Here is a 131,843-nt window from a genome sequence, read left to right as displayed (position 1 = left end):
GATCTATTTTTTGTCAGATAAATAACACCTAAAGTAAAATCTATTGTACAAAAGATCTACATATGATCATTAAGTTTTGTCTGAAACAACCACTTAGTTTAGAATATAAATCAAATAAAAAAAGCAGATGAGATTAAATGTTTTTAGAAATCAAAGGGCAATTTTTTTTTTTTTACCTGGAGAGTTTGTTAATCTCTTCACCAAACCCCAAGAAAATGAATCCCTTCGTGCCATCAAAGATGAGGTTCAGGGGTCCAAACGTGAGCAGCTTTTTCCATTTTTTGTAACAGTAATTGCTGCATTTTCTATCAGATTTAAGGATGCTGTTAAAATGGCACCCTGTTGATGGGTAGATAAAATCAAATGAACTGCTTTGGTCCAGCAGCGGCAGTACGCTTTGCAACATAAGACATAAAACAGGAACAGGTCATTTAAAATAGGTAAAACACCGATATTTTTAATTTGATTAAATGAAATGGCTTTACACCCGGGGGATCAGCAGATGCAAAGGAAATACAAACAGTTGAGATGTTGTCAAAGATGGATTTGGTTCAGAGAACTTGCCCCAAACCTATTACACAGCAGATTGACACTCAAAAACAATTACAAACCACAAGTAGACTTTTCCCACCAATAAATTAATTTATCTACAGCTGCATCATTTAAGGTTATATTGGTTTTTCTTCATCCATCTTCCCGTTCCCCCCTAGTGAAAGAATTCATGTAAGAAAATAATCTGTTTTCTTTATTGTACAAATGATAAATAATGATGTGAAGTTCTATTTCTACAGGTAGATAGATTATATAATATTGTGCCATAATAAAGGTGTTTTGCAGCAGTGTTGTGTTGTATGTGTGTGTCCATAGATAATTGATCCAGCACCAGAAACCATATACCTGCATTTGTCAAGTGTGAACAATACTGTGCCGGCAAAGGAAAGGTAGTGTTACCAGCTCCTGAAATGAGAGCGTCTCAGTTTTCACACACATACACATCCACCAAATGTGTGTTGTACCCTTTCCAACAAACCAGTGAATAACAGTGACACCCAAAATACTATGTCAAACTGTTTGGTATCAAGTTCAGTGATTCCCTGGGGTTGAAGTTAGGTTTTACTAAGATGATGTTGGCAGTGACCTGTCCACAAGTATTTGCACAGCAAAAAGTATGTTAGGGAGCAAAATGTCAGATTTACTTTGACGATACCACTGAAGTCTGGAGGTTAAACTGAAATTCTCTGGAGAGGCAGTATGTGAGAACGCAAATGGCAGAACCAGTTGCTCCGGACATGGAAAACAAAAAGAACAAAAATAATATAAATATCTTGAGAAAGAGGAGATTAGGAGAATTATATGTGATGTCCTGTCTCCTCCTATATCCTATAACACCCCTCGCCTGAATGTTCCAGACATTTTCCTGAAGTTGTGAATGTGTCTGACTCGGAAAATCTCCTGCGTTTTTCATATTTAGAAGACAAACTCTGGAAAAATGACCTGAAGCAGTTTTCCAGACGTTTTTCCAGAGTACATTTCTGAAAAAGGCTTGAATCACCAAAAATATTTTTACATTTTACTTTTTGGTCTTTTGTTCGCAAAAAAGTTACTATTTCAAATTGCCAGTTAAATTAAATGAAATCACAGGTATCTGTTTTTCTTGGTGTTATCCGATTTTAAAGTGGGTGGGGCTAAATCAAAGTAATGTGTCATACTTGGACCATTTGGGATTCAGCAACATTTGAACTAGAATCTAATTTGAGTTTGTGTCAAGCTCGTTCTGATCTTGGGCAAGAGTGTTCAAAATGACCATGTCTATGCAAACTGCAATTTACCTGAGAAAGACTCCAATAAATCCAAATGTAAAAGAGAAATACAGGGTCTCCAGATAGAGGAAACAGAACATATTATAATATTGTATAGATTATTCATTCAAGCAGAAACTTAGATCCTGTTGAAAGGACCTCCCAACACCAACAAACACACAAGGATTGTGAGCTGCAGACCAGGTTGCAGACAAAATACCTTTCAACTTAAACCTGCAATGTCTCCAAAGCAATTAATGCATAGCGGGCAACACAATAAGTCACATGGCTGCTGCCCAGACACTTTGGAAGCATATGGCACTTTCCTGAACAAGATTTCCTGAAATGAAGATAACCTGCAAAATATGTCCCGAGATCTTCTGTAAACATTGTAAATTGAGACAAATGTCAGGGCCAAGCCACTTTTGCGTGCCCTGGCACCAACTCTAGATTAATATGGAGGTTGTCCATCTCTGAAGTCCTTTTTGCACGTGTGGTGGCCAGCAGAGACTTCTTGTGATGCACACTTTGAGACGGCTGCTCATGTGTTTGGAGAACTGGCTTGTCGTGATCCTTGGATGAGTCTCCATTGGCAGCCCGCTTAGTGACACCACACATTTGAGGGTAGCGTTGGAAGCATTCAAAAGCATCCTTGCACTTCTCACAATTGTGGACCGTAGGAGGTTGAGCAGCCGGGTCGGACGAGGGAAATTGGTTGTTCGGTCTGTGAATTGTGCGAAGTCTAAACCTGATCTCGGGCTTAGAGAAGCCCTTTACAAGGCTCTGGGAGCAGAGGCAGCTTCTCAGACAGGCGTGGCACAGAGTACCCACGTCTCTGCTTATCATCCTGCGGAAGTTTGGCCTCAGCGTCAGGTAGATGATGGGGTTGTAGATGGTGGAGGACTTGGCAAACATTGCTGGCATGGCAAATGCAAGAGGAGGGATATTATTGATTTGTCCAAAAGCAGCCCACATGGACACCACGGCATATGGACTCCATGCCGCAAAGAAGCCGATGCAGACAGCAACACTTAGCTTGTGGGACAGAAAGCACAGAGGAGAAGAGTTAAGTTATGAAAATAGATATTTTGGACAACACTATATTTGTGCACTCTGCTGAGGGGCCATTCTTGTTCATGTGTTTTTCATAGCACAGAGGTATAAGCTGTACCAAGTTTTAGCAACACAACCAAAACGTGTTACTTGGACAAATTCTTTCTTGATTGTGGTCCTTACATTAAAGTTAATTACAATAAGACAAATTAAGAATATCACCAGATTTCCAAATGGCGCAGATGATGATGACCATTTTTCAGCATAGGCATCAGTAGCTTCTCATCCATCACAGAACAACCGGAGCCAATTTCTAATGAGATCTCTAATGAGAAGCTGCGGCACTGGAGCATCTATTGAGGTCACTGCCAATTTCCTCAACGTATGCAGGAATGAGGAATTCTCCAGAGGACTCTGGTCCCTGGAAAGCTGATTTGATATATACCCCTGACCCCAAACTCCACCACCAGACTATCTGTACATCCTCCCAGTGTCAACATGTCTCTAACCACTACTGTCTTTTATTGTCTTTTAAAACAGTTTGGATGCGTGAAAATGACAAGATTGAAAACCAGTAATCAGGTATGAAACACAGATGACACTGTCTGTGAGTATATCCTACATCTATGTAGTTGATGGGGTACAAGCAGATTGATGATTCTCTTCTCGGGCGTGATTATACAGAGACACAGAAATGATGAGCGCAAGAAGCGAGTTAAAGTGAAAAGAGATTGAGAGGGTGAAGGAAAAAGCCGGATCAACGGTGACTTCCTGTGGAGCTTGAAAGGTTTATTGTGTTATCTTTATATCGGTATTTAGAATTTAATGTAAAATCAATTAACGACACATGAGCCAAATGGAATCTCTGGCCTGAAGGAAGTGATAATTTGAGTTTATCGGATTTTCCTCCTACCTTAACAATAATTGCCTGGATGCTGCTCATGTGCGTTGGCCGCGACGCATGCTGCTCCATGGTCTTGCGCGACGACTGCACTGTGACCAGAATGCCTGTGTAGGATGCTACAATAACACAGCATGGGAGGATGTAGCAGAAGACGAACAGCACCACGGAGAAGGAGCGTGCCGTGGTGTTCTGATTGGACCGGCGCCAGTCAATGCAACAAGCGGTGCCATAAGGTTCTGGCCCATATTCCCCCCAGTGGGCCAGCGGGGAGCAAGCGAAAAACAGGGCGTAGAACCAAGCACAGGCAATCAGCAGGTGGCCGTGAACAGAATTGAACCTGTTTCCTGAGAAAAGAAAAAGGTTTATATTTTGCTTTTCATGTGATTTAGAGTGTCAGGCTTTTTTGAAGGGTCACACTCAAAAGTAGGGCAACTGCGCACTGTCAGAAGACAAGATGGGTCTTGACCTTACCAATGCTGGTGTACAGTGAAGGAAGTAGGTACATGAGGAACATAAAAAGAGAGCTTGGAAGATAAGTTTAAATCTTGCATGCTTCTTGGTCTACTGCTGCTTGAGTACTTGACAAGTTCATTCTGCTGCTTGTGTACTTGACAAGTTCTTTCCTTTAAACCAGCTTTACATGGCTAATATGTCTGTGTAGAAACCTCCTGGCTACTGCTCGCACAAATATTCATCCTCCTCAACAGCGCTGGAAGAATCAAGGTAAGGAAACAGCATAACCAGCATTGTCGCAGTTGCCCTATAAGATTACATTGGTCCAGTAGAATGTCTCCACCAGCAGCAGCGACACAACGGCAGTGGACACAACGCTATCTTACGGGGCAACTGCAGCGAAATTTTAACGAAAACTGCATTTTCCCCCCAACAATAATTGTTATTATAGATAGAGGCGGAGTCTCACTCTCAAGTCTTGTGAGACCTGGGTTGTTGCAGGAAGAAAAAGGGGAGAAATCTAATTAATGTTACCAGACTCCTAGTAAAGACACAGAAAAACAAGTTGAGCCCAAAAAGGCCCTTTTAGTGGACATTTCATGGATCGTAACAGTTGCCCCATAAGATTACATTGTCGCCACTGCTCCTGTGTTGCAGCTGCCAGTGTAGATAATCGAATGGACAGGAAGTGAGATACAGTATCACAATGCAATAAATACAAAAATGACTTTTCTAGGTCTACATTTCAAAAGAAAATCTACATTACGTAAATTCCTTTTTTAGCTTCTAATTGAGAATTGCATTTTCTTGAGGTTAAACGGACGTCACCATTGCACTGCAGTAACTAACATCACGTCAAGTAATGCTTATCGAGCGCAGCGCCTGTACTTGTCAGTCATCAAAGAAAGGCTAATGCGCAGTGCTTCACAGAGGGATTAGCATTTGGTTTTCTTCCAGAGATAAATCAACAATCAGCCACTGTGGGGAGTGATGGTTATGTCACTTAGTGTGAAACAGCTTCTCTGAAGACTTACCATAGTGTGGGTAACATACTTTCACAAAGCACACCACGCTCAGCAGGGTGAGAGTGGTCAGACTGCAGATACCAAACAACATTCCACAGAAAGCGTATGCAGAGCATACGGTTCTCCCATACAACCACCTGTGTGGGTGTGAGAAAGAGGGAGAGAAAGAGAGAAAGAGAGAGGGGGAGGTCGATGAGGGACAATGTGAGAAAAAGAGGGAAAAGAGGAGCGTAAGCATGAGCAGTACACTCAGGTAATCATACTGCCAACCAATTAAAGTGAACCATGAAATGTTAACAGATTTAAAAGCGGTGCCTATATAGTCTTCCTGATAGCTCATGTGTTTTGCATGAAAGGTAGTGTCTTTATTTCTTTGACTGCTTTCAGACATGCAATTAACTCCGGTGGAAAAACTCCTGACATTCTCCGGAGGAACTGTAAGTGAGGGGACAAATGTTCACGTGAGAGGCTCTGGACTTTACTCGGAGTTTCTCCTGCCAGCCCCCTGGATAAAAATCTGGATAATGTACGAATCAGCAGAAGATCACAGAGGATTTATCCCGAGTGAGTCATGCCCCCAATAAAAAAAGAAAAAAGGAAACAAATATCTCAGGATTAAAAAGCAGAGCCACACACGATAACAGATGTCAACGAACGTCTTTGGTGAAAAGGGCTGACGCCGATGTCAATGTGCGCCGAACAAAAACACGAGATCCCCTTAGTTATATACTAATACTAATACTAATACATTAGGTCCTGCCTCTATGCTGTACCCCACACACATATGTACGCTCTGGAGATTTCTGTGTTGTGAATGCATCTGAACAGAGAACCTCCTGTGAAAGGCAAACTCCCCAGAAATCCCAACCCAGTTGTGCTGACATTCTCTGGAGTTGGAGCCACGTGTGATACGTGTGGTACCTGTGGTAGAAGCTTGACGATATCGCCATAGGGTAAAGGGACAGAGTCAGGCCCAAGTCACTGACAGCCAGGTTGATGATGAAGTACTCCGCAGGTTTCAGGTGGCGCTTCTTCTTGAAGGACACGTACAGCAGTGTGCTGTTGCCAAACAGTGAACACACTCCTGCAGGGAAATGGAGTGGGAAGTGTCAGGGAAGTGGTTTTGGCTTTTCAGCGTAAATGATCAGAATCATATACTGCATATATAAAGCAACATTTCTGGATATACTAGCCCTAGACAATATGGCCAATTATATCAGGATTAAAAAAAAATCTGAAATTTCAAATCAGTTGACATTGATAATTATGATAAATGTCTCATCATTATTGTTAAGTTTACAGACTGATTTTTTTCCCTGAGTGAAGGTTCTGTTTTTAAATAAATAATGACAAACACTTATATAAATCTGAGGCAGATCAATAAAGTGTTCAACCTCCTCACTGTGGTTACTTTACTCACCGAAAACAAAGTAGACCACAGCCACCGTTATATCCAGTGGCACAGGTATGTTGGACTGGAATGCAGCGTCTTCATTTAACGGCTCCATCTGAAAACAGATCAGAGATTTTCAAGAGGAATCTTTTGGACGTTTTTACTCATAATGTAGAAGGTTTTAATCGTTGTATTTGAAGGGAGATTTGAGTTCACCCGTACATTTACAAGTCAAATCACACCTTATTTAGCTGCTTAATAATGTGAAGGTGATTTTTACCTTCGTTTGTTGGTTGTTTTGTTTGTTTGTGAACAAGATGACACAAAAAATAACAGAACTGATTTCCACGAAACTTGGTGGAAGGCTGTGGTTTGGGTCAGAGCAGAACCCATGACATTTTTGAGATTTTCTAATCTTAAGAACTAACACATCTGGTAGCTGCCCATGTGATCACATCATCAACACTCCCAGGTTTCGTGTTTTCATTCTGCTTCAGCAGCTTTTAGTCAGATGGTGACGGACAGACTGAGATTGATGGATAACATGAGGGTCAATGAACAAGTGGTGAGATACATTACTGCACTATCACTAACCTGAGTTATAGCAGCATTTCAAATTCTACAACTGCACAAGGTGTTTTTAGAGCCAAACTCCAACAGGCACGATTACACAGACAGCTGTACTAACAGTAGTACACTGAAAACTGTAAATGTGTTCTTACATGAACACAAATCCTGGGATTTGAGGAGCTTTCTTCATTCAAGCTTGCTCTGCCGTAAAACATTCCCAGATTAAAAAATCCTTACCTCTGCAAATGTGTTCAACCACAGGAATCCGCGACTGATTGAGCCACGTTTTCTTGATCCAATTAAGGTCCTAGAAAATGTCCAGGTTTGATTTTCCACCTCACCCTGTCTTTTTCTGCCCACTGTCGATCTCTCCTCTCAGACCTCGGACTCCTCGACTGACTGAATGTATGAATTGGAAGGAGGCAGGCTTCACTATAATGAGCTGGGGATTCACATCCCACGAACTGTGAGCTGCTCTGATCAATTAATGACGTCAATTACACACACGCACGCACGCACGCAAGCACACACACACACACACACGTGCGCGCACACACACACACACTAGATGCCTCTACTCTTGGGTGTGATTCATTCTGATAAAATAATTTTTGTTGTTGATGAGCTTGTACCATTTTGTTAGAAATCTATTAATACACCTACCCCCCCCCCCATTCATAAATCATCCACATTTTTAACCTCGTCATTGTTCACAAACGACACAAACTCTGTTGAATAGCTTTTTAATAGATTTCATTTGAATTATGAACGTGTGGCACTGATTCTAGGTAAAACACAATGTTTCTCATGATTGTGTTCATATGAGACTATGAAACTGGTTCTGAAAAAATATATATACATAGAAAATATTTAAATGTTTGAATCAATGAACAGCTATCATGATGGTAGACCTTGATTTATATTGTCCATTATTGGTAATGTGGCCAGCAGCAATGGTCACAGCTTTTGGGTTGCAGTGACACGTTTCTGTTGTTTTGTCTCTGTAATGAAGTGCATTGACTTTATGATGGAACATTAGCCCAGGTTAAAGGGATAGAGGGCGTTCGGATCCATACAGGTCACAACCTATCTCCCAATTTCACCCAAAACACCATAAACACTTAAATCAAAGCTGAAATACCCCTACACAGCGCCCACACAGTAACAAATATGTAAAGGTTCATGTATTGACACTGTACACAAATGAAGTATTCAACCCCCTGACTGCATTTCTGTGGCTTTTGTCCATTACCTTTCTCTACAACCAATAAATGTAATATTGGAAAACCTTGCTCCAGCCCTTTACTTAACTGGAATTGAAATTGAAATTCTAGGAGTTAGAGAAACCTTGATTCACATACAAGTTTGTAATAACTGCCTTGCCAAAGGGTCCCTGGAGCTGAGATGGTTAAAATGGAAATCTTTGCTGTTTCCGCCATGCATGTGGAGCTGCTCATGGGATGCTTGTCAATTTGCTCCTTGTAAACATCCCTTTAAGTAGCATGAAATACCCATTTTGTCTGCGGTGGATGTTTTTGCTTTTACAGGTGCTGTGAATCCCCCACATAAACATTAATTGAATCAATCACCGTGGGTCAAAGGCACATGTGGTGGCACTCGAGAATTAATTCCGAATTTGTCTCAGAAAATGCAGACAGGGAAACAATTCCAGTTTGTCACACCTTGAAAGCAGGGATGGATTTTCTTCAAAAGAATTACACACGGTGAAAATACAGTCCTGCCTGCCACTTGATCTCCTCCTTCCTTACATCCGTGAATCCTCACACACACGTTGAGCGAACACACAGAGAGAAAGAGGGTGGAACAGATCGAGCCAAAGCCTGAGATGAAAGCTGCGTTCAAGGTGTAATGGTGTTTTCAAAGAATTAATTGTGATGGCAACAGAGTGGAGAAAGAAATGAACGTCTGTGATAAGATAAAATACGGGGTGAACATCAAAGTGGTGCCGGGAAAACAGAAGAAGCGTTTAACACAAACTGCATGAAGCTGCATGAAGATCCGACAGGAGACGACTGGGCAGAATATTAATTCTGCTTTTTTTAATTGGTGAAGGTGTTTGTGCAAGTGGGTGGATGCTTGTACGATTTGGATACGATGAGGAATATTACAGTTCATCAGGATATTTTATTATATTAGAGTTTAAATCTAGCTGATCACGGTTATTTAGACGTCTGAGTCTTTTCATACTGTGTGTGCATTTTATCATGGGTTAACTTTATGTACAAGCTTATTTATTTTCCCATTAAATGTGTTAACTATTTATTCTCCCATTAAATGTATTAACTATTTATTCATACACAATATTGAGCGTTTATCCTTTGTCTGTAGAAAGAAACCTCTTCTACAACAAGATTCATTTAGTAGCTGCTCTGGAGCTTTTGAACATAAAACATGAACCTCATCATAAGATAACGAAAACAACCCATCCAAAAATGAGAAGGGTATAAAGGGGTATAAATTTGCGGCAATTAAATGAAAGTCTGCAAAAACGTGTTTTCTTTCTTCTCCTGGTTTAGTGGCTTAAATCTTAGATCCATTTCAACAAAACCAACAAAGTGTCTGAAAAGCAACTAAAGAGCTGTTCTCATTTCAAATTAAATTTCAATTGTAAGCCCGTATTCACAGATCACAACTAACCACACTTGTCTGCCAGATGCTATTATATTACAATGTGAGTTTTTAAATTCACCATTATGGAGTTAATCCCAAAACCAAAATTAAATGGTCTTGCCTTTGTATCCCTTTAGAGTTTTTATCTTGCATTATACCTTTAATAAAATAATTTTTATCAACAAATCCATAAGCAGAAACTGAATCATAACAATACTAGAAAAGCTGTCAGTGACGTCACGCTCGACAGCTCAGGTTCATGGAGCCAGTGAGCATCTGACTGTGAAGCTGTGGGACACTGATGACCATTGGCAGGTAGCTAGAGTTTATAATGTCAGGAAGGAAGAGAGACAGCAACAGTGTACACAGCTGTTTACACACCAATAACTGATAATTGATTTAACGTTGGATCAGTGATCAGGTGATTGACATCTCTGTGCTCGGTGTGGTTTGTGTGCACTGGTGCGAGGGAAGAGAGGCTTGTTCTCTAGTGGGGAAAAACTCAACAGCCGAGAACAAGAATTATCATATGTGTCTTTAATCAATCTTTCCTGTATCAATAATTAGGTATTTCTCACTCTTTATTTAAAACAAAATCATAATTGTTCTCTGTATTGACATTGTCTCCTCTCTCATTCAAATCTTGTTACTACTTGACGATGTTATATGATAAATGCATATACCTTTTTTTCAGTCTTATCGACCAATTAATCTTGCCCAAGGACACTTCAGCAGGCAGATCGGAAGAGTCTGGGATCGAACCAACAACCTTCCGATAAAAGTCAGACACTATGATAGTGTCTGACTTTAAATGTGATGTTGCTCGCATGCTGCTGAGAGGAAGATGAACATTAAAAACTGTTATTAAACCTGGAGGATAGAACCTTGATAAGTACAAGCAATGAAACTTTTAATCTATAAGTAAATTAGAAAATGTAGATGCAGGAGAAATGCACGGACACGTGTGTTTTCTTATCGTGAGATCAATGAAAAGAGTGAACCTGTGATCGGTGGGAGGGTTGAAGCCTTGATGGGCCGATACCACTCACAACAGGACTGATCTGCGATGGGAACAGATTCTATTAGAACTAGAATTCACAGTCTGTAAATACTGCAGATATTCATACACAGATCTCATCTTTCATTCATAACAAGAACAGCATGTGACAAAATGATACTTACAACTTTGTCTGAACAACTGTGTGTGTTGTCTTATATCATCATTCCTACCACAAGCTTCCATATTTAAAAAAAGCTTCAGTTTAGTCGTAACTTAATTAAAGTCCAAAGTGTTTGCCCTGAATCATATTTACGCTTTCCCACTAACCGTGGTGTAAAAAACACCTACAACATTCGAATATATACCAAAGAACATATACTCCATAAACTGGGGATTTCAAGAAAAGACGGGGAATATTCCATGCACAGCAAATAATATAGAGTAGAGAAGGAACCTATAGCAAAGAGATAAATCGCTTGCTGTTAGGCCCTGCAGTTCTATTTCCCATTAATGCTTCACTGATACCATGTGCAGAACCACGATTCAATCACACCAAGATTTTCCGCCCCCTTAGCTGGAGCTGATTCAGCACTCAGCACGTTGTGGGGTCAGTATGTGCACTGTAAAATAGAACGTGTTGTTTCAACTTACAAATAGCAGTGAAAGGGTTAAATCACATGTTATAAAAACAGCAATAGTCTTTTCATGAGTAGTATTGTTTTCATCGTTCTTCCTCAAACTACCAGTGAAGAACGCGCAAGGGGAGTTTTAACATTCAAAAAAATGTATGGTGAAAGTTTCTTAATATGCTAGATTAGTTTAGTTTTAGATTTTAATTTTAGTAGTATTTTTTATTATTATTTTAGTCATTTTTATATTAATATGTATACTTATCAGTATTTATTTATGGTATAGCGAAGCGACCAGCCACCGGCAACAACCCGACAACCACGGACATGCTGCAGGACCTAAGAGCTTTCACCCCAACACTACAAAGCTCAAAGGAGTAATGAGCAAACTTGAAGTGACACAAGGGAGCAGCGTTCCTCCTTTTTTCTCCCTCCCCCATCAGACACTTGCACGGTGTAATACATGCAGGTGGAACCTTCCACCTGCACGTATTACACCTTAAAATGGAAAAATAAGGGCCAGAGCCTGAGCTGCATCAGTTCAGCTCCATTAGTTCCATCTATTCCAGGAACCCGTCCTTTAAGTGATATAAAGCAGGGCCCAGGGAATATCAATAAGTAATCACCAAAGCCTAAAATATGACACCAGCAAAAGTCTGCTTGATGGTGACGGTCGTGTTTGATCGTTTGCTCCTGCATCATCCTACTTCCACTGTAATAATAAGCACAATGAATAAAGGCTAAAGCTTCAAAATAAGAGACAACCCTTCACTGATTTATGGTGATTATTTTTGGACATAAATGGGTCAAGAAGAACTCACAGGAAAATAAGCCTATAGAGGTGTATACAGTTTTCTTGTCGTGCCTCGGTCAGCAAGCAGCACATTTTAAATGGTACAGCAGCCGTTTGTAACATTTCCATGAAGTACATATGTGAATAATGTATACAAAACGAAACAGTGTATATATTATAATGAGCTTTGTGCACGGAGCTCGCATAAGTAGACAGGAGGCAGTGTTAATTAAATGTAAACTGAGTAAGGAAATAGCCTCAAGGAAATGTACTGATTAATTCCGGATAAATTATGAAAAAAAAAATAGAAACCACTTCACTAATTTAAATTAAAACCAGAGAGTAGCAAGTAGCACAGTAAATACAGAAAGACAACAAAAAATCATGGATTCAAACACTACAAAGCACAAATTCTGTGTAAATAAATCAGTTTGCATTTGATTTGATTAGATAACTGTAGAGTGTAAATCTATAAAGAGAGTATTCTATTATGTTGGGGCCACAATTTAGAACATACGATTCAATTTGATATACTATTCAATTGTGATCTAAACAGTGGCCTGAGCCTGTAGAGCTCTAGACATGTGAAAACAAGCATCTTAGAATTAATTTTAAATCTAATGGGGAGCCAGTGTAAGGGTGATAAGATTGGTGAGATGTGAGAAGACCTGGGGGATACATTTAGTTTGTATGTATACAAACATAAAGTTTTATATTAATAATTAAAGCGTTAAGTATTTGAAATGTATGTGACAGAGTTAAATTTGCTTGTCAGAGGTAAAACGGATTGATACAGCAGAGTTTGACCTTTAGATCAGCTGATAGCAGCTCTTCTTGCAATTCCCAGAGTTCCTTTGTTGACTTGAAGCTGTTGTGCTTTTACTTCCAAACTCTGGAAACAGTGACCAGCTGAGCTCCGATATGCTGCATCCATTACAACTTTTAAATCCCTTCTTAAAACCCTAAACTTTAATCTCTGTGTGTGAATTCAAATGAGTTATATTTGAAATGTTTTTAGTTTTATTATTGGTGCTTTTATCCTTGGTTAATTTGTTAAGAAAGTTTTGATACAAATAAAGCTTGTTGTTAGTGTTATAATTATTATTATTAAACGTGTTTGTCATATTCTCTGCAGGCCTGTAGAGCGGACACCTGCTTTGCTGTTTGCACCTAATCTGCAGATGTGTAAAGATTTGTTGGCAGATAGTGAAGTAGATTGAGGCTGTTGTGTAACTGAGACCCTGTACATCTCTGTCGATCATCAACTTGTCAACACGTGCATTTTATTTTATTCCCTGCGATGAGCTTCTCTCTAAATGTCAGTCGGAGCTCAGTACCTGTCACTTCAGGAGATGGCGGGGAGAAAGACTGCACTGGTTGTGTGTCTCCTTTTCGGCACCACCCTTTGTTTGGTGAGAAATTGGTGTATTTTGTTGAGTTATTATCATGTGATAACTTGATTTAAATCAATGTGCAAATCAATAACATGTTTATTTTGATTCTCTTTTGTTCAGCCCACAGAAAAGCTTTCAGGTGAGTGATTTTATTTTTGCAGCGAGTAAAGCACAGACTCGAGTTAAGGTCAAGTTTCTTCGACTGTTTGACCTCTTCTGCGTTCACAGATTACGATGTGGACGGTGGACGGGACCTGGACATTTTTGACATAAATGAAGGTTTGCAAATACACAAATTTTCCTTCTCAGGTCTTCTCTCTTATTCAGTGACAAATGCCAAACCAGTTTTCTTTGTGTGTTGGCTCCACAGAGGCAGGACTGGATCTTGCAGAGGGAGACATTGTCCTCGATGGGGTACGTTAATTTAACCGTTTATAATTTCCCCCCCCGCACAATAGAATTTAGACTCCTTATGTTGTTGCTCTCTTTGCTTTCATCCACCGCTGCAGAGGCAAACTCGGAACTCTATAATAGGGGATGAGTACAGGTGGCCGAAGACGATCCCGTACTACATGGAGGATGACTTAGGTAAGAGTGACCTGGACTCCATGCACATGTACAGTATAGTTTTAGAGGAATACAGATGGATTTATATGATATTATCACATATGTTAAAACTGTGGTTTAAGACTACAATCCGAATAGGTGATTTGTTACATGTAGCTTCTTAAAGTTGTGAACAAACAAAACTTCGAGTATGTTAGCAGCAGATTTTTTTTATAATTTAACGAACCCAGTCTTTTTTTAATCTGGTCCTTGACCCCTAAGGTTCTCGTCAACAGCTCAAATACTGTATATTTGCTTTTTCGTGATACAGTGATATAGAAATATTATTTATTTTATGTAATATTTAATATATTTAAGAACAGATTTCCCCGACATGATGGGTTAAAACGAAATCCCATTCTGGAGGAACAGGTCTAAGAAAAATCGAAATCATAACATACAACATGGAGGGTGGGTGGGTTCTGGTCAAAGGTCATGCTTGCTGCTGAATGGAGAACCCAGGCGCTGTAGCCACGGAGGACTCCAGGGTGGAGGTCGTCTCTTTGCTTTCTGAGAGCCCACTCTTAATTTGGCCGAGTCAAACTTGTCACCATAGAAGTACAGAAAACAATAAGTATTAAATGAAACCCAAAACATCAATAGGAACCGCTTCACCACCTCATTAACATTCAAGAAGTCATTTCGGGACTAGTAAAGTCTTATCGTATCTTATATAACATAATTTTGACGTTTTATGGTCTCTAGGACTGAATGAGGGAGAAAGTAAAAGGGTGAAGGCAAAGACGTGACAACATACTGATAATGTTCTAACCTGCTGAAACAAAACCTTTACACATTATTGCATGAACTCAGAAATCATCTCAGAATCAGAGCACGTCCACACACTGGGTGTTCGATGTTCATTTACAACTGAGCTGGACATGTGAGTCTTGGAGTGAATGGAGATAATCTTCAATCTTAACACGCTTCAATTATTCAACAGGGGCCTTTTATGAATTTACACAAAATCACTTTAAAGGGAATTAAAAAGCATTTTGCAGAACTGATTTATCATCTTCTCTGCAGAGATCAATGCAAAAGGTGTGATTCTGAAGGCGTTTGAGCAGTACAGACTGAAGACCTGCATCGACTTCAAGCCCTGGAGCGGGGAATCAAACTACATTTCAATTTTCAAAGGGGGCGGGTAAGGCAGAGAGATCTCTTGGCTTTTATGTTCAGTTTATGACAACACAAGCTGTACTTCATGTTTAAGTCATTATATATATTCTTTATTCTAACATTGCAACAACTGTCCAAAAGTCCAAAATATATAATGATCTTTAAAATCTGTTGGTTTTTTTTTGCCACCAAAAGATGTTTCTCCTCTGTGGGAAACCGGCACGTTGGAAAGCAGAGGTTGTCCATCGGGAGAAACTGTGACCGCATCGCCACCATTGAACACGAGTTCCTTCATGCGCTGGGTTTCTGGCACGAAATGTCCAGATCGGACCGAGACGATTATGTCAGAATCATGTGGGACCGCATCTCAGAGGGTATTGAACCTCTCACAGCTAAATCATAAATGATCTAAACACTTTCCATCCATGCTGCTGCATTTCTTTGATCCCTTTAAACACGCCTTCTTCATGGCTGCATGTGTGTTATTAGAAATAGTCGGATTGAGGAATGTAAAGCATGGACAGAAACACAAAACGAGTAAAATCACTTCAGTGTTCCAGAGGTTTCTGATGCAGCTCTTGAAGGAAAGCACTTTTTGCAGCAGCTGATTTGTTGATGTGTGATAAAACACGTGAATGTGTTGTTTTCCCGAGATAAGCAAAGTATCTCAGCTAAATTGACCTCGGTTGTCGATAAGTCAAATTTATTATGGGCTGACATATCAAAGTATCGAGTACTTTGATATGTCAGCGAGTTTAAGTCAGGGCTTCAAACACGGGTCAGTCGTTGAAAAGCAACTTTTATTAGACTAATAAACAACCTAATAAATCTCTTGAACTACGAAGCCTGTATTTGGAGAATGGAGTAAGACGCTGGGATGACGAGTTCCGACTCTTTGATCTTCAGGCAAAGAAAACAACTTCAAGACCTACGACGACACCACCTCCAGCTCGCTGGGCGTCCCCTACGACTACGGCTCCATGATGCACTACAGCAAAAATGCCTTCCGGAATGGCACCGAGCCCACCATCATCACCAAGATCCCCGATTTCAGTGACGTCATCGGCCAACGCATGGAGTTCAGCGACAGCGACCTGCTCAAGCTGCACCGCCTCTACAACTGCAGTAAGAGTCCACGACTAACAACCACATTATATCTTTTATTGTCTTTCATGATAAAAGTGTCAACCTGCACCGCCACTGTTGAATTATTGATTCTGATTATGTTAAAGTGACCTGTCGATATCGTGGCTTATCTCCCACATGTTTGCCACATGAAATAATGTGACTCAGCAAAACATTCTCATTAATGTGTTGTTGATCAGTTTATAGCTGTTCAAAGTCCCTCACCTGTGTGTGTGTGTGTGTGTGTGTGTGTGTGTGTGTGTGTGTGTGTGTGTGTGTGTGTGTGTGTGTGTGTGTGTGTGTGTGTGTGTGTGTGCCTCTACAGCTCAGGGTTCCACCTTCCTGGACTCATGTGACTTTGAACGTGAGAACATCTGCGGTATGATCCAGGGAGAAGGGGACCAGGCAGAATGGGTCAGGGTCGCCGAGGCTGCCGGAGGCCCCGACACTGACTACTCCAACATGGGCAAATGCACCGGTGGGAATTACTCTGGAAAGAAATTCTACACAACTTATATACAATATATATATATATAATAAATGAATTGTTGCTTTATGTTTCAGTGGGCTGTCGCACTGTGCATTGAAATAATGTTTGGGTGTTGACATTATTAATCAGGTGACATTTGGATCCTCAGGTTCAGGATACTTCATGCACTTCAGCACAGGCACAGCCAACAATGGGGACACAGCTCTGCTTGAAAGCAGGCTCCTTTACCCCAAGAGAGGTTTCCAGTGTCTGCAGTTCTTCTACTACAACAGCGCCGGGCCCAGCGACAAGCTGAAGATCTATGTCCGAGAGTACGACAAAGCAAATGCCAACGGCACACTGCGCTTCATAAAGACCATAGATGGTGAGTTTTACTGAATCCTCAAATTCTACGTTTTGAATCATGCCGGTGTGAGGATCAACACATTCTCTGTTTCTACCTGATGTGCTGGAGCAGGATCCCCTCAGCAGCTGTGGCAGCTGCACCACGTGAGTCTAGACGTCAAGACAAAGTTCAGAGTTGTCTTTGAAGGGTCCAAAGAGGGCACTGGGCCCTCGACAGGGGGACTGTCCCTGGATGACATCAACCTCTCTGAGACCACCTGCCCAGAGTTTATATGGCGCGTGAAGAACTTCAGCCATGTCATGGACAACACTACAGTAAACACACCAATCTTCAGCCCGCCATTCACCTCCAAGGAGGGTTACAGATTCCAAATGGGGCTGTACCCCAGTGGAAAGGAGGGCTACCCCGGCGAGCTGTCGGCCTACGCTCACCTGGTGGCCAGTGCAGGGGACTCCGGGCAGAAATGGCCCTGCCCCTGGAAGCAGATGACCATGATGCTGATGGACCAGCACCCGCACATCCTGAAGCGCATGTCCAACCAGCGCAGTGTGACCACTGACCCCAACATGAAGGCAACAGGTGCAAAAAAAACATTGACTTATTCTTTACTTTCAAGCAAATTGTGGAAGTAACACTTTGGCTGTAATACTGTATTCATACATCCTTTCAAACAGACTCTCAACAGTTTTTCTGGGATGACCCTCGCAAGGTGGGCTCTGAAGTCACAGACGCAGATGGGTCCAGGTATTTCCGAGGGCCGGGCGCCGGGACTGCGGTGTATCTCACGCACCTCAGAGCCAAGAGCAGGGATTTCATCAAGGGAGGGGATGCCATATTTCTCCTCACAATGGAGGGTAAACACACCATACACCTACATACTTTCACTGTGTCCAATCACATGACAGATATGAGGGAGGAGGTGTCTTTCACACAGAGCTTGTTAATGTCATCATAATCTACATATAAATGATTTATTAGTCATACATTACCATACATACTCATCTCTCCCACCCATGCAAACACAATTTACAGGACTATATATACAGTGATGCATAATTACATCAATGACTCCTGGGCACAATACACTCTGCAATCCAATCACTGCCTGTTCATTTCATGTTCATCAATGCTCCTCCACTTGAATACCATTAACCTCTCTCTCTCTCTCTCTCTCTCTCTCTCTCTCTCTCTCTCTCTCTCTCTCTCCAGATGTGTCTCATCTGACTGTGACCCAGCCTGTGCCTTCCACGGCCGTACCGCCCATCACCTCTGGCCCCTCTGGCCCCACTGGCCCCACTGGCCCCACTGGCCCCACTGGCTCCACTGGCCCCACTGGCCCCACTGGCCCCACTGGCTCCACTGGCTCCACTGGCTCCACTGGCTCCACCGCAACCTCTGAAAACTGCCTCAACGTGCAGTGTCTCAATGAGGGGATCTGTATGGTGGATGCAGGGAAAGCTGTTTGCAGGTGAGGGGATGTAACAGGTCCCAAAGTCTCCTCTCTGACAGAAACGGTGCTAATGTTACTGTAAAACAGGTTTTTCCTCCAAATTTGACTTTACTTAAGGCTGCTGTTAATGTGCAAATCCACACTGTGAAACACCTGAACTCCTCCCAACCAAAGTGGCACATCCCATTTTACATCATCTCACTCCGCCAATGTTAAATATCCCTATTACATGCATGTAAGGTGCACATTATCTAGTTCCAGAAGTAAACTACAATGGCACTAAGTAGAGCCCATACCTCTGCCAAGGTCCGGTTAAATTCAATCTCATAGATATTAGTCCCCTAAATATGATCAGAGCAGAATACAATATGTATACTACAATTACCATTAATTCAATGATGAAAGTTCTCAAACATAAAACAGAGGAAAATATGGTTTCCAGTCTAAGTTCAGCTTCCCATATCCTGGTCAAAGGTTCATATTCACAATCAAAAAGCAAATGAGCTTCCGTCCACCGTTTATCTATACTGCACAGTGGGGGCTGGAGCCAATCCCAGCTGACGTTGCCAGTCTATCACAGGACCAACATACAAAGGCAAAAAAACATTCACGCTTACAATCACATCTACAGGCAACTGAGTCATCCATTAACTTAAGCTGCAAGAGCAAATGAGCAGATTTCCTCAAATTCTTCTAGAATTCAAATTTTGACATGCATGGATTTTCTGATGCTTAAATCTAAGAGGAGTCCTTATAAAAGCTTCTGTTTTCCACCTCCAACACTTGGTAATACCTGAACGTCTGATCTTGCTCTGTCCTCCTCATCGTTTGTTTGTCCTCTGTTCTCCAGGTGTGCGGTGGGCGATGACTGGTGGTACTACGGGGACACTTGTCAGAACAGGGGCTCCGTTATGGATAAAACCAACCTGGCACTGGCCACTTCTCTGTCTGTACTGGCAGTCATGCTGCTGGTCACTGTTGTCAGCGTCATCTGCGTGAAGAAGAAGTATAAGAAATGCAGGGGTGACAGCAGCTTCATCATGGCAAACGTGCACGCCCCAGAGAGACCGTAATCAGAGACACTGAATCTAAAAAGACGACTTGAAATGAAATAAATCAGCTGAATATTAGGGCCTCAAAGGTAAACCATCATATACTGTATCATAACATTATCTGAGAGTGCCCCCTTCTGGTCATTCAATGCCAAAACAGTTAGAGCTATGCAAGAGTATTATTGTGCTAAATAAATTATTTTAAAACAAAAAGCTTCACATGAATGTCTTGACTTCACATTTCAACTGCACAAATGATTAAAAACAAGTCCCAGACGTGATGACTTATATTCACAAATTTAAAATTTATTATACCAAAGACAGGAACATTTGTGTTGTCACTTTTCCATGTAGATATATTTGTTTGTATTACTGAACTTGACACAGTCATGCCGGTGATAACAGTTACTGTAGGAGGGAGGTGATGTGGGACTTATCCTGTGGGTGTTCATGTGTGTGTATGTGTGTATGTGCATGCATGCAAGTGTGCATGCAAAGATCCGTCTATTAGTGTTTATTAGATACAGTAATGTTGTATAGCATGGAATGCTGGGTTTTCAGAACTGCAATTGCACATTAACATTTGTGTGTGTGTACGTGTGTTTCGTATTTGTGAGTCTACTTTGAAAGATAAAGGGGAGTGACACCTCCATAACAGCAAACTCTTGGCGAACCGCACATTATCCTCCCCACCGTTACAACTTTCACCGACATACAGGTACGCAGCTCCTTCAAAAGCATCAGTATACAACATTTCTCTTATTTACAATCATTGGAAAAAAAATAAACAATAAACAAAACAAAAATCACCATTTCTCTCAGAGAAGATTAGTAAAAGTGACTGAGTCACCATAAAGAGTATGCAACTCCTAGGAGTTAGTATTTAAAACTTCTACAAAAAATTTCTATGCCATTTTCCAGGCCAAGAGCCATGATTTACTGAAGAAATACAGTATTTTAAGTGCCCTATCTACAACAGTTAAGTGTGGTATTACTAGTGCACCATTCGACATAGTTCACTGATCATAAAAAGATTATGTGTCTCTGTTTTTAAAAAGTTCTTTCAGCAACTTCTCTGCTTTCACATTGAAAGATATGGTAAGTTCTTACAAAACAAACAAACAAACAAACAAACCATGTAATTGTTATCAATATTAACAAGTGCTGTGGCGAGCTAATGCTATTGCAAAGAGACTAGTGTTGATTACATACTCGGCTGGTTGTCTCATGTAAAAAACAAAGAAAAGGTTCCAGTCTGTGAGAAGGGCACGGCCGTGGACACCAGGAGCCGGGTCCACAGGCTTCTGCTTTTTCAAGAGGGTTGAGTATCGTTAAAGGGCTCATTTGCTTGTTGTATTCTATGAGTAGCTTCGGTAAAAACAGGAGGAGCAGTTACAGTGCATGGTTCTCCAAGGATAAGGCTGTGTAGAGCTGGAAGGCTTTCATGTGCATTTTACAGCCTCTCGAGGAATCTCACTTCGTCTGTGACCACATTTGAGGGAAATCAGAGCAGTTGGGTTGATGTTGGGTCGTGTGCATGCTGCTGCTGCTGGAAGGGAGATGAGGCTTTTAGTCCGAGCTGCTGTTCAGAGGGGAGTGTCGTAGTAGTCCATGGGCTGATCGGTCCCGGGTGGCTTTTGCTGTTTCTGCTGATGCTGCTTCATGATTTCCTTCACCTCCTCCTCCAGCTCAGGGGGGATGATGAACTGGTCGTCTGGGTCAGGCTGGGCCGGAGCTGTGAAGTAGCCGCCAGATTTCTTCGAGGGGGCGTCGGCAGCCACCTCAATAAGATTGTGACTCTTTTCTTGGCGTGCCACTGACCCATTAACCCTCTGCTTAGCTGCTAACTTTCCTGCGTCCCCAGCTCCTGCTCCGACTCCCTGCCACGACTCGTCCCTCTCCAGTCCATTCTCGACATCACCGAGGCTCATGTCGACACCTTCGTCCAGGGGCTCTGGGGTGCACGGCGGTGGCGGAGGAGGGGGAAGAGGCAGCAGGGTGCGCTCCTGGCTGGTGGATGAGGGTAATGATGTTTGGGGCGGTGACGAGGTGGAGAGTTCTGCTTTGAGGCAATGGATGTCTGCCTCTACTTCCACGCGGCTCCCGTTAGAGAAAACGCCAGCAATGGGCTCCTCATCCTCGCTGTCCAGCCCATTGTCTGACAGGGCGCTGGAGAAAGTGGCACTGGATAGCTGCCTCTGGAAGGAACCTGCTAAACAGGCAGGATGGAGGGCACAGCAGCTGCGGGCAGAGGGCAGCTCTGACCCAGGGAACAGGTACTGACAGGGCTGAGAGGCTGAGTGGGCATGCTGGTGCTGTAAGGACAGCACGTGGGCCTGATGGTGCAGGTGGAGGTGTGGATGGTGGGACTGGTCGTGCAGCAGCACCAAAGAGCTCTGCGGGGGTTCGTCAGATGAGGCTGTGGAGCCCACTTCGCTGCTCATCTCGCTGGTGCTGATCTCACTGCTGATTTCACTGCAGGAGGAAGGGGGCACGGGGAGGGAGCCGTCCGAGGGCCGCTCCTTGATGGCAGAGGACGAGGAGGGATAAGTGCCCAGGCCGGGGCTCGGAGGAGGCTGGGGAGGCTCAGAACAGCAGCAGGAGCAGCAGTCTTCACTCACGCTGAGCTGGACCACGACAGCGCTGAGGCTGTCGGTGCAACCGTACCCCTGCGCCAGTGTGCACAGCTTCTTCGCAGCAGCCAGGCCGTCGGGGACGTTTCGAACAGCCTCTACAGCCTCAGTGGGAGACACAGTATCCCACAGGCCCCGGCTGCCCAGAATGAAGAACTCATCCTGGGACGTGAGAGTGACTGTCTGCACATGGGGACAAGGGATGACGGACGGGTAGAGAAAGGAGTAGCCCATGATTCTTGTAGAATCGGTCACGCCATTCACCTTGTTGTCCTATGGGGAAAAAAGTATAAAAATGAGTATAGTGCTGCACATTAATTTCCATTGGCACGCAGTTTGCGTCAAGGATCTTTACCTCAGTGATGATAGCCCTGTGCTGTCGGACCCTGCGGTACTCCTCCTCCAGCCCTATGTTGTGAAGCAGGGACAGCGACAGTGGCTTCCCGTCACGGCACAGAATGGCCTGGCACTTGCCCACGTTCGCAGCTGTGAGGGTGAAGCAGCCGCCAGGGTCGGTGGGGTCGTGGCGAATGTGACACAGGGCCGCCGAGCCGCCCAGTTTCTGACCCGCGGTCCCGAGTTTCCTTGGATAGAAAAAGAAAAAGAGGATTATTGTCTTTGCTATAGAAACATGAACACTGCCACATATATTAGACACATTCAGTGCATTGCGTACCTTTGCATGACGAGGAAGGTGTTGGTCATGTAGTCCTCCTCGCTCTTAGTCTTGTGTATTTCTTCAGCCAGCACGTCGTTCATCGTGCACTGCAAAAGGTACGGCACTTCCACATTCCTGTCCCCATCGAACACACCGTACAGGGCTTCACGACTTCCACAGAAACTGTTTACTGAAAGTGCTGCGACACAAAGTCTGAGGAGAGAACGACAAACAGAAGAGGGACGTCTTTAAGGTTTGTGCTCTCGTAAGACAAATGATAAAGACATACCAACTGCTCTGCTCACACTGAGAACACAGCGCTTTCTATCTTCCATTTATTTGACTGTACAGCAGAACCTGTTTGGGCGTGTGATTATACATGATTCATGATTTCAATAAGCACTGCTTCAATATAGTCTTGAGTCATCTGGCTTTCACAGCGCTCATTCTCAAGAGGTTCGGATTAGTGAGGCTTCGCTGGTCGAGTGTGATGGCGGTTGTTGTTGTTTTGCTTTTTTTTCATTTGAACTCACTTGTTCTTGACGCCCGAGGCCTCTGTGTAACCATGACTCCACACAGCAGGCCCACCAGATGCCTCGTTCGACGAAAAGGTTGGAGGCGGATCAATACGGAAGCAGCGGATATTACTGGAAGACAACAGAACATGAGGGGGATCATAAATGTTGCATTATGGCGAGGCATAAAAATGCATATAGGCTAAATATATAATCTTTTTGGAAAAACTAAATTACAGCTTGTGAAAATAACAGGTTGTAGTCACACAAACAGATCTAAAGACGTCCAGCAGAGAAACAGAGACTTACTTTAGCTGCTCGAGGGTCTTGTGGTCCAGGTTGAGACGAGGGTTTCCAGTCAGGTCGAGCTCCTGAAGCTTGGGGGGCAGGTTCTCCGGGAGGGTGATGTCGCTCAGTTCATTGCAGCTCAGATCCACACACTGACGAGAAGAGGAGAAAGACGTCATTACTACAGATACATATGAGCTCAACGGCTCGTAGAGACGCGCTACTGCTTCAGGCTTACTTTCATCTCCATCAGCTGCATGACCTCCGGAAAGACCTCGATGGCGTTGGAATGGGCGATGAGCGTGTGCATTCGCCGGCAGTTCATAATGGTGGTGGGCACGGTCTTCAGCATGTTCCCGCTCAGGTCCACCTCCTCCAGCTCCTCCAACTTGGCCATTTTACTGATGGATGAGACAAAGCAATGGGTGAGCCGAGGTGTGTAACATAGAGAAGGGCTTTTTCTTAACATCAGTGGATTCCGATGAGTTTCCATCCATGCATTCCTTCTGTCAGTGGCTTCAAACTCTGAAACGATCCTGCTGTGAGCTACGAGCTACGTTTAACTTTTATCTAACTAATTAAAAATAAAATAAGTTAAGCAGTCTTCAGCTGGGGCTTAAAGCTCAATAAAACATGAGGGATTGCAAACCAACATATACAAAAATATTTTAGTACTACTTTATTCACTGAAATGTACAGCACAACATTATACTACTAATAGAGATAAAGAGAACTTATTCATATTCATATTTATATAAATTACATCTTTGTAAAACTGACATTTTTCAATATTTTCTGACAGTTTACAAATCTTTGATAAAATAAACAGTTTAAACATTCATTAAAATAATGAATTATCGATGAGGAAAATGAATAGATATTGATTCAAGCTGGAGTATAAACTGGGACGTCTTTACCTAGCTGGGAAGGTCTGGAGATGGTTGTATGCCATGTGCAGAATGCGTAGATGTAAGTGGCCCGTCAGCATGGGCACACACTTGTCCGTCAGCCGGTTGTTGGTGAGGTAGAGTTCCTGCAGGATGCTGTGACTCTCCTCTGATAGGCTGGAAGGTGGCAGGTGCTCCAGCTTGTTGGCTGATGCATTCACGCATCGTAAGCTGAAGAATGAAAATTGAATGTTTTACCTTCTTGCAGATAGTGGACATTAAAATTGAGATGAAGAGTCTTCGGCCTGACTTCCTACTTTTATGATTCCCATTAAAACACTCCCCTCCCCGATCCTTGTAGTGGTTGGTAGTTTTTTTTATTTACCTGCCATCTTTGCCCTTGAGCATCTTGCCTGCCCTCGATTAAAAATCCCATTCTGTCCTTCATTTTATTTTCCCCTATTTTTAATCTTGTTGTCAGATGTAGAGTGCATGATCTGATTAAAACAAGAATGAATTCCAACCGATGACTAATGCTACCTGTCAGATTTGAGGAACAGGTTGCAGGGCAGCTCCACCAGTTGATTGTGCTGTACGTCCAGAACCTCCAGCAGAGGGCGCTCCACTCTTTCAGGAAGCTTCTGCAACTGGTTATGTCCTGCACTCAGCTTCCTAAGACTGTTGCTGCAGAACAACCTGCAGCATGAGGAGGATACAGATGGTCAGGTCAGAACGAGAACTTCAAAAATAAACGTAAGGATGGATGGACAGATGGATAGACAAACAAACAGCCAGACAGACTGACGGGCAGATAGATAGATAGATAGATAGATAGATAGATAGATAGATAGATAGATAGATAGATAGATAGATAGATGATAGATAGATAGATGGACAGATGGAAAGACGGACATACCGACAGATAGATTGATAGATAGATAGAGACAGAGAGATGAAGGAGAGAGAGAGAGAGAGAGAGAGAGAGAGAGAGAGAGAGAGAGAGAGAGAGAGAGAGATGGATAGATGGATAGATAGATAGATAGATAGATAGGCTTGTGTGAAGTGTAAGTGAAGTCGACTAAAATAGTCATGGAAATGAGAGTAGAGCAGCAGGACGATGGGGGCGAGGACGGATGTGAATTCAGAAAATAGCAGCGCCTCTAGTGGAGCTTGCAGCTGAAATTCATCATCCTGACACTTATTGGGTAAAATATAAATCTGCAGACACTGATGGAACCAGAGGATGTGAGAAAGTGGAAGAAAAATGAAAAGACAGAGAGAAGAGGAGGAGGTGAACTGCATCTGAGTTGACCTTCTAAAAGGCTATATAAAGACGAAGAGATGGACGAGGGCTGTGGAGGTCACAGGCTATCTGTGTGATTTATGAGGCTCTATGGGGGATAGGTGGCGGGGACAACAATCCTGCAGTGTACTTTCATTCACAGGACACATCGAGTGAGAAGGAGAGACTCACCGCGCAGGGAGCTCGGTGATGAGGTTGTGGCTCACGTCCAGAACTTCCAGCTTCTTTGCTTCACACAGCCAGTCTGGCAAGGAGTCCATATGGTTCCTACAGAAGGAGAGGGGGTGATGATGATGATAAATTATGTGCAGTTTTTAAAGGGAGACACTTACCACCGTATATAATTCATTGGGTTACTGCATGTAGTTGAATTCTCAACAGTCCTGCTCTAGAGAACACAAGGCAGCATCTTCCATTCTGGATGGAAAGTGGCCTTTTAACCTCTGTCTGTTTGTATTCAAGCAAGATTACACAAAACCTGCTGGATGGATTTCCACAGAACTTGGTGGAAGGATTTGGGTCAGTGAAGAACCCATTCAATTTTGGTGCGTATACAGATCAGAGTGGAGGAAAATATTTTTTCTTTCTTTAACATTGTGGGATAAGGCGTTTTCCACCGTTTTCCCAGGGAAGAAGTCATGGATCTCTATTTAGGGAACTAATATCTATGAGAGTGTGAAATGTGGTGGAGCTTATTAAAATTGAAAGGGACTGTTAGGCCTTGGTGGAGGTATGTGTTCTGCTGAGAGCCATTCTTGTTTAGTACTATTACAAATTCACTACATCAGATAACTGAACTCTCGGAGGAGCTGCAAATAATAACCACAGCCCCTCGACAGAGCTCTTGAGGATTCAAAGATAATAATAACAATAAAAAACGTTTGTAAAAGATAAATTCAGACCTTGAAATTAAATTATTCTTTCCATGTCTTCTTTTTTTAATGACCAAAAGAAGTTGAGCACAGAAGCATATCTTTCCCTTAACAATCAGAGGACATGTCAAAGGTCAGGGATGATACAGTTGGACAATGACGACCCCCTTTAGTTCATATTTAACCACATTTTCAAACATCCAGAACAGGGAACAATCACTGCTCCTGTCTCCTTGAAGGGCACGGGGGATGTACTGTAAATGAGCTTCATTTTCAAAATAGTTTTTCCAATTAGTGCTGCATCTGATTTTTCTCACCTCGAGATATCCATGTAGCTGAGATTGGAAGGCACGGGACTGACATCCAGTTGTCGTAGCTCTGCGGGGAGAAATCCAAACACATTAACCTACAGCAAGGACAGAGGCAATCTATCGCAAAAAGGAGGTGGAGGGGAAATGGAGGGGAGAGTTTGGAGGGGGTGACAGGTTGTTGAGGGAGAGGGACAATGAGACTGCAGCATGGCCTGAATGTATGAGGAAAGAAAATATTGGAGTGAGATTAGATAGATGTTAAAGGTTCACAGAGGGGAGATTCGTATCATTGATTTCTGTGAAGGAAAAGGTAGAACGGTGGAGATGTGAGAGGGAAGGGAAGGAATCAGTCTTTTTTTAAGCACACGTGAGCGCCCTTGCAGTGAACTTTAAAGGCAGTGTGTGCCAAACCCACCGTTGTTGGCAGTGTAGATGCCTTTGAGCAAGCAACCCTTGGCCTTGAGGCTGGAGATGAGGTTCCTCTCACAGTGAAGCACCTCCAGCCTGGGGAAGACTGAGGCGTCCAGGTCCGTCAGCCGGTTGTCCCTCACGTCCAGCTGGGTCACGTGCCTCAGCAGGTCGGGCTCATCTGGCACCATGCTGGAGATTTTATTCAGCCTGATAGAGGGGGCAGGGAGGAAAGCGAAGGTTCAACTCCGGCTGAACTGCACAGGTTGTAGCCTTTCTTACGAGGCAGGGAACATGCCTCAGGTGATGGCTGATATATTGTGCAGTTGCTTGACTTCTGTTTAACTTTAAGGAAACCGATTTAGACATAAAAGGCATAAATATATTATTCTCTTCCATAAACAATTACCAGAATTTATATTTTCAGATGAAAGCAACAGCATAAAAAAGTCATATAAAAAGAGACTTTGGGTGTTGTTAAATAAACAATAATGCTGAATTGATCTAAAAACAACATTCCATAAACTCTGCATTAATGCTGTTATTGTGTATGGAAGCAGCATGAAAGAACTGTTAAATATCTTGGATTATTGAATCGTTTTACAATGTCATGGTTATTTTGTCTGCTTATCTTTATAATTGGATGTCTTATTTATTTCACATTATACACTTGTGGTTATAACACACTATTCCTAATAACTTAGAAAAAGATAGTCCATTGATCATTATTTTGTTGATTATTTGTTTCATGAATCGAAGGTAAAAACTGAGGGGTAGGAACTTAAAGAAAATAAATAATTGAGTCTGTTGTAATAATTAATACATTTTAACCCATTAGAAGTTTACTTGCCAATAACAATATATTCCAAACTCAAATACATCAACTTTAAAATAACATGAAACACAGAAAAGCAGCAAATTCTCACAACTGAGAAGCGGCAAATATTTGGGAGACGAGTTGCTGTAAACTCGCTGAAAGACTTTTAGCACTGTGGTTTCCAAATAAGACAACAAACACATCAGAGATACCACGTGACCTTCGCTCCAGCAGGTGAGAAATGTTAGAAAACGTATTGACTGACCCCGTTTAAGCAAAGTCAGAAGAAGTCAAGTATTAACTGGAGAATACTGCAAGTCACCACAGCTCTGTGCTTTTCCACACAATGCGAAGACACCTGATGGAGCCACTGCAGGCAAATGATTTCCTGATTCCATGCTGTCTGGCTGACTGATCACGATTTGGCTTCTTCTTAGTGTTTCCATCATTAGTGCGATAAGGGGTCATTGAGTACAGTGTTTGACTGAAGCACATGTATGACTGAGGATTTAACGTGATATTCGTTTGTGACATGTCAGAGATTCATTATACAGCCCCAATCATATATCATAATCATTAAATTCATATTTGTAATAATGTGCGTGCACTGTTGTACCTTAAATCGATGTGTTTGACTCGGAGCAGTCTGAAGTTCTGCAGGACGAGTGTTTCTAGGTTGTTGCCGGCCATGCACAGCTTCTCCATGGAGGTCAGACGCTCCAGCACCTGGGGAACGTGGTTGAACTGGTTGAAGGACAGACCTACGTAGCTCAGCCTCTGCAGGGATCCCAGCTCGTTGGGCAGCTCATCTAAACTGTTTCCATCCAAGAGGAACGTCTGCAAGCTGAGAGAGGAACATCAAATTAGACGTTGGACTTTAGGAGGTGACAAGCAATGACGAGTCTTCATTTTCACAGATATAGAAGCTCAAGAGGCAAATGCCACTGTACTGACAAGTTCTTCTTCCAATATTCAGCACTCATGATCACTACACTTATGAATCCAGCAGGTGGCAGTTGCATCATAAATGCCCTACCGGCCACCTCAGGAATCTACAGGCATACCAGATCGTTCAGGCAGATTAACTTCTCATCTTGTCATGTTTCAAACCACATACTGGTGTATATATTTTCTAACAGTTTCAATTTAAAGTACATGTCCAAACCAAGCTGTCAGTACTGAATAATCTATATTACAGAGGAATACTGTAGCCTGTATTGTTGTGAAGGGGCATAATACATAAATAAATTAAAACATTTAACCCTTAGGCGCCCTGGGCCTTTATCTACCACGTTTAAATGTTTACCATGCCAATGTTTGGTATCTTTTTTCAGCACAACATTATTTTGTTTTTACGCTGTGACATCTTGGACCATCCATGGCGTGATTGGCATCTCCTGTGAGTGCAGGCCCTTATTCCATTAACAGTTTAGCAGACACCTTTTTATGAAGGGAGTATAAGGGATTTTCCACTGGGAAGGTGGCCGATACTGGAGCTCAACCAAAACTTAAAATGACTGTTCTACGAGAGAAAAGCTTGTTCTGCCCTATTGAAAATTATGGACTGGAATGAAGATTTTGGGGATTTTGGGGGGCAGAGTAAAACTTTCACTAAGACATCCAAACATAATTTCTCAGCCACTACAACAACGTCAAACAATCAAGGAAATAAACATCAGTGTTCTATTGTCATTTGAGTCCTCAAGGACGTGCACGAAGCTGGCAAAGAAAAAGTACCAAAATATAAGAGGAAGAGCCCAAAACATCTGCACAACAGATGAGCCCAGAATCAAGATGAAGGAAAAGAGGATATATAAATATTTTCAAAAAAGATTGACAAGGAATTTTGTCTTGTTACAACGAGAAATGAAACCGACCAGGAACAAGGCCGTGACTCACAGCACACACCACAAATGATCAGTGCACGTTTCGATGCTGTTTGATCACATGCTGAAAGTAGCAAAGTGCACCATGACGGTGGTTATGCCATGTGCTTGTTGTTTGGTAACATTCGGCTTTATAAACTTGTGACACTCAAACTAGCAAAAATGCAGTTGGTCTGTTCCCAAAGCTCTGAGATGGCATCAGTGCAAACACTGGTCTCATGACAGCGGTAAACCCCTAACAACCAATAACAGGGAGAGGGAGGGTAAACACCTAAAACAAAATCAATAATTCAATAAGTAACAGAGTAAGAACAGGTATGGTGTAATATATATATATGGAGCTACAATGTGTATGAACTTTAGATTCAGGTATATAAATATGAGCAAAAATTTAGATCTTGAGACATACAGTGGGGTCTCGTCACATCAGATCTGTGTCAACAACCTCCTGTTGTTACTTACTTGGACATAGCTCCCACGGAGCTGGGCACAGAGGCCAGGTAGTTACAGCTGAGGTTGACCTCCGTCAGGGTGGGGATGTCACAGATGGCGGGGGGAAACTGACTGAGATGGTTGTTGGACAGGTTGAGGCTTCGCAGACGGGAAAACCTGAAACATGACAGAAAATAATTAATGACAGCGTAGACTGAGAAGAAGAGAAGAGAAGAGAAGAGAAGAGAAGAGTGATTGGAGATGTAGTTGTATCTTGTCGACATGAATATTGTAGGAGAGGAGATGTTCATAAATATATTAATGAAATAGATTCATGGGCAATGTAGCAAAGTGTAGCTAACACTGAATTTGTTTAAGTGAAAAACACAGTTAGACTCATCACACCCACAAACAAAGCCTTCCTTTGGACTAAACCTTCGTATTTGATTGTTGAGCAAACAAGCATGACATTGACGTCTGTGTTTTTCATTCAAACACCGATGACCAGTGGCATTTGGCGTGGTGTCCCGTGGCAGGGCGGCGACCTTCAGATGGGTTAGCCCCTCAGTGGGGCGGTAGCCAAGGGAATGAAGCGGAGCGGGGGGGGGGAGGACTCTCCTTATTTATCCATCTACATAAATATCTACATAAATACAGACACACACGCAACCTGCTATCACCTATCGTGCACCACAGATAAAGCGGCTATGTCAAGTCAGAGATTGGCAGTAAACCATATTAGTACCGCCGGCTGGAGCAGCTGCTGAAACTGGCACAATGTCAGGTTTTTCACCCCATGTGCACACACAGGTTACAAACACACACAAACGCACACACAGTATATCACGGTGATGGAGAAAAAAAAGCAAACAAGATGTCAGAGGTATTGATTAGGGTGGCCAAGTAATTCCAGCTGAGGGTGACTCCTGCAGGCGGTGGGTGGGGGTGTGTGGGAAAATGTCATTCCGCTATTAAATCAACCTCTGCAATCTGCTGAGTAATGCCCAGACACTCCCCTTGTCTGTGTCATGCTTTGTCATTCTATCCCATCATGCTACGCTCTTTTCTCCTTTCTTTGTGTATTTAAAGGAGGCCTCATCATTTTTAACAAAGATAATCATCCCCAAATAAGCAGTTCCCCGTACAGCAGATCTTTAGTCATTGTTGTCTTTGCTGTTTGGTTTAAAATTCCAAAGTAGCTATATTTTTATTTTCCTGTTACATTATAAAGCAACTCTATGGTTAATTTGTTCTATGGAACCTTTTAGCCCCTTTTAACCTAATGTTTTGCTTCTCCGGCCCTTAACTTCACTGTCATCAACCATCTTACTAGCAGCTTTAACCAACATGTAATCATTAGCCAACAGTCCTGATAAACCCACTGTATTAAAAAGCCTGCCCCGCCACTACCAAACAGCATAGAGACAATATTAGCATCTAGCTAAATAAAACTAAGACCACAAACTAAGACCAAGTTACAGCAACACAACAATGACTTAGTGCTATAGAAACCTAGCAGCATTGGTTCATATTGTCGAAACTTGTTTGCTAACATGTTATATATAACTTCATATGGTAATTATATGTTATTGTGTTTACAGCTACTCTCAAGTGGCCAAACATATATATCAGCATAGGTTTTAACCTGCTAATCAATATTTGTGATTTAATTATTAAACAAGATCATGGTTCACCACAGCTCCTTGCACAGTTAGCAGCTAGATGAACGTAGTGGGAAAACTACCAGCTTAAAGTTAGGTGGGTTTTTTGGGGAGTTGGTGAACAGCAAAAAATAAATAAGAAGGGTGAATATTGGACTTGAGGTGAACATTTACAACTCTAATGGAACACGTAGCTGCTTCCTAACACTTTCAACATCATACGTTTATTGTGATATAACTGTTTGTTCATGTTGTTTTTAGCCACTTCCTCTGATTCAACAGTTAATGCAACTTTAACCCCTTTTATTTCAAATGTATTTCTGCCACTACTCTGACTTCCATCGCTCTTTCCTACCCCCACTCACTTCCTTGATATTTATGTCCTCTGAACTGTCATGGATATGTAAATAAACAGGCAGACGGTTCAGTCATAAGTCAGGAGACATCAGCCATGCATTACCCTCGGTGAGAGGTGACCTCTGTCTCAGATTGAGAGATGCATGCTGGGAAGACAAAACCACGCCAGAGGAAAAGAGCCAGTATCCCAGACAACTGATTATGCATATCTGATTGGCAGTTCACCCACCAGTTATTCTATGGCCAGAGAGGAAAGAAGGAGAGAGGCATGTGACAGGTTCACACATTCCATTGCTCTTGGAAAAATACAAAGCACTATGACTCCATGTTAGATGTCAGGGAAGGCCAGTGTTTGTATTGAAACAAAAACAGACTCTCACACAACTCCCCACACCAAAACACATACACCCACACTCATACAGGCTGCACACAGCGGATTATTGTTTGCGGCTCCAGCTCTTTTGATTTCAGTCAGTCTCTCAGGGGCAAAGAGGAAACGCCACTGACTCTGCTACATGCTTCTATATGTCGAAAGCCCTCTATTTTCAGCTAACTATTCATCTCTTTCTCATTACTGACCTCTTTTTCACTCGTGCTGGGTCAAACGCGGATGAGCCTACTTAGGGTTTGGCAAAGCTGAATGGATGCTACCTTGCTTGTCCAGCAGGGGAGCAGTGCATCACTTGCTCGGATTTTAAAATTTTTTCCCACATCATCTATATTGTCATTACTCAAATGATTAATACATAGCATATTAAAAAACCTGGATCTTCTTCTCATTCATAACTTTCTATCAGGAGGACATAAAGCATGCAAGACCTCAGAGGGAAAGATACTGCGTGCCTCACCCTAAATATTACCGAACCTTAACCTTAAAACGTCTCCACCTTAAAATGTAATGATTTAAAATAGAAGGACTTGCTTTTGTCCCCATAAGGAAGATAACTCTCCATTAAGTGACTGTAAAAAGATGAACAGCCATCTCATGGAGAAAACAAAGAATGCCATACTGTATCAAGACTCTGTATGCACTGACCCCAAATCTGTAGCCCGCAGCCACTGTTTCTGTTTCACACAAGAAAGCAACTCTCTCCCTAACACACACACACACACACACACACACACACACACACACACACACACACACACACACACACACACACACACACACACACACACACACACACACACACACGCACACACACACACACAGACGACCCATTCTGCAAACACATACTAAGGCATCAGATTCACACAATTTATTCAGGAAAAACTTTTGGCGGTAATTTTACCGAGAGAGATGCTGTGACATTCGTTTACCAGTGTGTGCATGGATGCAAATTCATGCACGCACACACACACACACACACACACACACACACACACACACACACACACACACACACACACACACACACACACACACACACACACACACACACACACACACACACACACACACAGTCTTGGATGCGAGCTTTAATCTGTGAGCATGATAAGCATGCAGCAGATGGTGCCCACAGTGAGAGAGAGTGAGGGAGGCCAGGGACATTAAAAGCCTCCCTGTAGATGCATCCACCCTTGTCGGCTCTGAGCTCGTTTGGCCTGGCCTGGTACAGCACAGCCCTGGCTAGCCTCGTCTGTCTCCGTGTGCCAATGGCCACAGGCTGCTCAGATCGATGGCTTGCGAACTGTAGGCGAAAGCTAAAGCACTCCAAAGCAGCCAGCCATGACCTGCTGTGTCCGGTAAAGCCTTGCTGTGTCCCGTCTCTCTCTTCCTTGTACAAACAGCCCTGCCTTCTGTTGTGACCAAATTAAGTTAAGCTTTGCTAAACCTTCTCAAGTCTCATCTTGCCCGAATCAGCCCATTCAAACCACCCAGCCCAGCCTCCTTGACCTGTAATGCATCTCAAAGGCTTTCACCTCCTTCTGCCTATCCAGCTCATTATAGTCCAGCCCCAGGTGTGTTTACTGTAGATTTACGACGGCACTGTACCTCTGCAGCTGCTGCAGCCGCTGGTCCGCGGGCAGGAAGTTGTGTTTGAGGTTGAGGTGGGTGAGGTCGTGGCTGTAGAAGAGGTTGGTAGGAAGTTGCTCCAGGCTGCAGCAAGACAGGTCTACCGAGTTTATTCTCTGGGACACCATCTAGATGGTGGTGGCAAGGAAAGCAGCAAGGGTGGAGAAGGTTACAGAGAGAAAGAGAAAAAGAAAGATGGAGTTAAACAGGATTATCGATCCCACACACGACTCTAGTGGTTTACTCTGTGTGTGTGTCTGTGTGTGTCTGTGTGTGTGCGTGTGTAGCCTTCTGCTAAAGGGTCAAATGTCATTCAACAGCCAATCATTTTAGGATTAGAGAGTCAGGAGAAGTCAAGGAAAAGTCCTGCAGGTTAGTGACCTAACATCCCACATTACATCATCATCTAATCTAGTTAACTGCAGGTGTGTGGAGCTGTTAACCTCTGATCATTTGTTTGTCAAATTTACAGGAACCCGGAAGCTGCAATCTACAATGAGACAACAGCATCTCAGCAACTCTTTGTACTGGAGAAAATTATAGCCCGATCAGTATGGATTTATGGGGGCAGATGCAGACTAATATATATACAACAATATTTGTATTGTTTCTTTGATTCTTAAGAGTTTTGATATTTTACAGTTCAACCATTAACGTCCTTATAAATAAATAAAAAGACAACATAAATACAACCAAATATATAGAACTTGAATTGAGGAAATATTTTTTTACGTAAAACGCAAACATAAATGCACATATTTTCTGCATTGTTAATTGTGTAATATAAACGTTTAGATTTTATTTGATCAGAACATATTGGCAAGCATAAATACCAATACTGTTCTGTCTGTGAAAGGCATAACGGTTAAATCGGGCTCGAGACAAAATCTACCGTCTGTGAACTTGAGCCTTTCAGAGCGGAGTTAGCTAGAGGCTCAGCAGTTGTCACTTGGGCACGAGCTGCCTCTTTCCAGGCTCCTATTCTGAGTGGCCCTCTGGGTGCTGGTGACATGCATGTCCCTGTTAATATTTAGAAAGGAGGGTTTCTGGCTATGGCCTACTTGAGTTCAAATTAGAGAGAGAGAGAGAGAGAGAGAGAGAGAGAGAGAGAGAGAGAGAGAGAGCGGACATGAGTGGTGTTTATGCTCCCAGAGACACTTGGGTTATAGTGTGTACTACAGAGTGGACAGCAGTGAAATGTGCACTTCTCAGTCTACTTATCTCACACAGTGGGATTGCAGAGCCATATTTTCATACTTCAACTTGCAGTCACCCCTAATACACAATGCAACTGACCCATAAGTATCACTGGGGAGCATATGCTCATGCTCTCCATCTTTTCTTCGTCTAACTCTCATCCACATGCACACAGCCAGTACCTTGGCAGCGTGTCTGTGCCATCGCAGGTGCTCCGTGAAGCTGTCAAAGCTGACGTAGTAGGTTTGACTCTGAGGGCCCGCTGAGCTGAAGGCCAAACAGTGATTGTGCTTCTTCACCTCCTCCACCTGCAGCACACACACACACACAGGATTGATGTTAGTCGGAAATACTGACATCTTTGACCCCCCCTCTGAGTATAAATGAGAAACCCATGCATATAGAGTCAGACAATAGGAAGAAGGGAAGGAAGGAAACAGAGAGGAAAAGCTGACACATGGGCGTCTCAATAGATTATCTCTTATTCGAAATGGCTCCTACTGAGGGAAATAAGATGCTTAATGGCTGCAGGATAAACAAATGCAGCCAACCGGAAGCATACTCGTGAAAATATATAAGGCACGCATGATCATATAATGAGCCTGTGCGTGACATGAATGTATGTGAAATTGCTTTTTAGACACGCAGAGTCTCACTCACACACACACACACACACACACACACACACACACACACACACACACACACACACACACACACACACACACACACACACACACACACACACACACACACACACACACACACACACACACACACACACACACACAATGAATGGCTGACTGGTTATGGTTACTGAATAGAATACTGGCACACATATACCCACAAACAAACCACATACAGGCCCATGCAGAGGCACTGTTTGCACGAATGGTTGACTAGAGGTCATGTGTTGTTCGAGAAAGGTTTAAGAAGTAGGTGTGGCGGAGTATGAAGTGTCCTTTGTGTCGAGCAAACAAGTAGAAAAGGGATATTCAGAGGAGCACTCGGAGCTTACGCAGATCCATACAGCAATAAACAGATAAAGGTCATTTTTAGGCAGGTGGTTTATAGAGAGAAATAAAGCCACTTGGATGTAATAGGGATCCATAACACTAAAGATTATTGCATGTCTCGACTCCAGATGAGAAGTGGACAAAAAAACAAAACATTTTGACTTTGTAGAGCCTGGCTTGCATCACTTCTGTGTGACCTTGAGCTGAAGTGAACAAAGCAGGTAGACTTACTGGCAGACAAACTAAAGGACAAACAGTTGCTGAAGGTAAAATGTCACCTAGGACAAGCCTCCCTGCAGTAGACATTTGCAGAGGGTAATGACACTTTGTCAGGTCAGTCCATGGTGATATGACATTATGAGTTTATCATCCAAAGCATAAATTACATGACACTCCCAAAGACAAGGATGAGGAGCAATCCCAGTTGTTTCCCTGCTGTGGTGCGTTTAACGTACTTTTCCTCCAATGAGCGGCAGGATATGCATCTTCCCTGTCTGGCTCTCTTTAACAGAGGAGACGATGAGGCAGGTGCCACACAGGATGACCTGCCGCCTGGTCCAGCGGTTGACCGGTAGCTGAAGCTTCCCTTTCCGAACGTTGTAAGTCCCTGACAGCTGGATCCGCTCTGAGCTCTCGATGCTTTGGGGTTTCCCTGAAACATAAAGACAAGATACATAGTGTGGTTAACAGCACGATAGATGTGACCTTGTTGCAGGCCTGGAAAATGAATAGATACAGTAATTTCCAACACAGAAACACAAAACATTTGACAGTAAAACCAAGCAAGATTAAAGGTCTAATTCCTACAGCAACACCAAGCACAAAGTGCAATTTCCTGTCCAGTGCCCACATCTTTTAAATGGCAAGTGGGCTGAGGTGTGGTCCAGATGCTAACATCAGCATGCTAGCATGCACCCAATGAGAAAACTATTGTTATTTTTGTTGATATAACTTTTGACCTGCAGGTGGCACCAGATGAATCACAATTATTAGGCTTCATCCTCTGGGAACCATGAATATCTGTGCAGAACTTCATGACAATTCCATTGCATTCAGTGTAGCTCTCAGTCACAAACTCAAGAGCAGGTGCACCACTTCTAAATTATGCTCTTAGAATTTCCGAGTTGCCTTTATTTGGTTTTACCCATCTGTTTTTCTCTCCTCCATGCCCTGTTCTCTTGCTTCACCGCCAGCCTGCCAAACCTGACAGTCAGGCTCCTTATCAGGCGTTGTGTCAGCCAGGCTGTCTTATCGCTCTGTCTAAACATCCACCTGCTTTCTGTCTACCTCCACCTCTGCAAAAAAAAACTCACCGGGCTGGCATGCGCCATGTCGTCTCTTTTCTATCTGTCCCGCTGCCGAGCTTTTGGTTTCTCCATTCTATCTATAGTTTATAGTAATTTTTAACATCATGTTTAACATCACAGTTTTTCCATTTAGAGGAAAGATCCATGGCTTTGTTGACAAAGTGTTCCCTTTCAAGTGACATGCGGCCTTAGAAAATGTGTGTAGTACTGTGACCTGCTGTAAACTATCTGTATCCCTCTTGCTCTATCTCTTTTCTGTAGAGGTCCTGCTATATCCATTAAGAAGTCCCCCTTAATAAAAGCTTGGCTTGCTTACACCCACAAGCCGCCATATCGGCTTACCTGTGTGTGATTTCACAAAGCATGCAAGCGTTTTGCAATCAGAGGCGATATGTGTAACATGTGACAATTGAGTTGTCGTCCTGTCCCGCGATGATGGCTCTCCCTTTTACACAGCCATCAATCAAGCATGATCCGCTGACAAAAAGATGGAACCAAAAACTCCCCCGTTTCCGTATTTTTACCTTTCATGCAGACAACCAGCAACAGGTTCTTTTGTCTTTTTCACACTTTCACGCAGGGTGAGTCAGAGAGGAATTCAATAGAGGAAGGAAAAGTAAGTAGGGTAAACAAGTGTGAACGTGCATACAATCTCACGGCTTTAAATAATTCAGGTTTTTCCCATGCTGTCTAAAAGGCAGTAGAGTACTGTACTGCACACTGCTCTTATCCAACACACTCAGCAGACCTTAACAACCTTCTGACCAGAGGTCTGCTTACGTGAGCTGATGTGGCCAAACCTGAGGTCATGCCAATATATACACATTTTATTCTAATGATTTTTACACACTTAAACACAAATGAATTCACCGCGAATTGACCTTTCCTCTGCGCTACAAACTAATCTTGCTCATAGCACAATCAATACTGGTCTGTTTTACAAAAGGATATTTACTTTGACTAAACGCTGAGTATTAACATAACCGCGCTGTTGTTAAATGTTGATTAGGAGTCATGTTTGAGGGTGAGCTGCCTTGGTATGCTTAAACAGCAGCGACTAGCAGAGGGCATGTTGTACAGCACAAACCTCTGGACAGCTGAAGAAAGCACAGGGATGGAGCAGTTTTAAATTATCTTTTGTTATTACATTTTCTGAAGAAAAGATGCAAAAACCGACATACATCAGACATATATGTAAGACCTTCCAAACAGCATGCACTTGAAAATTTGAAAACACTCCAGGTCGTGTGTGAACTACTTCAACACAAGTGGGTGGTTCTGGAGATGAAGATGTGTGTCTTACTTGAGGGGCTGTTTACACACCTGCCAAGCAATAAAGATAAACACTGTGCACAAAGCTATAAACCCATCTTTAATATCCTGTATATGACAGTGTACATTGCATAAACGCAAACCTCTTTCGTAAATGTTTTCTCTGTTCTATAGCACTACCAGCAGTCATTGAAACTTGATAAAAACTTATAAATAGGGCTAAATATATTTGAACGGTTCTGTAATATTCAAAATCATTTGCTCTTACACTGTATTTACATGTGAATGTGAAAGATTCAGCTGAAAACCCTTTTGGGATTTTATTAATGGCAAATCCACCTAAGTATCAGAATAAAAAACAAGTTATATGTGTAATCTTTATAGTGCCTCATTTATATCCACAGAGACATCTTTACTTTATAACCACAGTGAGCTGGTAAATATCTTAGACTAACAAACTTAACTAAAGAGTTTAGTTTAACATTTTTATTTGTATCAAATTAAACAAGGAACATCTTTTCTCAAAAATAGTGTATCATCTGCTTAAAAAGGGTAAAGTTTTTAACTTTGGGGAAAAAAGAATCCCTTCTTGATTGTTGTTGCCTTTTTCTCTGTTGCTCCACACTATTGTAAATGAGTGAGTGTTGCAGGGAGCGAATAAAACTGTAGGTTTTATTCTCTCTTTAAAAAGGTCATCATTGCCTTCCACTCCACAGGAACACTATTGAGAGTGTGGGCATTTGTATTATTGTGTGTATATGTACACAGTGCTACACGTTCTGACTGGGTGGAAAGTGGAAAAGGAAGTGGCTTAAAGAAAGAAAATAAAAAGGCTTGGTCTTATTTACATAGTTGTGACCATTGTTCTGATTCACTGTAATGGTATTTCATGCACCAGCTACATTGCTGAAATGACGTGGTAGGTGAGTAATTGACAATGCAATGCACAAAATGCATCAGGTGTCCTCTTTTGGTTTCACTCACACTTAAGTGGTTGAGATAACAGAGTTAAACTGGGGACTGAGGTTTTCTTTAAGAGGCAACATGAGGAAGGAATTGATAAGGAACCTTCGATAAGGAAATGAGCGGAAGATGTGAGTTTGAAACATTTACAACTATCCACACAATTCACACAATGGTCAATTTAGAGTCTCCAATCAACCTCATCCCCATTCTATGTGTCTAACTGGAGAAAACCCACATAAACACGGGGAGAACATAAATTCCAGATCACCACCACCAATATCTAATCAAGTAACTCCAAAGGCAAGGAGCCACTCATCCACCAAATTCCATCTAAATCCATGAGATATCATGCTAGGAGAAAGACAAACCAACTGGGGCGACTGAACAGACTCGTTACCTCGTTCCAACCTCACTGGCTGGCAGAGGTAGCCGGCAGGAGCATCTTTCATGACTGAACATCGGAAGGGGGTATGTGTTGCATTAGACAAATTATTCACAAGCTTTTAGCCTCAATATGTCACATGGGCATATTCCTACTATTTTTAGGCCTTTTGTTGGAACATGCTCTCTCCCACACAAGCATATGCACAAAACACACACGCACACTGCTCCTCCTCCTACTCACACACACACACTCTCACGCACACGCACGAACGCACCACACAGTGACGGTGATTAACCATCTCCATATGTGCATCCCTGAATTTTGATGGACCAGAAACAGCGAGAGGGGTTTTTTTTTTCAGAGGGAGAACAGCACAGACAGCTTGAGCTTGAGTGGGCTACTTTTGTGAAGAGAGAAGTTGGAAAGGTACTCCTGTATGGATGTTGCAGTTTTACAACTATCTCACATGGAGGTGGGATGACTGGATGGAGGCAAACGTTTCAGTCTTGACCATGGGAACGCACAGTGGAGGAAGCGGGGAGACGGGTGGGACTCCCACGTGAGCATCCTGTTTACAGGGGTGGACCAGAGACGAGCGGGGTACAGTAGGGGAAAGAAGTTACGGAGAGACAGTTTTATTCCAAATGTAGGAGCCACCGGCCGCCTACACTTGAAATATTTTGAGCAGCAATGATGTTAGTCATGGTGGTCATCCCATAACCTATGGGTGATGCATGAGATGTGGATGTAAAAATAATAGACAGGCCCTGCAAGGTGGGTGTGTTCATGCTCAGCAGTCCTAGTCTATTCCTAGACCTACGGCATGTGGGAGCAAGGAGTACTACAGTGTGTGTTTGTGTTGGTTACTGGAGAGAGGGCTTCCTTCCCTTTTCCCCAGGATGAGGAAAAGACAGTTTCCACTCCACGCTTGATTCCAATACCCATGTGTATGCAGCCCTACCGCTCGAGACCATTATCGCCTTATCTTCCTAATCTCCCTTTGAATGATGAAAACTATTCCTGCAACAGCATAAAGACACAGTCAGTGATCCAAATGTAGAGAGATGCTACACCTTATATATTTAATATGTGCTACACCGTGATAAATAAATATCAACATCTTTTCACCTTTACGCACAGGTTGGTTTTATAGTGTAAATACTAAAACACTGAATGAATGGAATTGAAGACCAATTCAATTGTATATATATAGAGAGCTTTCATTCAATTTCCCATGCGTTCATGCATAAGCATTAGGATAAAACTTTGATCTCACGCTTTGGCCTTGACCTTTGACGGATTTGAAAAAATACAATAATAATAATAATAACAATAACACAGGTCTTGACCCCACAATCCAAACTGGGTTAATACCACCCGAGTTATCGCCGTAACGGACAGACAGATAGACAAACACCACTGGTTAAAATACACCGGCCCACTACTGTGTAGCACGGGTGTAAAATAAATGTAAAAAGGGAGACAGCCGAACAACCAAAAATCCAAGTTCATTTCTTGTCGGGCTCTAAAATGTAAACATTAAAGTTAATGAATGGCTTTTTTTATTGACTGTTAAAGCGATAATTTTTATTTCTGCAACATAAATTCCTCAATTACACGGAAAGTGTCTAAATTGCAAAACTGGCACTTTGCATTTTCGGTTCAATTGAGGACGTTAAGCCTGTGAAACACACATTACTGTATTATTCAAGAATGAGTACACAGATGTGTAACAGCTGCTACTTATAGTGAGCATCGATAGATACCAATATGGAAGTATTTTTCCCAGAGACAACCACATGGTTTCTTCCACTGCAGGGATACAAACCTGCTTCCCAGATGCCCTACTGGCCACGTTTTCCATTACTGTTAGCAATCAGCACCCATGGCTGACCTCTCTCCATCCATCTCCCGTTTAACAGATCAATGTCTCTTTCCTCTGGATCTTCTCGGAAATAACAAGGATGCATCCCTGGTTAATCCTCCTGCCCTACTAAATGCAACCTGACATCAGCACACCTCCACTACAGGACTGGGCATGCCGTACCGTAGGGCATCGATGACCCACATAAGTCGCAACGGGGCACAAGCATGCATAGGCGCACACACACACACACACGTGCTTATTCTATAGGCGGGGAAAGATGTGATGCACCGGATGGCAAGACTCGAGGACCTATAAATACATCTATATCGGGTCCTTATATCTCCACTCTCTGCATTTTTTCAGCTTCTCTTGAATTTAATCTAAACTGAGTCTTATTAAAGATCTAACTATGAAGGAAGCATGTATACAAATCTGACGGCGGACAGGACACTAACGAACTGTCAGGTTTGTCATCCAATCATCCGCACAGTGTTGGAGTTGAGAGTTTAGGGAAGTTGGTAGAGAAGCGAAATGGAAAGAGATGTAACACTGCCAGCTGTTACTCTGTGACACAAATAGCGGCACTATTCTTCTGTTACAAAACACACACATGCACACACAATGTCAAAATTCATCAACTCTAAGGTGTATGTGTTTGCAGGCGAGGGGACGGATGTGCTTCCCATATCTGATCAGCTATGCTTCTATGCCTAAATCGCTCTACTCCTCTATTTGTTTCTCAGTCTCTTCGGATGACTTGAGGTGATTACCCAGATCCAAAGTGACAGGCTGGTGTTAAGCCAACTGTCTGCTCGGGCAGCGGTTGACGAGCCTTGCTGGAAGGTGGCAAAGGCCACCGCGGTTGACAGGCTGCTCGCTGCACTCACCTAAGCGCTTCACATTTTTCCTAAAACATTGCACTTTACCCCTCCGCACCTTTTAAAACGACGCACATGTTAAACTGTGAACGGTTTTCAGCAGTGTCGTTTAGCTTCACAGTTCCTGAAATGAGTGATACTTAATTAGTATTTAACATCCTCTCAAAAAGTTGCCACATGTTCTTATATAAGCGGGTCCTTAGAGGTAGCATGGGATGCCTCCCCCTTTGGCACTGAGGAGGTGTTAATGTGTGAAATGTTTCAAGCTGTTCTTTGTGTTAAAGTGATAAGAAGATGAGGTACATGTTTGCATGGGAAATCAGTGAGATGCTTCTTCATTATCTCTATATTTGCACATGGGCCTATGTGTTTCCATGTCCTTACTTTGAATTATGTGCAACATAAATAAGTGCGGCTGCCATGTTGTTTTAACATTTTGAAGATACTGGACCACATTTCGACTGCAACAGAGGCTACGTTCAAATGATCAGGAGTCAAAAGATCAAATGAGGACAAGCTAGAGAACAAAAGATTAATTTTAGCCACAACCACGACCTTTCAGTCAAGAACGGGAACTTTGTTCAAGGCGCTAAAAGGTTCCTGCAGACTGTTGTTTGCCTGCTGATGTATGAACAACCGACAGCTACAACAAGCTGTTCCAGTCCAGTGCACCAGGCAGCAGTAATGACTTTACAACAATGATGATGCTATATAAATCAAGCAATACAATAAAAAACATGGATGAGATGTTTTATGTGATGATTTACTGTTTAACACTTGGGATTATTGAGTCAATGCTAGAAAAGAGACTAGAGCTAGTAATGAATTGTATCAATGTATTAATTTGAAATGCGAAACATAAACTAAGGAAAACTAGGATTTCACGAGCTATTGCGGAGACTGACCCACAAAATAACACGCTGAAGTACTCAACCAATCAAGCATCTTCACCGCTGCAAGTTCCACCCCAAAGGTTCCTGCACTTTTGTGAATTACCTCCTCCTGAGAAGGGTCTTTTTAGGGGATAAAAATGTATTTCCCCAGAACCTAATTTAAACCCTGGATCCTGTGGTGGAAACACAGCTTTTCTTGGAAGTGGTCTACTGGTGTGGCTTTAGGGACGGCAATGTCGGTTTAGTCTGATGGACCACCACCTTGACACAGACTGAAATGTCTGAATAATTATTGAATGGATTTCCATGGCATTCTGTAAAGACATGAAAGTCTTTAGATGATGACGCCATTGACTTATCCTGTGGCAATGCATTTTTAGTTTTGAGTAAAATGTGTCAAGAACACATCAGCACATTTCTATGAAAATGTGTCTCAGATGTTCACATTCTCCTCATGAGGAATTTTAACAATTTTGAAGGTTTTTTCCTCTACCACCATCATCAAGACAAAATGTCAGTTTATTTTTTGTCATTCCGACAAAATAACAGGTACTGAGTCTGTAATAAGGACAGAATATTAAACACTTCAGAGCAGTCAACAGGAAAACTTGACAAACAGCTGTAAACGATGCAGTGTTTGAACAGCGCCACAAGCAGTTGATTAGCTAGAGGAGCATTAATGATTGTTTAATCACTCATGTTACCGCTTGCTTTTATCAACAATTTAATTAATGAAACAATTAAAGATGATCAGATTGTTTTGCATTTTAGAAGGATGGGCATGTTTGTTTTTCAAACTCGGAAAGGGGAGGGTTATAGTGAATCATTTTAACTACCTGGAAAATAAGAAACTCATGAGGTGACAGAGTTTGTGTGTGCACTAGAGGAGTGCTCCCAGTCCCTCTTGTAAAAGCTGAGTGACACTCTGCTTTGTGCTCCCGTCTATTGTCAGTCACTGCAAATCTTTCAGCTTAAACAGCTCGACCGAGGTGATGTTTCTCAGACCCAATCTCCACTGATACCAGCTGCTGATGCAGCGTTAGGCAGCACTGCTCTTTTGGCTCAGGGAACTCTGGGGAAAATATGCTGCCACGTTCCAGGTGACCATGAGGCGTCCATCCCTCCCTGGAGAGAGGGCAAAGTGGATAATTAATAGCTTGATGGATGCCCTCAAATTCTGATAGCTCATCTCTCTTAGACATGTCACCAGGAAGGACACAATCGGAGAGAAACAGTCACACACACAGTCACACACACGCAGACACTGTACAAACCCTCCTCCTTCAGTCCAGTGAAACACACCCTGAATCCAAATGAGGTCACAGCCTGCAATATCTCCCCCATCAAACCATTATTACCCTTTGCCCCTGGGGAGAAGGGAACTAAACACCCTTCTGCTATTAAAGGCATTGTACAGCTCCATCTATCAGGTCAGTGCATTACTCTCCACTGCCTGTTGGGGAAGTGTGTGGATGCACTACAACACAGGGATGACCTGAAGGGGGATTTGCAGTGCGACGTAATGCTGAATTATTATTTTTTTTCTTACTTGAATTTGACCCACTTGCAAACTCAGTTGCTCTCCTGCATTTTTAATTTCTAGCACGACTTCATGCACAAACAAACTGCGTCACATCTTCATATATCGGATTGTGTTAACCTGAGGCTAATCTGTGTTCATGGGCAGAAGCAGAGGATGTGTAAATATGAAATCACAACTCACTCATACCTCTCGCCTGACAGCTGGAATGAGGAACTACAATTAGAAAGGCCCCATAAGAGGTTAATAAATCACGTTGTGCAGCTATGAATTTATAAATAAATGATTTATGTGCACCTAAGTGAAAGAAATAGCAGCGTTTCCATCAGCAGCACCGTCCTTCACGATACTCGCTGCATTGTGGACATGCTTCATCAAGCCATTCAATCAATATCAGCCTAAAAATAGAAGCCGCTGCAGCGGACAGAGACGAGAAGTGTGTTATGGATGCTTTAAATTGCAGGTGTTGGCATCAGTATGTGAAAAAAAAAAAAAAGATTCACCCCCCCTGTGATTCCCTCTGTCAGTGGAGAGGGGTCTGAGGCTGACGTATACGTGGATATATGCTCCCCTCCTCCTCTCCCCCTCTTCCCCGCTCCACTCCTGCCGCTGTTATGTAATGAGTGTGTGTTACGAAACCTTACATTGAAAAACACGAGCCCACTGAACGGCTCGCTCGCGGCACACAGACACACACATAAAGAGCTCGGGGATTGTTTTCACCTCCTCGCTTGTGTGTAAGTGAATGCAAATGTTGCCACCGTGTCTAGTGTGGTGGAAAAAAATTGCCCGTGTGTTTACTCGTGCATACATGTGTGTAAGCATGTGTGCACGGGAGTGGGGACTATGAAGTAATTGAAAGCATGGGTGTAAATTTTAGTATGATTGCGAGGCTGTGAAAGTGTGCTGAGCTCCTAAATGAATTATTTAGTATGTTTGTGAGGGAACGTGTATGTATGTGTATAAATATATATAATAATAAATGCATGAAGGAAAAAAAACGAGGGTCCATAGTTGCATATTGCAGTAAAAGTGTGGATAGTGGGAGACAGAAAGGACAGACAAAGCAGAGACAATAATGTATAGATAGAAAAACAGATGTGTAAAAAGACAGAAAAAGAGTTGCTACAAGGCGTATCCTGTCACCTCGGGCAGAAAGACCCAACCTCAGCTAATCTCACTCAGCTGTAAACCTCAGCATTAAGAGTGGCACAGAACAGACAGAACACTATCCGTCAGACAGACACTACTGTTCAAAAATAGGAATTGCACAGTTGTATAAAATCATGCATGAGTGGATTTTATTACATGATTACAGTTTGGGTTTTTATGCATTGTTTAGGCTGACATTTTTATCAGTTATGACACCGTATGTAAACTGAGAGGAAGCACAACCAAAGTACGTGCAACAAGTCAGTGTTGACTCAAGAATTTAGGCTGTTAATTATAATGAATTGTGATTATGAATGAAAAATATAGCTATTTAAACATCCTTGCCGTCAAACATGCCATGAGAACTAGATAAAATACACCGAATCGTGGATTGAGTCTGGTACAGTAGAGATTAACCTCACAGAGAATAACCATTAAAACAAAGGTAATTAGATAAACACATAGCTCACACAATCCATTCAATTCACTATAAACGGTTACATTTACAGTTAATTACATTCACTGACGCAAGTAGGTTATCACATTGCCATCAGATAAACGCAGGTAGCACATTAGCCATTAGCATCTCCAATAGTTGTTTAGTGTAATGGATAAATTGACACATTGCTAATTGGCCATGTAAACTATGAGTTCCTCTGAAGAAATATAAAACAGGCCCTTTTAGACATATGTTATTATGCAGGTTCTGAGCTACATTTACGTAAATTAATAAAAAAAATATCCCTTTATCAAATCCAAATTATTATTCGATTTAATGAAACCTAATTCAATGAACTAACAGCTGTATAACTAACTGACGGCAGCAACAAAAACAATGAGGGTGGCTCATTTTACTGTGCTTTTTGTTTTAAGTTACAATACTAATAATTACACATTTTTCATAATATCAAACCCAATGTAACTGGATTTGTATAGCAAATGACATCATCACTGCCTGGCAGAATCTGCCTTTCCTCTACTGGATTCACGTGGTGTAGTGCATATAGGGGATTCACATGAAACAAAGCATGCACTGAAATACCCTTAGAAGATAAAAGCCAGTGCATGTGCACATTGCACATGATGTGTGCAAATGCTCATATGTCACGTGATGACATCATCTGGAAGAGCAAAACAGTCATTCAGTCATTTTGAAGAGGAAATACTTTTTTGTTGATACGACTACAGTGATTTATGAAGGACACAAGCTGCACAGGCTGCGTGTCTTCCTCTTACGCTGCCTCCACACTCGTGCTGCCTGTGCACTGAATCCTTTATTTCTGACTGTGTAGCTGCTCAAAGTGTTTTCTGACCTCAGGGATCGATAAACGTGCCATTCGATATGAGCTCTGGGACTTTGCATTGTTATGACATTCTTAGCATTTCCTCCTACAAGCAACCTGATGCTAATCACCCAGAACTGAAATAGTAAAAGCAATGAAAAACCTGAAAGATCAACCCACTGCTTGTGTTTCTGAGTTTGTCAGATTGATAATGACATAATTGATAAAAACATTAGCCAAAAATACAAACTACAAAAACATGATTGTATACGAGCAGAATTCGCACACACACAGATTTACACAGCTATCCATTTTGGGACTTTGCATTTCATTGTGGACAGACTCAAAATGTTTATGCTGGAAAAGGGTCCTGTAGAAAGTGAGTACACACACACACACACAGTCCTGTACAGACAGATTCCTTTGAACAAATGCTAAATTATTTTGTTATCAGCAGAGATGCTACAAGAGGACAGTGAGGTCTATTTACTGAAGACCTTTCATCACATAATTTTAGGCTGATTTAATGCTTTTTTTTCTTCCAGGTTAAAATACTTTGATGTCTCAGTTGGCTCCAGTGTGTGCCTAATACCTTGCAAGCTAAAGGTCACATGTATTCTCCATCAAACCCAGTGTTTATGTAATGCTGCTCCGTGTGGATTGACTCAAAATGCATTCACTGGCGTGGACGAGGGATGAATATTCTATGTTGGGGAATAATGAATAACCAGCAGGTCATGAATGCGTGAGAAACAAACGGGAGCCTGCACTGACACACACACACACACACACACACACACACACACACACACACACACACACACACACACACACACACACACACACACACACACACACACACACACACACACACACACACACACACACACACACACACAAAGCAAGCCTGCACACGCGTGAACTGAGTTACTGTTGTGTGATAGTAAATTGGCAGGAGTGCTATGGTGCCCACTTATGTAATGTCTCTGTCTTGCTTGCTCTCACTCACACACACAGATTATAACCAGAAAGGTTTTTAAACTATGTGTGTGTGAATATTTTAACGTTTCAGAGGGCAAGGAAGGTCTCAGCTGAGCTGAAATGTTTTAGTTTTTCCCTACTCATCTTCATCCATTACCCATTCCCCTATGTATATAACGTCAGGTTTCACTATCTCCAGCTGTCATCCACACACTCTAATCCTCTACCTACTTTCTTCTCCTAAGATTTAAAGTCTGAGTTAATGTTTTATGAGCCGGCCCTTGCAGGGATTCACCATTTCCGGCCCAGCTTACTCACGACCTGACCTCTCTTTCTTCACACCACAGCACTCTTTTTAGATATGTCAGCGCGGTTTCCATCCCGCTTAAGGTAGCACACAGAGGCTACATCCATACTAATATGATCTCTAACCAGATGAGCGTTTTAGCTCTGTATCCGTAATAATTCTACAAACTCACCTGAAAACACATATCGCACTGGGTATGTGAGTTCGAGTTAAAACAGGGAGCAGGTAGTCTATTCTGCAGCAAATACTACTAACGAGAAAGAACAGTGGTGAAAAGAAAGACGAGAGATTTCTTTTCTTGGGCCGACAATGAGGTGGAACATTCACTGACAATTGTTTACAAAGATTTGCTTTCAATGCTGGTAGTTAAGTCCTGACTGATAAGAACCAATTAGGAAGTGTAAGCATTTAGTCAATCCATACTGCAACACAGACCCAGAGTTTTCAAACTAAAAACGGACCCGGCAGTGTTTCCAAACTTCTCTGTTGTGGCCGCTCAAAACTGGCAAGAGTGAAGCAATTTAAAGCTAAAACGTAGACAAGTGGATTTAGTCAGAGGCACCGTAAGTGAAAAGAGACGCTCCAAAGTGTGCCAGATAGTGTACCGATTTAATATTAGTATTCCCCTCAGGCCTCCTCTGCATCCACAGCTTCCTCTTCCTCCAGCCCCCGACTGGCACACCCATTCCCTGGCCCCTCCCACAGCCCTCCACATGCCAGTGGTCCCTGCAGTGTGTCCTCAGCACAGCCTGTGCCATCACGTTCAAGGATACACTGTTGACAGCTACGGGTCACTGCAGTCCAGGCACAGGGTGGCACACACTCATGAATGATGCAGCACTCGCCCTCAGTCTTACAGACCTCTGCTAACACATGAGGACACATAATCAGGCTTGCATGGGGCGCATGGTACGCACAATGGCACAGAGGAAAGCTGTGGCGTGGAGGGAAGACACAATTAAAGCAAATCCCACAAGTCAACAGGCAGTGTATGACAACATTGAGAAAGATTCTGTGCCTAGAGATGCTCATAACCTGAGGCTTACATCCCCATAATGAGCTCCATTATAGCATATGTAACATTATAATAAAGCTTCATCTATAGAACCATATGGAGTCACAGCATATGGGCCAAAGATGAAAAGCATGGACTATAAACATATGTACATATTAGAGCCTGACCAATAAGGATCTTCGGGGGCTGACGCAGATACAGATATTAGAAGCTTGACAATGAAATGGAACTAAGGCTCAATATCTTGTATTTTAACAAAAACTTCATAATCTATAAATAAAACGAAAACACAAATGAAGCCAAACACATTGAACTGGCATCTACTACATATATGTTTCATGGATCATTTCAACTCATAAACAACTAGTTAATCAATTGATTAATAAGAGAACAATTTTAATTCATATAGTTATTTATCAAAGGGGTATTACAGCTAATTAGTATTGCGCTACCACAAAGGTGAGACATAGAACAGTTAAAATCAATGGTTTTATTTCTCGTATTGCTCAACTTCCAGAAATACTGGATCCTATTTTTTCCCACGATGCAACATGATAGTGTTATACTTCAATTGTCTGATAAATGCCCTCAATCTATTCAACTCCATGCCCTGAGTCTGTAAAGATTATTCAGGGGTGGCACACACTAGCAGCTGTGTTTAAAAGTTTAGTGTGCAATAATGCAGGGCTCTATTATAAAAATTTAGCAGTAGCAAATTAAAGCCAAATTTATATTCTTTACTTTTTTGGGGTTTGGATGAAGGAAAGATTTCTCTGAAGTCAGACAAAAACAACAAGCAATCAACAGATTTAGAATTTGCAGATGATCCTGCTGTCATATCTTTACGATTATACCTTAATCACAACAAGGGGTGTCTCAAACACACATATTATCTCATGCTTCAGGACACCGGTTGCTCATCGGCAGCGTCACTGTGTCACCTCAGCCTCCGCATTCTGTCACTCAGGAGTTGTTAATGGCCTGTGTACAGCAGCAGCCTGTCTCTGCAGCACTCCACACGGCTCTGATAAAGCGCAGCGCCTTATGGGGGCTTAGAGATGGCGAGAAAGCGAGTGGAGTGAGCTATTGTAATCTTAAGCACCAGTACAATAACCCCCTCGCCCCCTCCCAGACACAGAGGGTTTTACGTTTACCCACCTCGCTTTCAACCCCCCCTGGGAAGTGCATCAGGGGAGGGTGAAATACGAGAGCCATGGATGAAGGGACAGTTGCGATAAAGGAGTAGGCTGACGACACCTCCCTCTGATACCGAGGCTACAGGGGTGAGAGGACAACGTTAATTGGTAGGCCAGGGAAGTTTTGAGATCGTGCAAAAGGTTAGAGCTGATTGTGGTGGAATGCACGTGGATGGAATGCATGTGTTTATGTATATGTCAGTGATTAATTATCTTGCAGGAACTCCCGCCTGTTTGTCACCCTGGGTTCCCCTGTTCATTTGTACCACTGCATTAATAATGGCTGTCGCTGATAGAAATGAAGCGGGGGACATATTCCATTCATCGTTCCACCGTCTTAGTTTCTCGGCTCTTTCTGTCCTCGCCGTTTTCTCGTGGATCTTTTCACAAGACCATAGTCACAGTCAATATTGCCTTGAGCCACAAGTGCTTCCCAAAGTGTCTCCCTCTGAACACCAGCATCATAAATCCTCTTTTAGTCAACCTGACAGACGCTACACAACAACTGCCCAAAATCAAGCCTTTCAAATGGGAAGGAACAAGCAATTAATGCCATTATCCTGAATACAATGAACTTCAACTTTACAATGCCAGCACACCCATAGTTGGACATAATAATATGTGGTTTGAGCACAGATTGTGAAAATCCCGCAATTTTAATTATAACTTAACACTACATTTTAATGCCACGGGAATCAGTTATGCCACTAAAACTGTACCTGACAGGAAAGTAGTTACTATGCTATGAATAACCTTCTGTATTTTCATGGCCACCTCCTGAGACTTTAATCTGATTTTTTACAAAAAGCAGAAATAAATGCTCAATGGAGATGTAGACAAAAATTCCACTATCCCAGCGTGGATGTCCATTAGGCAAACACATTTTTAAAAGGTCACAAAAGAGCAAAAGTGCCGGAGATAATCAAGTAGACTGTTGCAGCAATGAGTGGAATGTGAATTCTATGACATTTGTAGGATTCTATTATGGGCTAAATAAATGTCCTTCCTAATATATTGACAGTGAAAAGTTCACATTATGCGGCTCTAAAGACTCTTATTTTGCAAACGTGAAAAGCCAGAGGAGATTAGGAATCAATTCACCCTAACCCCCGATCTTGATGGTGGTTCATGATCTTGCTGGCTGCTGACCATAGACTATGATTGCAGCAGGACTGCTCGATACATAGTATTTCTCCTCAGATACTTGACCATTACTGACAATAACCACCATTTCATTGACCTTCAGTTATGCTTCAAAAGGTTTACCCTTATCAATGCTGCTAAAACCTTTATCTTGATGATGTTCTCCTTTACACTTGACATCTATTGCACTTCTGTCCGTCCTGGGAGAGGGATCCCTCACATGTGGCTCTCTCTGAGGTTTCTACGTTCTTTTTACCCTGTTAAAAGGGTTTTTTAGTAGTTTTTCCTTACTCTTGTTGAGGGTTAAGGGCAGAGGATGTCACACCCTGTTAATTAAAGCCCTATGAGACAAATTGTGATTTGTGAATATGGGCTATACAAATAAAATTTGATTGATTGATTGAATTCAGAGGGGATTCACATCTGAAATAACTAACAATTACAGGAGCATCAATATTTGGTATTACACACACAAAAGCAACTCTTAAGTGTCTTACTGCAAAACAAGCTGCTGCACTGCCACCAAAACCTTCTGTCCTCTTATGTCATTAAGAGGATGTGTGTGTGTGTGTGTACATGTCAGTCATATAATTCAAAGTTTGAGAGCATGATAAGTGAACAGAAGCAGAGACTTAATGTGTCAGTCTTATCACAAATCACTTTCTTCCTGGGCTGGAATTAGGTGCTTTCATTACACATTTATTTCAAATAATGTATATAATGTAATTATCTGTATCACTGACACTGTTAACATTGTTAACACACAGCATACACTGTAAAATAGTGGCAGCAGAGATGCAGTTATTTAGGGTATCTAAAATATTGCTGCACTCTCAAATCATTTTGTACAGCTGACAAAATTTTGTATTATCAAATTAACGAGGCACGTTCTCCAATAAAATCCTCAATGCCAGGCTTTACTGAACTCATGAGCATAGCTTGTGATGCATCGAGAAGTATATGCACATTTTTGTGCTTTAAAAGATAAAACAATCTCTTTTGAAAATATGACATGGCAACTTTGGCTTTTTTCAGTAAACAGATGTGATTTCACGGACTGTGTGTGTGTGTGAGCATGTGCTACCAGTCAACTAGCAGACTCCTGAGCAGAGAAAAGCTGATTTAAGTCAAAGGCAGCAACACGGGTATCAGAGCAGGGTACTGTACCCGCTCGAGACTCCTGTCTAAACCTGTTTTCATCCCAAACTAGGCTATGAAAGTTAAGTATTTGTGCCTATCAAAATCACATATACAACAAAGCTGACATACTTTTAGTTTAATCCGTTAGCTCAAATGAAAAGCAACATAATCTCCATAAATAACACAGAGCAACTGTGCTGTGACAATGCTCGCTGTAGGTTAACGTTTGATGACAAATCCGCTGTCACAAACGTCACAATGCATTACCCGTGATGCCAGGAAATATATGATCAGTGTGGGCTGACTGTGACATATAGTTTGTGCCACTGACTGGAATTATTAGCTGCTAATCCGCGATGAAGGGACAGTAAAACGACTTTCAGTTCCAAGTTTTCCCTCAGGGTGGCACGCAAACACGCAGATAATTGTTTGTTATTGTTTGCGCTTAACCTCTAATGCCATTTATTATCAGAGGCTATGAAGGACTCTCGTAGCTTAGCTAAATCTGGAAACAAGCCACTGGGACGTTGCAGGCATCCAAGATTTTTTTCTGGGTGACTTTATATTAGGCCGCCATGTTGTAGTATTCCTTTGACAGTGCAGAAGAAGCAGAGTAATAAGAAGGTTCATACAAAAAGGAAGAGGACAGGCAATAATAAAAGGTGAGCAGCTTTGTTATTTTTAGTCCAGCTATTTTTTTTCCTCATAATACAATAAAAATACGGCTGATGGGCAGAGGGAGCCTTGGAGTAATTGACAGGAAAGTTGTCGGCTACAGAGTCAGTTGTTCTTTAATCCCACTGAAGGACACAGCCCAGAAAGTAATCAGACCCCAGATCTGTGGTTAAAGCTACAATCAGTCTGGTTCATTGCAGAGAGAAAGGAGGGAAAAGACAGAGAGGAAGGCTTTCACACAAGAGGAGCGAAGAGGGTGAGAGGGAGAGGGAGCAAAGCATTAAAGGGCAGCTCTCTCCTGATGATGCGCAGGGATAGGATGAGTGAATGAATGAGATTGTGATGCTGTTGCACATTCCCCTGCCCCCACGTGCTCACTTTTCTCTTTCTTCTCCTCCTCCTCTCCCCCTACCCTCCCTGCCTCCCTCCTTTTTCTTGCCTTTTGTTTTGTTTAAAATTTAACAAGGTCTGGAACAGTGGAGGGCTGAAGCGGGCATCCGGGGTGTTTTGGCTCGGCTTCGTGTCACATGCAGGGGCCATGTGAACACAGTGGCACTGAGGGAGTGGGAGGGGGTAATGGGGGTGCACAGGCAGAGAGAGGCGAGAGAGAGAGAGGCAGAGAGAGAGAGAGAGAGAACTACAGAGGGGAAGTATTCAACCAGAGGGACTGGGAAGCAGCGTGAGCCAGAGAGAAGTTGGGTGGTAGCCGAGCGAATGTTAATAAAACTGTAAAGAGACACTGCAAACGAAACAGGAACTGGAGACAAAATAAGACTGGCCAGCAAAACTGTGTAAGAGCAAACAGAGCACAAATGCAAAGGAGGAAAGGACAGGGGAAGAGAAGTAAGAAGTAACTTCCTGGTGCAGCAGGTGAATGTTCCTCTCTTTTTTCCCCGGGGCGTGGGTGATTATCGTTCTGCACAGCAAACAGCAAGTGACAAGCAAATTGCCATGTTAATGATTGAGACCGGCCGCACGTGGAGGGACATCTCCTCTGTCTCTCTGAAAAACTGGACTTTAAGCTTCACAGATCTCAGACACGCTGCTCCGATCTACTCTGACTCAGCCTTTTATAGAGGACACCTGTGTCACTGAATGAAATCCAATATAACAGTTTTACAATAAATCGAATTGTTATGAAGCTTAGAATAGTCTGTTTTGGGATGTACAGTTTGTTTAGCTTTTGATGAATCTGTTCAATTTTGGTGAACACTGGATATTCATTTTTAATAATATAACGTTCTGAAAGGGCAGTTCCTCTGTTTCGTTGTTGCTTTTGATATTTCAAACCTGCAATAACTTATTTCTTGGGCAATGGAAACAAGCTGTGGCCATAACACTGACATTATTGGTTATTATTTGTTTGCAAAAACATATTTACACATCTAGGAGATATGAAGCAACAGTAATATGATTTTAGATTCATGTGCCTGGACACCTGATGAATGTAACTCCAGAATTCACTCTGCTTTTAGCTCTGTATTTGGTCTCTACCAACTCCTGAGGGAAATATCTGTCTCTTCAGCAGCAAAATGCTCCTCTATTTTCATCTGTTCATCTCTAACTTTGCTTATATATATATCCGCTTACCTACTGTGACTTCAAAAAACAATGCTATTAGAGCAGTGAGAGTAAATCAAAATTACAGTTGCCTTAAGCCTTGAGTCCTGCACCAGGTAACACAGCAATAAAGTTGTGCAACATGTAAAAACTATATATCTATATATGAATAAAAACGGGCACAGGTAAAATTAAAACTAAACATGGGCGAGTGGTGGGTGAGAACTAAAGTGTCTTTTCTATCTGGAGAAATCAGAAATCAAAATGATTGTGCAGTATTTATAACATTTAAACCAGCTTATATGAAGCCCAGTCTGCCGTGAGGATTGTTGTATTGTTGAGAGCTTATGACACCACCTTCGACCAATTCACTTTCCCTCAAATAACTGTCACTACAGACATGGAACGCACTGGTACAGAAAATGGATCACATAAGGGCAAAAATAGCCAGTGGTGAATATGTTCTTCTCAGTAGCTTTGCTGCTTGTAAAAAGTATTAGCTTTCGATAGCCGCAAGCTAGCCTGCTGAGGAAACACATTGACAGCTGCAGGAGCACTGAAGGTGCTGAGACGAGTGACAGATACTTTTCCAAAAACACAATTCAACCACCGAAAACTGGAGAAGGACACAACCTATTTGATTTGATTGACTATGTATGTAGCATGTGTGTTTAATCACGGGTGACGGGTTGGGTTGCGGGAAATATGTTAACAGTTCCAAGCAGGTCCAGATTTGACTTGAAGATAATTGCAGGTAACAGGTCAGGTCCAGCACGAAGCTATGCGGGTGCAGGTTTGCAAAAATGGACCCATGCAGGGCTCTGCCTTGAAGCAGGAGAACCAAAACAATAAACTGAAATACACTAAAATGCACCTTGGAAAAGAGGAGAACTGCATAATTCTCTATGGTTATTTGATCCATAGCTTAAAGAAAAAATACAAGATTACAGCACCTGTAAGTCTAATTTTATGAAAATACAATACATTAAATGGTGGTATACACGTATTCATAGATGCATATATGTGTTGCTACCTTTGCTTGATAAAGGGGCCTGAATATTTCCTCCAACACTGCAAATACCACAACAACACAGACTACAAAATCTAAATTTTGTTGCACAAAGACAGGATTTATTGCAGCTCTTCAGTACTGCATTAGACTGTACATGTTTGGAATTGCCGCATCTACAATGATGACATTCTGTAGATGTACCTCTAGGATTTAAGCATGAGTCGTATACATTAACCACAGTCAACCCACTGTTTGCTTTTCAAGCCTTTCTCTTAAAATAAACACTCGCCAATGAGGAAGTATCATTCTTCTGCTTCAGCACTTTTTTTTTTTCAAGGGGAAGATGAACTTTAAACTGGTTCATTTCATATCAACAACTCTGCCCCCTCTTATTAGAGTAGAGTCCATAAAAACAAGATCAGCTCCACCCAAACACACCTTATCTCGCTGTGTCCAAATGATAAAAAGAAAGATTCGGGGACAGTCTGTTAAACCTCTGAGCTCCTTTCACACAATACTATAAGCAAAACACTCATCTATTTAGCTTCATGTTTCTGTATGGTAGGGAGGAGCCTCTGTGAAAACAAGACCTCTAATAAACAACTCCGCAAAACCTAACTGGCCCTTTTAACTTTCATTTGATCAACATGTGTTTGAGACAATAATGCAAAGAAATTGGAATTTTAAACACAATGTGAAATAGCCTCTCTGGAGACTCGGATGCTTTGTAAAACAAATCAGTGTAAGCACCACTGGAGCGTTGGTATTTAAAAAGCTCCTATCCCAGAATTGACACAGTTCTGTCCTGTACACTAGCGGGCGAGCAGGCTGTGTGTTCCCTAATCGGAATTTTTGGGCCTCTTTAATGCTGAGAGTTGCAGATGTTGTCTGGTATTAGGCTGTGCTGCTGCTGATCAAAGCTGTGGAAAGTGAGCCCCTGCTGGTCTGCCTCTAATCCCCCACCCCAGCCAACCTCATGCATGTGGTCAGGGCAGGGACTGGTGCACGACTCTGGGACAGTCGGCCCCCTCCATGACCCTGCTGAAGGGGGACCCTCTTGCTTGCCTTTGCTCGTGAACTCCATCTACTCTGGACCTGTCGAGGTTTCTGAGTAGGATTCATCAAGGGCAGTTTGACAGACAGCTGAGAGGCCCGGCTGCTCCCATAAGGCAGGAAAAGCCCCTGCCCTTCCCAAACGCCACCCCCCTTCCCAGTCTGTGTCTTATGATGTGCCGGCAGCCAGACAGGAGTGACATATCAGCATGACATTGTTCGGCCTAGATTCAGCTGCTTACCTCAAAGCATTGAGAATTTCCATTCCATACTCCTTTGTTTCCCTCTGTTACATATTTCCACAGGGGAACGTGAACTAAACACAACTGTACATCAAAACAAGCACAAGCACAAGAGGAGGCAGAAAGAAAGGGTGATTTTATGTGTATTAAACTAGTAGGAATAATTTACCCGAGCTTAATTTGACTCTTACCTTTTATTAATATTTCTATTTAATAATTACGAGGATGACCAGTAATTCTTGGAATGTGAAGCAATAAGCTATGGAGGGATAAAGAGATATGGGAAGATAAATGGAAGCTGTCAGATGGTGTGAGGGAGGAGGAGATGCGAGGAAAGATAGCGAGAGCAGAGGGAGGGGGATCGATCATGAGAGAAATTGAGAGAGGGACAAAGATCCGGCGCGAGAGGGAAGGAGAGGAGGGTGGGAAGATGTCAGCCAGCGAGGCAATCTATATTAGACAGAAAACAGTTCCCTTGGCTTTAACTGCTACAAGCTGACACCGCCATCCCGGCCCTGTCTGCACACGCACACACACACACGCACACGCACACACACACACACACACACACACAGCTCAGTGCTGAGCGTATGGTCACATTTCATTTAAGACCACTTGTACATGTGGAGCTGGCCGTGAATAAGCATGAAATAAAGTATATAAATCCATTCCTTGATTGCTGCCTGGCTTTCATTTCAGGCGCACACATAGTGAACCTAAAAATTTAAGTGCACACTGACACATGCGTATTGGATTTGAGCTCTGGAACGTGTGAAAGCTGATTACACAATTACATAATGACTCAGCAATGGGCCATTTAGAGAAACCATTAGCTATCAGGCGTGGACATACAGTAGATGTGAGAAAGGATGAGGCGGCCTTGTGTTTGCCTTCATGGAGAAGCTACAGTTGTGCTAAACAAAGCCATGTTTTGCAGATTTAAGTGAAACAGAGACTTGAATACTGCGATTCATGACTGGTGCCTAGAAAAAGAAAATTCGATTAACAAAAATCATTCACTGAACCACTGGGAGGGATCCACATATTTCGGCCGGGAGAACCACGTGGCCGTTCATAAAAAAAACCAAAACCCCCGAAACCATGACAAAAATCAGACAGACTGTTCTCCTTCTGCCTTTGAAAATGTTTTCATAGAGACACAAAAGTGAGTGTGGGAGCAATCTGGCGTAATGACGATACGACGGGAACGACAAGGCTCTGACAAGACAGAGTGAGCGGTTCTCTCTGCTTAATAGCTGGAGAAAGCTTGGAGCTTCATTAAGCCTTTAAACCTCACAGAGTCGTTTAAGTCATCACGTCACAAGCCACCGCCTCCTCAGAGAAGGCCTGAGGTAAGAGTGGAAAGACACAGCCCTGAACTGAGATCCCTCGAAGCTTATTCTTATAACGTTAACATCTTGTGTCTACATGGTAAATGGATGATTATATCAGGAGAAGCTGCCCGTTCATATTATTTTTCTGCAATTTGAGCAATTTTATAGTTTAGCTATTATTGGATTTCTATGATGACGATAAGGATATTGCTTGTGTTTAATTATGTCATACTGGGATCGTCCATGAAGGACTAAACATCTGTAATAGATGTGTACATGTGACCACAAATTGAGATGAGGAAAGCAGCTCTTGTAGAAAACAAGAGAAAAACTCTCTTTAAAGAGGTAAAAAAGTAAGAACTAGAATGGTGTTCAGCAGAGCGCAAACCTCCGCCAAGGTCCAACAGTCCCTTTAAATCAAGCTGCACCAAATTTTGCACACTCATAGATATCAGCTCCCTAAATGTTCCAGATTTTTTTCCAACGAGATCCATGAAAATGTTGAAAAACATCTTTTCTCGCAATGTTAAAGAAAAACAATCTGTACACAAATGTAATGGGTTCCTCCCTGACCCATACCGCATCCTTCCACCAAGTTTCATTGAAATCTGTTCTGTTGTTTTTGTGTAATCTTGCTTTCAAACCTGAGCATCCGTGCAGAGAAAACTCCTTTCGAAAGGTGCGGTATATAATGTTATTTTGAAAAAAAAAAGAAATAATTTCCATTACTAATCCAGATGATACAATTTTTCATACCAGAAATGTACAGTCATAAAAAGTTGTAAGAGAGTAAATCCTTATTAGACCTTTGTTGTGTGAAAGCAGGTTTCACCACACATCTCTGCTGTTATTAGTTCTGCTTGAACAGTTCTTCCTGCCAAGTTCACCTTGCTGGCAAATACGGAAAATAACATGGGAATTAACTGAAAATTGGGTGAAGCGCGCTGACACCGTTACTGAGCCCGAATTTGTTTCACAGGAGCTCAAGCTATAAACTTGTGTCGAGCTGAAAGGAATTAATGCATTGATAGTTTCTCAGCCAGCATACGCCAGTGGTCATTAATTTCACTCATAAAACAGGCCGAAATCCTAACACCGCTTTGGATTTACAAGAGGCTGCTTTTAAAAAGAAAACATCTCAATGTTAATAGGGTGAGTGGCGAGTTCACAATGAGCTGAAGTGCGTGGATGAAGAGTGTTTGCAAGGCTGAGTAGGGTAATGATTCTAAATAATTTACTGCCCTGCTTTGATTTGCTTAAGATCTCCAGGTCCACCGCCTCTAGGGAAACCCTGTGCCAGTGTGTGTTAGGGTTCAGTATAATTTCCTTTTCTTGTTAGTACGCACACAAACAACAACCTCTGGGTGAGGGACCTTCATTACATGTAGGACTGAAGAGCTTCTGTCCTCAGAGAAGAAGTAACACTGATCTGAACCCAATACTTTCACTTGAATGGACAATTAAAACATGGCTGTGACTTGGGGGGCAGTTAGAAAAACCTGTTAAACCCAACTCTCTTGGAGTACAATACTTTTATTTACAGCTAAGGCATTCTGTGCTTGTCAGCAGTAGAATGTGAAAGTATTGATTATTTGAGTCAGTGTATGTTTTTTTGTTTTTTTTACCATTTTCCCTTGTACTCAAAACTCTAATAAAGCTGGTTAAGCATGACAAGAGGCTCCTGTGTGGGCAGCCCTGAAAGGATCACTCGTCAGGCTGCCAAAGAGGACAGCGGCCCTTTGAACTACGCAGCCTTCTGTACATGCATGTGTGTGTGTGTGTGTGTGTGTGTGTGTGTGTGTGTGTGTGTGTGTGTGTGTGTGTGTGTGTGTGTGTGTCAAGCAGGGCAAAGTGACTTCTCTCATCTGGCCACCGCAAAGTCTGTGCAGTCAAAGCACGACCTGAACCCTTCAAAGTTAAATTGGCCCAAAGGATCCGCCAAGACGCACCGCAGCAACTCCTCGACTTAACGGCCTCCTCCCATCCTCCTCCTGCTTCAGTGATCACGCCGCGTGCTGAACGCCTCATCTGCCTCTTTTATTAAAGACACAGTACCGTTTATTGGCCGCTTGTGTGCTTCATATCTAGGTTACCATCAAATCGGCACATTGCTCTTGCTGAGAAACTGAGCCGTAAAATAGGGTTTGGATACTGGACTTCCTGTATCAAAGGCCACTATGCATGCACAGGCATGCAGACAAAAAGGCCCTCAGTGTGACTGAGGTCTACAGTTGTGGCAGCTGCGGCTGAGAGTCGGCCAGCGAGTCAGCTGAGGCTGGCCCCATCTCCACTATCTGAGCAGGAAAACCATTTAAATTCAGCTCAACATGTGTCGGCATGGTATCCCCCTCGCCCATACACACACCCCCAACCCCCCTCGCTCCACTTCCTCCTCAGCAGACGTGCCTAACATTCTAGGGGAGCCAGCGTACATTCCTCACATGCTTCACTAGTGTAAGGAAATGGCAGAAGAGCAGGCCAGACGTGTCGGCTCCTCTTTCCTTTTACAGTGAGTGCATGCTTTCTCTGTAAGTGCGCGTGTGTGTGTGTGTGTGTGTGTGTGTGTGTGTGTGTGTGTGCTCTTCCGTGTCCTCCTCCATGGAGCAAAATGAGAATTACTTCTTTTCTGCAGGCTGCGTACTACTGAGTGGCGTCATTGGCTGAGGAGAACTCAGGTGACCACAGTTAAGCTGTCTCACATGGGATTTGGAGGCGTCGCCCTCAGAGAGGCTTCAGGAACTGTTGCTGCTGCTGGTTGAGCTCAGCTGACTGCACACTCATTGGTTTTATTTCCCTAAACGCACATCCATTCACACGAGCCCCAGTCTGCATGCTCAAACAACTTGCCACATAATGCCATCTAAATTAAACCACTCCAGTAGCACCTCAAGCAACTCAGTATTTTAAGAGCACAATAGGTCACGAAGCACGTGACCCTGTGAACGTGAGCAGAAGCACATGTGGCCATTTCAGTATCGTTTTGAGTGACCTGTAGTTCAACAGCCTCTCTGGACAGTAAGCTACGGAGTGAGTGTCTCTGTTAGGGTCTCTTTTTCCATACTTCGGAACCACCAGACCCCCCCCCCCAAACACTTGCCTCAGCAGTGACAGCAATAGCATAAGTGGTGGAGGCGGTGGCGTGGTGAAGAAAGGGGCTTCCTGCGCTTTGGAGGAGCACGTTAAACCAGCTTGGCAGGCTGTTAGTTAGTGTGACAGAGGCCGAGCTGGATGCCATTAGGACAGGCAGTGTGCAGCATCTCAATGACCAGAACTCACTGAGTCCACAGAGAGGGTTTATGGTCCTCCCGGCCATACCGCTCCCACCCCTACTCTCCACCCAACCACAAAGGCATTCAGCCTTTTCATTACGATGATAATGGGGCAAAAGCCGGAAAGGGCCCCATGTCTGAGCACCATAAGTTGCGGTGATGGCTTTGTAGCGATGTCATGCGTGTCCATGGGAGCACTGTGTGCTGCTACGCTCCAATAGAACAGACAAGGCCGGAAGAAACAAACAAATAAACAAACAAAACACGGATCTGGAAATTAAAAGGTAGTCCCTGAGGCAAGGTGGATCTGGCAAAGCAGTAGAGTTTGGACCATGACCTCGCTCTGACCCGTTCATAAACCACCAGAAGGTCCAGTGCTGCACTCACCTTCCCTGACAGCAAAGAATGTATAGAGATATGTGGAAAGGGAAATTAATAGTGGGGTTTGCTCTATTAGTAGAATATGTGAATACACCCGTCTTGAAAGCACCTGTTACTAACACTGAGCATGTGCAGTCCAAACTGTGTGCTGTGCAAAGGAGGCCTCAGCAAGTCCCAAAACGAGCCTGATGAACTGGATGGGGAGAGAACGTGATTAGATCTGAAAGCTTCATTCCTCTTACCTGCATAAAAACGTAACAAGGAGCCGATTTCTGTGTTAAGCCCTTCCTCTTGAACTCGCCATGGGTCCTTAAATCCAAGCTTAAAGAGAAAGTCATTCTGGATCTGCAGAGGCCTCTCATCTGGGCTAAGCCTCCTGACAGCTTCACCATGCAGCTGCACATACAGCGTGGGGCTGGAATCACAGGAATTTCCATTGTGGTCTTCTGACAGCCCTGGTTTTGCAGCGCCTTGGCCACAGTCCGGATGTTGGATGTCAGGTGTAGTACCTGTAGAACAGGCTCTTGACAATGAGCCGGCACTGCTGCTGGTTGGCAGGCTGCCCAGGCTGTGTGGACTCAGCCTGCTATCCGGCCCCACATTGTCATTTAAAAGTCCCATGTTGCACTGCTTGTAGCTGGCAGTGATGCCACCGTTGTGATGCTGGGAGATGGGGTCCATGCTTGTGCTCGACGCTGGACAGTCGAGCTCCAGTTCGTCCGAGGAGCTGCCGTACATGTCGTGGCCCTCCGTGGCGCTGTCAAACGTAGGGCTGAGGATGGAAGCCTCAGTTCCCAGGATCATGTCATCACTCAGGGAGTCCCTGTGCTCGCTGAGCCGGGCCCCGGAGCTCAGGTCATCGAATGCACTGCTCTCCACATCTGAGCCGGAGTTTAGTCCATAGCTGTCCACACCATTCCTGTGCTCTGAGTCATCATCATTGGGGGTGTCCATGTTGGAGTTGGAATTCAAATCTGACAGTGAACAGGTGATGATGTCTTGCGACTCTGAATCAGGGGTGAAAAGTTTTCCATCAACGTCCTGTTGCTTTTGCCTCTCATCTGCATTCTCCATGAGCAGCAGCCTCAGCCTGTCTCTCGGATGGCCCCTTAAATCTGTGGATTCCAGGGGGGTCAGGTGGTTGCATTTCATACTGGAGTCTTCCATCCCCTTGCATGGGTTATCACTATAATCATACTTCACATTGCAGTTGCCATTTTGGTCAGTCTTGGGGTTGTCTTTACAGAAAATGCGCATAACGGAGCTCGACTTACTGCAGAGTTTACTCAGACGGAGCGCCACCTCGCCGGCTGTGGTGTCCATAGTGCAAAGGACCGGCCTGGGATATGAGGGCGTCAGTCGGTCGTGGACATGTACGGAGCCCCGGTGGAGATCTGCCCTCACCCACTCGCGATCTGCGGGCTGCAGCTGCATGTTCTGCCGGTGCTTCAGCAGCGTCTTCCTGTCCAGACTCCGGGTGTGCAGCGACGCGGAGGACAGGGCCGAGTTCATCTTGGCACCGCAGGCGGCGGTGACAGCCGGGGCGGCGGTGGCTGCAGCTGCGGCGGAGAGGTTCCTCTTCAAGCGCTTGCGTCTCAACAGGAGGGAGCTGGAGTTGCTGGACGAGCCCCGGCCATTAGACGCCACGGCTCGGTCTGACGCACCGGATCCCGCGGTCGAGGCGGAGTGAGGGAGGCTGTTCCCGTTCCTCGCCTCTGCGCGGGAGGGAGCCGAATGTCCAACGCCATCGTCCAACGGAGTTCCGCGGGCGACAGACAGTCCGCTGGGCTTCTTCATGAACTTCGCCGCGCCTCCATCCGACGCGTCCTCAGCGGCAGCCTGCACGCTTTCCATCTCTGTCCCGCTCTGGGTAAATAACGGTGCGCACTCGGTTACACCTCCTACTACATTTAAAAGCCAGGATACGAGCCCGCCTTGCTAAATGTCCGCCGACGGGGCGGTGTGGCTGACTTATCCCGCTGGTAGTCATTCACTTCTCGCCTTCCCTTTCCCTGCCGGAGTCTCCTCCGCTGCTCCGGGGAGGGGGGGAGAGAAAAAAACCATGTTACCGATGAAATTCTCTGGGAAGAGGCAGGGCAGGGCGTGCGGGGACGGATCGGGGCGGAGACGTGACGGCGCGTCCCGCTTGGAGCAGAGTGCAGCGCCGGAATATGAAATGAACGTCGGCCGACCTCCTACGCAAATGCCGCCTGATATATATTCATGAGGACGACACAAGATGGGGGTCGCCGACAACAACGCGGTGGATTGTGGGAAGCGTAGTGCGCCGCTGCTGCGAGTGGGGAGGCGGGAGAGCGGCGGGACTACATTTCCCGTGAGGCGGCGAGCAGCCGACGGGAGTAAACACGGCTCGTGGTGAAATGTTTTGGAGCTGCGGAGTCTCCTCTGCTGGATGAATGGAGAAAGTGTAAAAAAATATAAACACGTCACATTAAACATGGAGTCTGCAGCCAAAACAAACACGCACTTATTATATCGAGGTGAAAGTAAAATACGTCAAATTCCGTAGTGTGGAGGAATGATGCTTCCCTGCGGGCCCATGTATCTTTAGACGAGCGGTGACGAGGCAAATAACTTTGAGCACCATCTCATCAGGACGCCATTTCACAAGGCCACCGCGCACACTGGTTCTCTTGTGTTCAGCGCCATCTAGTGTCCGGAGGTGACCCCCCCCCATCAGGAAGGCCTCACAGTGTCACCTCCACTTCACCTGCATTATAATAATACTTTCAAAAACAGTGCTTCACAAACACAGAAATAGAAAAATTACATATATACGCAAAGACATGAAGAGTCTAGGTATAAACCATATTATAGAAATGGGTCTTTAAACGAGATGTAAAAGAGGACAGCGAGGCAGATTATCAGATTCCCAGTTGAAGGTTATTCCATCGTTGTGGAGCCTTTCCAGAAAAAGCTGTTCCACGACCTTACCCTGGGAACCAAGAGCTGATCTGCAGATCTGAGATCACGAGCAGGTATGTATGAGATTAGAAAGGTCAGTGATGATAAGAGGGGGCAATGCCACTAAGAGATTTAAAAACCAGCAATAAAACTTTAAAAATCAATTCTGAGCGTGACAGGTATAGCCAGTGCAATGAGGCGAGAACGAGGGTAATGTGTTCATACTTTTGAGTTTTTGTAAGAACTCGTGGCCGTGGTATATTTTGAACAAGTTGGAGACGGTTGATAGATTTCTGGGGCAGTTCTGCAAATAATGTTACAGTAATCTAGATGACTTGAGTTTCAAGTGGTTTCACATCCTTTGCGATACGGAACATACGTATTTATTAATAACTGAACTAACATTTTTGTTTTATAAAAGATGATTATACCTGAGATGGGGAAGTGTGGCTAAGTACTTTTACAACTGGTACAGACATTATCTTGCTCAATGGGTTCAACCATGCAAGGTCTTATCTGGTGATAAATGTACAATTCGCTCACGTCTATAATTCCTAAATGCCTCGCCATTTTTTGATGTGCCACTTATTTAGTAGTACCATGTCTTTCCTGGTTTAATGGTAGAATCGTGTTTCTGAGGGCCAACCTCATACAGAATCTGTTCCATCAAGTATGCATTCGTAACTTCCTCATGGTCCAACCCTGAAAGTGTCCCCCTATTAATTCAAATAAGACATTTCTCTTAAGGTGCTGGCCGACAGCTGAATTTGTAAGAAGTTCCAATACTGTACAAGCAAAACAACACAAGCATAATTTAATGTTACTACACATTTAAACTGGACTCAGAATAAAAATACTTGTTCAAAAGATTTTTCTCTTTACAGGTATCCGTCAAAATGGCTACAAGATGCAGGACCTGAACTGGGATTGTTATTCAAGTATCCCAAAGAAATAATGCATACAATACGAGTGCATTCAGAGATGGAATTTAATTGGCATGATGTATCCTTTACATGGTGTTCTGTATTTCAAAAATGACACGCACAAAAAAAAAAAAAACACTTTCAAATGCATCAGTTTGCTCCATCGACATACAAAAGGAAACAAGATTATTGCTGAATTCATGTTCCTTGATTCCAGCAAAATGGAAAACATCATGCTCGGCCCTGCGGCTCGGGCCGTCTCTTGGGAGCTGGAAACGAGAACTGGAGTGTATTTTGTATAAATTCATTCCTATTGTACTAGACCTATGAGTGAACATTTAAAATAGTGACGTGGTGATGCTGGAATCGAACAGAAGCTTGTAAAACAAACCAAAAAAACGTGTGATTCAAAATCTCGGAGATTTAGTGACCCAAATAAACTTGGATAAAAAAAAAAAAAGGCTAATATGACACGAGACTGAACTGTGCACTGATTCATAAGAGAACTTAACGCACAAAACTTCACATACAAACCATAAAGTGCAAAATGATTTTCTCAGTTCTCACATTGGGTCATTTATCCATCACTGGCTGAGACCGTGAATTTAAAACAAGTTTCCTTTGCAGACAGATGCATCAAAGTAGGAAGCCAACAATCTCTCACCTCTCCTACTGTTCTCATGATAAACAAGCACTTCAATATTGCAACTTTAAAAGTAAAACAGTAAAAAATAATAAAAATATTCTGTGTAGGTAAAGCTCACGAGCATTGGAGTACTGGTACATGATCAGGTAACAAGACTTTGAAAAGTGAAGAGACAAACTGGTCACAGATCAGAAATTCAACAATATTTTACACACTGGGGCCCTGAACTTGAAACGGTGACCGTTGTAAAGCCGAACTCTTAAAAGTGCAAAGAACTTTTAGCATTAGAAATTTAAAAATCCTGACTCATTGAATCCATTAGAATCTGTGTTTTTGATGAGAGAATGCATCGTGTCCTGGGACAGATTTGAGAATTGAATGAGCTGTCGAAGAGGCAGGTGTTTTTTTTTTTAAGTGGATCCATCAAGAAAAAATCTGAAAAACATCCTCCTGAATAAAGCTTTCCAAAAGTATAAAAGAAAAATGAAAACCCTGAAGTGAGACGTATAGTGTATAAGCACAGTAAAAAAAATGGTGGGAGGACACCTGCAGTTTAACCTTTACTCTACAAACAGCAGATATTGCTTGGTCAAAAACTTAGCACAACATGAGTATAAAAGTAAATTGTATAATACAATGCACATTATGAGCAAAGATCATTAAAACACACTGCAGCAAACAAACAAAAAAGTAAGATAATAATGCGGTGAGCCTTTCTCTTGGTATTCTGATATTAAAAAAGTATCTACCAAAGAGCTGGAACATGTAAAACATGTAAATGAATTGCCTCTATTAAAAAAAAATAATATAAAACACAAATGTTCCACACACACACACCGGAACCAGAATATATCTCCCAGCTGCAATTTTTACATTAGTTAAATTCATAAGATTCTGACATGAATGAAACTTGCTCAATCTTCTTCATCTTTCCTTCCTTAGTATAAACAAAATGTACATTAGGAGAGAGTACAGGCGTCGCCCGCACTCCCAGATTCACAGTTAGCAATTAGATGACAACATTGTCGGTACAGTGAGAATAGCACACTATGATTGAAGAAGTCAGGACTACGTGGTAATGACACAGAGGGGGCTCCAGGGGGTGCTATAGTCTAGGAAAAGCAGAAGGGGTGAAAAAAAACATATTGCACATGATTTAAATGTTGGACCCCCTCCCCTCCCTCCTGTGTGTCTTTCTAAGCAGCTCCCAGCAGGTGCAGTGAAGATGGATCTCCTGCTGATGTGGTGAACTCCTGGCACAGAGTCGTCCTTTAGAGGAAGAGGAGTTCAGAGTGACAGCATAATAAATAGGGCAGGATAAAAACACGTCCACTGAGACAAGTCCACTGGTGTCATCGATTAAGCGAAGGTGCAGTCGCGAGTGCCAACTAAAAAAAAAAATACTAAAAATAATAACTCCGGCTGTCCGAATCGCCGCAGAACTGAGCGCTGGCCACAGAGCTCAGCAGGGAGGTTCGGAGAGAGAGTCGAGCAGAGTCCACAGAGGGGCGATGTTGAACAACTGGAGTCATTATGTGCTACTACGGTGGATAGAGGAGTGGGTGTCTGCATCCTGCGGTGTAGTACCGACTCAGTTGTGTGGGTCTTGAAAAGGCATTTCAGAAGACATGGCCTTATTGTAGAAACGGGCACCATTTTACTGTCCAGCACTTAAGGTTCTCAGTGGAGGAGAGCGCCACTCTGGCACTGCTCGAGACAGTGGTGGTCTACTATGGTCGGTGAAACCTAAAAATACAAACATACAACCAAAAATAAAAGAGTGTTTCAATTATTTCATCTCATTTCATCACTTCAGCTAGAAACAGTCGCGCCGCACCAGCCAAAAACCTGCAGCACAGAAACCGCTCTGGTCGTGCTTTTATATGTAAGCATGCGGAGTCACATGCAGTTAAAGGGATTCTGCACATTACCTGGTTAAATGGCGACTTGACTCGTGCACTTCCATCTCGTTGCTCTTGAAATCGTTGAGTTCTTTGCGAATAGCTGCCTGCAGAGCACAAACAAGAAAGGGGGATTGAGAGAGGCAGCAGAGGCTTAGTAGGCAAACGGCAGCCTGGAAGCCCTGACTCGGTCCTTTTAGCACGCTTCATGCATCATTTATCTTCATCTCAAGGCCCATAAATGATTCCGCTGAATTCTCTTCACACAACGCAACAGCCTTTCAAATTCCTTCTCTTGAGACATCGAAGAGCTAGAACAATACCATACAGTCTGTTGCTGGTCGACTGAGGTAAACAGCTGGTAAAGAAAGTCTCAATGCAGTGGATTTAAGAACACGTGCATATTTAGCTTTGAAGAAGTCCTTTGATCGAAAGCTCAGAGTTGAATGCACATTTTCGGCGTGAAAAAGAGTTAAAACACTGCAAATAAAGTCAGCAGTGCTCTTTAAGTGTAACTTCACCCCTTAGTTTTCGCTGAGGTGCCGCTCTCCGCATCGCCGGCTCCTGAGAGTGCTCTTTTTTAAACATCTCATTTAAAAAGGAAGCTGTCTGAGCACAAAAAATTTTTTCCTCCATTCATGCAGTTCTACACGTTCACATTTGGGTCAACACAAAGCCCAGTGAATCATGGCATCTACGTAGCAACACTAGAGCAGTGCAGGGGCCGTGTGCCTTGCCCAAGGGCGGAATGACTGCAGAGAGTCTCAAGAGGAAAATGAGTCAAAGTTCCAAGGAATAAAACAATGCGCTGAAGCTAAATCCCTTCTAAACATGTCATGAGTGACAGCCACTGCTTATATGCTGCTCAGCATGACTCCAGAGGACGTCTCCATGCTTCTGTGACAGGAGAACAAACAATAATCAAATCTGTGTTAACGGATAGAAACAGGGGGAAAGATGATGTCAGCCGAGCAGCATCGCAGGATGAGGGGGGGTCCTGAGGCCCTTCTCGTCCAATTACTGTCTTATGTAAGGGGGAGTTGTTACGTAATAAAAACGCCGAAGCCCCGTGATTTTCCAGAGCGGTATTCAGGTGTGACGTGGCGAGTTCAACAAAGCAAAGAAGGCAGCATATGTGGTCTGCAAAAAAATAACAAATAAAAATCAAGATCTCATTAAAAGTCAGAATCATGGACCACTGGGCATTGAGAGGCAGGACCGCCACGGGGTGTTTACTCACCAAGGGGAATAAAACAGCTGAGGTGGAACTCGCCGTAACATTACTTGCCTGCGTTGCACATTGCGTCATACGAGGCACAGACAGGAGTACGGGGGGCACAATTGTGTTTGAAGACATTTGAGAGCAGGCAATGAGGCGTCTTGAGCATTTTAAAACATTATCTCAGTTTAACTATGAGTGATACTGGCCTTGTCGGCTGCTGTGAGCCGGGTCCAGGGCTTATCTGCCCTCCTGTCGTAGTCCTGGGCATCTGACACCTCCACGTAGTCACAGAACCGGATGAGAATTTTGGCCTGTCGCAGCTCCTCTACAGTGGGCCTCTGGCTCAGCTGGAAAAAGTTGGACAAACAGAAAATTAGGTAACGTATTCCCTCCATTCTCAGATTTGGCATATAAACAAAACCATTTCTTATTGTTAATGCAGCTGCATCAGAGAGGAGTTCTTGTTGCCCTTGACCCTACGCAAACGGAGGCTCGAGTTCGGAAAAAAACCTGGAAGATTCTCAAACAAAAACCAACTCAACTTTAAATCGTAAGCTGTGGATGGCATGAAAAGGTTTTTACTGCTGTTCTATTAAATCTGTTCTTACTTTTGTCTTTTACTTGCTGGTACAGGTCTTCACCACAAAAATAAAAGTCGACTGCAAGGTATTGTAGACGTGTGCAGCAAAACTACTGGTGCGATCCTAAATAACCTTCATCACCTGTACAACATTTCAAAGAAGGTCATAACAGTCCTAGTTTTGTTACGTAGATATGTTCTAAAGATGCAGGACTAATAGATTCAAAATGTACTTTATCCCTGCTGCCATCTGCCTTTAAAATGATTCATTAGGATGTATTTGTATTTGACAATGTAATTGTTATGTGGTTACTTCTGGCTGTACAACTAATTGTGGATAATAAAAATAACTTGAACCGTCAACTTCAAAAAGACAATTAATAAGTGCATCATAAACCCACTCTGGATAAAAAATAAACTACTCTACTCAAAGGACAGACTCGTAAAACAACGTGCTCTATATAATAGAGCCAGACGGATACTTTGTTTAATTGCAGGTCAGAGGTTTGTTTGAGGTATTTTAGAACAAGCTAAATCATTAAATGGTTTATTTTTCTGACGTAAAATGTTCTGCTCAGTTCATATCCTTAAATAAAACGGAGGGATAGTGTTATTTTGAGCATGTCTGCAGGTGAGTACAAAGTGTGATACTTTAATTGAAAGTGACGGGAACAAGCTCAACACCTCCCGGTGGGGTCCGGAGGTTTGGCAACAAACACGCCGAAGGCCCAAGGGCAACAAGGACATCCGCGTCTCCTGGGGGAGGTGGAGACCTGAGAACTTCAATATCAGTCCTGTAGCAGATGTCTCTTCTCACCACCGATGAGTCATTATCACAGCGTTTGTGTATCCCGTCTTTCAATTTGGTGCGCTTTAAAGATCAGGCGTGGGTTTGCACCTTCAAAAGGCATTTTGGACTCACCTTTCGCGTTAGCCTCCGTTTTATCTCCCTCTTCTCCTCCATTTCCTCTTGTTCATTGCGAGCTGCAGAGCATCAAAAGGATCAGTGTCGAAACTCTGCCAGCGCAGACACATGTAAACAGTTGACTGTTTACAAAAATGTTTAGAAATTACAGAAAGGGGGACAAACACGCTATTTGCATAATGTGGCTCATTAGATTCCCTCTAAACGGGATAAGTTTCTCGAAGCAATAAAACTGTTTCCATCACTGGCTATTTAATACTATTAGGAATGGGTATCAGGGGAGAATGATCGCTTTGTTCCTTTCCAGTCGTCCCAGGGCTTCTTGGTCCGTGTTTATAATGAACAGATTGACCCATTTAAATAGAAAAAGCAAATTTTTTTTTACAGAGGAAGCAAGCCGATCACATTAAATTTTGGCATTGCATCTCCCAATTTATCCATGGGTTGCAGTAAATATTCCAAAGCAATTACAGAGACAAAAAACGTCCAGATCAGAGCAGCAAGTTTAAAAAGGGGAAACACGAGTAAACAAGAATCACACTGGGAAACTGTTTCTGTTGCAAAAGCTGCAGCAGTCAAACTGCATTTGTGCTTGTGCTGAACCCACCATGTGTCTACAGTACTACTCGTGGTTTACGAATTCGGTGTCCCTCTAGAAAGATCAAGCCCCGTTTGTTTAACCTTGGCACCGTGTGTTTTGAGTGATGGGAAGGACACGACTTGTCACCCGTGCATTGTTAAGAATGTGTGTTTTGCTCCTGCGCCGTGCCAATCACGCAGGAGCCTTTGGGAGAGCAGGAACCGCTGGTAAATCAGTCTTTTTGATGTCCCAGGCAAGAGAACTGCTTTTCTCTGATGCTGCATGTGTTTGAGCTACGAACCCCCGTCTCTCTGGACATGACTCTTCGGGGAGCCCCTGCTGCCTGTCTCACATGAAAAGGCAGACCAAGGAGGAATAAAGAGAGAGATGCATGTCAGTAGCTTTCACATAACTTGGCCTCTCACATCAACGGGGCTGCACAAAAGGCTGCTACAAACATGGACCCATGCTCCACTACAATGCCTTTAATTAGGCGTTGCATGGTTAGAAAGAGCATTTGTTTTGTATTTAAATGTACAAGTTTATCAGACTTACGTTTGAGGATGTTCCTCTGCTCCAGCTCCTCTGCGGTGGGCCTCTGACTCAAGCGCCTGGTGACAAATATGCAGCCATGGTCAGCACATTATCACAGGGAAGAGGTCAGCAGAGCAACACTGAATCAACATGGGGGGAAAAGAGTTCCTCTTGCAAACTAAGCTGCTTTACAATAAATCATGTATTCATCAACTCTAAAAGAAAACCAGTGCAAATATTTAGTCGGTTCTTCCTCTGTGATACACATAAGCTGCTTTGTGACATGCACTGAAGTCCGGATATTCCCCTGAAATAAAAGTGAGAACTCAAACGTCTGAGTCAGTTGCTCCTGACGTTCTCTGTAGTTTTCCGGAAAACGGCTGTAGTCAGTTTAGTTGTTCAGTTTACTCAAAGTTATCTTGCTCACACTTTGACTGAGAGCTTAATGCTTTTCTTAACTCAACTAATGTATAAGCAATATATTTTCATAGTCTTTTAGATCACTGAAATGTTAGTGTTTCTTGCCTCATAACAGCTAAACATGTGCACTTCCCAAAACTCCACTCAGCCATGACCGATCCTTCTCTTCTAAGTGAGTGACGGCATGACAACACATCGGTGCAGTGCAGGAAGAGGCTCTGTGAAATTCCAGAAGGCTCTTATATGAAGCTGATTAAGGCGAGTGCAATTATGACACCTTCAAATGCAAACTGAAAGATTTCACATATCTGCTAACATGCACCTAAAATAGATACCACCATACAGTCCATACCACACACATTTACACAAAGATGCATGGAATGGACATCACACTTTTTGCAGATTATCTCCAGTTTCCTCCATTTGCAAGTGGTTAAAACGATTGAAATACCCGAAGGCAATCTGTGAAAGGTCGTTCTTTAAACTGGAGACTCTTATTATAGCACTGTGTCAGGACCCTGCGGCAGAAGACCTAAGTGTAGACGCTGGATCAATGACTGTCTCCATCTGGTTAGATCTGACAGCCTGAAACTGCTCTGCCCCGTAAGCACTGTATGCAGAGTAAAGTCTGAGCTCAGCCCAACTTGTCTCATCTCATTTCTTGTGTCATCTCTTCTCCCACTTGAGGGTTATCGCTCAGGAAACGTCCAGCCGCTGACTCTCAGACTGGAGTTCTGGGCCGTACAGCGTGGTCTGAGAATTATTTCAGTATCACGTCAGCAAAAACGCAGTTATTGTAAATAAATATGCGCAGGCTAGTCAAAAACATCCATTTGGATGTCCCTTCCTGAGCATTTGCTGCCCTAGCCAGATTTATTTTCAGCAGTGTCGGCCTTGTTGACTGTCTGCTTTCCTGCTTTCCTGTATATTCACACTAGAAGTGTGAATATTAGGAGATTATATAAAAAGGAGTTATATAAGGTTTTAGGAAATAGCTCATCCATCCATCCATCAATCATCTAGAGCCGTTGAGGGCCGTGGGGGGACTGGAGCCAATCGTAGCTAACATTGTGCCCCGGACAGGTCACCAGTCTATCACAGAGCTGACAAACAACCAACCACGCTCACATTCACACCAAGGGGCAATTTAAAGTCTTAAATTAACCTAACCCCAATCTGCAGGTCTTTGGACTGTGAGCGGAAGCCACAGTAACCGGAGAAAACCCCCCAAAACATCCAAACATTCTCACAGAAAGGCCCTGGTTGGCCTTCAGGTTCGAATGTAGAACCTTCTTGCTGCGAGGCGACCACTGAATCATCATGCCACCCTAAAAAAAAATATATATATATATATATATATATATAAATATAAAATATATAAAAATATATATATATATAAATATAAAATATATATAAATATATAAATATAAATATATAAAATATATATATATATAAAAATATATATATATATATAAGCTAATATGAAGATTATAAGCTAATATGAATATGAAGATTATAAGCTAATATGAAGATTAATTTATTTAAATTTATACTAAAGTATTAGCTAGCTCTGCAAGAATGAATACTGCATTGCCCAAAATGTCAGACCATTTCTTCCAGACAAAACTACATAAAACATGAAATCACATTAAAAAAGCAGTAAAAATCACAGACAAAAAGACGAAGACACCTTCTCAAGGGTAAAAGCTGAAACTCTCAGAGAGGAAGGGTCTCTGGGGTTTTTCCAGTGAATCAGGACAAACAGAGAAAAGTTGAGGTTGGTGCGTCCTAGAAAAAGCATCATCATTATCAATTCTGATTGGCCTGGCACAAGCAACAACATTACAGGGGACAATGCTGTGGGCAAAAAGGCATGAAATTAGATGGGGGTTTTGTTTGTGTAGGATGACACTGTGCAAAAGGACACAGTGACTATTTTGGAACATGACAAGTAAGCAGGCCGGCCTTCTGGGAACAGACTGGTGATGTTCAAAGAACATTTTCAAAGAGCAGTGGAATCAAATGAGGCCTGTATTCTGTGAGGGGAAAACAAACATCATGTTGTTTGATGTGTTCAATTTCTAGGATTCATGTTTGTGATGTCAACACATGTATACAAATTCCTGTGATTTGTACGCACTACACCAGCCGAGTTTGTGTGTGTGTGTGTGTGTAAACTGCTGGTATGAAATGGCTTGCGTGGTGCTGATATGTGGAGGAGTCGGGTGGAGATAGTTTGGCACATGCATCACCGTGGTGATTCAGTGAGCGAGGGAGGAAGTCAGGCAGGAGGAAGAAAGAGGAGAGAGAGTGAGAGCGTGCGCTAGAGAGAAGACAAGAGAAAGGGGAAAAAAAGAGAGAGGAAGGGGGGTAAGGCATCGCAGAAATTAGGTCAGCTCCGTTTCAGAGCCTCGTTCTAACGAGATAAAACGTTTATCCTTATCGGATGTTGAGAAGGAAAAAAGTGACAGGATATAAAAGTGTTTAATACAATTTTTTAAAAAAGGCACACATTTGCATCAGCTCTGACGGCGTCACACTTTAATCAGACAGGATATTGGGCCATTGTGAGCCAGTGCCGTTTCCCGGTGGTGGTGGTCGTTGACTGAAAATATTTGGCCCATAAATTGTGCATGTGCGTAAATGTATTCCAAGATTTAAAGGATGCATGCGTTTAGGTGTCTCACCTCGTGAGTTTGGTGCCAATCTGCTGCCGAGACTCCAGCCTCTCCTCATCCGTCTGCATGGGGATGATGTTCTTCTCCTCCAGCTCTCGTTTGGACGGACGGTTACTCAGCTTGATGGCCAGGGAGTCTTTCCTCAGCACCTTCTGAGCCAGGGAACCTAAACACGCACACCGCCGTCAAATCCCAGCTGTTTACATCAGTCTATACCTCACTTATCAGTTTTTAACATTTGCTTTTTACTTTTAGTCACTCTTCTGTTCTGTTAACAAATTAACTTCTTAGGTGTTTGCCTCTTAATCGATTTGATCATTTGTCAGCTATTCTTGTGTCACATAAGTGGCATTGATGGGTGTCTGCTTCTCCTAATCTGATTTAACGCCTGCCAGGGGTGGTGCAGCTTCAGGCTTCTGTGGACTTGATACCTGCAGTTGGTCTTTACTTTGTGTGGCTCAATTAGTGCAGGTCATAGGTGCAACCAGCATCACAAGGAAACAGCCCATTCTTAAGAGGCAGGTTTAAAATCGACTCTGCAGTTGTTTAGAAAAAAAATTATTATGGCAAAAAACAAGTTAACTGTACCTTTAAGTATTACTCATCTTTTCAATGTCCTGCAAGGTCATGATGTGGCATATTGAATGATTCTCTCGCACACGACCGATCACAACCTTTAAAAGCTCCAACATGCAGCCATGTGAACGTAAGTAAACACAATGTCAATGACACTAACTGCTCTACTCAGCTGAGCGGTTTTGCTAAGAAAACATGTTTCTGTGGGTGATTCTGGAGACACATCTGTGGACCTAATCCTGGCCCTGTGCTGAAGGTCAAACTAACCCTCAGCTCCGGGAGCCTTCAGGTGAACCTTGCAGCTGTTGAAATGATAAATCAAGCAAATGTGTCATTAAATCTGCAGATACAAGCTGTCGCCACCAACAGTCAACGATAATAATCACAATCTGCTGTATATAAACAAGACTATTAAGAAAATGAAGCCAAAATAGCCTGGATACGGACGCTGCCATCTTGTGCATTTGGAGCCAGTCTGTGTGCTAGCGATCGGGGGATGGAGCCACAGTAGCGAGGTCTTGTTGACATTTTACCCAATTTTATGACATCAAATTTTTTTATTTTATAAATACCAAACTTATCATCCACCTCCCATCCATTAATATGGAGGAGGCTAGATTTATGAACGCAGCCACCAGGGGGCAATCGTGACGCATCTCTATATACAGTATGACAATAACTCGAACATAATGGAACAGAGTTAAGACTTTTAATCCTTTAAATAATCCAATAAAGTTGGTTTCAGAAACTACTGAAACCAACGTCCTCTCCGTTTGCGACCTTTAAACTCAAGGTCACCACAACTGCAGCCACTCACTTGTAAATATGGCGTCGTCATCCTCGTCGTCCTCGTCGTCGTCCAGCTCGTCGTCCTCGTCCTTGTACATGCTGGGCAGATCTTCGTAGTCTGACTCGTTGGGCATGTTCTCCTTGTCGTCCTCGTAGTCGATAATCACAGACGGCACTTCTCTTCTGTCCAGGGGCAGACACTGACCGCCGCCGTGGAACGCAGAGCTGGGGGAGTGACAGGGAGAGGTGTTTGTTGGAGTATTAATGTGATGGGTCAAAATTATGGATATATCATTTGGCCTTGCTGAGAGGATGAGCTTGCCCTCCCTCTGACAAGTGAAAAAATCCATTTTACAACAGAATCCTCAATTCACATTAATTATCTAAACTGTGGCAGCCCACCATATTCTAATTTGTCCAACCACAGTTTCAGAACGTATCAATTTAATTTTTTAAACAATTGTTATAACCGCAAGAGATCTCTAACTTGGTGCTTTGCTGCATTGTTTAGCAGTGTGCATTGAACGAGAACTTCTCCTTCACTCTTTCAGTCTGTGTACCTGTCACTCTGAAACTGTTGCACGTGAGTGTCACATTCGTGCACCTCCGCCACCGCCACAGATTAAAGGTATTCTGTGGGAAACGCTGCTTATATTTCAACTCTGTATCATCACTTAAACATTCTGCAAACATCATTAATGACTTGTTACTTAAATAACAACCCTGACAAATCTTCTGGATCCAGAAAAAGGATTTAATACAATAAGGCGGCTTCTGGTACACAGTAAAGTGATAGATTTGGCTTTTTAATCCAAGAATAAAGAAGAGAGGGGAGATATGAACACACACCACACTTGTGTGCAGTCCTACGCAATGCCATGCAATCCTTTGAGCTGCACAGAGGAAGAGAGTAATTGATTATACAACGTCGTGTACAATTTAAAAAGGTGATGGAAACACCCTGGACTTTGCTGAGCTATTTACATGCAACTTTTAAATCACATTTGATAGATTGATTAATCACAGCGAGTCTAGCCGGGGCTTCTTATGATGAGCCACTGTTACGTAACCACTTCCAGCTTTCAAACTAATTGTGAGCCATGTCAGGACCATTACTTCCTTATCCCTGCCCAAATGGCTTCGGTGAGAAAGAGATCCTAATGCAAGAGGTTACATAATAATGTCAAATCCGCTATCCCGTCCCTCCTTTTATTTTCTCTGTCCAAACAAGAACAAGCGCAGCTCTTGTAGAGCAGCTGGTCCTGTTGTGTCAGGCACACTGCTGCAGGGACACCTACTCCGTGCGCCTGTGCCCACACGTACACACATTTTACTTCGAAAATCAGGCCAACGCTGCCCTGTGAGGCACCGGACTTAATTTAGACCTGAACGCCAGCGCTACATGGCGGGACGTGACCTCAATATCACCGGGACAGGTTTGAAGGTAGTGGAAGTCGCCACTAAAATAAAAGCTAATAAACAGGACGATGATCTACGCTAATTGTAATGCACTTATTCCAGTAATTAGTCTGATTAGTGCTGTTTTGGCAACAGCTTTAAATAGCAAGGGAGGAATTTTATTTTAACAACCGCAGGCTCATGAAATAAAGGAAAAACATTCTTTAAAAAGGGAAACATGTTGTCACCAGTAAACCCTGTGGCCTGGATGGTTTATTGCTATAGTTACCTGCACCAAGGAGGTAATGTTTTTGTCTGTGTACGTTTGTTTGTCTTTTGGTTAGCAGGATTATGCAAAAACTACAGGAAGGATTAACACGAAATTTAGTGGCAAGATGAGGAATGCGTCAGAGAAGAACCTATTCAATTTTGTTGTGGATCTATGATTTATTTATTGTTTTACTTTCTTAAACATTGCGAGATATTTTTTGACATTTTCGTTGATTTCTCAGAGAATAATTCATGGGTCTTGACGAAAAATAAATAAATAAATCAGGCATATTTAGGGACTGATATTTATGAGTGTGTGCAGTTTGCAACAGATACGAATAAAAATCTAGTGAAGATCTACTGGATATAAATATGGTTTCATAAAGGGGACTGTTGGGCCTTGGCAGCAGTATGTGCTCTACTGAGTTTTAGTTTTCAACACTTGTTTCTCAACTTTAGTTCGACTGAGATATTGGGAGTGAGGTGCAGACAGACGGCGATCCATAATCCCCCTGTGGCTCCACAGGAGGACAGTCACACTTAGATGACCCGAGCGCTGACGGCGGACCAACCTTTCAAACCGCTGCATGGAGAGCGCCAGGGTTTTATTGAGCTCCTCGATGATGCGGCTGGGCGCGTGCAAGCTGCCGTACTGCAGCTGGAACGGGTGGCCGTGGCTCTGGTGGAGGCCGGATAGGCCGACGAGCTGAGAGGGCAGCAGGGTGCCGTGGTGGAGAGACATGCCGTGCGGAGGGGCACACTTTTGGAGAGCGCTGAGGGGGTTGGGCGACGGGGAGCCCGAGGAGTCCAGCCCCCCAGGAGGCACGCAGATCATCACTTTCTTGGGCGGCAGAGGTGGAGAGTGCTTTCCTCCGGGCATGCAGAGCAACTTCATTGGCTGGCAAGAATCTAACAAGAAAAGAAAAAAAATCAAGCATAAACAGGAAAGAAAGAGGGATTACTGAATATTTCTACTGGGATGTGACGCATCCACTGCACTCTGCTGGGGCAGACAGATAAACAGAGCTCATGGACGATCAGACATGGCTCAGACTTCAGCGCTGTGGTGGGAATTAGGCCAGGGTAATGCCACTTCCCTGTGCTGACAGATTGACAATGACAGTGAGAGCCCGGCTGACCTAACCACAGGGGAATTTAATGAGACTACTATAATCCTGTGCACATGTGTGGCAACGCAGGTAGGCTTTAAAGCAAAAGCAGTCAGGGCTTGGCTGTCTTACAAGTGCTCCATTATGAGCATATCAATTATATTGACAGCCTGAAGTAGTGCAATAAACTCCAGTATTTGTGTTCAATAATTAATAGGGTCCAATAAATACCATACAGTAATGAATAAAGATAAAACAGTAAAGAGATTAGAGAGGTGTAACCCGCTGCAGAGCATTAACGTGGTCAGCTGACCTGTGCTATGGTTGGGGATCCTGGAGAAAGGCTTTGGAGGGAGAGCAGGAGGCTGTTTATGGTACAGCGGCGGCTTGGGGGGGATGTCCTGAAGGTCACTCGAGTAGGTGACCGATTTCTTGGTCTGCATGACCATAGACGTCTTAACAGAGGGCTCCTGAGGGAAGACGCCACCGTCCATCGAGGATCGGAATTCAACGGTTGCTGGAACAGAGGCGAAGAAACAAACAATCTGACGAGCGTGGAAAATGTGTCGGGGCTGCGGCACAAGAAAAGACTGTCAAACAACATTTAAAATAAACTCAGGGTATTAAGTTTTGAGACAATAAGAGGGGGAGGAGGAAGATGATTCAGAACGCTAAGACTGTTGAACAACTCCAGAGTCTTTTATCAGCGTACCCCAGACCAGGAAACGGTGTCAGGCGTGCGGTTTGACAGACATTTGTGCTTTTTAAATCTTTTACAGTGCTGAGACATTTGATGGTTTTTGCATGATCACATTTTAAGGTCAACAGTGTGCGCAAATACTGACAAACAATATATTTTTACACTGAGCTCTCCCACTTTCCAAAATGTCTCTTTTCAACACTTAACTATAAGACTGCTCACTCCTCAAGCCTCTCTTTATATCATAAGAAAGTCTTATAATTATTTGTTTACATTTTTCTGCCGTTAACAAAAGACATTAAAGTCATAAATTGTCGGCCATAATTTCTTTGTCAGTAAATATAGCTTTCAGCCGGGTACTATTTACTTTTATACTTTGAGTACATTTCAGAGACTGTACCTTTATACTTTTACTTGAGCTGTATTAAGTATCTGTACTTCTACTTGAGAAAAGAAAGTGTGTACTTTTGCCACATCGGATTTAACAGTCATTCACTTGGCAAATGCTCCCAACATTTAGCTCTCAATGAGACTGGAGTGTTTGGCTGCTGTTCTCCGTATCCATCCAGTTCACACGGATATGGTGACCAGTGAAAGCCGATTACGACCCAGCAGCCAATCAGAGGAAAAGGCTGAAGAAAGAAAGCAGATTTTTTCCATTATGCGAAATTCTTTTGAAATTTCTATTCTCCTTTGTTTGCTCGTACTGGATCTATTTCTTTTCGGAGCATGCCAGAGCAGAATCTGTTTTGGTTCTACTGATCAGTGTGATGTTAACACGATACGGCTTCCCGGGAGATGGTACATGTTTGTTTTGAGTGTATAAAAATAGCCACTGCTAATCTATCAAGCTGTGCACACAAGTTTTTTTTTTGATTATAGAAAGTAGGTTGTCACCGGGCTGGAGAATTGAGAATACCTGGCCTCATTAACATGGTTTCTGAGAAGTGACACAGTTGTTCTGCAGAAATTAGAGAAGGAGCCATTCAATGTATCACTATTCGACAATTAACAAGGGCTGGACCACATCAAGGTGCACACAGTTCTTTAAGCCAAAGAGGAGTTATCATTCCATCAATATAATATAAATATTTATCAAATTATTAATATTATTAGAGATTTGTTTCAGATTTGACTTCAAAAAGTGTTTTGATCATTGTCCAAGAAGCTTCATCTGCTAAATAATAAAAATAACCAATAAAAGACCATAGATCTTCTCATTTGCTCTCATCCCACGTTGGCAGGGGGGAGTGAACTTGCTCAGCTTCAGTAAACTTTGTTTTTGATGTGCTGGTGCACAGAGCGCCCCGCTGTCAGACTCTGAGTGCGGGACGTCTAAGACGCGTCAAGTCGAGATCAAAAGAAGTTTATAAAATGCTACAAAATATCTATAATGAAAGATTATATCTCAGAATGCCCCCGTGCCAAATCTGGCAGCATGCACTTCAGAGACTGCTGGAGTGATTAATGAGGTGATGAATAAGTGAAGATCTTCTCATTAAGAGCATCATCATGTCTAACTCGTCTTTGCACCCGAAGCCAGAATCCAGTGGCACTGAAACACCAGCTCACCTTTTTCAAAGATCTCCTTCAGCACTCCTCTCTTGATCAGCTCGTCTCGGCTCTGTCGCATGGACATCTTCCTCTCCAGCGCTGAGGGGAAGAGGAGAAGAAAATGTTGAAATAATTTTCACACTTGGTAGTCATAATATCAGACAGCTTTGATTAATTTTGGATAAAACCAGTCGTAAAAATATATTCAGATTTTCCCCTCAGATGCTCCAACAGCCTTTTAAAGGGATATCAAAAACATACCAATACAATTTTCATCATTAGCAATTTAACAAAAGGTCCATAACCAACCATTTTCCATAACAGAGTTATAATGGTCTACTAATCATATTGTGATGATTATCAATATCCACTGTTATGAAAAGTTTGATCTCTAATCTCAAATATATACTTTACTTACGTATTCATACATCAATAAATCTTCAGTAAGATTTTTTTTGCTCATCCGGGCAAATTTATCGTGTGTTTTGGTTTTTAAGGGGGACTAATCCCCAAATCTTCTTTTCTTTAAAGAGCTGCAGTATGAAATTGTGGATTTTGCTCTAAAGATAAAGATCTGTCCAACTGTGGCTCCTCTCTCGAACCGTTAAAGCTCAAACACATGGGGCCTTGATTAACACGAGGTAAAAGGATAATGGAAATATTCCTTCACTTCTCATAGTGATGCATTATGCACAAGATGGCATGTCCCACAGCTACTGCCAGCTTCTATTTTTAGCCTTCAAAAGCTGAGGCACTTTAACATCTTTTATCAGCATAGGCTGAACAAAAGCAGAGAAAAAAGAAAAATCATGTTAGTAATTTCTAGATCTACCACTGCATGGAAACCAATTAAGAATGTGAAATGAGGATGAGCAGCAGCGAGGTGCAGGAGTGTCCCTGCATGGCCTCTTGTAGCAGCCCTAACCCACAGAATGTGCCAAGTGTGCTTTACACATGACCCAGGAGTCCTGTCCCAGCCCTGTCAGGCAGCCGCCATGTGTTCAAACACCAATATATCCTCAGTGTGGATTTATGAAAACACAGACTGCTTGAGCTCTCGTCTCCTTGCCCCTTAGTCACAACACAGATCATTTAAAACCAACTGCTAAGAGCTGGAAATAAAATAAAATACACAAATGAGCCGCACACAAAACGTCAGACGGACAGGCCTCCTCAGCAGAACTGTGGATACTTCATTGCTTCACTATTCAAAAATACCACAGCAGAGCGAGTTATCATCAAATGGTTGGCTCCATTAGGGAGTTCCTCCAGGACACCAGATGCTCAATATCACTCCACACTTCAAAAGTCTGTTTGCGATCAACTCCAAGGCAGGAATTATTTAAGCAGCTACACATTTAAAAAAAAAAAAAATTATATATATTATTTTTCACACAATGAATAATCTCCATTGTAGCCTGAGGAAGTGGTAAACTGAAGAAATGAAAAGCAACTGCGGCCATTTCTACTTGCGATGTTATTAAAAAGTGATTTCCCCCCTCGAGGCTGTAAATGTAACATTAGGTCCAGAACATCAAGGGGATAGTAAATACATAGACTTTTAAAAAATTGACCTATAGAATCGATGTGGATGATTTTTTCTGACAGAGTAAAAGCAGACTGTTCATTAAATTGTTTCCCCAAATGCACCACAGGCATTAAGAGGCAGGCGGGCGCCTCTCATTTCACTTTCAGCTGTGCAGGCTCAGCTTTCATTACATATCACAGCCCAGAAGATTGGTCAAGCTGCCGCAAAGCTTTGGAACAGTCGAGTATTTAGACTGAAGATGTTCTCCCAGTGTTCTTAAGTTGTTTTTATCCACATCATAACAATTTTACTTATTCCAATTCATTTGACTTTATTTCATTACTCTAGTTTATGTAATTTTATTCTTTTCTTGTAATTAACATGGTGTCTTCTTATATTTTACAGCACTTTGGTGAAATGCGGTTGTTTTTAAACATGCTATATAAATGAACTTAACTAAACTCAAGGTCTTTCATTTGACAAACATAACTTTACTCAAAACTATGTCCTGGTCACTATCAAGATTGAGTCCTGACTCCAGCGGCCTGGTTTCAAATCCAGCCTGGGCCCTTTGCTGCACCTCACCCCCCCCTGCCACTATACTGTTTGTCAAATAAAATAGAAACGCAAACAATAGAAAACAAAAATGTGAGGGAAACCCAAGGTTACAGGTCAACATTATACTGGCAGTGCCGTAATATGTTCACGGATTAAACAGCCTTTTCATCCAAAATGAAAAGTAATTACTCAAAGCTTCGTGACATAACTGCCATGGGATGTGTCCGGTTACGCAATACCATTAACTCAAGAGGCCTTAACGAGATTTGAATGATAGTGTTTGCATAAAACAAACGAGAAAAGAAACTGGTGAACCTGAAAAAGGGCAGAGCAGTTAATTAAAATGCCAACTGCTCCTGCATTAAAAAAAACAAGAAATAAAGAAAACAACATTGCGATTAATATTTAATTAATTAATTGTTTGCAAGAAGCGGAATTTCATGTTGATTTCATCAGGAAGGTCCTGTGAGAGTCATACAGTAAAAAGGAAAAACTGATTAAGTGCAGATAAACCCGCAAATCAAACACTTTCTCAGACTGATGGTGCATCATCAGCTGTCAGTTTACAATAAGGTCTGTTATTTTTGTGCATGCCCTTAAAATATCCAACTAAGGTTAAAACTTAAACCAAACAAACATAAAAAAAAAAAACATGACGCAATGTTTCATATCAGAGAATGAAAACCAGACGCTGGCCTGTAAATAAACTAATGTATCAACCATGTCCTATTTTGGGCAGCGTGTGTTCAGTCCACCGTGGACCGAGTGTTGTCACGGTCCAAACACTCCAGCACCAAGATGAGAAGATTAGTCTCTCAACAGGGAGCATCAGCTGAGAGCATATTAAATGAAACTGGCATATCTGAAATATAGCCTGTAATGATCTGAGAACAGTACACTTTCGTTCGAAAATATATTCCACTCTGAAGTGACCCAGATAGTCAGAACACATCCTACCGAGCCTGAGGCTCAGTAGCTCAGAGTCGAGGCTTTTACCAAGCGATTCTCTCACAAAAAAACTAAACTGTATTAAAACTTTTCGTGGAGTCTTTTTCGTCAATGAGAAGCTCAAGCGTTAAGATGCACACATCAGAAGCTCGGGTGTGGCTAAACAGGCCTTGACACATACAGCAGGATTTGCCTTTCTCTACCTCCAATATATAATCAATGGACCTGTAGGGAATCTGTGGTGTTTTAAAGGCAGTTTTGCCAATATACGGTGACATCAGTGCATTTAGACGACTTGTTCACGGGGAAATCCAATAAGTAATTGGATTAGAAATAAAGATAACATCAGTCTACCACATGCATTTTCTTTTGATGGCGGGATCGCTCCCCGATACCAGCGTGCTCCGCGATAAGGCAGCGAGCACGATAAGAGAGGATGAAAAGACGTCCCACTGTCAGGCCCTCCCCTCGTTCCTTCCTGAGGTGAAGAGTACAGTCCCCTCAGAGCTGGCCCTCATCTGCTTCATATCACAACGCGTTGACAATCCTCGACTGTGCTCGGCGTCCAATTATCTGCGACATCTGCATGCCCAGTGGCTGGTCTGCTCCCCCACTGACATAGGGAAACATAATCAACAGTACGGCGCCGTGGACGACTGCGGAGACAAGATGACGGCGCATGGGGGCGTTTAAGCGCAAGCTCACAGCAGTGCTGCAGGAATCACAACTATATGCGTGTCACCAGCTCTGTCTTTGATGACAATGATTAAAACTGCTGCTGTACAGCACAACTGTGCTTGAGATTTTCTGACCTCGGACACTTCCGAAAGTGCCGGGTCGAGCATCGACGAGTACCTGAATCTAATCTATGTACCGATCCGATTAGTTTCACCCAGATAAAACTACAATTTTCTTCTCCTGGGAATCACTTCTTCTCTGCTCACAAACAGCAGGTTTGCGCTTTACTGCCACTGTTTTTAGAGCAGCGAAGAAGAAAAGCTTTCTGGTAGTGTAGCGTTAGCCAGAGCTAGCTAAAATGTCAGTTAATTTAGGGAGTTGGAATGTCCAACACGTAAAACAGCAATGTGTTCCATATGTAAGAAGAGTTTTGAGCCATTTAAAAAGGAAGTAATTGTTGTGTAGTCCTGAATGTATATATTTGTGTTCTTTTCCAGTTATCACTGTCAAACCAGATGATAAAAGAAGTTCTACGACATTCATTCTCTGTATTTGCTTTTCAAAGGGTTTAACCTGAGCCAGGTCATACGACAATCATCACAGCCATTCGGGGTTAGTGGCTTACATCATATCAGGAAGGGAAAGGTGGTATCGGAAAACATTTCGAAATCGGATCATCTCAAGTGGCAGGAGTTTTTAAAATGAGTCTAAATACACTGCTGTTGTAGCATTGACTGATTAAATGAGGGTAAAAGCACAACAGTATCTGCAATGTCCCATTTTTAAAATCACCGGTCAATACTGAGGCTAAAAGGGTCAAACTAAATCAATCCTGCTTCCTAGATGAGACGAGCTGACTTTTCTGATAATGTGGAAGCATTTACAGAACTTCTTTCTCCATATTATTCACAGACTTTTTTTTTTTTTTCTTCCATCGCTAGATATTTGAGAAGGCTTCATCAAAAATCTGATCTCCACTTCACTCTTATCTGTTAGATATTCATACATCCGCTGGATTCAGGGTTAGAGCTCTTGAAACCACAGGAAGGAACAGATCAGCTTGAACTCAGCCAGCCAACATTGATCATATCAACACACCCACAACCCTGTATTTTGCATATACTGGAAATATTTGCCTGGATGTCACTATGAGAAAAGCATTTCCCATCACTCGTACAGTATGTGGCCATTTTAATAGATTGTTTATATAAAAATGTTGATTAGCGGAGCTTTAAATCTCCATAAAAGTGCTGTTGACTAAGCCGTTAAAGTTTTTTAAATCCCCGAGCCACTTCCTGTCAGTTGAATTTACTGCACTGGCTGCTCATGCTTTGTGCGACTTCTACTCTTCCGCTGCCTGCCGCTTGAATGCAGGCCGCATTCCACTTTATTTGGGTCTTTTAAAAAAAATATGGGCTCACGCTTCCTTCTGAAATGGTTGTGACAGCGTGTGCCACAGTTTCGATGCTGTCACTGCGGCTGAAGCTCCTGCCCGAGCATCTGAGCTACGACATCACCTAGAACCAGGAACTGGAGGACACCATCTTACAAAAGGGATCACGACAGCCACGACGCATGTCAACATGTTGTACACAGAGTTCTCAAGTAAGTGGCGCTATGAGGACTCGTGGGCAGGTACGTCAACATGTTTGACACGTGTCGTGGATGGTGCGATCCTGTCACGAGTGGGTCTCTAGTGATCTCAACCTCACACCTGTAAAGATTCACGATGGCAACTTGCACAAAATCTCTCCCTGGGGACATGTACACACCCAGTGCTCATAACCTACTACAGCAGGTGTCTCCAGGATCATATTTCGCCATGATGACAAACACAAACAGACTCACAACATAAAACAAAAGTCCAGCCTCGTTGTTGCGGCTAGTGACAACGCTTAGATTCCACTCAAAGGCTGCGCCAGTGAGATAATCTGACCCATCATCCTCGCTGCCATCAAAATGGATTGAACCGAACAATAGTGGAAAAAATAATTCTTTTGAGATGGCATCATCGTGCAAACAAAACAAGTGCATCACAAAAGCAATGGAGAGCTTTTTCCACTCAGCTCCACTGTGCAATACAACCACTGTAACAGGCAAATAAAAAAAAAGGCCTTTTGTCGCTCGGCACTTGATTATTGTCCGTCACCACAACAGGATGCATGCTTTTATCATGGGGCGCACATAGATGCATCAACTGCACAACATCTTGATCAAGTACTCGCTTAAAAGGCAAACATCTAAAGCTCAGAAAGAGATTTCATCAGCACTTTGAGAGTCTTATACATCTTTTACACCAAAATCTAGCGGCTGCACGCAGGTGATGAGGAGATTGACTCCCTTTCCACTGCCAGTAGAGGAGCGTGCCTTTCTGGTCGTCTTACCCTGACGCGTCATGTTCGATGTCACAAATGCACCGGAAACTGAGGCGCTCTCACTACGCTGTCTTGCCAAATTTGCGTGTTTATGTGGATTTCCATCACTGCTGATCGGAGCTGGAAAACAACAAATGCGTCTACTGCAGAGTCATTTGACCTGGGAGTGACTGCAGACAGACCCCAGATTTAACTAGGGGTTAGTGGGGTTTTTGACCAGTGGAAAAGGGGGCTTTAACACCACTTAAACATGAGGAGACTGTTCAGGAGGCTATCAGACTAGGTTAGATCTCTTATACACCAATATTAGCAGATATACGCAGTCACATCCATTAAAAAAGGGGGTTGACTCCTTTCCCATTGCCAGCAGAGGTGTTTACCTTTCAGTTTCTTTACCCCGGTCTGTCAAATGCACCAAAAACTGAGGCGCTCTCTCACCTCGCTGTCTTGGCAGATTAGTGAATTCGTACGGGTGTCACATTTCCATCACTGCCAATCAGAGCTGATATAAAAACCCATGTCTACTGCAGAGTCATTTGGCCTGGGAGTGAATGCTGATTCTATCCATTCACATTGCAGACAAAAGCCAGATATTAGTGAATGTTAGTGTGTTTTTTGACCAGTGGAAAAGAGTCTTTAGGGATGAAACTAGAGCTAAAGATCACAGTCAAAGTCAAGCTGACAAGTGGAGTCAACCAAAATGTCTAATACATGTTTTGTGCTTGTGCCAAGTGATGGAGGCAACAAGAAATCACATTAGCTGCTGTGATCACATAAGAGACTGACAAGATCAGCGGTGAGAGAGCAGTCACAGCAAACATTATCAAATCAGACAAGAGACTGATTCATTCAGCTCATTCACACCAGGAAAATGCTTATCTAATAACGTGATCAAATCAGAACATCCTGTCCTGTTCAGACCACATTCGGATCTCTGTGCGCGACTGATCATCCTTCTACGAAAGCAAGACTCCTGCGTCCAGAGAAGAAGCCGTCGGACAAAGTCCCTCCCTCCTGTCCACCAGGCATCCAAGATGTGTCCGTCAGCCGTGGAAAATAAATACAGCCACATCTGAGGAGAGCCACGTCCTTCACTCGCCCCTGACAAGGCTGCGCTGCAGGATCAAAAGAACTCTAAAGAGACCTCAAAACACGAAACTCCGACGCTGCACTTTTGCTGAATCAATTTGCTGCATTTTCAAATCACCCTGGAGACGAAGAGCTTAATACATTTTCCTTTTGACCAAAGGATATGCATTGACTTTCTTTCAGGGTATATACTGCACTTGCAACGCTTATTTGTCATGCATGTTCACATCTGCATCGTAAAAAAATAAGCTACGTACCGGCAGAGGTCTGCTTGAACTTCTCACTCTTCTTCTTCCTCCACTTCCACGGCTTCAGGAGACGTCCCAGAGTGGCGAACTTGCTGCGACGGCGGATGGGTGGCGTGTGGCTGCCGGAGAGCAAGGACTCAGAACGCATGGCGGCCAGCCTCTCTACTTCCTCAGCTGTAAGGGGAAACAAAATCTTGTTTAGGTGAAGATGCAGAGGTGGTGATATTCTGGTAACGGTGCAGGAGAGCTAGCTGGGAATGCAGCACACGGTTTTTGCTTACAAAGATCCAAGCAGCAAGAATCTGTGCCAAGTGGCCTCATGAAAGCCTGAGTAAACAAACCTGCATATCAGAGAGCAGCATTACGCTCCGAGTACATTAGCTTGCCAAAAACACACTGAACAGACTAATAAACACCTCATTAAAAGGGGGGAACTTTCAACTGTTCATCAAATATTGACAAGGCCCAGCGATTTGGACTTTTTTTTACGAACCACTGGGCCTCAACAGCAACACAAATTACGCATTTTGCTCTAATAAACAATTACACGAAAGTCTGAATTCAAAGATGCTGCAGTCCATCGGCTATAAATGGTGCCCATGTGATCAGAAAACAATATCTGGTGATCACACAAATATTTCTGACTCGCACTCAGCTGCTGCTTTTAAAACAGCTTTAAAACACTGTGGGAACAAAGCCAGCAGCAAACAGACTCCCAGGGGTCTTACAAGAGCAAAACCAGTGTAGTAGATTTGACTGGATGTTATCTACTGTACTTTCTGGACGACCACTGGTTTGCGTTCATATAGATGGTGAATTAAAATGAAGACCCCTGAGATGAGTAATTCATTATCTCTGGCAAGACGGTTATGTTTCCCCCCCCTCCGTTTGTTTGTAAGCAAGATTACACAAACACTACTGGAAGGATCACGGTCATACGGATTGCAAGATAGGGCGTTTTTCATAATTTTCGTGATTTCTCAAAAATGTGTGAATCTTGATGGAAAACAAAATCAAAACATGTTTAAGGGACTGATATAGAGGAGTGTGAGTAATTTGGTGCAGATCCAAATAGAAATCCAGATGCTGTGAATTAAATATGGTTTCATAAAAGGACTGTTGGACCTCAGTGGTGGTACGACCTCTACTTAGTGAAATTCTAGTTATGTCTGCTTGCAGACTTTTCAAATCAATGTGCACATGCAAACACAACATAGCAACAACAGGTTTGCATAGCCAGATGTAAAAAAATGTGCGAATGTTAAGCTATTGGTCTGGTTGAGGCAGATGGACTCCCACATAGAGTCTGGTTCTACTAGAGGTTTCTTCCGATTTATTTCTCTCCACAGTGCGTGCTTGCTCGTTGTGGGAACTGTTGGGTTTCTCTATAATTTTTTAAAGGACCATACCTTACTATGTAAAGTGCCTTGAGAAAATATACATTAAGATTTGGCACTATACAAATAAAATTCAATATTGACAATAAGAGCAGGCAAGTTTTATTACAAAAAGGGGGAAACTAATTCAGCCAGCTCTTAAGCTTGTCAATGAATAAGAACCAATGACTTCAGGGTATAAAATCATTCATAAATCAATGTATATGTGATTTGCAACAAAAAAAAAAACAGAAAGATGAACAGATGAAGTATAGAAAAATAAATACAAGCAAAACATAATCTTGAAAAAGGTTTTCATGGCAACACTGTCGTGCTCCAGTTCATCTGAAATGACCCCTAGCACAGCATCTTGTGTCTGTTATAGTGTCAACATGTTGCATTAGATCATCACCCTTGACATGTCGTCAGGGAAATGCCCTGGTCACTCGTTTTTAAATAATCACATTACAACCGAGATGTTTGCCGATATACATGAATCACGTTACGGACCAGTCCCCTCCCCAGGGCCACGGGACAGCGAGATAAATCATGCGACTGTAATGCAGTGGGTATCGGTTCCACGGACCATTACTTGCAGCTCTGGTGCCTCAGAGCCAAACCATCTTAGCAAGCCATGTCACCAGCCCACACTATAAATACCTCCACACAGTCGCTGCCGATTGAAGCCAGTCCAGATTCATATTAGTTCAAATCTGAGTGAAGTGACACCCAACAGCCGAGCAACAACAGCTCCGAACACTATGATGATAGAGAGAACTATGATATTTTAGTAATCGCAATAAAAGAAAGTGAACACCTTACATCAAACTGTTATTTGTATGATATAAATCCTCCTAACATCACTGTATTGGCAAAAGAAGCGTGCATTTCCCCCTCAGTTGGACTGAACCATTTCCAGGCAGTGAGCCCCAAACCAGCACATCTACAATTTGAGTCCATTCTATTTTTAGCCCAATTTATCGATTGGTAAATAAAAATCTGCCGATATGAGCCTTTCACAGACATACTGGTATCTGCATTTATGTTTGCCAATATGAAACTTTTATTTGCCAGAATAAACAATGCTGAAAGATGTGCATTTATTCATTTTACATTAAAACAATTTTTTTCTTTTCTTAATCTAAGCTCTATATATTTGGTTGTCTGTGTTTTCTTTTTCTTTATAGTTATTTATAATGGTTTATAGTTAAACTGTAAAATATCAGGCCTCAATTAGATTTCTTTGTCGTAAAGGTTTGATAATGACATCTTAGGAATGTTTGGCGATTTTATAAACAGCCTATATATGAGTCGATGTATCGGTTTTAGAACATTTGTATTCCTCATTATCAGTGATGGCCTCGGCCTCCAAAAATCTATATTAGTCTGTCTCCAATTATAATTTAACACAATCTTGTCAGAAATCAATTTTCAAAGTAACAAGTAAAATTATCTTCCAAGTAAGGTGATTAAAAAGGTGCCGTTTTTAATGATTTCCATGACACTGTTCTTCCTTTCTCGGCCATCTGCTGCACACCACCTACATTCCTCACCAATGTAGCACAGCCAACTGATGGCTGCTTTTAATTAAAAACACTTGTTAGCACACCAAGATGGCTGAGTGATGATGTAATGACACCTTACTGGGAAAATGGCTTTGTGCAACCAGCCTGCAGAGTTTCAAGCCTTTTTACAGACCAGGACTAAAACAACCCCTTCATCTGCATGTTCTCTGTGATGCAAAGCGAGGAGCAGCACGAGCCCGGCCCTGACACAAGTTCTGATCCGGTCTCCACAGCGGGGACGGTGCCCAGCACTGCTTTTTGGGGCCTTAACGCTACAATGTGTGACACTGCAGAGACATGTCGAGCAGCTTCTACAGGATGTGAGCACACACACACACACAGACACAAAGCACATGCGGTGATGGAGCCCGGAGGCACGACCATGGCTGGATAATGGAGCAGCCTCTCCTGGATGGCAGCATATACCGCAGGGCTGCAAAATACATGGGCCACAACCAACCACAAGGCTTCCCCCTCCAGCTTCACTCACCGTCCTGCGTGTCGTTCCCGCGGCTGCAGTTGCTGCAAATGTGCTTAATCTCTTTCCCGATGTGACAGTGGATGGTGAAGGGCATGTTGTTGTTGTGGTGGTGGTGGTGCGGGTAGTGGCCGTGCCCCTTCTTCCCGCTGCCTCCGCCGCCGCCGCCTCCTCCGCTGCTGAGCGACATGATCTTCACCAGGCTGAACGGCTTCTTCTTGGGCTTCTCCACCGCCACGGGTGCGCTCTGCCGGCAGCCCGTGGCGAACCAAGTGCCGTGCATGATGGTGGGCGCGGGGTCCACCGTTGGGTAATTGGCCGTCTTGAACATCGCGGACACACACACACACACCCCGGAGTGGCTTTTCAAAATTAAAGGGCCCAGTCAATCGAGTCCTAACTAAGCCTGACCCGCAGCCGCCGCGTCCATTGACCCCGAAAAAATCAGTCCCTTCCCTCGGCTGTGTCCCTGCACCTTTACCTGAGATCCCAATCTGTTGTGTGCGCAACGCCAAATCCACCGCTGCTGCTCAGAGGAGGAGAGATAAAGCCCTGCGAGCGGATCCAAGTGAGCTAATAATAAGACAGAGGCAGGGTGAGTGGTGAATGGCAGCGACCACCTCTCCTCTCTCCTCTCTCCTCTCCTCTCCCTCCCGGAGCTGCACACTGCAGTCGGTTGTAGCTGATCCACGATTAGTGGGGCTGAGCAGCGCGCGCCTGTGATTGGCTGCGCGCTGCGCTCCTCTTATAGGCCGGTGTGGAGGAAAGTTGCTCATCTAATAATGATATTCAATTCAATTTTTGTATTTTTTGTTTGGCAAGTTAGATGATTTCAGAGATGCTCTCTGTACTGCTGCAACAACAACAAGGCAACACAACCACGTACACCACTGATTCATTTCATGTGCTTTCGGTGGGATCAACATATTTGATTAGGCTGAATAGTATTTTTAATTCTAAAAAAGTGCTTGTAAATCAATTCAAGGTGTTTAAAAATATAAAAATATGTAGAAGGGATGAAGCAGGAAAAAAATATGGTCAGAAATATACAGTGGCGGATCTAGGATTTTTCTAAACCAGAGGCCACACAGGGGCCACAGTTTACACAGAGGGGCCAATTAGATGTCCAAAATCCATGAACGAGTCTTGATTCAGCGAGGTGCACATTTAGGTCACCACTTGTTTACTTTAGCTCCTTAGCTTTGAACAAAGCCACAGGTCAGTGAATATATTTGGGAAATTGTTCCTTGTTCAAGCACATTGTTTAAACATTCTCAGCAAATTTGACTACTTTTTCAAAGGTTGCTGAGAGGACAGGGGCACTTCAGGGGCCAATCAGATTTCAGCTGGGGCCGGTGCCCCCCCTGGCCCCCGCCCCTGGATCCGCCCTGTAGATGAGATGGAATGTCCACCACCACCATACAATGCAATAGGACATCCGAGGGGGGAAATAGTCAATTTGGCAATCGTATATGTGTGTGAAATAACTAATGATACTGATTTTGATAAACTGATTTGATCATCCAGACTTTAGCAGTGTAAAAAGAAGGGGGCGGGATCAAAACAGGGGTACTGTGAAACCTCAGAGCCTAGGTAGAAAACAAGTTGTTAAAAAAAAAGAAGACATTTAAAGATTATAAAGATCCTTCTCAGATGATTTAAGATGCTTTATTAAATGAAATGATCTATAGTAGAACTTACACTGATCTCTAAAACTGTTCGAATGCAGCTGCTTCAGGTTGTTAGTTCCGTTTACTCAATATGTACTGCACTTTTTAAAGCTCTAAAAGCAGACTGTATAAAGAAGTTGAGGGTGCGTTGATGGGTAAATACTTCACTGATTTATTTTCTTTTTTAGAATAAGCCATAGAGTCGTTTGGTTGTGGACACATGCAACCCTCAAATGACACCACTGAACAGCAAACAAAGGCTGTGTCCTTATCATGTATCCGCACACTCACTAACGAAGAGAGGGAGAGAATTGGAAAATCGGGACAACAAAGATGCATGCAAAAATTACAACATCTATCTAATTGTGGGCATAAAAACAGACAAGAGCTGAGAGAATTAAAATCAAAGAACAAACGCACAGCGACGGGACCCTAATCAGTGATCAGACAGCTCAGTACTTCAAGTGAGAGAGAGAGAGCTCAGCCTAAAGTAACAGAGAGGCATTCAAAATTCCTTCTCTACATCCCGAATTCCAAACAGCCACTCACTCAGTTGATCTGAATGAAGTTACTGTGCACATTTTTGGAGGGTATTTGATAACATTAATGACCGGTTAATGAGGCATTTATCATTGGAGAAGATAACAGGCCCCGTGGCGTTGCCAATCACATTTTCCTGCGGAGCCGTGAATGGTTGTGGGCCTGTGGTGAGTGTCTTTGATGTTCCTTCAACGTGCTGCAGCTTATTCCAGTGACATCAAAGCCCTCTCCGAGATGAGGGACAGAGGCACTTGATTTACTGCCACCACGGTGCAATGCAGCAGTTGCCCTCGGTTGGCTCTTTGTGGTGCAAAGTTTCTCTCACTTGCATCGACGTGTGTGTAAAATGTTTCGACAATAGAGGCTATTTTTACGGTATGTGTTTGAAACAAAGATTCAGAGGTTGAAGAACGAAAGGTTTTGACATGCATGAGGGAGGTAGCACTACAGCAAAGTGTGACTCTGTGTGTATGTGTGAGTGAGAGAGAGAGAGCAGGAGAGAAAGGGAATGAGGGCGAGTGACAGAGACTTTAAGTGGTCCTCAAATGGGGGTCAGCAAACACCCAACAGACTGTGGCACACTGCCAGGGGGTCCGTGAAAGGTTTCCAGATTCATCCATTAAAATTATCATGACAAATGATTATTTTGAGTATTTTTGAGTAGTTTGTGTTGACATCGTGAAAATATTTTCAATACACGTCTTGTATCTTTCAAAGACATTTTTGTCTAAAAATAAGATGTCAAATTATCCTTTAGGAAATACATGAGGGGGTCTCTAGCATATACTCTATCTTGCAAGGGGTCCTTATTGGCTGAGACAAAAATACAGAACCTCTGCACTAGGGATGCATGCTGTTGTCTTGCTGCACCACTTTACAAACAAGGACAGTGATGACCTTTCTTTCCTTGTTTACTCTTATCTATTCATATTATACTGCTTATAGACCTTGGATTACCTTTATATGTGCCTAAATCAAAAGCCCTCTGAACCAAGGCTCAACACTTGTTTGAATTGTTTCTAAGGGACGTTGACACGGACAGACGTCGTGAAAAGAGTCGTTCCAAGTCCATTTGCACTTCAGCCTTAATTTCCTATTAGATAATCCTGACAGAAAAAATCAACTGATTAAAGCTACAAGACCGGTGTGTTTGTTGACTGTGAGCAGGAAGGGTCACATGTGGCAATGTGGTTATGTAACTGCTGTGTCAGGCACTGATCAGTGCTACAGTTTGGTTTATTTAAAGAGAAAACAATGAACAAAACAACGACAACAATAATAATAATAACCACAGTGATTTCATATTTAATACTCAAAAAAAGGATGTTGTATCTCCCTTTTAAACATGTGTGAAGAACTGATATTTAATCCGTTGTTAGACTTATTAACAGCACATTTTAATATTGGATTTTTTAATCGAAAACTTTGACAGCTTTTTAAAAAAATAAATAATTTTGTAACTTTTTAGTTTTTCCAAGGCTAGCTTCCACTTCGGGGACTTGAGTGCGCCTTCTTAAATAAGTGCTGCTTCCTGCAGGAACTGCTCTGAACATTGTTTTTGAATGTAAAACTGGACTATATAAAATATTTATTTGACTCAACTAGAGACAGTCTGCAGAAACTGTGAATGTTGACCTTTTTATACAAAGATGTTCAGCTGTGTTTAACTGAAACCTTTAACATTAAATTACATTTCTGTTGTTTTCACGTTGAAAGAACCCTTTTACCATGCACTGAATATTTATTAATAGATATTCTGTTTCAGTTTGACTCAGCTATTCATTGAGGATATATGATGTTTACATTAAGGTTATTATTAAAATCCAAGACTCTATCTACTTTCTCAATGTCCCTTGTGTCATCTTCAACTCATTTCCCCCATTTACGAGTCAGTCAAGCTTCAGGGGTTAAACATAGTAGTGGATTTATGTTATGAACAAAAATCAACATGTAGTCAAGTAGCTTTCACCCATGTTCTGACCACGAGATAATTCTGGTGCAGTACAGGACAGTTGTCAACAGAGTGTTTTTGTGTGTGTGTGTGTGTGTAGATTTGTGCGGTTAATGTCAGTCCCTTCCTATAGAGACTTTCTGTTTGAATCTCAGCACTGGTCTTCAAAATCCAAGTGAAAACTTGTGTGGCTGACAACATATACATATACCTGACACTCGTCACAAACTGTCACAATAAACTGAAACTGATGGAGTCGACTGACTCAAAGCTGCCTGGAAGCTTTCACTGATCCTCTGTGACTCACATCTGATGGATATGCTCTCACACTGTGTTGTTGCCATGACGCTTCGTTAAATGTACCACTAACAAGCAGGATGGAGCTTTTTGTGTTCTGCTGGTCTTAATAGAACAGACTTTTCTTTACTTGAAAGAGAGTCGACATTGTTTTTTTAGGTTCTGGTTCGAACTGGTTTCCTCGGATGTTGAGCAGGTTTTAGGCTAAACAATCTTACAACTTCCGACTGAGCAGCCTGTCACTACAAATCTGCTGTTCCTGTTCTCCTTGTATCTCTCTGTCTCTTCCCATCTGTCATTCTCCCTCTGCATTATTATCTCTCCTACTCCCTCGCAGCGCAGACACACACCACTATCTGAAATGAATGTTACTCTAATAGTGCCGTGCTTTTTCTTTTCCATTTTTCTGACTTGCTGTAGGGAAATGTGAATCATACAATTATAATCTATAAGGAGAAATATTCCTCAATGTGCAGTTATTGGCCTCACCTTCAGCTCCGAGCTCAATCTTCCTCCTGACAGGCAGCTGAGGAATGTGACATGATTATGTAAAGTCAACACTTCAGAAGTGGGGAGGCGATAGACTGACAAATGCCAAGGAAAAGTGAGGCCCGAAAAAATGTACCCACTTGTTTGTGCAAACAGTCGAGCAAGTCGACAACTTTCCCTGATTGCATTAAGAGTCACTGTGAATATTATTCTGCTCAGCAGCCAACAGAAATGTTTGTATAATACTGTCAAAGTCGGTTAGATACTGTGGTAAGATGCCGGAGACAACACTTCCAGAGAGCTGTAAACACATGACTGCTTGCTTTTCTTTCCTCGCTGTCACAGTTCATTCCTTCCTGCCTGTCTCTTCCCCTTCTTCTCTTGTCTGTCTCATCCAGACTCACTTTATTTTCAGCATATTTATAACATATTTACAGGTATTAACACAATGTTTCAGGGGCAAATCGCATATATTGAGCGTTATATACCCATCAATCCATCTTTTTATCCAATACTGCTCATCCCTCTCTTAGGATGGCAGGGGGTTGGAGTCAAACCCAGATGACACTGGGCGACAGGTGGGGTCTACAACCTGAACATTTCACCAAGGAACAGTTAAAAATATATCACAGTGAAACTTAATAAACAGAGTTTTGTTTCTCTATTAATAGGTGAATACAATACCAGTGTGTACTGACAGTTTCGTGTGGGTTTTTAAACTGCTGTTATGTTGTTGTAATGTTGTTTAAAGTTTTGAAAGGTGCTATATATATGTACTTATGTATTTACTTCTATTGGAAAAACAACCAATACTACATTTTTTCAATGGACATTGTTGTCAAATACATTTGAAAATATCTTATTAATCTTATGATATGTTACCCCAATTGATGTTAACTTGACACAAGACTAAATTCAATAATTTGATTCGTGTAAAAAACAAAAAGTCATTAAATGTACCCATAAACCACAATGTAATCACACAATAATTTTGTTTAAACTGTTGGAATTATAGGCTAAGAATAAAAATGCATTATATCATGTGCAGCTTTCCCATTTTGCCCTGTATAAATGCTGTGGTTATTGTGGTGCAGGCTGGAAGACAATTTACTGCAGAGCTGTTTATCACATGTAATATTCGTTACAATGCTGCCACCTAGTGGATTTACTACTGTAGTAATATTTGGTTATCTATGTTGGATTTTAGATTTCTGGATATAGAATTTTGTTTTAATAATAATCAAGTATTTAAAAAAATATTCTTCTTTGTTGTTGTTTTCATTAATTTGTTCCTTATTTATTCAGTTTGATTTTCTTGATATATAATTTATCAGTGACCACTCATGACCATCTTATCTACCATCTAATAAAGTTTGTTGAAAAACTAAAAAGGGACGTGGGCTCCATGTTGGTCTCCTGTCTTCTTCCATAGTTAAAACTAAAATGTCCACAGCTTCACAATGAGCTCGACACTAAAGCACCGTGGTAAGTGGACATTATAACAAAGCTCTAGCCCCGTTAGCTGCAGCGGTTCATGGGGGTTAGCTTCACGCTAGCGGTGGTAAAGGCGAATGTTGACGGAAGTGCTGTCTTCTTTTATTGTGATTCCCTTTCACCATAATAACAATAGGTCGTGTCTCCACTGTCACCTCACTGCTCCACACGGGTGTTCTCCCCCGGGCGGCCTCCCCCTCTCCTCCCTGCGGCTCCTGGTGCCTCCTCTGCAGCTGCAGTCCGCGGCTCTGTGGCAGCTGGTGCAGCAGGGAGCGGGCAGGTACTACGGTCCCCGAGCTGCTCACCTACACCGAGGGGGTTCAGCTCGTTCTGGGCCTACGTGCCAGGGTAAGAGAGAGGGGGGGACCCTGCTGGATCTGCTGGATGTGTGACCGCAGTGTGCAGTGATGCTGCTGGTTACTAACACCTCTTCTCCCAGTGTGCTTCTGTACTGGTGCAATCCATCCAGTGCACTTTCTAACTCCACTAAATATATTGTATGTGACAATCTCCACCAACAGTCCCCTCATGAAACCACATTTAAATCCACTGTCAATCAATCAAAATTAATTTGTGTAGCCCATATTTACAAAACACAATTTACCAAAACTACCAAAAAAAAAACATATTAACAGGGGGAAAACAAAGAAACTTCAGAGAGAGCCACTTGAATAGATGTCGCGTGTAGCCGAACACATCAACACATTTTAATTCACTAGAACCTGATTTTAATTCAGATCTGCACCAAAATGCACAAACTCATGCCTTAACATGACTGATTCTTTTTATCAAGATACATGAATTATCCTCTAAGAAATCAAGGAAAGTGTTAAAAACAAGCAAGTAAGGAAGTAAATAATTCCTGGATTCACCTCCTGATCCAGATCCACACCAACATTTAAGGGATTCATTCTTCCCTGACCCATACAACGTCCTCCCACAAAGTTTTGTGACGATCTATCCTGTAGTATTTGTGTAATCCTGCTAACTGACACAGACAAGCTAAAAAACAAATGTAGATGAAAACATAAGCACCTTGGAGGGGATACAAACTAAAATCAGTTTAAATGCCTGATTGGCAGCCGTGAAAGTACCCCAAAATGCATCAGTAACTAGAATGGCCCGAGGTCCAAGAGGCCCCTTAAATTCAATCAAGTTGCACCAATACGGACACACTCATAAATATCAGTCTTCTAAATGTGTCTGATTTTATTTATCACGATTCATGATTTATTCACTGGGAACAAAAATCTATCTTGGATGTTCCTGCTCCTCATTTTGCCCATTCTTTCAATTCTCATACATCATGCTATTTATGGTAGTTGTCACACAGATGGTCTGTGCCCCTCAGGACCATAAACTGTATATAAAAAGGACCACACCCCCTCATGTGACAGAAATAAAGCCTTCACTAACTGTGTGTCCCTTGATCTGCCAACAGGTGGTGCTGGAGTGCTGCCGCAGTGAGGATTTCTCCAGCCCACAGGCCATCCAGCTCCATCTGAGCAGAATGAACACCCACATCACCAAACAGGAAAAAGAAGTGGGTGCTCTTCTCGAATCTCCACCGATTTCTTCTTTGTGTCATTTGAATTTACTCATGTGCTTTTGTTGTTTTTACAGGCTTCCTGTACTGAGGTAAAAGCATCAATGACAAACTTCCTGAAGCTTGTTCACACACTCGTGGATGATCAATACCAGAGGGACATATTTTATCAGGTGAGATATTTGGTTCTTGACCTTATAAGTTAGATAAAAGGCTTAAATTCCCACATCTGGGCATTTATTTTTTGGGTCCTTTTTTATTTGTTCTTTAGAAAATCTTCCCAACTGTGTTTGGCCCCAAATATGACTCAGCCCTGGAGGCTCTAATGAGACAATTCCTCTTCAATCTTCAGAAGCTGCTGCCTGTTCCAAACCTTGAACAAGTGGGTTTCAGACGCACAATAATTTTGGGACAGATACATTGAAAATAATACTAAAGATAATAACTGATGTTATGCATCTGCAGCTGTGAAATATTTTTTATTGAAATCTAAAGATCGAGTTCATCTGTTTTGTTCTTTTTCTAGACTTGTCTTTGGCTCAGCCTCTCCTCTTCTGTCTTGAAAGAGTGTGTGGACTTCATGAAACAACCCGAGCCCCTGAATACACTAATTCAGCATCACAAACATCTTGGGCATGAAGTTTCACAAGGTAGTTGTTTGAGGGACTTCTGTTTTCATTATTTCTTTTAAATTTTCAGATACTAACGCAGTTTCCCTTTTGTTTTCTAGCTCTGTCTTCCTCTGGTGATGACTGCATCCTTTCCCGCCTGTCATACCACCTACCGAAGGTCGACAATGATGAAGGAGACAATTTTGTCAGATCTGTGTGTATCGGCGAGGACTGACACAAAGATGACTCACTTGGGAGTGAGTCTGAAAGGAACTTAGAATCAGACGTGGTGAGGAATGTGGACAGGATTGGACAACAGCATGCAGATGATGCGACTGAATACCAAGGAGAAGTTGTACTCAAACCTTTTGATGGAGGTGAGTCAACAGACAATGAAGTGGACAAAACATAGTTACAACACAAACAATCGCACAACAGGATGTACTCAAAAACTCTCTCAGCAAACTAAAAAAGCACAGGGTTACTGAGTGTGGTTTGATGAACAGACCAGCTCGGACAGAGACTGACATCCAAAGTAGATTTCTTACAGAGATGAATTTGCATCTTAAACCTAAGGTCAACACACATAGAAGGGAGGATGAACTTCTGCTGGCAGGGGTCTGAGAACAGAGTCTTCCAAACTTCCACAATCTTGTTTGTCGCTCCTGTGGCAAGGTTTTCACTTACCCAAAGAATTTTGACAAACACCAGAGGATTTGTGTGGCCAGTAGTAAACAACAGATGCAGACAAACCCACAGAGTTCTACAAGCTCAGCTCATAAATCAAACCCTGTTGATGAGACTAAAGTGGCTTTGCTTATTAGTGAAAGTGACACTGAGCCTTCAGATGTTGTACCAGTGTCTACTGACTTGTGTAAAAGAAGCAATCGTGTAAAAAAGTGCTCTTCATGTGCTAAAATGTTTATGTCTTCTGCCGACTTGACAAGGCACATGAGATGCCACATTGAGCAGAGTCCTTATCGCTGCTCTTATTGTGGTAAAGACTTTGACAACTATACAGACTGCGAGACACACGAGGAAAGTCAGTGCAGGGTTTCGAACCAAGACCCAGGAGCAAAGAATGAATTCACTGAAGAGAATTCGTTAAGAAACACAGAGAAAGGGAATCTGGAAAAAACTGTGGTTTCAGTCGCAGATGCGCCCTCCAACATGGAGGCTGGTCTTGATTGTAAATCACCTATGATGTGTCGGGAATGTGGCCAGGGATTTTCTTATTACAAGAATTTTGAGAAGCACCAGCGCAAATGTCCCTATAGACCCTTCAGACGACTCCCAGTACCGGCCTTTCACCATCAAGTGCACCATGTGTGAGAAGTACTTCTCAGAAATCGTCCCCTTGAAAAGACACTATGCCAAGTCACATAAAGTCAGAGGCCCCTACCCTTGTCCGCTGTGCAGGAGAACCTTTGTGAGGCTGTGTGAATTGGTTCGACATCAGCACAACAGAAAACTGGACCCGTGCTCCACCTGTAAGAAATGCTACACAAAGCCGGGACTGCTGGAAGATCACAAACAAGTTCATAGTGCGATTGTAACGACACACATTTGTGAAACATGCGGGAAGAGCTTCGAGTCCCTCGCTCATCTGTTTCTGCACCAGAGAAAACACAAAGAACAGCAGCCGAGTATCTGCACTGTCTGTGGTAAACAGTTCAGCACCAAAGACTATCTGAAAGCACACATGGTGAGGCACACGGGCGGGGATCCATGCCCGGTTTGCGGAAAGAAATTCTATCAAACAACACACCTTAAATGGCATCTGTACAAGCACACGGGGCAGGAGTTGTACCTCTGCGACAGAGCCCAGCGCGGCGCAGCTCAGGGTTCACATGGTTCAGCACACAGAGGAGCGGCTGTTCAAGTGCGAGGACTGTGGTGTGTGTTACAAGAGGCGGTCGCATCTGACGAAGCGCCCCAGAGAGAAGCACATCAGGCTGCGGCCGTTCGTGTGCGAGGTCTGCAGCAAAGCCTCTCGATTGAACAACGTGCTGAAGAAGCACATGATGGTTCACACGGGAGAGCGGCCGTTCACGTGTCCGAAATGGGGCAAAACGTTCACGAGGAAAACTCGGCTCAGGGAGCACAGAGAAAAAGACATGTCTGTAACTTCAGGCCCTTTTTGGTGTTTTCCTGTGTTTTAAACTGGTCATGTGTTGCACTACAGTCCACTACATTACATTCTGTCATCAGCAATGCCTCACTGCATTTTAAATTAACTGCAACCACAATATTCACTGATATTGTGAATAATTCCCATTCACTCAGTCTCTGATTTGACGTTTCCTGGCTTCAAGGTTTCTCCAAGGTCTACAAGAAGCCTAAGGCTGTACAAAGAGAAAGAGAAGGAAACAAACAATTTACGCAAGGTAATAACATCCTATTAAAAAAGAGATGGTATTAGAAAAAGACTGGTGAATTACACACTCAGAGCTTTGTCACTCATCTGTTGTGATGCTTGAATAAACTCAGAAGATAATGAGTGTTTCTTGTTAAACTTTCTTTGAATCTTTGCACATAGGCAGTGAGGCAGAAATCAATTATTCAACAGAGAAACCAATGCGCAAGTATTTTGATGGTTTTTAATTTACATGAAAAAAAGTGAGCTTTTATTTGGGATTGTTTCATATGGTTATAAAATCAATATTCATGTAAAAATACTTTACAAATAAAAGTCCTGCAAGTAAAAATAAAGAGTTACTGACACCAAAGTTCATTTTGTGCAGAATAAACCATCTAATAAAGTGTTAATTTATCATATCTATTTATTGCATGTTGTATTTTATTTATTATTATTATTTCTCATTAAAGCATTGACATTTCATAAACAGATATTTGTATGTGTCTTATTTCATTGATTAATTGATTGATTCAGCCATTATAGTTGCTGTGATATTTCTTCTGATCAATTCATCAATTGTCCAATAAATCATTTCAGCACTACTGCCTGTGTAAACCTTTAACCTCATGCAGAACCAGGCTGTTGCAGAGAAAGCAAAGGTCCACCAGGGAGCGATGGTGCTCCAGGTTCTGCCTCAGTTTCATCAGCCAAGAATCCAACTGTTATGTATCTGCAAGTTGATTAAGTCTTAATTTCACAGACCACCTCCCATGAAATGAAGACGGGCAACAGATTTCTATAAGATCATGAGCAGCTGTTAAAATCAAAATGGCTTTTGGACGATGACAAGAACATTTTAGAATTAAATCTTGTGATGTGTGACTGTAATCATCTTAAAGTTTTAGAAGAAAAAAAGATGTAAAACAACAAATGCTGGATGTTTGATCAGGTCTCCAACATCAGATACATTCTGTCTGAGTGCCTCTGTCTTTGTTCCGCCCTCAGCCGTGTCTCTGCAGAGCTCAGAGAAACCCTCACTGTGGGATTTTCCATTTTGTTTCACCACGCTGTCGTCTAATTCAGAAACAGTGTTGCAGGCGAGGTGATGGAGAGTGACAGACTGCAATTTCTTTTTTGGGAGGGGGTGTGAAAATGAACATCTCTGTAATAACCACGCAGCGAAGATGCAAGGATTTTTGTGTTAGCCCTGTTTAATAAAAGGTGTAATGAGGGGAAAGGGAGCAGTGCAGGCTCGAGCTGAGGATGGGATGTTGCTATAACAAAGCAATTTTGAGGTAATTGGGTTTGGATGCTCTGTATAGTGGCAAAAAATCACACTATTTGACAGCAGGCGAGTGCATATGGGGGAAAAAAAGCAGAGAATCCAGCAAAATGAAAGCAATCTCCAGTGAGCGCTGCAACACTTGATGGTAAGCAGACTGTGCCGCTCCTCTGGGATGTTCTGGCTGTCTAGAACACACTGATTCTTCCTCTGACTCCATCTGTCCCGCTCGCTTTTGATGAACACCACAGTATGAAGTGCAGCTCAAGAGCTTAAAGGCCTCTGGCCTCTGTGTGGCTCTGCTGAGGACGAGTACCTCAAGCACAGGTAGCTCAATGTTATAACGCCCCAATAAAGGGTGTTCTTTAGTTACTGACGACGTGCGAAACTGCTAAAGAATAATTTCCTGTAGACACAATAGGTTAATGTATATCAATGTTTTCTGGAATTTACACAGCAGCTCTTGATGTGACTTCATGCACTCGTTAACTAAAACTAGCAGAAACCATAGACTGCTCTCTAAAAGTGAAGCAAAATCTCCACCTGATAGCTGCAGGATTAGTCCTTATCCCTGTCCTGCAGCCACTTGGGTCAAAATGTCAAAGTTCATGTCAAATAAATTGATTTCTGTCAATATAGTTTTCATCACACGGATGTGTGTTTGTTTTCCGGTAAATTTGGTTGTAATTAGTTATTTGATGCTTTAAAAAAAGGGGTGAAACGGCACGATTGACGGTTGACTTGTCTTTGGTGGAGCATGTGTATCGATAGGACCTGTCAAGCTGTTTAAACCTGGAACTGGACCCTGCATCCCCTGACCATCACCCAGGGACCGTGCACACATCTTGGACCCCGGGGGGGAAGAGAGCCTGATCCCTGGTCCAGTGGGCTCAGGCCCTCTGCCCCCCGACCATCAGGAGGCAGTCGCCATAGCCATTTAAGTCCCATACACAGAAACTTCTGCTTTTAATTTCAATTCATACTGTTCAAACTAATATATATATAATGTTGCTTGTTTGTATTCTACATATTTACCAACACAATTTATTTAATCCATCTTTAAATTGTTTGTTGTAATAGATTTTTTTTTTGCTTTATGAAAATCTTTTCTTTCTATATAATTTGAAATTTTCCAGCTGGCTGAGTCGACCTTTTATCATTACAGTTATTACATGACGCCATGACAAAATCAATTCTGTAATCAATTCTGCACTGGATCTGTGGGACGTGCTGCAGGTGAAAGGAGAGGGCCGAGTCCCCTCGGCTCAATTACTCAGCTTCACAGAATAATTCTGCTCCCTCAGATCCCAGCCTTTTATACCTCAGGCTATTAGTCTGTCTTTACACTGGCTTACATAACTGTCTGAGAAGAGTAGGCATAATTTAACATAATATTCAGTGTAGAGCTCACACACAGCATCTCGGTTTCACACGAGGAAGTTCCCTCCAAAATGAAAGTTATTTCCACCATTATCGATGACAGGGAGACATATATGTCAATATCAATCCATTCATCCATGATCGACATCGCTTCTCCTCTTTAGAGTCGCGGGGAGAGCTGGAGCCAATCCCAGCTGACATTGGGCGACAGGCAGGGTACACCGCAGACAGGTTGCCAGCATATCACAGGGCTCTCTCACTCTCACATCCACACCTACGGTCAATTTCCAATCCAATCAACCTAATCCAATCTGCTTGTTTTTGTAGTGTGGGAGGAAGCCGGAGTACCCAGAGAAAACCTACGCAAACAAGAGGAGAACATGCAAACTCCCAGGCCGCCCCTATAGGCACATTTTGTATTCTAAAAATATCACATTGTAGTGCTTTTCAAAATAGATGCAGTGATTTAGATTCACTCAGGGCCTGAGGATTAACAAACAGACTGGTGGAGCTAATCAAATGTACATCAACTCATCACAGTGTAGTAGAAATCTGAAGTGCAAGAGCCAAAACATGTTCTGACTTTCATGATTAGAAAACAGGATACAAACTTTGAAGTAGTGCTGAGTGGTGCATTGCAGCTTTGATTGAATTGAGTCCCAGTTTTGCAGCAGCGTTGAAGTGATTCTGACTCTGTAAAGTCTCTTACTCAGCAGAAATGTCCTAAAGAGCTGCTGCACTTTGGGAGCTGCACTGGGAGCCACACATTCTGTGGACATTCATCATGTCTACTTCACATGTACCCCGCACATGTGGGACATTACACTTTTTAACTGTTGTAGAAATCAGGGACCCATCCCTTAGACAACAGGCTGGATACTGCATGTTATTTCATTTCCTTACGTCCAAAATAATTCATCGCATGTCGCTTTTCATTAGGCGAAATGAGCATCGGAGAGTGGCAGTGACTCAGTGGAGCTCGCTCCTCCAGCATAATTGCTCCTTGGCAATGCGTGCCTCTCAGATTGCAGTGGTATCTTTACCCCCTCTCTGCCCATTGTGCTGCCACACTTACTATAAATATGACCCATAAGCACATCATCATCATCGACATGCAGCTTTCCTCAGCTCAGCTTTCTGAAAAAGGCGTTATTCTTCAGCTGGCATGTGTTAAGCACATCACAGCCAGGAGCCTTTCTCACACTTGCAAGAGTGGCACAGGGAGCGAAAGAGATGAATAGAAAACAGATAGAGAGCAAGAGATCTGGGAAGATGCAGCAGCTTCCTGCAGGCTCTTATACTGAAGACACCCTCTTGTCATTTTCTTTACACCATCGTGCCAGAGAGGTTGCCAGGTGTCCCAGCCAGGTGACGCCGATGGTTTATTTGATTTGTCATGCAGCAGGAGCATCCGATAATAGAGTCCTGAACGTAGGATTGCTATTTTTCGCCCCGTTTTTTTTTCGACTCATGTTTTATTCAGACCTGGGATGCTTCAGCACAAGAGAGCCTATATGTGCAGCCATGTAGGGAAGATGGATGCTGATGCTGGTTTTTTTTTAAGATGCAGGGGCTGTGAGTCCATCATACAAGGGTCTTAAATGTCAGAAATGTGCTGTGCGCATGTGTTTGGAAGGTGCGGGTGGGGGCTATGACAGAGACATAAATCAGGGCTGATGGAGACAGAGAAGTGATACAAATCTCTTCTTGCTAATTATCAGCACTTTGTCAAACACTTTTGCTAATCGCCTCTTGTGTCGCTGCAGATGTCTAAAAATATTCCACATTCAGCAGAGCCTGCAATGTTGCCCCGGCCCAGGAGTTAATCTGAAATTCTCTTTCCCTCTGAAGCAAGGACTGACAGCTCAAAGTGGCGATGGCACATTCCGCCATGTCTTGACCTTGTAGTCACCTTGCAGCTGCTTTTTGAATTCTGGATAATCTGACTAGACCCTCTTCAATGAGAGTGACTATGCAAATCATTTCTGAACTGCATGCATGTCCTGCTTGAGAGGTTGTGCTTGAGTCCTGGCCAGTAGCTGCATGAAGTGCTCCACTAACTGTACAATGAACCCTCAGGTAAACCCAGCAGGAACATATAGCTCTGCAGCAGAAACGTGTCCTGTCCCACCATGCAGCTGCCGAGTATTGATCGTACTCTTTCGGACAGCAGTGCTCACTGCACACAGACTGCAACAGAAGCAGCAAAGGGAGAGAGAGAGAGAGAGGCAGGGGCCGGTGGGTGGTAAATGAGTTGAGTTTAGCTTTTTTTAGCTTAATGTGGCTGCAACACGGAGCCTGGTTGAACATTCAATTGTGATACGAGAGTACATGCACACATCCAAACACTGTTTCAGTTAGGCTTGCAAATTTGAATTGTAATGCAACTGCACACTTGCACAAAAGCTATAGGGGAAGTACCCGTTTTATCTGTTCCCCTATACAACTGCAATGCAGCCAAGTCTTGGCTCCTTCAGTTTTTCCATTTGCATTCAGGCCAGGTATAAAGGTGACAGTCCCAGCCACCGGCATCCAAACACCTCTACACTGCATCCATCTGCTCATCCCAATTAACATCTGTACAGTGGGCGTGCTGTGATTAACTCCACATATGCCAGTGCAGACCAGAGAAGACCCAGAGCCTGCGAGGATGAGCTGACCAGTGTGTCGAGGCTGCGAGGTGCATAGAAAAACAAGAAAATGACTAAGTAGTGCGATTCTGATATGCTGCATAAACATGGTATTCTTGAGCCATGCACAAATTATTGCACGGCTATAAGCCGGTAGAGAACGTATTCGATTTTATAGGAAATTATGATGGCACTCAGTAGAGCGCATCATTTCGCCAACAGTCCACTTATGAAACCACATATAAATTTACCAGATCTGTATTTTTATTTCTATCCGCACCAAATTGCACAAACCCATAAATATCAGTCTCCTCATCAAGACCCATGAATTATTCTCTGATAAATCAAGGAAAATGTAAAATGTCCGATCTCACGATGTTAACGAAAGTAAAGAAAAATGTCATTGAAATCGGTTGAGTATCAATTTATTTCAAAGAGCGTTAAGAGCCGAGCAGTTTGCAGAATGGAGAGAAACAAAGCAGCGGACAGAGAGGAAAAAGGTCTGCCTGATAATGTGAGCAACTCAAAATGTCTGATCTCTTCAGCAAAGGAACATTAGTGGCAAATCTAAAGTGCGGTGACTGGGAGAGTTTCTTCTGTGTGGCACGAGTCTGAGGACAGAAAGCAGATGGGACTTGAGCCGCTGAGTGATGAGCAAATTAAAACAAGCCAACCTCTTCCAGTGAGACGGACGCTGGCGTCCACAGGCGGCTCACTAACATGGGGCGGAGCACCCGGACATGCACACCCAAATACACATGCACACATCTCTGCCTCTGGGCTAATGGGCACGATCCTTAAGTAAACAATGATGATTCCAGCTCCACAAACACTGTGATCTCTCAGCTGCTGGTCCAGTGTGTGTGTGTATTCGTTTTTGTTACTTTTTGGGACCTTTTGCAGCACTGACTTCATCAGGACCAGCAGTCCTCATGGGGACCAAAGCCCAGTCGTAATGAAGCAAAACTTAATTTCTGAGGTCCTGGTTAAGGTTAAGGTTAGATGTGATCTAGTCGTGGTTAAAGTTAGAGATAAGGTTTTGTTTAGGCTGTCTTCAATGAATGAAGGTCAATGCAAAGTCCTAATAAGGATAGCTGCGCAAACCTGTTTGTGTGTGTGTTATCCAGGTAGTACTCATGTTGTGGGGACCTGTAAACACAGGGGACATGTCTTCCTTATGGGGACAAAAAAGCAAGTCCTCATAATGTAAGTTATTCAATTTTAAGGTGAACACATATATTAAGGTTAAGGTTACGTTTACGTTACAGACTCTGTGTGTGTGTGTGTGTGTGTGTGTGTGTGTGTGTGTGTGTGTGTGTGTGTGTGTGTGTGTGTGTGTGTGGGTGAGAGAGAGTGGGTGAGAGGGCGAGGCTGAGCTGATGGCGAGAAGCTCCATAACAGGCAGTAATGATTGAAATCAAACCTGTGAAGTAGGTCAACCATCCATCCACACCTCCGCGCTTTAATATTTTATGACAGGTGACACTGTTGTTAATAGCCGCACAGTAACTGATGCCATTATATCTTTATATCTCTGCGACTGCCCGCTGGGCCATTTAACTGTTGGGCAAATTAGATTAGTGCAGATGCTAAACACGCCGATGCAATAAAGCGATGTTTCATACATTCTCCCTGATTCCATTAGAGGCCCGCGGGGTGCGTCATCATTTGTATGCTACAGCCTCGTTCCTGCAAAAAGTCTAACCCTGGATCCCTATTGGGACTCACTGATCCGTGTATCAGCACCAGGGAATAAACAAATATTTATATTAGCTGTTTTCACACAGAACAGTAGAGTTGGCTGTGAGGTGTCATCTCCAAATCTTCACACGGACAAACTCAACACACATCAAAACTAATCACACAACTTAGTAACAGAGCAGCAGATGCCAGGTTGGCAGCATTTTCATTATAGACCTGAAAGCGTTGCATAAAAAAGTGGAATCATAGCAGTTCATTGATGAAAACATTTCCACTGGCTCCAAAATAAAGTACTTTACATAAAAACAATACATTTTGACCTGTGTCTCTGTTACCTCATCATTTTTGTAAAATATTAGGTTGTGTGTGTTATAATGGCCCCAAAAAAACAAATAGAAACCACAGCTATTGTCTCGTCTGGAGCCAAACACAGATAATTGCTCGCTTGTTGTTTCCAGTCCTTTGCAGCTCTGATCATTTATCATTATCAAGCACCTGGGCACACAAACACGAGACTTTTGGTTTCCTTGGCGATAAGAAAAGCTAAATCCTGCTCCACTTCTTCAGGTGGAAGTGAGTCAACAGCGCCGTTGTACAAATCGCCCCCACACCACCCTCACGCTTTGTGTGAGGCCGTTGTAGAGTGCGGGAATAAAAAGGAGCAGAGAGACAAATGGCAGCGGCCCGTCACTGACAACAAGCTTTGTCTCCGCAGGCCAAACACTCACTGGCATGAGAGGAGCCACCTAGAGCTGCAAAGGCTTATCAGAGAACACCATGCTGCAGGCCTTTTATTATTATTATCATTATTCTTATTATTTTTTAAGATTCATTAGCCTGAAGATCACAACTGGGAACCGTTGCTCTTTTCCAGCAACGCCCAGGTTTAAACTGAGAAGCTTCAATTGAGAAGCTGCACTGGAGCAGAGTGCGGTTACTTTATGATCTGATGACCTTCTGGTAACAGTCCAGCCTCTTGCTGGTGTCCTGACTTGAGATAACACAGACTCTACTTCATGCAGAAATTATTTCCAAAGCCACTTCATTGGTTCCAACTCTTTAAATCTGAGGTTTTGCTGCATTACTCAATTTTAAATCTTCCTAAATTGTATATCTTTGGACTCTGTCACTGTTGGTTGGACAAAACAAAGCAGCCTAAATATTCCGGGGAATTCTGCTCGTCATTTTACTTTTTTTTTTTTTTTTAAGACGAAATGATTAATTGAAAAATAACTAGAAGCGAGTGCAAACCTCTCCCAAGGCTACCGCCCACCTCGTCATGTTAAAGCACCCCCTTCACACAATTTAATGGACACACACACACACACACACACACACACACACACACACACACACACACACACACACACTCACTAAGTTTACATATATGCAACACTATTTATGGACAATAATACACAAAAGAACAAAAGCAAATCTAAAGACACTATAAAATTATTGAAGAGAAATGTTAAACAAATCATCTGCCCAAACTGCACATGCTCTATGAAACCCAACAATGAACTGGCCGACATCCAAACATCACAGCGAGCTATAGGCGTGGTGCTCGTCTCACACACAGTGCTGAGTGGCCAGATGGGTGCGACACCAGCAGGCTGAGGTGCTTGCACTATACACTTGCACTAATATGTTCCATGCCCAGTATTTCAGTACATTTAGAGGAGCAAATGCAAGACTTGTGATGTCATTCAAATGATCAAACACGTGGGCTTCACTCATTTGAATGTGAACGAGATAATAGCCCATTTTGACCGAGCGCTGCCACACACAGACATCACAGATCCTCCAGTAAAACGACTTCCAGGAGATCTATTTTCAAACACACAGCTCGTATCATGATCACGCTGTCGTGCAAACAGATCTGAATCCTGTTGACTCAGTCAGCACAAAATGCCAAGTCACCATGGTAACAGGGGATGCAACTGGAGGCTGGTGGAGGCAGAAGGCAGCGCACCACTATGGGCATCACCATGGGATCCTTGACAGCAGTTTAAAATGCAGTGATTAAAATCTACAAACGACTCCGAATAAGCCGGATACCACCCTCATCCGATTTTGTGCACCACAACCACTGGCACAGCTCGGGCTACTACAGGTCACGTTGGAGCCTCTTCACATTATGTAACTGCGTTGAATTACAGCGGTGGATGTTACCAAGCGCTGACTACAACCAACAACCTCCCATGAAGTGAATAAAAGGGTGTGAACGAACATGATGGAGCATTGTGACGTTTTATTGCGGAAACATCAGTAACAGGGTCGTTCAGTCCACAAAGTTGCGTAATGATTCACGACCCCTCATGTCCTTAGAATAATATGAGCCCCCTTCCATCAATAACATTTGGATGTATAAATCTTAAAGCAAAAAGTCCCTCAGAATAACAGGCTGTGGGGATGTTGTGGTAATACACAGGCTATGATCCTAACCACCCAGTCCACCCACAGACAAACCCATACTGGGAGCTCAGCGCTCCTACCTGTCCGCAGGTTGAAGGAGAGTCGGGCTTCAACCAGATACGGGGTGTCGCTCTTGGAGCGGAGTCTCCTGATCGCTCTGCGGTCTGTGCTGCTGTCTGTGGTGGTCGCCATCAATGTGAACCAGAGTCAAGTGAAGAGCCGCTGCTGCTGCTGCTGCTGCTGCCGCTGCTGCTGCTGCTGAGGCTGGACCACTGCTCGGGCACACGCAGGAACCGCGACCACTCACACACTGGGAGGTACTGACGATGGGGGAGGAGGAAGTTCACACGCACACACACACACACACACACACACACACACACACACACACACACACACACACACACACACACACACACACACTTTATTCCTTGTCAACAGCAGAATATGATTTTTTATTTAATAATAATATATTATAATAATATAATAATAATGAACACATTCATTGACTAGCTTTATATCTTATAAATCCTATAAATTCAGAATTAGATATGAAAATATGGCATGTGTATATACATTTCTTTAAAATACATACCTAAAATACAAAATTGAATTAAAAACATACATATATATATTGAAATATATGAAATATGTATTGCACAAAATATAAAATGTATCGCCTAATATGTTACAGAATTAATAATATGAATAAGTAAGGTTAGTGATATTTTATAATAAATTGTACGGCTTTCCCATTACTGCTCTATGTAGTATACCATACATTATACAACTAAACAATTACGTACTACTAAATTATTGGAGATAGGCAAACAAATAACAAATGATGTACATGATATTGGGAGATGTAGTTTTACACTTCAAATGGTTTTGATGATTTTAATCTAGTTTGCATCTCTATTGTCCCACCAGAAGAAAAATTGTTAGTAAAAATAATAAGACCATGCTTCACTTTAGATATTTTCAGATTTAGTGTGTGTATTGTTCTGACGGTGTCTCTTGAGTTTGGTCAAAACAAACACAAACAGCCTGAGATCTCTTGTGTTGGCTGCAGCCTGGTGAGCTCCTTATATTCAGTCTATGGGTGAGCTGCTCTGTCTCAGACTCGAGGAGAATGAATGAATCATCCTGAATGAAGTGCACTTACAGCAGTCTACCACCAGGTGGCTCTCTGAAACACCATCTAACACACAAGGCTCAATAGATACTGTAGCTTCAATTAAATAAATTATGAGATGTAAAACAAATTTAATTGAAGAGAGAAGTAAATAAATAAATGAAATATATATATAATAAAATAATGAGTTATCATAAATGCTCTAGAGGTCGGTAATCAAATATATTCAGTTTATTATACTGCAGATTCCTTTTCTTCTTCTTCTTCTTCTTCTTCTTCTTCTTCTTCTTCTTCTTCTTCTTCTTCTTCTTCTTCTTCTTCTATTATTCTCTTTTAATTATTATTATTATTATTATATTATTATTATTATTTATTATTATTATTATTATTATTATTAGTAGTAGTAGTAGTATAGTAGTACTAGTAGTGTTTCTAACTCTTTTCACCAACTTCTATATATATATAAACATTGCAGATACGTGCTCCACACAGGACGCGATCAGCTGACGTGACAGTAAATAAACAGACTTCCGTTTGACGCGTGTAGGGTTTTTACGACAGTGCGGCACGTTTACGGCTTCTCGCGTTGGTTGCAGTGATACAAGTAAACAAGCGGCGGTGAGTTCTTCTTCTGCACAGAAACACGAAACATCACAAACCTGGTGAGTACTTCAAAGTTAGTGAGACGAGTTCAGTCAAACACACGCGTACTGGTTCTGTTTGCAGCGGGAAGTACACAGAAGTACACGTTCGGGTGCGTATTTAAGTTCCTGCGTATTTGACAGCTAACAAACTCCAACAACGTTTAGCATGAAACTTTGTGTATTTGTACGCGTTTGTTAGGGACTAAACTACGTGTTAGCCACATGTACTTCGAGTGTTTTCTCGTTTCTGGGCGTAAAGTTGTTGGTGTGTTGTCTCCGCAGTGTAACTCAGCTGCAACATGTGGAAACTCGCAGTGTGTCCGCAGCTCTCTGACTTGTCTGAGCAGCCTGTGGAACTGGTTTTGTGTTTGTTCAGCCTTGTGGGGACGCGCCCAGTTCTTTTATTTTGTTTTCAAATAGACTGAAACTATGTCTAAGTTGGCCGTTTACATATTTGTGTCCTTATCGGGGCCAGAATCCAAGACTCCTGATTGCACAACTTCCCCACAAGCCTTCTTACAACCACGTCTCTTTTTCATTCTCACATGTTGACACAGTTATGTAACCCCCACACACAGAATAGGGCTTGTTCCCTAGGGATGGGTAATAAAACAATAATCCCTGTATAGTTTTATCAAGAGCAATATAACAACGGTTCAATGTTTGGCTGTTTGTCTTTCTCTGCTCATAAAGACTTATTTAAAACCTTCACCCAGGACCAAAAATCAGTGTTTAAACCAAAAAGAAATAATAACAAGGCATTTATTGTGATTATTGATATGGACTGATATTATTTTTGTATTTTGATGAAATCCATATTGCCTAGCCCTACTTGTGTGTATGTCTTTGTGTTTACATTATTACACCAAATATGTACCCACCAGTTTATAGACATTAGTTGGATATACATGACGTATAATCAAATTTAGTCCAGTGGCATCAATTGTAAGTCTGCACAAAAAAAATCATGTCAGCTTGCTTTGCAGAAAAATGTTTAATCCTTATGAGCTGGAAAGTTTTGAGAGTGTCCAGTTAAATAAAATATTCTTAACCTTTTTAAGTTTGGAAGAATCCGCGTCATCCCTGGTAGATCCAGATAGTGGTGGTCGTGGCCTATGGATCACAATTCACCACATGCCATCCTCTCTTTGTAATATAGTAGTCTTTGCCGGATTCATAACCGAATCTGCAGCCAAAATAACAGGTCGTCCCAAACCCGACCTCTCTGAACTAAAGTCTAAGGCCATCACTTGCATTGCAACCTCAGTAGCACATGACATCACCAACTCACTCAGCTGCTGTTTTAACATGATGCCATCAGGACACAGGTATAAGGTCAATAATGTGGAACAAGGCCCACTGTGGCTAAGCCCAGATATTCCGCTGCCAACCCAGCTCTTAACTGTCAGTCACTGTTTCATATTAATGAACTGTCCTTGAGCATGGTTGGCTGAATGTGAATGTGAATGTGCAGTGCTGCGAAACTGAATCTTCCCTACGTGGTACAATAAACCAACCAACTAAGTTTGAACAATACTCAGCTGCACAATTTGTGTTTGTGAAGAGACTCCATTAAAGCTTGAAGGATCAAGGTTAATTCTGCACATCTGCACCACAGGCTGCAGAAGAAAATAATAAGTTTGCCGAAATAGGAAGTTACATTTAAAATGTGGGGCTGTGAGATAATCCATTTTTTTCTCTCTTTGTTCTTCTGAAACAGTAACGACAATGCTTCTCCAAACTCGGGCCCTGTTTGCCCTTGGTCGGCGCATGTGCTCCACGCACGTGACTCAAGGACTTTTGAAAGACACAGTAAGACCCAACTCAGGTAAAATGAAAAGTACTAGAGTTTGTAATGAATGACGTTTCAGGTCATTAACAGATTTTACTAATGCAAGGTGTGTGGAAGGGGCACCAAGAACACTATAACTCCATTTTTCAAAATTTTTAACTACCAATTGTAAAACTTAGTGCTGTGTATGTACACTTATCAGGACATATTGTTTGAGGACTACTCAAGCAAAAATCTACCCACCTGTTTTCAATTGCCTTATAGTACTTTGTCTGTTTTCCCAGATATGTCTGAATTCCGGGATGTCTTTTCCAAAGCCAAGCACATAGTCATCATCACAGGGGCCGGTGTGAGTGCTGAGAGCGGAGTACCGACCTTCAGGAGAGAGCATGAGAAGTGGAGGAAATGGCAGTCTCAGGTAATGTCAAGAAAACAGGGTTCTGGGATAATTTATTTGTCTTTTTTTTTTTTAATGTAGGTCACAGTCTTGTGTTGGGCCTGATTTCCAGCTGTGGTTCAGAGTTGTTGGTGTGAAATGTGTGTGTATTTTATGTTTACATAATACATCTTAACTGCTCAGTGGATTTATCTGAGCAGCAGCAGCCACGACAGAGAGAAATGGTGTTTGTTGCATAATTTGGATTCTTGTCGTGGGCTGCAGCAGGATTAACGCCTAGTAAAGAATCAACAGTTATTTTTAATCCAATCCTGCTTAATTGACGTATTCAAACTTAATCTGTGCTGCCTTTCATTATCTATACATAGATTTATTTATGGCAGATTGCCACAACACCAGCTTTAACTGCCACATATTGATTTCCTAATTTTATTACTTTTTCAAATAGGTAAAGTCTTATTTCATTAAATCCCTCAGCCACTCCTTGCCGCCCATCTCACCCTCCTGTCGGCTATTATGTGGGAAATGCTGTTTGTTATCTGTCTAATTCTTAACTCTGAAAATGACACCTTCGATTGCTTCTTAGCTTTTGAGCCTTGACCGAAAACATTAAACGCTGATGCATCCTTAGGACTTGGCCACTCCAGAGGCCTTCTCTCGCACGCCGTCTCGGGTCTGGGAGTTCTACCACTACAGGAGGGAGCTGGCGTTGAACAAGAAACCCAACGCTGCCCATCTTGCTATATCGGAGTGTGAGGCCCGGCTGAGGAAGCAGGGACGCTCCGTGGTTGTCATCACCCAGTGCACGGATGACCTTCACCGACAGGCCGGGTCCAAACACATACTCAAGATTCATGGTAAATCTTTATTGCCTCCTTTTTAATGAAAGAAATCTGCCATGTTTAGGAGAAAGATATCTATGAATGTGTGTAATGTGGTACGGTTGGATTCAATTTAAAGGGACTGTTGGGCCTTGGCGGAGGTATGTGCTCTACTGAGGGCCATTCTAGCTTTAAATTGAATGAGCCTTTCTAACAAAAGATTTGGTCTTCTGGTAAAAGTCTGGATTATACGTTATAGTCTGGACGTGAGAGTGTCTTTGTCTGCATGTGCTGGTCTAAATGCTGAAACAGCTGTGTTCTCTGTGTGTTATTGCAGGCAGCCTCATGGAGACACGCTGTGTGAGTTGTGGAGATGTGACCGTAAACAAGCGTAGCCCCATATGCGCTGCCCTTAAGGACAACGGGTAAGAGGCAGCAGCTCACACACGCTGATAAACATGCAGGATTTGAGCCTAATCTCATCAGCTTGATCCGTGTTTGCATTAACCCACTGTGTCTGATCCCTTAATGAACAGGTCACCTGACCCAGATGTTGCTGATGCCCAGATTCCAGTGGATAAACTGCCAAGGTGGGATTCATGTCACTTGATGTAAATAATGGGGTCAGACTCGCTGAGATTTTTGTGTTGGTTCTCAGCTTCAAGCTGTGCCTGGATTTTTAAAAAATCCTTAAAGAGGTTCACTCTCATCTCGGGGACGGGAGAATTCGATCTAATTAAACTCTAACTTAGTAATCAATAACTTGTGGGATCTTTAAATACAACCAATGGCATGCAGACAACAACTTTGCTCGAGTTATTTTGATATTCTTGGATTAGATGTATGAGCCCTCATCTCCACCCTCCACCTGCTCTGTTGTGAGCTTCTGTCGGACCTGCTGCTCCTTCCTGATCAGCTCTGTCCCGGCTCTCCCTCACCACCTGTTGCATTGGCTCATAAATGTAGTTGTTAGAAGAAGTGTTGTGCATCTGAAATCCTCTAAAGTTCTTTTCCCTTTCTTCTTTGAAGTCCATTTAATGACATTGCATATCTATAATGTATATGTAGCATTGGTACATTACATTTTTTCCCGAGCTAAACAATGTCAGACAAATCCCACCACTGGGTCTGACTGTGTAATGAGTTGCTGCCTTGTTAAATCAGAGTGAGCACAAATTAAATGAAGCCAAAATCAAATTAGCTCTGTGCTTCCATGACCTTTTCCATTTCTGCCTTTAGTTTTCTTTTTGGTTTACATGTGTTTTCATTATGCTCTCCTTGAGTCCTGTGTTACCAATAGTGAAGGCAGGGCTTCCATGGGGGGGCACTGGTGTACTGTGAATATTTCAAATTTCCTCTCAGCTAGAAAGCAGTCCTAAGAAGTATGGCCAAAGATTTGCACATGGACGAGGAATTGAGTTTAAATACAAATTCACAATTTTGTAAACAACAACTAAGAGTGCAGGAACACAGGGTATAACTTTGAAACATGAAGAACTCGGTGCATTAATGAAGTGCTCTGTCTGACTGTTATGGAACAGTTAATCATCTAAAGTCTGTTTGGTGCTGCTGTGTCAAGGTGTGAAGAGAGCGGGTGCCGTGGTCTGCTCAGGCCCAACGTGGTGTTCTTCGGAGAAACCCTGGACTCTCACATCCTGACCAAAGTGGAAAAAGAGATGGAAATCTGTGACCTCTGTCTGGTGGTGAGTTATCCTCATTTTTACATGCACTGCACACATGTCATATTCTTCTCTTGTGTAATATTATTATACAACACAATATTTTTCCAGAAATAGTACTGTACAGTAGATTTTAAGTTGATGCTGTTGTTGCTGCCCTCTGTGGTTTACCTGTAGGTGGGCACATCTTCAATCGTCTACCCGGCAGCCATGTTTGGGCCCCGGGTTGCATCCAGAGGCATCCCAGTGGCAGAGTTCAACACACAAACAACACCGAAAACCGAATACTTTACGTAAGTTGGGCCAGGAAACCAAGTGCATGTTGGATAAACAAAAAATATCATGACTTTGTTTAAATAATAAATAAAACCAGACGCATGTTTATGTTGATATTTAGCACCATCTCCTGGCGTCATGGGAAAAACCCAGGCCCCTTCAAAATATTTGTCAACCTTGAATCAGTCGCCCACGCCAATGCACTTTTACCTACATGAGTGACTGTTTACATGTTGACCTAAAGTCCTGACCGTCAGTGTCTCCTTGTTTTTCTCTGTGTGGCACAGGTACCATTTCCAGGGTCTCTGCGGAGCGACGCTGCCTCCAGCTTTGGCACGACACGAGTCCGAGGTCATTTAGTGACTTTACAGACAGCAGTCTGTGGCTTCCTCTATAATCTAATGCAACCCAGAGCTGTGGGCTTTCACAGCATTCCTCCAAGTCTTTGCCTTTAAAATCACGTTATGCTGTTAATGCTCGGTAGAGGAAGAGCTGTAAATAATTTAGCATTTTTAAGACTTTGATATGGATCTTTTTAATACTTGAATATATAGCTCGCTTAACTGGAAATGGGATTTTTGCTGCTTAGAGTTCAGCAGAATCTATGCAGGGTGATATAAGAAAGAAAATGCACTATGGATGTAGTTCTTTGCATAGGAAAACATTTCCTCAGGTATCAGAGGATGTTGTTATTCTTAACATATGAGATGCTGGTCAGGGATTGTTATATTATATATATATATATATATATATATATATATACTGTGCTTTCAAATCATGCTTTTGAATGATATATTCCTCCCGGGGCCAATTGATAATATTCCCTTTTTCTCTTTCCACCAAATGAACAGCTGTACAGACCGAAAACTAATCTAGTGCCTTTCAAAACTGTTTACACAACCTTGACCAAGATGCTCGCTATAGACCTCAAGTGAAAATCAACCACTGTTACAGAGATGTAGCCGAGTGCAGAGTTTGATTTTGACCAAAACAGAGACGCTCAAGAGGAAAACGTCTTTTCACTCCTGTTGTCGTGTTGTCTACTCTGTATGAGTAAAGTTACATGTCATGGGTCATCCATGATACTTTTTTACACAGTTTAGTGTCTGTTTTCAAAAAAATATATATGTTCAATCACAGTTGATAGAAATTGTCTAAAAAATTAAATCAACCATATAATATTTATCAACATGACCTGTTTTTTGATGACTTTTTTGCTCAAACTGTTTATGATTTCTTCTATTAAACCTTTCAATGCAATGATACAGAGTATAACAATTAAAACACTACATGTACATTTGCTGTTTTTGTGTCATTGTCCCATTGCTTTGGTTGAGCTACGATGGAGTGCACAACACTGTATGTACCCAAAATGAACAGTAGAGGCCAGCATGTAGCTTCTAAAGCGATACACTATTTAACTACATTCAGAGAGGGACACAAAACAACCTCATATACACTTCCAAGTTTTTTTTTCTTTAAAATAATCTCTTAAGAAACTTCATCTGAGCTTTTATTATTATTTCCTTTTTTAGGTTGAAGCCGAGTGCAATATTCCCCCCGTTCAACATTTGACCATTGGTCTCCAGTTATAAGCTGTGACAGGTCAAGGATTGACTTGTTTGATTTATTGCAAGGCCCAACAATCCCCTTATGAAACCACATTTAATTTCACTCGATCCAGATTTTTATTTGGATCTGCACCAAATCACACACAACCATGAATATCAGGCCCCTAAACATGCCTGATGTTTTTCATCAAGATCCATGAACTGTTCTCTGCGAAAGCAACAAAGATGTTAAATCTCGCAATTTCAAAGACGGGGATCTGCCTCCTGATGCGGATCCGCACCAACATTTAATGAGTTCTTCCCTGACCCATACAGCATCCTTCCCCCAAGTTTTGTGGTCTTAGTTTTTGCGTAATCCAGCTAACTAATAATCAAACACAGATGAAAACATAAACCTCATCAGGATCAGAAGGTCATGATCAACAGAAAAAATGCAAATATCATAGGAAGGTAATTAAAAATATCATGTAGCAGAAATATGTTTTGTTTCCTCTGCTGTTAATCATCCCATGAACACCCAATTTATGAAAGACTGGACCTTAATGTCTCCTTGAGGACAAAGCTCCAACTCTTAAAAGGTGTTTGTCTTCATTGACTGACTGGACTAACATGGTTAAGTCATTCCGTGGAAATGAGTGAGACGGAGGGCCAGGAGTCATTCGGATTAGATGAGGAAGGTTATGTTCATTAGACAGTGTTATGATAATGTAATGAGTCATAACAGAGTTATCTCAGGAGAGTGTGTACCTGTGTGAGAGACACACACACAAACACATAATCTATCTTTTGCATTTTAGGGGAATAACTCAGGGTTAATTTGTTTCATGCCCGTTGTAGCTTCAGCACTCTTGTACATTTTTGTCCACACAGCAGCAGGACCGCAACACAAAACCACAGACATGCCGCAGTTGGTCCACATAGTTGAGACAGCACATGTACTGTGAAAATAACCCAACACTATTTCCTCTCAAGTGTTATTCCGGCTCGACTGTGGCGGCGCTCCACTCGCTTTCTCTGCTTGACAATTACAGCCCAAATTAAATCCTTCTGTCCTCTGTAAACTATCTCCACCTGTTGATGTACACCATCATCATCATCATTATCTTAGCCATGATTAGATTTCCTCATTTACGCTTCTCTTGCCCCTGCTTCCCTTCAAGAAGACGAAAGGCCAAGTCCCATTTGTCATCAGGAGAAAAAGTACATGGAGAGGCACTTTAAAGAAACCTCACATGTCTGATGCTGTCATTTGTGGAGCTGATGTGAACAAGGCCGCCTGCAGCTCATTCATGAATGTGAATGAAATAGTGGAAAGTGGAAAAGGTCCTCGTCTGACCCAAAAGTCACTGGGTTAATGGAGTCATCATCATTGGTGGCAGCTCTACAAATATCCCTCTGTCTCTTTGAATGAGGAGGTAGATTAACTGGGAGATGGCGTTTGTGTATGTGTGTGCAGGCATATATTGGTTTTAATGTGAGTGTCAGTGTGTTTGTTTTTGTGTGTGTGTGTGTGATTGACTTTGTGAGAAATTTAGTGGGAGTCTGTGTGTTTGGAAATGCCTGAGATTGGTATTCGATGGCAAGCTGGATAAATGTACATTGGTGTGAGTGTGTGCACGTTAACTTGCAACAGGGGGAATAGTGTGTGTGTGTGTGTGTATGTTGTCATGTGTACTGATGTGCTTTTTCATTGGAGAAGTGTCAGACCAAAGCAGGTCAGTCTGAGTGCCTTCCTGTAAATATTACACTGATAAACACACTTATTTATGATAATAATAATAATTGTAATAATAATAACACTACTAATAATAATAATAATAACAATAACAATAAAAATAAAAAATACTAATAATATTTTATTTCAAAAGTACCTTTCAAAATAACCGTAACAAGATATCAAACATCTCAGAAATAGTAAACAATGTTTTTAAGAACCAGTCTGGGTCCACAAATCACAGTTTCCTTTATTTACCCATTTGATCAGGTTCAATGTGAAAAATGGATCTTAAAAGGGCATTTGATATAGTAAATGTATTTTATATTACCAAGGTTTTTATAAGCAGCGTCAGACCCAAAAACAGAAAGTATGTTATATTGATATGTTATATTATTTCATTCCAAAAACAGTTGGAAAAAAAATTAAGTCAAACTGTATTGATATATATATATATATATGTATATTTTTTTTATCTTAATCCTCAATTCAATTGATGAGCCTCCAAAAATTTGTAGCATTTTGAAAATTGAAACTTAAAATACACTAGTACCAGAATGGCAGAGGCTTATGCAGGTCTCTGTATTTTCTATTTATAACTTTCAATTCATAACAATGAAGGGGTGGAGACTGTGGCTTGTCACACACACACACACACACACACACACACACACACACACACACACACACACACACACACACACACACACACACACACACACACACACACACACACAAAGTGCTACCACCACACACTAATCTCCTCATGGTCTCCTCACCCTAACCTTTCCCTGAACTCTCTGTTTAACGGACTCAGCTTTGATAATAAAGGTTTTGTAGTTAATCCCTCGTTTTCCACAACAACCATTATTATTAGCACTAATTAGTGTCGCTAATCACCCGCCCCACCACTCTTTGAAAGATGTATGATAAAAGCTTGATATTCCCACAATGAGACGAAGAACAAAGGAGAGTTCTGCACTAACTGAGGTGTCTTTCCCTGTAATCTAAATCCCTGTGTTTTGCTGATGCTGGATTTCTAGGAAGCCTGATTGGAAGTGAGTTGTTGTTGGAGAAAGGCTGAGATAGGGGCTCAGGTGCAGGCTAATCTGCTCTAACCCTGCACTAATTAGGATCAAGGCGAGCGGCCACTTTCTCGCGGTTATTGATCATGGGCCTCACCTCGCACAGAGAAGTATTCGGCTTCTATGAAAACAGCACCGGGGGGGGGGAACATGTGAGGGGGTGGTGATCTCCCCCTCCCTGCTCACTGAATCTTGTTTGTGTCTCTGAAATTCAATATCCAATTCCTATTCGATATCAGGCCTTTCCGAGTGTTGTTGAGTCTCATCCGTCAGGCCTCCCATCAGCCTGCTCTGTTTTTGGTCTCTTCGATCATTCCCATATAACTGACCTCAATTGACTCGATATTAATTGTCTTGGTTGTCTGTTGACCAGCATCACAGGCATCTGACTCCAGCTCCGACCATCTCTGACTTCTGCCACCATCACTGTCTCTCTAAAAACCCGCTTTGCTCTGGTATGCAGGATATTCAAAGCTGTATAATGTCTGTATGTCAGCTTGCAAAGATGATTATAGAGTCTTTTGAAGACATTCATGGACATTCTTTTTTACATAAAGCACAAAGTAAGGATCTCAAAAAAAGGAGGAGCTTAAAGATGCCAAAATAAAACAGGAAATACTGAGATTGAAGTTAAAACACACAAAATATCAGCTAGGTAAGGAATGAGCAGAAGTGATTCAAGATTCAACAACGCAGGTATGGAAGTTTATCTTTCACTGGTGCATGGCACAGAAAAGAATACAATGCAGTACATAAGAAGACATAATATAATGTCAGTCATGCAATTTCTGAAAAATACAAAATACTGGTAATATTAAAAATTAAGTAAAAGTTGACCTGTGTTTTAAATAATCACGTCTGTAGCTGTGTCCCCATCCAGGGGCTGCATCCTTCGGAGGTTGCGTTTCAAGGCAGTTGACGAGTCTGTACCGCTCCGAAGGCCCCTTCAAACATGGCTGAGAAATGCATCCTTCCATTCCTGAGCCAAGAAGGATCCAATGGGTGGATCTTTACCTGTGCGGATGCTAACAAGCTAGTTATGTGGGTGGTCGACCTGCAGTAAGTGCAGCGGCTCAACGTAACAAATGATGCATAGGTACGAACAGGAAAAAAGCTAAATCTGAAATTCTCTGTAGACACTAGACCATTTCATCTCGGTTCGGCCTTTGTCGGCCCAGTTGACCGAACTGGGACACGGCCTAAGTGTCTCTCTCTCCCTTCTTTCCTCCCTCCCTGTCCTGCTACCTCTCTGTCTCTCTTCCCGTCTGTCTCTGTCTCTCTCTCTCAGCTTCCTCCCGTGCCTCACAGCGAACACTTGAAGCCCTCAGCGGCGCACGTGATACATTTGAAGACAGCCATAGTGGGAGGGGACGCGGCACATGTGCTGGATACAAAAACACACATAAACACACAGGCTTCCGTATGCACACACTGCCTCTCCCAGATTACCTGAACTATCAGAAGCTCTAAGAGGATTTTACCATGGGAGGGTGCTGCACTTGAATCGCATGCACCTGATGGCCATTGATCCACCCTAAGCTTGCACACTGTCACGGGCGTAGCTGTGAAAAAGCCTCTGACCTTCGCTGCTTCGTTTGAGGTTCTTCTTCTTCTCCTTCTTATGCTCGTTTTGATTTCAGGGCTTCAGTAAAATACTTTAAAATAGCACATAGCTGCTTATCTGAGTGACAAGAGGGAGTTGTTAGACAGAAAGCATCCAAACCCTAATCCACACGATCCTCTTTCAGTCAGATGCATTTGAAATAAATGTGTCCATAAACAGTGTGCTGGAGCTGTTAGGCTTATTAGCAATGCTGATGTGAGTGGAAGATTAGAAGGGGGGTGTTGTCTGTAATGGAAGAGACGCTTTAACAAGTCCCTCGGATATGTAGGATGATAAGCAAAAGGTTGCAATCAGCAAGCTGGCGTGTGAGAAAAACAGAATGATATAATATATAGTGTCGAGGGAGAGTAGGAAGCTCATCAGGTTTTAATTTCACGTGTTGTCTTTTTGTAGCAACCCAGGTTTTATTTAAATTTACTTCTCAGGCAAGATGTAAAAATAGGTAATTTGCGGTTTGACTCAGAGTCGGAAATATTATCAAGATATAACCGAAGCCTCTTGTAGAATATGTCGGTGTTAAGACAGTGAACTTGGACACTGATATTGACTTTTACTGAGGCTATAATAAAATATTTAGTAGTATTTCAGACAGGATTTGCTTTCTCATACTTCAACCTCACATATATTTTTTGGAAGGTAAGAAACATCTACTAAGGAAAAGACATCCAAGATAAGACACCTGTTATTGCGGCCTAGTGGTTAAACCATATATTTGGATTTTCTCGACGCCATCATTATTTTGTCGACTGGGTCAGAATGAGGCTAGTGACCCCCAAATCCAAAAATAAATAAATAGAAATAATGCTTTATTCGATTCTTTTCATAAATATTCAAAATTCTTTAACATTAGTGATTCAAGACAATGCAAATCATAACTATTATTTGTTATTTAGACCATCAACAGCTCAACTGTGTGTGTGTGAGTGTGTTTAAGTTTATAAGAATACACCCAAAGTCTGTTCAATGACCTTGTGTATGAATTACATCTGAATTACATCATGGATTCATAGCTTCTACACGTATCTGATGTGAGTGTGTACTATGTGTTTTGGATACCACTCACTCTCTGTGCTGGATGAGGGATAAGCTTCTGGGAGCTTTCTCTCCCAGAGTCCAGTTTTGATTTGGTAATTATGCGTGTATTATATTTTCATCCCTGACAAATGGAGTTCTGCAGGTTCCCCGCTCGAGGCTGGAATCGGACTCATTTCTTTTAAGTTTAAGTGAGAAATAGCCGACTCGTGGCCATATTTGATTCATGCTTTCTATTCTACTTCATAAGTAAAGGAAAAGAAATTGTTTCATCACCATGTTGTGGAGGTAATGTAACAAAATAGCAAGCATATAAAGCTCATTTTCACAGAGATTTCTCCATCTCCATCTTTGTGTAGCTGGAATATTTTGTCTTTTCCTCCCAAGATGTTTCTCTGAGGAAACCAGGAGCAGCACACCTGACTGACAATCATCAGAAAAGGTGTTTTTTCTTTCCTTAGCACATTTTAATTAAGGCTGACATTAGCTAATTCACAACATGCTCTGTCAGTCTCTCCTGGGTCTCTCTCTGTGCTGTTTCATTTGCTGGTGTTGAGCCAATGTGTCTGCAATTGTAAGACCTGCGATGCTTTAACCACATCTGGACGCTGGTGGGACTTCCTGGCTGCCGGGCTATTATTACAGATGATCACTCGATGACAGCAAAATGTAAAGCGCGGTTTCGAGGGAGGCAGCGGCCTTTGAGCATCATTTTTGATTTGCTCGTACTCTGCTTTTCTTTTTTTTTTTAATTCCTCTGCTTTTTATCCTCTCGTGTCCCTCCTGGACCAGACTGATGGTGCGTGAGCCATCTGTTTCCAAATTCAGACGCATCCCGCCTGTTGGAGAATTAAAGGCTGCGGAAATCTTTTTGAAGCGGGTGACATTTTTCACTGCTCTGTTTACAAGAGGAGGCAAATGAAAGGCACAGACCAAAGGCTCTATATGAAACAAATTCGGTCGCTCTTAGATCCCCTATGTGCTATAGATGAGCTTTTGGAAAGATGCTACGGAACTGGCATGTGGTGGAGGAGATTTTAATTGCTCCAGAGAGATCGGGCTGTTGAGTCATCAAGCTGTTATTCAAATAAAACAGTTTTGCAATGTAAATATGTCAGATACATAATAAGCTGTTCTACATCATTTCAGATGCTCAGCTGTTTCATGTCTTTCCATCTGAGAGGGGTTTTTTTCTGTTGGGAAGGATCAAGAGACAGAAATAGAAAGACAGGCACGGAGGAAGTGAAGATGTTTTTTGTTTTTTTCTTGTAGAGAGGCACGCAGCAGGAAGCAGGATGCCGTCTCCTTGTCCGATGCCCTTGGAGTGCAGCTTTGTGGTGTGAACTCCCATAAGACCTCTCTTTGTTCTCAGAAGATGAGGGCTGGCAGAGTGTGACCGTGCACTTACCTGAAGCCAAAAGCAGAGGGAATAACACTTTTCTACCTCACAATGCTTAACTGCTCTTATCCCACCGTGTTCCTGGCCACAAACAGGCAAAGACGTCCTGGTGGAAATGGCTGCACACCTTCACACAAATGCAGAGAAACCAACTGTCAGTCATTGGTGGTAAGAAAAAAAAAGCCAAGTAGAAATCTGCGTGGGCAGAGACATAAATGGCAATTTGAATGTCAGATTTTCATCTTCTTTGAAAGCATAGTTTGGCATTTGCATCAAAGAAATGTGAGAAGTCTCTTAAAATGGAAAAGCGCAGCACTAATTATTGAGATTCATTTAGGAGCTGTGACACAAAAAATATTGAAATATTGATTAAGGCCACGACAGAAAAATCAATGCCAGATTAATTACCCTGCGGCCCATAAATGACAACACTGTTTTGTCCCATTTGCATATCACCTTCATGAGAGCCTTGAATCTCTGTCAGTGACGGGCAGCCAACAATAACACATCAGTGTGTCAGCTAATAAAATCCAGTGAAAGGTAACAAGAGTAAAAAAAAAACAACCTTGTAGATAAGACGGAATATCAGCCAGAAAGCAACGTGTCCTATATCCTGTGTCCCACATCTTTCTCTCAGAGGAGCAGGGGTAGATAACACAGAGCTGAGACCGGAAGGCAGATGAGACAGAAAGGCAAAGGCCACTGTGGTGGACACGCACGGCAACAGAGCTGTATCCTGACAAATCTCTCACTGTGACCAGCAGTGTTCCAATTATCATTAAGGCTATTTTTATTAAAGTCACCCCAAAATACTTAATTATTCTTACCCCACTTTGATGTTTGAGCTTTTATGTGCTCGCCTTAAATATTTGTTCAACACGTACTGTACAAGCATGATTTTGTGATGTTGCAGTTTATCAGCCAATCGTTTGTCAAGACACAACTTTCAAAAGTGTAATGAGGAAAATTCAGCAGTCCCATACACAAAAATTTGACTTTTCAGTTCAGTAGGAGTCATCTTTTGCAGTGAGAATAAAAATGCTGTGTTCATTGAGGAAAAAGGAGTAGATGTAATTAAGTATGTTTGATGAGGTTACATTACTTTTTAGTGGCAAATAAAAAACTTAGATATGAGACAAAAGTAATTACTTATATTTATCGAAAGACAAACCTTTACTTGTTTGGTCAATAAAATGTCAGAAAATTAAAAAAAATCCTGGTTACAATTACCCAAAGCCAGAGAAGACACATTTAAATATTTATTCTGTTCGACTAAATGTCCAAAACCTGAAAGTATCCAGTTTACAATCGTTTAAAACAGAGAAAAGCAGGAAAAGATTCACATATGAGAAGCTGGAGAAAGAGAATATTTGTTATTTTTACTTGATTATTGATTTAAACAATCAATAGTGAATCGTTTCAATGAGGGATGAGGAGCATGTGTAAGTTTAAGAGTAAGATTTTAATAAGGAACAATAGTTTTTTTTGGAATAAAAACAAATGAGACACAAATAATCACTCAAAGATTATTTTTAATATCTTAATATAAGTCTGAAGGTTGTTTGCTCAGTATATAACTTTTCAGAAAATAGCAAAAAATGCCCCGAAGAAGAAGAAAGTCGAGAATGTGATGTTGAAAACCCAAAGGAATTGAGTTTACAATAGAACAAAAATAGAAAAAGGCAGAAAAAACCTTCATACTTTAGAAGCTGGGTCCAGAGAATTGGTTATTTTTGCTTGAATTGATTTAAACAAACAATAGTGAAAACTGCAGCGGATCGATTTGCTGACAACT

At 42.5% G+C, this 131,843-nt stretch overlaps 5 protein-coding genes across 10 annotated transcripts; 2 read left to right on the top strand and 3 right to left on the bottom strand.

Annotated features, from left to right (window-relative positions):
• Positions 1–2,207: 2,207 nt before the first annotated feature.
• Positions 2,208–6,742, bottom strand: opn7a (opsin 7, group member a). The gene is made up of 5 exons (XM_035170957.2): positions 6,655–6,742; positions 6,156–6,318; positions 5,244–5,371; positions 3,766–4,100; positions 2,208–2,834 (listed from the first exon to the last, which is right to left on the bottom strand). Exons 1-5 carry the CDS (start codon positions 6,740–6,742, stop codon positions 2,208–2,210), a joined length of 1,341 nt encoding a protein of 446 aa, XP_035026848.1.
• A 6,860-nt stretch (positions 6,743–13,602) lies between these two features.
• On the top strand, positions 13,603–19,853 carry mep1bb (meprin A subunit beta b). Its single transcript, XM_047341862.1, has 13 exons — positions 13,603–13,662; positions 13,806–13,923; positions 14,015–14,058; positions 14,154–14,232; positions 15,277–15,394; positions 15,565–15,743; positions 16,276–16,494; positions 16,820–16,972; positions 17,133–17,348; positions 17,442–17,909; positions 18,005–18,184; positions 18,540–18,798; positions 19,631–19,853. Exons 1-13 carry the CDS (start codon positions 13,603–13,605, stop codon positions 19,851–19,853), a joined length of 2,316 nt encoding a protein of 771 aa, XP_047197818.1.
• Positions 19,854–20,113: 260 nt separating this feature from the next.
• phlpp1 (PH domain and leucine rich repeat protein phosphatase 1) lies at positions 20,114–66,119 on the bottom strand. Its single transcript, XM_035170888.1, has 17 exons — positions 64,184–66,119; positions 37,546–37,742; positions 36,257–36,382; positions 34,857–35,005; positions 30,873–31,019; positions 29,141–29,368; positions 27,715–27,917; positions 27,306–27,366; positions 26,288–26,383; positions 25,354–25,509; positions 24,844–25,044; positions 24,165–24,327; positions 23,948–24,078; positions 23,657–23,770; positions 23,142–23,336; positions 22,821–23,049; positions 20,114–22,738 (listed from the first exon to the last, which is right to left on the bottom strand). The coding sequence occupies exons 1-17, from the start codon at positions 65,793–65,795 to the stop codon at positions 21,419–21,421; spliced, it is 5,328 nt and encodes a 1,775-aa protein (XP_035026779.1). The 5' UTR covers positions 65,796–66,119; the 3' UTR covers positions 20,114–21,418.
• Positions 66,120–67,840: 1,721 nt separating this feature from the next.
• Positions 67,841–115,164, bottom strand: LOC118118267 (phosphatase and actin regulator 1). Of its 5 annotated transcripts, none has more exons than XM_035171316.2 (13): positions 114,960–115,164; positions 91,105–91,269; positions 83,690–83,770; positions 81,731–81,934; positions 80,881–81,217; positions 78,669–78,865; positions 77,285–77,441; positions 74,199–74,254; positions 73,945–73,986; positions 73,061–73,122; positions 71,765–71,905; positions 70,367–70,443; positions 67,841–70,181 (listed from the first exon to the last, which is right to left on the bottom strand). In XM_035171316.2, exons 1-13 carry the CDS (start codon positions 115,069–115,071, stop codon positions 70,166–70,168), a joined length of 1,647 nt encoding a protein of 548 aa, XP_035027207.1. In that variant the 5' UTR covers positions 115,072–115,164; the 3' UTR covers positions 67,841–70,165. The 5 variants fall into 5 exon arrangements, with proteins under 5 accessions (XP_035027207.1, XP_035027208.1, XP_035027205.1 ...); XM_035171317.2 differs by lacking the exon at positions 114,960–115,164 and adding an exon at positions 94,996–95,205; XM_035171314.2 differs by lacking the exon at positions 114,960–115,164 and adding an exon at positions 94,527–95,204.
• Positions 115,165–116,541: 1,377 nt separating this feature from the next.
• Positions 116,542–122,920, top strand: LOC118118221 (NAD-dependent protein deacylase sirtuin-5, mitochondrial). Of its 2 annotated transcripts, none has more exons than XM_035171235.2 (9): positions 116,542–116,676; positions 118,379–118,486; positions 118,735–118,868; positions 119,479–119,704; positions 120,006–120,093; positions 120,205–120,258; positions 121,248–121,371; positions 121,525–121,640; positions 121,911–122,920. In XM_035171235.2, the coding sequence occupies exons 2-9, from the start codon at positions 118,387–118,389 to the stop codon at positions 121,981–121,983; spliced, it is 915 nt and encodes a 304-aa protein (XP_035027126.1). In that variant the 5' UTR covers positions 116,542–116,676; positions 118,379–118,386; the 3' UTR covers positions 121,984–122,920. The 2 variants fall into 2 exon arrangements, with proteins under 2 accessions (XP_035027126.1, XP_035027127.1); XM_035171236.2 differs by having other exon boundaries at positions 116,551–116,632.
• The last annotated feature ends 8,923 nt before the right edge of the window (positions 122,921–131,843 follow it).

This window comes from Hippoglossus stenolepis, chromosome 11 (genome assembly GCF_022539355.2).
Source record: "Hippoglossus stenolepis isolate QCI-W04-F060 chromosome 11, HSTE1.2, whole genome shotgun sequence".
Taxonomy (NCBI): domain Eukaryota; kingdom Metazoa; phylum Chordata; class Actinopteri; order Pleuronectiformes; family Pleuronectidae; genus Hippoglossus; species Hippoglossus stenolepis.
The sequence above is the reverse complement of the archived record's forward strand: the minus strand, read 5'-3'. Positions and strand labels throughout refer to the sequence as shown.

What these genes read in the sequence shown, in the direction of transcription:
- LOC118118221 (XM_035171235.2), top strand. Translation starts at nt 118,387, where the DNA reads ATGCTTCTCCAAACTCGGGCCCTGTTTGCCCTTGGTCGGCGCATGTGC. An exon ending in GCTGCCCTTAAGGACAACGG is followed by an intron (nt 120,094 to 120,204) that starts GTAAGAGGCAGC and finishes CTTAATGAACAG; the next exon opens with GTCACCTGACCCAGATGTTG. An exon ending in TCTGTGACCTCTGTCTGGTG is followed by an intron (nt 121,372 to 121,524) that starts GTGAGTTATCCT and finishes GTTTACCTGTAG; the next exon opens with GTGGGCACATCTTCAATCGT.
- phlpp1 (XM_035170888.1), bottom strand. Translation starts at nt 65,795, where the DNA reads ATGGAAAGCGTGCAGGCTGCCGCTGAGGACGCGTCGGATGGAGGCGCG. An exon ending in TCCGTGGGAGCTATGTCCAA is followed by an intron (nt 29,369 to 30,872) that starts GTAAGTAACAAC and finishes TTCCTCTCTCAG; the next exon opens with CTTGCAGACGTTCCTCTTGG. An exon ending in CTGTTCCTCAAATCTGACAG is followed by an intron (nt 25,045 to 25,353) that starts GTAGCATTAGTC and finishes TTCATTCTTCAG; the next exon opens with CTTACGATGCGTGAATGCAT.
- opn7a (XM_035170957.2), bottom strand. Translation starts at nt 6,742, where the DNA reads ATGGAGCCGTTAAATGAAGACGCTGCATTCCAGTCCAACATACCTGTG. An exon ending in TGTGGTCTACTTTGTTTTCG is followed by an intron (nt 6,319 to 6,654) that starts GTGAGTAAAGTA and finishes ATTTCCCTGCAG; the next exon opens with GAGTGTGTTCACTGTTTGGC. An exon ending in TCCAGGCAATTATTGTTAAG is followed by an intron (nt 2,835 to 3,765) that starts GTAGGAGGAAAA and finishes CTGTCCCACAAG; the next exon opens with CTAAGTGTTGCTGTCTGCAT.
- mep1bb (XM_047341862.1), top strand. Translation starts at nt 13,603, where the DNA reads ATGGCGGGGAGAAAGACTGCACTGGTTGTGTGTCTCCTTTTCGGCACC. An exon ending in TCGGCACCACCCTTTGTTTG is followed by an intron (nt 13,663 to 13,805) that starts GTGAGAAATTGG and finishes TTATTTTTGCAG; the next exon opens with CGAGTAAAGCACAGACTCGA. An exon ending in CTTCATAAAGACCATAGATG is followed by an intron (nt 17,349 to 17,441) that starts GTGAGTTTTACT and finishes GTGCTGGAGCAG; the next exon opens with GATCCCCTCAGCAGCTGTGG.
- LOC118118267 (XM_035171314.2), bottom strand. Translation starts at nt 94,845, where the DNA reads ATGTTCAAGACGGCCAATTACCCAACGGTGGACCCCGCGCCCACCATC. An exon ending in GTTCAAGCAGACCTCTGCCG is followed by an intron (nt 83,771 to 91,104) that starts GTACGTAGCTTA and finishes TCTTCCCCTCAG; the next exon opens with CGCTGGAGAGGAAGATGTCC. An exon ending in GAAGGAGATCTTTGAAAAAG is followed by an intron (nt 81,935 to 83,689) that starts GTGAGCTGGTGT and finishes CCTCTGTTCCAG; the next exon opens with CAACCGTTGAATTCCGATCC.